Here is a 144,179-nt window from a genome sequence, read left to right on the forward strand (position 1 = left end):
TACTGTAGAGACATGATAGATAGAAATCGTTTTTGTATGTTTGCATCTTTCGTGGAAAATACTTGTCTCATAAATATCTTGACTTCTGTCCAAAAGGATACTCGGTAGTAAATGTATTAATGATTAATTTTCCATCTTCTCATAACAAATTTTAAGGTTTCGCCATGCAGTTAGATTAATTGACTTTATTTCTTAATAGAAGGCGCATCCATTTTATTTTAATGTTGTCATCTTGGGCTTCTAACACAAAACTTAGTAATGATCGTACAATATTTTCCACGATTGATTCCATTGACTACAATGTACAATCAATCGTGAAAATCAAGCGTACGATCAATCGCTAACCTTTGTTTTATGGAACCCTTGTTTGAACTGACCATTTAAAAAAAGTGATTTGATACCCTTTCACAATTTCTAAAACTGTTTCATGCATTTAGGAAATAGATTTTATAAAAAAATATATTTGAAATACGTGTAATTCTTTTTTTATATTTCAATTTGTTCCCTGTTATATAAACATTTATTTTATATAATTTGCATAGAATTGATGGCTAATCTCACCTTCGAGTTCAGATTACAGAAAACACAAATGCACTCGTGTAAATTATTACATCGTAAATAATTTAATAACTCACTTTGGAAACCAAGCGAAAAAGTTGCTATATACATGTACATGTCCAAATAAATGCCCAAGTTACACGTCAAATTCAAATGCAAAATAAAAACAACAGGAATATTCTTTAAATTGTTTGACCTCGATATGCAGATATTTTCAAAGAAGGTAGTCAAATGTATCTCGGCAAATAATCAATGGGGAGACATGGGGATGGAAATGAATTCATTTTGTTGTCATTGTTGCTGGGTAAAAATAACTGAATGAATAAAATTCCAATGTCCCGACTATCCCCCGCAACCTCTAAGTTTCCATAGTAATGAATGCATCGATATTAATTCATGTTCGCGACTAATTGCAATGAAAATGTTGTCATAAAAGATACAAGAATATAAAGTCATGCACCAATGATTTAGTTGAGTACTGAAACGTCAATTACATGATTACATTAACAAATAAAGTATGGTTTCCAATTTGTTTCTTTCTTTTTACTTCAAGTGAAACATGCACTTTTTTGTCATTCAAACTCTGAATGACTTTGTGAAACGCATTTCAATTATGGAAATATTGCACACGTTAGCGACTTCGATAAAATAATACTTTAAACAGTCAAAAGTGAAAAATCGTATACACAATTTAAGTTATAAGATTTTTTGTATAAAACTAAAAGGCGTCATATGCTATAAATTACAAATGCATTTCAAAGATATTACGGATTTTTTATTTACGGGCTTAATATTTGCCCATATATACCCTACCATATGTTTCCATAAAGGTAGCTGCTACACACATATTTCTTCAGCCTTCATTGTCTCGAGAAACCTAAAACGCATAATATCTTTACACTGCACTTGCAACTTGAAAAAATAACTTTTGTACAAGTTACAATATTTGATACACGAGCTGCAAAACACTCCGTTAAACAACCTTTCGGGAACAACTGACACCAAAATAACATCAAACAAGCGCAAAATGAATTCATTTTTTATCCAGTTTTGTTGGATTCAATTATCATTTGCATTTAAGTGTCGGACTATATAACATGTTTTTAGGTGGCGTGTCGATACATTGTTCTGACACAAGTCATGAAGTCTCGTACTTCATACATGATCCACACTTCATAGAAGATTTACACCTTTCCATGGATTACACTTTACTCAAGACATCTCAACCAAAAATTTATACACAAAGTGGATGGGAAAATGAACTGATTCTTTTATATAATTTTACAATGTTTTATTAATCAATTTTATAATTTTCATGAAAATGAAAAAAGGCTTTGGTTGTAACATTAATCAGTTAAGATATTCAGTCATATTTAATAACTTAGTAAGTAGGAGCAGCAGCAGCAGAAATAGACGAAAGGTAAAAGCTGCAGAAGTCACAATAGTACTAGTAGTTATAGCAGTAGAAACAGTAGTACCAGCAGTCGTTAATTAGAAGCAGTAGTATAATAAAAATAGTAGTAGTAGTAGTAGTAGTAGTAGTAGTAGTAGTAGTCGTAGTGGTAGTGGTAGTAGTAGTAGTAGTAGTAGTAATAGTAGTAGTAGTAGTAGTAGTAGTAGTAGTAGTAGTAGTAATAATAATAGTAGTAGTAGTAGAAGTAGTAGTAGTATAGTAGTAGTAGTAGTAGTAGAATAAGTAGTGAAAGTGGTAGTAGCAATCTTTACATAGAGGTAGTAGTAGTAGTAGTAGTAGTAGTAGTAGTAGTAGTAGTAGCAGTAGTAGTAGTAGTAGTAGTAGTAGTAGTAGTAGTAGGAAACGAAGAAGTAGTAATAATAGAAGTAGCATTAGTAGTAGTCATTGCATGCAGTCGTTATGAATAGAAAGTAGTAGTAGTAGTTTCAATAGTAGCAGCAGTAAGAGAAGAAGAAGAAGTTTAGTGTTAGTAGTAGCGGCAGCAGCAGTAGAAGTAGTAGTAATAGTAGTAGAAGTAGTAGTAGTGGTAGTAGTAGTAGTAGTCGTAAAAGAAGAAGTTGAGTAGTATTAGTAGTCATTATGTAGAATTAGCAGTAGTAGTATTATAAGTAGTAGTAGTAGTAGTAGTAGTAGTAGTAGTAGTAGTAGTAGTAGTAGTGTATTTAATAACAAGCATTACTTTTAGTATTAGCCGTTAGGTAGTACAAGTACCTATGGGAAGGATAAGGGGTTGTCACAGAAGTCATCCTTGTCGATGGAGTAAGGTCCTTTTGTCATAATCGGACAGTAATATTGCAAAAGTACTGACAAATATCAATATTCTCTACTTATTTTTTATGGCAATATGGCATAGTATTTAAATATATGTAACTCTCATCTCAGATTCTTGAATCTTGGTAGAACTCAGAGTTGGATGCAAAAGGATTAAATCTTGGGACTTCTGCAAAGAAAAGAATAAAAATATATATACAGGTAACAATATAGAAAGTATACAATAAGGATGATAGTATGATGATGAAATAAATGATGATGATGGTGGACCGCCCCCTCCCCATGATTTTTTTTCCAAGTAATGAAAAGTATACAACATAAATGGGAGGAAAATAAGACAAGGGATGAAAAAAGATCATAAAAAGAGAGGTATGAACCGCATTATTCAATTCAGAAAAAATGTGACCACCATTTACTCATCTTGCCCCCGCCCCCGCGAACCCGTCAAAATATTCTAGGGCCGCCCCTTTGTTTGTGTATAACATTTATAATCTTACGGTGTTCTGGGTGAAAAGGAGTGGTATTTGATTGGTGATGTCTTCCGTTCGATTCTACTTGATACTCCAATGTTATCCGTTTCTGAAGTTGAGCCTGCTTGTTGCTACTGCTGAAATTCTGTCCTGTTAACGTCCACAGAAAGAAAATGGATAAGACACAAACCGTGGGTTTATACTTAAACTAAAGAGATCAGACGAAGAAAAAAACTTCAGAATATTTTTTTCTTTCAAGTATTGGACAAAATTATCTTACTCGAGTGTGTTTCTATAAAGACCCTGATATTTTCTATTCACTAACTGCAAAGTTATTGTATATCAATTTGACATCCAAATTGTTATCTATCGAATGAAATCTTATCAATTTATCAAGTTTCTAATTTTTATAGTTTTATTAATGATATCACAATCAAATATGTGCATAAAATTCAACATCGTCGGCAAGGATATCAACAATATATCAGGATGATAACAAATCGCCCTACTTCCAGTTTATTCATTGTTTTTTTAAATAATTTCTCAAGGAGTCAAAATTTCTTCGATCTTATTAATAATGTGCCAAATTTCTATCTAAACAGTATATTTACACACTTATCCAACTTCTTTCACTCCTTCAAAATATGGTTAATTCTCTCAAGTTACTTTAAGGGAACAACATTCCAGCCTTTTATGGAAAAAATGACATTACCGGAGCTCGACTTCGTCATTTCTTCGAGTGTCAAACACTGGGGACAGAACACCTTCCTCCACCCGAGTCGCACCTCCTCCTTTAGCAGACAGTGGAACACGAAAATACAAAACCCTTGAAACGAATTGAAAATGGCGAAGAGATAGCTGAACACCAAGCTAGCCCCTCCTATCATGAAAATGCCAAGTCCCCAGGTAAGCCCGAGAAGCACGGTGATGGATAGGGACGCGCGCAGCTGCGCGGACACGTCGAATTGCTCGGAGGAGGCAGAAACCGATCGCCGTCGGAGGGAACAGAGTTGGTGGGTGACGAGAAAGAAGATGATGAAATTGAAGAGGATGACGGCCAGGGATGGAGCGATGAAGGTGGCGTAAAATGGGATTCCGCCAACTCTCAGCCAGCAGCTGCAAAATGGAAAACAGATATATTTGAATTATGTTTAATTATGTATATTCCGGACACAAATGGAGCGGAAATATCCGTGTGAACTTATGCCGGGGTAAATCTTAATGAGCTATTGCAGAAACACAGAAATGGCCCTCAAATCTGGTGGACGACTCGGATTAGTTCTAACTTCTAACTGAACACGCCCTCAACCGAGTGCCCTAATAATTGAATTAAGAAGCAATTCCTGACTAAGAAAAGTCATTATGGATAAGAAGATATATAATTGGGGATTTCGGATATTTACGATGGTCATCCTTCGTTGACCCAGTGATCGCAGGACATCCAGAAATACGACGTGAGAAAGTCATGAGTGGACGGAACCTTCCCCCCAAAAAGCAGGTATGTTAAAACCACCTTGATCTTTGTAGGTAAACTTTCATCAAGGTGAATAAATGCCTATTTAAAAAAGTTTCTGTCTGTATGATTAGTTACGGTGTATTCCAAAAGTATCATTGAAGGGCCTTATCAATTCCAGTCACAAGTACTTGGGCTTGACGTTGTCATTTCTGTTCCATTCCTTTGTGTAACATAACTTTCGGCAGGCGCGGATCAAGCCGATTTCGACACAATGGTCTGGAAAGCCCGACTATTGTGCAAAAACAATATGGCCCCTATTTAAATGGTATTGTGTCTAATCTGGCTGAATCCGTGCCTGACTGTCGGGGGCATTAACATGGAAATGATGGGTGGAAATAACAATAGCCAACACCATTTTGCAGTCAGCCCACGCCCCAAATGACCTCTATTATCCATAGATATGTCAACTCATGGAGGAGTTTGTCGGCATTTTGATCAGGAACTCACAATAACGTAAGTGCCTCATTAATAGCCTTTACATTCCATTTTGACCAATTAATACCTTCTCCTCGAAATCAAGGAATGCGCCATGAGTGAACAATAGACTGATTTGTAGGCATTCCAAATTCATGCATGCAACTTTCAGCTACGAGCACCGAGAGACAAGTGTTTTCAATTCACCCGCTTTCCCACCCGCTTTTTTTATAAATATGATTGATGTATTTGAATACCAGTTTGCCTGATTTGACTGTTGCTATGTCAGATAACGATCTGAGAAATTCTAAGAGTTTAGTTCAAATGAGTGTTATCTGTATATGCCCAGATTTTATCTATGAATTAGCATATAGTGCTTCGTGTCCAGCAGGGCTTTGGCTTTAACACATGAAAAACACAAATACAATTAATATGAATCCAATACAAATAAACGTATGGAAATTATTACCATAACATATAATCGGTTGTTTTATCTTCAGGGCTCTGTAACCATGATAATAAAATGCTTAGCGAATTATCGTAGACAAAAAATCAATCACTAAGTTTTGCGTTCCCAAACCCAGAATTGGGAGTCCCTGACCACTTTTATAATGTTTCATTTTAGAAAGACCTATATCATATTTGTAACTTTAATTTACCATCCTTACAAATACGAACATAAAAAATCCAAGATTTTTGACAAATCAAAACTACTCACAACTCATTGTAGAAGTCATAATGGTCCAGGTCGACTCCGAGAACGACGCCGACGATGACGGCGGGCAGACCCCAGCCGACCAGGCACATCTTCTTCATCAGATGCGAAGTGTAGCTGTCGAAGACCTTGACGAGCGCCAGGTACATGTGCCACGCCTCCAGGGCCATCCACGCGATCGACGTCAGGAGGCCGTAGTGGAGCAGGGCCCCCAACAGCTTGCAGGCGACTTCGCCAGGGTTACCGAATTCGGTGATGACGGCGTCGGTGAGGAAGAAGATGTTCATGAAGGTGAGAGCAGCGACTAGATTCAGGAGCACGCGGGTGCGACGATCGCTCCGAAGTTGCCTGCATGAGAGGTTTGAAGTACGTATAAATTTATTAGAAATTCATTCATTTGAATAAAAAAAAAAAGGCATAATAGGCCTATGCACTTTGAATGAGGGTGTATTTTGAACGATTTTTTTAAATCGAGTTCGTATTGCGCAGCTCTAATTTCATAATATATAAAGGAAAAAGTTAACAGGAAATGGCTAGAAATGGTTACTTGAAAACGTTGATTTGAAGCTTATTTGTTTTGTATTCCAAATGTTCATTATCTCATAAAAGTTTTACATAAATGTCATCCACACATGTTAAATGATCTGGATTTTTTTTTCGTGTTGGGAAACAGGAATTTGCCGCTTAAATTCTGTTGTTTGGGTTTTGTTTGGGTTTTTTCCAGGCGCTATAAATTTAAAAGCTTTAATAACGACACTGTCTTTATTTAATCGACAAAGGGGTCAACGATACCATAGTGATGTATAAGTGGAAAGTTTCTGCTAATTATCGTTATTTGTATGGTTGTACTTACTGAACTAAACTACGCATAAACTACACATGGGATATACCCATTTCCATATCAAATACAATCCATAATATTAATATTTGTTCACATGATTTCATTATCCTTGAGTACACTCTAAAACAGATTGACGAAAATAACCAACGTATATATTCAAGATTTACCAACTTATTGGCTAAAACATATCAGGCTTTGGTTGATTTTTAGTCAGAATACGTTCCCTGACACATCCTTTTATAAGAATCGAGGCGATAAATTAATACATACATGCTCCGTAATCATTGCAAATATATCTCCCAAAAAATGGGAAGAAAAAAATAACCTTTTCAATTCATTCATTTGAATAAAAAAAAAAGGCATAATAGGCCTATGCACTTTGAATGAGGGTGTATTTTGAACGATTTTTTTAAATCGAGTTCGTATTGCGCAGCTCTAATTTCATAATATATAAAGGAAAAAGTTAACAGGAAATGGCTAGAAATGGTTACTTGAAAACGTTGATTTGAAGCTTATTTGTTTTGTATTCCAAATGTTCATTATCTCATAAAAGTTTTACATAAATGTCATCCACACATGTTAAATGATCTGGATTTTTTTTTCGTGTTGGGAAACAGGAATTTGCCGCTTAAATTCTGTTGTTTGGGTTTTGTTTGGGTTTTTTCCAGGCGCTATAAATTTAAAAGCTTTAATAACGACACTGTCTTTATTTAATCGACAAAGGGGTCAACGATACCATAGTGATGTATAAGTGGAAAGTTTCTGCTAATTATCGTTATTTGTATGGTTGTACTTACTGAACTAAACTACGCATAAACACAAATCGTAACAATGAGGAGGCCATTTGCAATGTATAATGAAATTAAACAATCTACTTGTACATACATTCTAGAATGTAGGGGGTATTAGACAAAATATGACACATTAGTATTGGGAAACACACAAGTGAAGGTTATGTTATTCACACATAACACATAAAAAATAAAAAAAATATGGTTGATGACGAAATGACACAATCGTGTAGTTCTTAACACACTTTGTTTGGTAAACCAGGTAGCAGGTAATATGTATTTGTGCAATAATTCGGCACAATTACCCGATCTTTAGCAGAGCATTTCTTGCTCTGCATTTTAAGAAGTAGATTCTAACCAGGTCCCCACATACATGTACCTTCCCTTTGGCGGAGTACAGCATGATATGCACTGTAAAAACTGTGGTTTTAAAACTGACACCAGTTGGTGTTAATAGAGGACCACACCCCGAGGTGTTAAAATTACACCCTAGAGATTGAACATAACACCAGAGAGTGTAAATGTAACAACCAAAGGTGTTGTAATAACACCTATAGGTGTTAAACTAACACCATCAATTTAACACCGGAGTAAAATAACTGATGTGGTCCTCTATGTACACCGGTTAACACCACAGTTTTTGCTGTGTGGGATGAATTTTGTAATCTTAAAGAAATAAGCTAAATAAATGATTTAGATTTTTTTCAAAGTATACTCTCTCTGCCATAAGGGCGAGGAGGAATAACAAGTAAAAAGGCATCCATGGAAAAAAGGATGGTCGGGAAAGAGTAATTCACATATTTTAATCACTTGAACAAAAGAATACACTTTTAATAAAAAAGTTTTATTATTGTAATGAGACATGCAATGAGTTTACTTAACATGCTTGAGGGGATATTTATGAAAGGGATTTAAATATGTTGGAAATTATCATAATTAGGGGGAAAATACTAAGAATACACACAAGTCTAAGATATACTTTTGAATAGAATTTAAGCAGTTGTATAAAAGCAAGTGATTCACTTTAGCCATCTGCTGTGGCGGATGCTTTAGCGCCACTGAGCGACAAAGGCTACATTCTGTGGACAGTCCTAAGTTAAATTACCGATCATAATCAATCAAAATATTGATAACTGTTTTTTTTATCTCTATGTGTATTGTAAACATAATATTAGTGTTATGCACAGTCTTCGTTAAAAAAATCAACTATAAAGAAGAGCTGCTCAGATGTAACAAAAGTTCTATTCAAAATACATATGATCAATGTCCCAGAAACATAATTATACATGTATAATACACGTCATAGCGAATATACACAGTACGATATTTTCAATCCTGTAAACAAAAATGGAGATAGGGAAAATTAGAAAACTATGTATAATAATGTTGACTAATACAAGTTAGGTCAGGCAAAAGGTAGGACACAAAATATGACGAAGACTTCGATTGGAAATCACACAACATGCATCATGCACCGGATATTTTGTTACCTCTTTCTGTTAACGGCTTTCTTAAATATCCTGAGACAAAGAGTCAAAGTTATTTTTCATCATTTACATTATCAGTCTGCTTAAATAATGCAGTGGTTGGTTAAAGATTTTGCGTGTTTGGAGCTGTATATCTGAGTAAACTTTGAAAATAAGTGAGGGGAGAGAAGGGGAGATAGAGACAGATAGATGGGATGTACCGATTCCAATAACATATGCAATCCATATTTACATGTTTCACATGATTTGACTATACTTAAATACACCCTAAAACATATTGACGAAAATAACGAACGTATATACTTAAGATTTACCAACTTATTGGATAAACCATTTTAGGCTTTGGTTTATTTTTAGTCAGAATACGTTCCCTGACACATCCTTTTATAAGAATCGAGGAGATAAATTAATACATACATGTACCGTAATCATTGCAAATATATCTCCCTCAAAAATGGGAAGAAAAGATAACTTTTTCAATTAAAATTGGAATATGCGTCTCTAAAAAAATGAGAGATGTAACTTGTCTATATAAGTCCATGATTAAAGTAAATGCAAAATTATAAGTGGATAATTTGCCATAGACCCCCGGAACGAATTTACTTTATTTATCAGCAATTGCTTTTGTGAATGAGAAATATACCTGATCATGATGTAAGAGAAGAAAGTTATTATGAGACCGAGGATGGATAGCGTGCATCCTGCGAAGGTTATAATGGAGAGCGCCAGCAAGTGATCTCCGTCGTAGGTAGTTGTAGTTCCATAGATGTCCTAGGAAAAATAAATCGAGAGAGATTGCATTTTAAGGAGACAGATGGATGGGAATGAAGATGGGGAGTTGATGGTTGGCGACTTCAGCCTCATCCCTTTTTCAGTTAACGTATACAAAACGTGGAAATGGTTATCTTGGTGTATCTCACTGTGATTTCTTGGATGTTCAGCTCGTGTCCCTCACCAATTTTTAAAAATGTGATCCACACCCCCGGAATAAATCAACTTATTCTTTAAATGCTTCCATCTCCGTTAGATGTGAACCCATTGTAATTAAGTTAGATCTTGATCTGGAGATGGGGTCGGTACACACATCCTTGTTATTAATCTGGTCATTTTCTATGCTAATTAATGTTTGATAATTACATCTCCAACTATTTGTGAACAGTTTAACCATGCATAACAATTATTTAACTTGTTCAAGTCACTGTTCATGTTGAATCAGCAGTTTTCTCAGCCGAAAGTTTGCTTACCATCAAGAGAGCAAAATTTGTTAGATGATCGCATTCACATTGCGTTCTATCCTCTGATGTTTGAGTAGCAATGCAACCTTCGGTTGACCATGATCCCTTTCCACCTATGAAACATAAAATCACATTAAAATATGTCATACATACAAACATAAATATGAAGAGTTTATTAGTTTTCTTCCAAGTATTTTTTTCTATCTCCACCCATCTGTTTCTAACAGTTTTCCGAAAGGAATGTTTCATTGAAATACAATAAACATGATAAATTCACGAGAAAAAAAATTAGAGGTCAACATGCGCATATACGATAATCATCACTGCTATCACCATGATCATATTATAATCTTTCCCTTATCATTACGATCATACTTGATCTATCTCATTTTTTTTTTTGCGGGGGGGTTATACAGGACATCCCCGCACCTGAAATATTGAGCGCCACATATCTCCACCCCTTTCCCAACTCTGGGATCGACGACCATAATTGTTTGAATCATGTGCGAGTTTGATTACCCCTTCCAGTTGCTCGGGAACGAAGCAGCGAGAAATCGGAGAGGTGGACAAAATAATGCACTTATTGCAAGGAACATTGATAGATAGTCATCGATTAATGTCATGCAGACTGAAAACCACGAATGACGCGAACAATATTGAATATTTTAGTATTTTGTATTTCTGTAAGTAGTTCTATTGAAGAGTTTGAAGTATATCTATATTTTTTTAATGCTATCGTTTCACTTAAACTTACCAGCTGCTGTGAAATCCCAGAAAACACAAGATGGATTTTCAGCTCTCTGTGTTTAGATACAAGAAAATGTATTAAAAATCCACATAATAATAAATCAGAAGTCTAACTAAGCGCTTAGCACCGTGAGGTGTTAATGCTTAACCAGTTACGGGGCGGAGTTAAATGTTGCATGGAAATAAAATACACATTACAAACATCATAGATATGTTCGTAAAGATTTATTTTAATTAAACATTTGGAAATAAGTGTGTTCTTAGTTAAAAACGAGAGCATCAATATCATAAAATCATAATACTGCATACGTTATTAGGGTAAAACACAATATCGCGCTGCCATCTTCGAGTATGTGGACCAATGCTTTGCATGCGCTGGTGATCCTCTGAGGGAGGGCGCTATGAGATTTATACGTCATATGCACTAGGTCTTCATAATGATTGTCACGGAGTTTTGGTACTTACCTCGGGTCTCTGGTGGACGAACGAAGTTTTGACAGGGTCCCTTAATCCTGTGATCTTGAGATCGCCAAGGCTCGCCGATATCACTAAACTGTTGAGAGCATCCCTGGCTATGATGTCATCATCAGTAGAAGTGAATGGATTGGTAGGGGCAGTCGTTTTTTCTGAAGCTCCCGTTATCACCTTAATTTGATCGAAATAACAAGTTTATGATTATCTCATTTTTCAAGTAGTGTTTCGATAGCTGAAGAAGATTCTCTATGAAGGCTTGGATCCTGATGAACTACTATAAAAATTGTCTTGACCAAGTTTACATAAAACGTATCTTTAACAATCTTTGAGCTGTTCTCAATACCATGTAATCAATGAATTTGAATTTAATTAAAATATTACATAATTCTTTAAAAAATGAATTCTGTTACTGAATTGCAATGTACTAGAATTCTACAAGATTAGATCAAGACCAGTGGAAGTTCATTACTGTTTGAGTTGATGTTAATGATATCAATAGCATTGATGTGTTACTCTCTGGCGAAAAAAGTCTAGGACATAACAATATGTAGAAATATGCCGATCTTTTTTAGAGAACAAAATTATTTATCTATCCTCAAACCCAGCTAAAGGTTTTCTACCGAATGGAAGTCTATTGCACAGAGATGACCAAAAGGGTAATGTCAATCACTACATCGCGAATTATAAGTTTTATTTTCGAATTCTCTTTCTCTGAAAAAGCTTTATACTCCATATAAATACAGATGTATACCAGCAAGTATTAGACAAAATACAAATGAATGACTTAACCAATAAGCATCTTATACCTCAAAGAAAACGACGTCTTTATAGAGCACAAACTGGGCTCTATCGGTTTCCCCATGATGAGCTTCAAAGAGCGATCCTGGGAGCTCGAGTGAAGCCGGATCTTCGGCGGTAGAATCTGGACTGGTGGTGTTGTATGAGAGCTGCGCCTGTGAGAAAAGGATTTTATCAAAATGCAGTTGTATTGTGCTTTCACCGATTCTTATGAATAAACCATGGCAAAATATTTTACTATCGTGCAACATTTAGTACTGTTTAATAGAATAATCTAGAATGAAAGGTATGTTATATAAATAATCGTTTTAAGTTAAGTCGATTTAGCTTAGTAATAAAAAAAATCTAATGAATAAATCAAACAAATTGATTTATTTCACTTGTATATGAAAAGATGCAGCATTAAACGTATCAACATATGGTATAGCTTCTGCTGTGACACTAGAAACAATTTGCTTCTTCGATAAATCGAGTCCTTTTTTTTATTTACCTCGGAATTTGTTTTTCATATGAATCTGGAATCTATAATAAATTACTTATGAAAGATGCAGTATATATTTATTTACCATTGAATTTCCATTTTCATCGACCACGCTTCTGAAAGTCAATCCATTGTTCATCTCAGGGTTCATCTTGATGACGACCACGTCTAGCCTTTCCGTAACTACTTCGAACGTGTCGCCAATGAACTCGACGTGCAGAGCGAACTCGTCGACCAAATGAATAATTCTATTTTTTTTTAAGAACAAAACAATTCACAATTTTCAGAACAGTGATCATCAGGAAATGGTACCAGTTTATGTTCTGGCGTACGTTGCTGAACTACCGTCAAATTTCGTATCATAACAAAATTAATGATTATTTTTTCTACCAGAATACAAAACACCTATTTCTTCTTACCTGCACTAAACACATTGACGCCATCTTCTCACACGATATTACACCATGCGCGACATGAACAGATATGCATCTATTAACCACATTCTCAATTGTATACGATAATATGGTAACCTTTTCACCAAATTTGAAATAAATCACATTCTTCTACCTGGTTACACTGTTCGAATCTTGTTGCCCGGCAACGAGTGAATCCATCGGTGCTCCTGCTAAGTTGTTGATTACGATGAAAGCATTTTCTATCACTTCCGTATTGTTATACTCATTGATTGATCGGGCAAGGTTTTCTAGCACGTCCACTGCGAAGTTGACGTCCGATGCGCTTAAATTTGTTGAGGCACTCGTGACAGTTTTCAAATCCTCGGATACGGATTGAGCATTGTCTAGAAGAGGGATAAAGAACGAAATGGGTGGGGTGGCAGTTTTTGAAATAGGCCTACTTTTTAAAGTTCCAATGAAACTACTTGTAAACATTGAAAAACATAAATGATTAGTATTAGAAGTAGTAATAGCACCAGTAGAAGCAACATTACAAGTAAGAGTAGTAGTAGGAATAGTAAAAATAGCAGAGGTAGTAGTAATAGTAATAGTAGTAGTAGTAGTAATAGTAGTAGTAGTAGTAGTAGTAGTAATAGAAGTAGTAGTAGTAGTAGTAGTAGTAGTAGTAGTAGTAGTAGTAGAATTAGTAGTAGTAGTAGTAGAAGTAGAAGTAGTAGTAGTAGTAGTAGTAGTAGTAGTAGTAGTAGTAGTAGAAGTAGTAGTAGTAGTAGTAGTAGTAGTAGTAGTAGTAGTAGTAGTAGTAGTAGAAGTAGTAGAAGGAGTAGTAGTAGTAGTAGTAGTATTAGTAGTAGTAGTAGTTTGTAATGTTTACAAAGAAGATTTTGACAGTTGCTAATGTAACTTACCTGCTGTGATGTTCATTTGTGACAATCTACGTAAAACCTGGCTGGATGTTGCGCAAGACGTGATATTGGGGTCGTCCCATTTGGCACCGGCACGGGTCATACGGCTGAAAAAAATCGAAATAAAATAACGAAATCAATTACTTAGACTCTACAATGTCAATCTATATATTTGTAAGCCTCTCATTCACTCTAGTGGACTTCCTTGAGCAACGAGAATGGACGAAAACTTTTCGACTAATATTGATGTGAGATCAAATTTCTTATAAGTGATCATCCACAACAGATGATGTTCTTCTGTAAAACACAGTGATAACACCCACATTTTCAAGCCAAATCATTCGGTTTTGAAACGAATATACCATCCTTACTGGTTCTTTAGAGGATTTGATATTTGTTTTAAAAATCAAAGCTACACCTTAAAGCTCAAGAGCTGACAAAAAAAGCCATTATTCATTCCAATGAGCGAAATTTCAGGGGAATCACTGGTCTTGGAATCTTGTAATTTGGAGAGCGTTTCATTTTGAAGTTTTCAGATCTGACAACTTTCCTTTGTTTGGAATAGTCGAGAAACACAGAAGTCAGTTACAGAAGTGCGTTCATGAACGAGATTACCCTCCAGATTTTTTTCCCGACATTCAGACATCTATGTTTCTCAGCAATTAAAAATGAAGTTCAGACCAGCGTGATAATACTCACCAGAATCGAGTAGCAGCAGAGAACCTTGGGTTGTTTCCACCGTATGGACAAATCACTCCAGCCGTCGCTGACCCTGGTGTCCTTTGCCACGTGATCGTGCCAAACTCTCCTGAGACCGTCTCTTCAGGACAATGCGGTATCGATACGGTGGTGGTAGTTGGTCTTTCAGGGGAAGTCGTGAAGCTCGTGGAGTACGAGCCTGGAGTTGGTGACGTCGTTACGGAGGCAGAACTTGAATCTTGATCCGTTGACACAGAGGCCGTCGATGCCGCCTGTGGGTTACTTGTAGAACTTGTTACCGCATTTGTAGTCGCTGTTGATGATTGGGATGTCGGATCCGACGAGGTCGATCCCACGGACGTTGAGGGTGTCATTGACACACTTTTCGGTGTCGTAGGTCTTGTCGAATTAGGCACTGACGTTGTCCTTGATGAAAGGGGTGTTCCTGTGTTCATGAAAGTAGAGCTATATGTCGGAGCAGATGTTGAAGAAGTGCTCTTAGAGGCAGTTCTTTCAGGGCTACTTGAAGAGCTGCCCGTTATAATTGTATGGGTTATAGAGTTTGATGTAAGGTTCGAGGGGAGTGTTGATACTAATGTATGAGCATCGTTAGACATGGTAGATGGGGATGACATTTGGGTTCTGAGGGATGTTGAAGTTGAGTCAGAATATAATGTTGTATATGTTTTTCCTACAGATGACAGTTCCGATGTTTCAGACGTCAATGAAGGCGATGTTGTTGATTGAGAGTACGACGATGTTGTTGGAATAGTTGTATCCGAAATTTCTTTGGTAGATTGTGATGTTTGACTTGTGGCTAAAGTCCATGGTGAGCTATTGAATGTTGCTGTGAATTTTGTTGACGTTTGTGCAGCACCTGTTGCGGTACCTTTCTCTGTTGTTATAGTTAATGTTGATGATTTTGGTGTTTGTGTGCTCCGCTCTTTATCTGATAGTGTTGTCAAAGTTGAATCTGGATGAAATGCATGGGTTGTACCTGTTGTTGCTGTAATGTCAAGTGTCGATTGTGGTGTGTCCGATTCTTGAGTTGAATCCGGTGATGTCAGTTTTGTTCCCAAGGGAAAGTTTGTGATATCTGACTGATTTGTTGATAATGATGTCGGGAGTAATGTGTTCAATACTAGAGATGATGTACTTAACGATTTGGTTATTGCACTTGTTGTTGATGTTGTTTCGGATGGCAGCGTAGTTGCTCTTACAGAGGTACTTGAATGAAGTGATACTAAAGTTGTGCTTTTAAATGCATCTGTATCAGTTGCAATGGGGGATGAAGCGGTTGTTGGTGATTCCATTGTAGGTATAGTTGTAGCTTTTTTAGATGATGTTGTATGTCTTGATATCGATGTTGTGGAAGATTCTGATGTTGTAATGGCTGGTGCTCTTGTATTTGTAGTTGCTCTTGCAGAGGAATTCGAATGAAGTGATACTAAAGCTGTGCTTTTAAATGCATCTGTATCAGTTGTAATCGGGGATGAAGCGGTTGTTGGTGATTCCATTGTAGGTATAGTTGTAGCTTTTTTAGATGATGTGGTATGTGTTGATATCGATGTTGTGGAAGATTCTGGTGTTGTAATTGCTGGTGTTGTTGTATCTGTAGTTGCTCTTGCAGAGGAACTCGAATAAAGTGATACTAAAGCTGTGCTTTTAAATGCATCTGTATCAGTTGTAATTGGGGATGAAGCGGTTGTTGGTGATTCCATTGTAGATATAGTTGTGGCTTTTTTAGATGATGTGGTATGTGTTGATATCGATGTTGTGGAAGATTCTGATGTTGTAATGGCCGGTGCTGTTGTATCTGTTGCTAAGGATGCTGTAAAAGATGTTGATTGAGATGATGGAAACGAAATTGTCGATACTGACTCGGTGTTTGGAAAGTGATCTGTTGAAGTTTTTGTTGACATATCTGGTGGGTATGTGGTTGTTTGAGGGATTGTTGTTACTGTCACTAATGTCGAGGAAACTGTTTTCTGTGAGGAAGGAATATCTGTTGTCCCCACGGATGGAAATGGTGTAGTACTAACATACGGTGTTTGTTCCAGTGTTGATTTTACAGAATCCAAAGTTGTCGGGGACACTCGCGTTATCAATGGTTTGGGCGTACTTGAAATTGGTGTTCTTGGAAAGTGTGTTGTTTTCGCCTGTGTTTGTGCTTGCTTAGATGTTGTTTCTTCAGTAGCGATACTGACTGACGATACGCTTGGTGTCAGTGTATTTAAAGTAGATGTCTTCTGAAAAGATGTTGTTTGCATGACCGGTGTCTTGCTAATTAACGGGGTTTCTGTTTGCTCAGGTGTTGTTTGTTGAGAATCAACACTGGATAAGGACAGGCGTGTTACCACCGGTGTCAGTGTATCGGAAGTAGGTGTTTTCTGAAAAGGTGTTGTTTGCGCCACCGGTGTCTTGCTAACCAATGGCGTTTGTGTTTGCTCCAGTGTAGTTATTACAAAGTCCCCAGTCGCCGGGAAAAAACTAGTTACCACTTGTGTGTGTGATTCCGAAACCGTTGCTGTTGTTTGCGATGTCGGTGTAGTTTTCCCAGATAGTGTTTGTTTCTGTGAAACAGTTGAATCGGGTGGGGATTCCGTTGTTACGAGTGGACTACTTTTTGTAGTCGTGGCACGCATTGTTGTTCCAACAATATGGGTTTTCGAGGCAATATTCGATGTTGCTTCTGGTAATGAGGTGGTTGTTGGAGATGTTGATGTGGTCTTAACACTATGGTCGGTGACACTAGTGTAGTTGTCTGTATTAGTTGAGTGCATGCATATTATAATGATTACAGGGTGACACCGATAGAGTGGGGTGCGGAAATGGGTGGCAAAGGAAAGTGAAAGAAAGGAAAACATGCATGAGTAAATCATAATAGCATGCAAATAGGAAAGTTAAAAAAGATAAGTCATACATGTAACACAACATTCGTGTTAATTAAACTCCCAAAAATAATAATGAAATGATAATAAGTATAACACTAAAAAATTGTGAAGTGATATTGTAAAGTCGTGTACAGGGAGAATATAAGGTACAGAATAATAAACCTGAGGTTTTAAATACATAAATGATACTACTAGAAGGACAATACTACAGATTCTACAACTGAAATACCTCTATTATTGTCATAATTATTATTATTATTATGATAATCAGCAAAAATATAGTTTTGATGTCAGATTAAAAAAAAATGATAATAAAGATGGTAATCATGATGATGATGAGGATGGTGATGACGATGATGATAGAAGTAGCAGCAGCAGCAGAAATAGTATAGTAGTAGTAGTAGAAGTAGTAGAAGTAGTAGTAGTAGAAGTAGTAGTAGTAGTAGTAGTAGTAGTAGTAGTAGTAGTAGTAGTAGTAGTAGTAGTAGTAGTATTAGTAGTAGTAGTAGAAATAATAGCAACAACAATGATTATAATAATAATAAAAACATGAATGATATTAACAATAACTATACTGATGACAGTAATGATGATGGTGATCATAATCACATAAAAAATGATGATGATGATGATGACGATGATGATGAATGACAACAGCGACATAGTTGTGATGAAAATTAATAAAGCAAAATGTGATGGTGATGGTGGGATGATAACAGTAAATTATTTTATGATGATGATGATGATGGCGACGACGACGACGACGATAACAATGAAAGTTGTGATAAAACCGATGCACATGATTAGTTCATCGATTGTTATACAACATACAAACCTACGGACAATTGTGGAGATCTAATTTACATCGAACAATTATAACTATAATCATATAACGGTCATAACATTTTTTATATCACAAGTGGCATCAAATTTTTTTTAACTAATCCAAGAAAAAAAGTTCGTATACGGAAACCATATGCGGAGCAAAGTGAGATGGACAAGACCTCTATTAATTCATTCATCAGGAAAAGGTGCCCACGTACCCTATCTCCCTTCACATAACACCCCTCCCCCCCCCTGAAACTCGTTGCATATTCTACGCAACTGAATTTTCTATATTTGTTTTAATTCAAAATGACTATAATCTAACTCTGTGTTTGAACAGTAAACAATTAAAAGTCTCCGGTCAGTGAACAACATGGACATGGACATATACCCAACATCAATGAGAAGAATACCTTCAATTATTTTATCGATCCACCCCCCCCAAAAAAAAAAAATAATAATATAAAAGGAGGAAGAGATGCGATCAGAGGATTTGAAGGCGGATTTGATAGGTCATTGCAAATTATTAAGAAAGTATTGATGAATCTTACTTGTACTCCCGGTGGGTGTGGTGGAAACTGCAGTAGTCTCTGCCGCAGTGCTCTTCACTGGAGCTGGAGTCGTAGTCTCAACTACCAGACTCGGATCACGTGGGAAACCGGGAATAGTATAACCAGCTGAGGAACAATATATAATGAGAAATTAGCATGATGAAGGAACTTTCGGAAACCAATTTACTTAGGGATATTTCTACCTTCTTTGATTTCGTAAGTTTATTCGTTAGCGTCTATTTCCGAAATCATACGAAAATATAAAACAAAAAACAGTGTGAATAATTCCATAACAAAACATCACTGGCGGATCCAGGGGAGGGGGGGGGGCACAGCCGCCCGTGCCCCTTGAGAGGCACAATTAAAATTTGTAATGTAAAAATGCCGTTAAAACAGAAGTGTCCCCCCCCCCCTTGAAAGTGAAGACCTTCGTATCACATTGCATGTGGCAATAAAAAAGGATAACTATATTTTTAATTGATGTCTTTACCTAGTACTCCTGAAGCTGGACTATTACAAAGATCACCAAGGCAACACGTTCTACAAACAGAATTCGTAGTTCCCTCGTTGCACTGCCTGACGTTTGAACTGACTTGGTTGAGACACGCTCGGAGTTGCTTGCAACTTTTCTGAATGCTGTACACACCGTTGGATACACGAATCTCGTTGAAACAAGCTCCCTAGAAATTGAAAGGACAATATGAAATTGCACTAGTATATCATATTCAACTGGGCTATTTCCGACATGGATATACTGGGGGTAAATTTGACCCCTTTAGATCTCGGCCGCTGACTGCGCGATCGCCGCAACAATTTGAACGCGCGTAGAGCCGGATGTAAATCACAAGAATGTATAGTAAAATTTTTCAAATAAAAATAATTGCTTATGTTTTTTTTATTGATTAATTATGCAGAAAAGCTAATGAAATTCGCCCTAAATGTGTTTTTTAATGTGTTTTTGCCTTTAACTCACTCTATATTGCTGGTAATTTGGGTGAAAATATCAGTTTTTAAACATTTCCAAAAAATTGTACAAAGAAATTGCCAAAACATAATTAATTTCTTATGTACTTTTAATGTTTTTAAATTCTTATGTATTATTGGCCGATATGATAATTTTGAACTACATGTATAATAGTATGAGGCCGAAAAAATGACTTCGTTGCTTACCTGTGATGAACTACAAGTTTGTATGGAATTGGACTGGCTGTTACACTCCACATTGCTTCCACCATTGCACGAGACACAGACGCCTGAAATAAAATAAAAGTCAACAGTAAAATGAAGTAATGCATTTTATGCTGAATGAACGCCCCAAAATATTAACAAAAAAATAACACACGCGCCTTTAAATAACTAGAAATCATTAACTGCCCTGGCGTATAAATTCGAAGGGTCGATTTGGGTTGCCCTCCCCTCCCCCCACACAAGAAGGATTTCATGATCCATACAGAAAAATAGAAGAAAAAAAGAATAAGGAAATATAATACTATTTTTCTATTAGGCCAAAATAAATCACGAAAGTAATTTTAATTTTAAAAGGATACACAATTTCTATCGCTCCTGATTTTCAATAAAGTTTGCCCCTTACGCCGTGTTGTACCCCCTTAATAAGTTTAGACACATTACGCCACTGATTGACTGGATCAGTTGTATAAATATATAGAGAGAATATGAACATGGTAAAGTTGGCTGAATAAGTAATAATGAACTAACTCGATCGTTTTAATATCCGAGTCTTACTGGAAGAAACACGCTACGGAGGTACTGTATGAAGTTGATAGAATACGGTCGGCTTCTGTTTTATGAGATGATAATGCCCCCATTTTTTCAGTATGAATATTTCGCGGAAATTCGCGCAATAGTAAATCGCAAGTAAAGTAAGACGTCACGGTGATTGCGAATCCGTACGAATATTGTACGCCCATCGTACACTACCCTAAAGAGAGCGTACGATTCGGAGGATACGATCATCTTTCGTCCAACCTACAATCATTGTAGACCTAATTACTAATGGGGCATAAAAGGGTTGTAAAGGCTTTAAAACATGTGTAAACAGCCAATTATTTCAACATATTTCACTCTTTTAATCACTCTTACTTGATGGACAGAATTCGGCCGTGTCTATGTCCTCTCTCTGATACTGCAGGGGTGATGAGCATGTTGCCCCATTGATCTGATGGTTTATATGAACAGTGTTGAGTAACCAATTCCTGAACCAAGACAACTCACAGTCACAGACAAACGCATTCGATGTGAGGTCTCTGAAAAGGAAATAGATAGAAATACCGAATGAAATGGAAAAAAAAACTAAATTACAGTATATAATGGCAACAGTTTTCATCCAAAATTCTGAATCACTTTAGGCCTGAAAATGTGAGGGTTTATTTAATTGCAGCGCTCAACTTATGAATAGGTGCCTGACATGATCGGTCCCTTCAATGCACTGATCCTGCTGGAAAAAACAGTGTGATCACAGTGTGTTCACACACTGTTACAATACTCAAATTCAACAGTGTGAAGATATTTTCACACTGTGGACACTTCGACAGTGTGACTGTTCAGAGCGTGTTCACATGGTCGGCTTTATGTGAATATGTGATTCACACAATTGAAATGCTCAACTTAACAGTGTGAAGGTGATTTCACATTGTTTTCCACACTGTAAACACACTGTGGCTCACACTGTGAGACATTGATCTTCCCAGTAGTGCTAAATCGGGCACTGGAATCGACAGCTCAAGCTAAATCCGTTATAATAAGAAGAAGAATTGTTGCGTAATAGTCATCTAAAAAGAAAGCTATACACGTCAATTTTGTATTAGCGTGATCATTTCCGTTCTAACACTACACTCCTTTACAATTTTCACTTGTGACTTAAGAATGTTTACTTTATATTCACTTATTAAAAATTATATATATATATATATCAAAAAGTTATATGAGGATAGCTTGACCAGGGCTGCCAGAACGACATTAATATGACTTGAAAGATTTTGTGTCTAACAGATGTCTTCACATACTATTTGTAATAATAAAACTTAGGGATACATCATAATCCAAGAATTCATGGGGGATCGGTCATTTGGACACGTTGGACCAACCTTGTGGTATCAGTTTCCATATTCCATACGTAATATTTCAAATATCGATTGATTCAAAATTGTTCTAAAAACCCATTTGTTTAAAATTGCCTTCAAGTAGTTTCCTCTCATTGTCATGATTGTGTTTCTTTTATACTTTGTCTTTTCCTGCTCCATGAAATCTTTCTTATTTCCTTTTCTCAGCGCCTTAAGCACATAATCAATGTGGATTTGGCGCTTTAAAAAATACTCTTTATTATCATTATTATTATACATGAAATATAAAATAGCGAGGAAACAATGACAAGCATATCTTTTTTAATCAGCTTTGTTCTCGGGAGCAGTGAAATAAACTCAATCCCCTGCCCTGAACTTTGTAATTATATCTTCATGGGACGAAGATTTTCATTTCTCACCGTAGCATCCTGTTAATAATTGGAAACTTAATTCTCACAGCCTGGTATCCACCATTCAACGTATTAATTTCATAATTATATACTTTCGAAGACGCAAAATCTCTTTGTATTTTGATATGGCATTGACGTGATTAGCTGGTTTCGGACTCTGTCGGGGTAGCAGTAATTAGAGGAGCAAGACACAGTCGAAAGTAACATTATCAGAACCATCTCTTACAGATGATCAAGAAAGGAGTAAATTGTGGTCTATCGGCATAACTCATAAAACATTTTAGAAGTCAAAAATATTCACCTAATACACTATGGCATATGTAAGTAGGTGATAACTATTAACCTATTTTAGATTGTAATATGGGCCGATCTTTTTTATTAGGATATAGATTTTATGTGTGAAAGCAATGTAAAATGCAATGAAATTTCCTCTGGGAAAAATGCTGCTTGTTTTAATACTTACAATGTCTCAAGTCGATCGAATATTTCTACAGCTGAACTGTCGATCGTGTTAATATTGTTGTTGGTTAGAGTTCTGAAATACAGGAAAATGAAAACAAAAATCACTTATATATATTGTTCTTCTATGGGTAAACGAATGAGTATGAACTAGAAAGGGATTGTTCAAGAAATTTGTTACACAGGGTAATGCAAGAAATCATTGCCCCCTCTTCCTACTTCTATTTTCCGAAAAAGTTTTGGTTGTTCACCCATTCCCGCCCCTCGTTTTCATCTCGCCACCCTTCACGCCCTGGAGTCGTCAACTTCAGCTCGTGCCTCCATCGTGTCCATAGCAACGGGCTAATAACCATGATGTATGGTTGTTTTGACATTTTAGGTAACAGCCCCGTAACGAAGAAATAAACTCCGAGATTCCATCTCGTAAAGGCGATGGAGAAATATCGTCAATCCCGTCGTAAAGTCGGGGCGAAACGCCTAAAAAGTGTGCCCTTTGAAATGGCGCACCAATTCAACCCCGGCTGTAATTCGATCTCTTTTAATGTTCTTCGTCGGCGTTAAAGAAGGGGATTAGTTCTGCTCATGAAATTACATTGTAAAGGGACCTGTCTGTCGAAGCACTTTGTAATGGTTGTAATACATGACTGAGCACGAAGGTGCCTGCAGAAAATGAAAAATATGAAAAATAAAACGATTCTTACCGTTGAAACCCGGCCCCCCCCCCGCTCCCCTGAAGAAAAAAACGCGAAGAATCGAGTGGAGCATTCCATCATAAATTTCTTTCAGGAAGGGTAGGACGAATGTACGAAAAATGATCCAATTTAAAAAGGGAAAAGGAGGTGCTGGGTGACTGAGCTAATTTAGGCCGTTAGTGGATTTCTAACAATCTTAACATTGAAAATAAGTATTTGGCGCACACTTTGGAGAAATTAGTAAAAATTTGCATTAAGCGATGTATTTTTATATTCCCGGGTGGGCACTTCGTATGCTCATGCATTTCATGTTATAATGTGCTTAATACTTCATTACTTAAATTTTGTCCTCAGCGGGTAATCATGCAGGTCAGTTGTTATTCCGTCAATCTCATATCTATGTACTTCCCTCTCCATAATGCATAGCTATAGGGATCTTGATGAATCACGGCGGTGAGCATGGTAATAAATTTAAGATTCAAGATTTTTATTCCATTTCCATATCAACAAAATAAACAAAATGCAAAACAAGTCCATATGCCTGTACCTATTATGTAATATAAAGAGCTATATTAAATGATACCCGAATTTATAAAATCGTACAAAAAAGTATATTATGGCATTTGGAAAAGTAGGTGGATGGTAGAGGCGCAACGAATGCACAGTTAGTGTGTATGTATTGTTACGTCATATTCTTGCCAACCTCGCTGCTACCGTCCTGATTTTATTATAAAAAAACTAGCGAGTTTTCGCTCAACTACGCGGAATAGAATAATCCTACAACGCAACGAATGTATTGAAAATCCAATCACAATGAAGTCTTTGTCGAGTGTCGGCGAATCGGAACAGCAGTTTCGTCCGAAGCTGACGAAGAATCGCAAAATATGTCGTTTGTTCAGAGTTACCTACAGAACTGCAGTTTCGATTCAACGACCCTTGTCAAAGACTTCATTTCCATGAAGGGCATTTGACAGTAGATAGCGTTCTAGATAGCGTTTGCGTAGCTGTTGCGAAAACTTCCTATTGTCTTGAATGAGAAACTACGCTAGAGAGAGCTGTATAATTCAGTGTCAGTGAGCCAAGTTAGTAAAAGAAAAAAATCCCTGAATTCTTGCTACCGAGAAGTTTGAATATCTCAACAAGGAGAGACGGCGGATATGTATATTTTCGCATTCCAATTTTGCATTTATTCCAAACATGCAGGCAATGATAGATATATGAGATGACCACGTCACACCCAGTAATAGACTGAAAATAAAATGATTATCAGAAATTGCAATACAATAACACATCATGACACAATATATTCATAAGAATATGACCAATATCTCGAGGAAGTTTATGTGGGTGCGATTTAGATTTTCTCGAAAGCATGTGGCAAAAATAAAAGGAGATTCAACCCTCCCTATAGACCTACATAATTAGACAAGATTCAAAACAAGATTCAAAACGTTTCTCTTTTCTTTATCCTCCCCTTTTCTATTTCATTTTTTCTTTGCTGTAACTCTTGTGAAATCAAAGAGGTGATCATACCCCCCCCCCCTCTCCTCCTCTCCCCGTGTGATGGGGCTACAGCTAATCACAAAGAATTGGGGACAGATCAAACTTGGGGGCGGGGGGGGGGGGGTCGGTGTGGCTGATGATTTAGGAAGCGCGCAGTTTGATTAAATCTTGAGTTCTGGTATTTTTACGTGGGAAGAACTTGGCACTGCAGAAATAACCCCATAAATATGTAAGTCATCACTTCCTAATCCAAACTAGTAGTAAAACTGTTCGCTCTTCACAGGGATTTGAAAAATGACAACAATCAGTGGAATGACTGGTACTTACAATGTTTGAAGCCTCGTGAGTGGTAGAAGATGTTGTATCATGTTCGCAGAGAGAACTATTCTGTTGCCCGATAAATCTCTGGGAAAAACAATAGACAATTCAATGTTATGACATATATAGAATATTGCCAAACTATTCCAATAAAAATAATACAAAAAATAAATGTCTTTATTGCCACGATTCAATTTTCGAGAGAGAGAAAAAAAACCTTCATAATCTGCAGCAATTACATTATACCTAGTTCCCACTTCGTGCCACGATTCAAATGGTGGTCTTAATCGTGGAGTAATCGTAGGAATCTTATCAGATCAGTCGTGGTAATCGTATTGATTTTTAAATGGTTTTAAAAATTTGAATGGTTAAAAAAAAATTGCGATCAGTTAAGCCCCTTTCACAATTGGTGGTGCGACTGCTCACAACCGTTGCGATTCTGTGCAACACATGATCGCGAACGTTCGTACGAGCAACGAAAGGCCAATCGTGGTCTTCGTAAAGGATCGCACGACAGCGGAACGAGGTATAATCAATACCACAGCTTGTGATTCAGTGTTAAAATTATATCTTCACCTTGTACCTGCATTTCATCATCACATCTTTTAATTGGTCAAAATGTCTTATTATTTGTTATTCGAAAAAAAGTAAGTAAAGATGTCCAGTAATAAACATAAGCGTTTTTAATTAACTGCAACTAATTGCAATTAATTGCACCATTCGCGCTTAGTTTGTGTTCTGAAACACAACTAAGTTTCAAATATCGTGTCAGCAAATTCCATTCCCAATTCTCAATTTCTTCTTTCAAAATCATGTCAGAAAACGAACATGAAAACGACACCTTTCAATAAAGTTCACATACTTTCCATTCGCATGATCTGATACGTGTTTTCAATCATGTAATCCTGTTTGACAAATATGCTTCATCTCCGCCAACATTCAAATAACATTTTCTCTTCTTTCATCGTACAACGATAACCTCACCAATTCCCTGGCAAGGACAGAAAATTTGAAACAATGGAAATACATAGTCCATGTTCCAGCATATTATCTAATCAATCTGTTCTTTGTTAGATACCAAATATTTATCCCTATTTCCCGCGTCCCTGATTCAGTTATTCGAGTTTAATCTCGACGTGTTCGTGGTGTTAGTAACATTTTGTTGGTGTTCTGAAATAAACAGTCTATGGTGTACGTGACGGAAAAATTGAAAGCGAAATCTATCAATGTTTTTAAGGAGGTGAGTTTGACGAGAAAAAAAAAAGATGGTATAAAATACGAAAGTCATTCTTTATTATAAGTTGAATAATTAATGCATACATGGGTTTTTACCTTTGAAGCGAATAAATAACTGGGGATAAAAGCTGGGCCAATGGTATAAAGTATAAAGAACTGAAACATATTGTTGTAAAAAGGTATTTAGAAATTAAATGATATCATCGTATGCCAATTACGGGTGTGTCACATAAGAAATATGGGAATATGAAAGACCGATACAATGTCAATGTATAATGTACTGAGCATTACAGAATTGTCTGGGACTAATAAAACTGCGCAAATAATTCATTTGTTCATCTTCTGAACACTTAAATTAGGAAATGCAGGTTAAATTTATGTAAGAACAGAAAAGCCGCCTATCCGCCCATCGGGTCCAATTGATACTCGACACTAAGCAGGGGCGGCACTATAGGGGGAAGGGGTGACCCCTTCCCCCCCCCCCCCCCCCGAACGCAAGTAGTGAAAAAACGAAGTAGAGGAAGTGGAAAGAGGGAGAGAAATGAAGAGAAAAGAAAAAAAAAGAGTATTAAATGGAAAGTTCCGATTCCTGTTAAACTCTCTATACTTGTAATTCAATTGAGAACTGAGAATAAGACTTCGCCTGTATGTCATGTTGCTCCCCTACCCCATCAAAATATCTTGGCGTTCCCCCCCCCCACCCTGACGATAAGTGTTTTTAAAACATGGCTTTTTTATTCTTCCTTCTAATTTCTAAGGGTCTTTTCACACGTGAATATTGAATCATCTTTGTAATAATGATTGCGATTGTAATCGTGACTGATAAGCGTTTGTGATTCTTATCATGTTCTAGTTTGGTTTTACACGTGCTAAATATTCGTCATTAGCCTTATTTTTCACTGGAATCATCATTCAAATTACGATTTTTTTTACCGTGTGAAAGGGCGGTTAGACGTCTTGAAACAGGTTGATTAACAACAAGCAAGCGACGTGCCCCAGGCTTTTAGATTATTGATAAAATATTTCGTATTCATAAGGGGAAACGGGAGGATTTTCTGTTTTAAAACCCCAAAGACAACCAAAACATATTTTTGTTCCTGAATATGATTAGGGTCGAAGTATTGCGGCCTGCAAACCCCCAAAGAACATCCCAAAATATGTTGCTGGAAGCAAATAGTAAATCGAGTGTAGCTATTCATTTTGAAAATCTGTCATGGCAGTTTAATATGGTTCTCGTTTGTCTAGCACGACTAGTTAACATGTGAAATCAGTAAGTTTCCTCCTTAGGCACGTTGCGAAAAAGTTACTACCTTGGTAATGTTGTCATCCAATGCATGGTATTTCATGGAATCCTTGGCTGGTAAGCCCTTTAATATGGCAGTTACTATTGGATGGCAACATGATAATCATAACTTATGCAAATGGGCCATGGTTTTGAACAATTTTTCTGATATAGATTGGAACAATCTTATCATGGCCACCTGTTCTACAACTATGCCTTTTTGCCATTACCTTGATTATTAGGTAATTAGCCATTCGTGAAATATTCCTGAAAACCCAAGTTTGTCTAACTTCCACTTGTGGAGAATATGTTGAAAAATTTGGGTCATTTTCTCGGTGAACTTCGCCGAGGTGCTTGACTTTCATTACATATTCTAGACATGACCAGGCCTAGTCCCTTATCCAACTACATTTTTGACCCCCCCCCCCTTTACGAGATAACCGCCTACAGTATACAACCTTCTCCACCAACCCCCCCCCCCCCTCCCGCTCCCCATATACGAGATAACCCCGACTACGCCCTTCTCCAGGTGTACCCATCCGCCTTTCCGACGGGGCATTTACCGCATCATTAGGTGTGTGAGGTTCACGACCTCGATCAAGGCAATCTCGTCCAGGATTACTACCGACGACAGACTAAAAAATATCACTTTCATTCCAATTCCGATCCCGTATTATATTCCTAAGTAGCTCTGTCCTTTTGGGGTCTACTATGACTTTCTGCATCTCTCATCCTTCCTCCCATACAGTAGCGTAATGTGCCAAAATGGCGTATATTAAATCTCCCCACAATTTCTTCCTCATCCCCCCCCCCCTCTTCCTCCCCTGTCCCTTATTTTTCTCCTCTCTCCCTCTCTTCTCTCTTGCTCCCTTCCTCTCTCTCTTTTCCCTTCTCTCTCTACATATATCCCTCTTGTAATATTATATTTTACACTTTCTGTTCCTTTCTTTCCCCTTCGATCCTAATCCACATTCACGGTGACATTATTTTAATGTTTTGTAGGAAAGCGAAAGTAGGACAGCCCTCTCTCCCCATAGAGAACATGGAAACATGGACCTACTCCAAGATGGAACAAACCTCGAATCGTGATAGAATTGGTTTACAACGATTTGAATTGTGCCGACAGCTGTCTCTAATACCAAAAATGTTTCGATAATGTTATCAATATATTCCATTCCCCGACGCCTCCTCCTTTCAAGGAGCTTCAAACAGACCACCCCCCCCCCCAAAAAAAAAAAGCCGATGGTGCCGGTTCCAGAGCAAAATGAAGGACTATATTATTTTCTTCATTCAGAAGCCATCGGTGTGGAGCTGGAATGGATATTGTGACTGTGGCATTAAACACGGAAAGATTAATCGTCTTATTTGTAATAAAAAAAACCCTGTTCAAATGGTAATGGAGATTAAGAATAATCACTTAGCCAATGTAGATAGCCAAGCGTGATTGGTCCATAGCGCGTCACGTGATTTGAAATTTATCAAAGCGACAATTCAAAGAGTGACTAAATTGAAATTAGATGACAATTTTCACAAAATGTATAGATAACGAACACTACGTTAGGAAGTACGGAGCCTTTAAAGTGCCATCGACTTGACGACTTGGCGAGATACTTTATCTTGCCATGTCGACATAATAACCTTATTATGTCGACATGGCGAGATACGTTATCTCACCAAGTCGACTTATAAAGTTATATGCCGACATGGCGAGATACCTTATCTCGCCAATTCGACTTATTAAAAGTTATATGTCGACATGGCGAGATACGGTATCTTGCCAAGTTGACTTATAAAAACGTTATATGTCAACATAGCGAGATATTTTATCTTACCAAGTCGACTTATAAAACATATGTCGACATGGCAAGATATGAAGTGTCCAAGGCCCGGCGAGAGTCCAAATATCTCGTCAAGTTGACATATAACTTTTTATAAGTCGGCTTGGCGAGATAACGTATCTCGCCATGTTGACTTATAACTTTTTATAAGTCGACCTGGCAAGATAACGTATCTCGCCATGTCGACATAATAAGGTTATTATGTCGACTGGCAAGATAAAATATCTCGCCAAGTCGTCAAGTCGATGGCACTTTAAAGGCTCCGTAAGGAAGATATCAAGATTAAGCAATGATTATGGATGAAACAATCTTTATCAACCTTGTATCATCGATGTTATACAACCTATATTTCCTTTGCCATGTTTGTAAAACTTTTTGAGGAAAGTCGTAAAAATACAAGATAAAGTAAAGCGACGCGTATTCCATGTGACTATATTCATAATATTCCATGTATTCTCCAGTTCAGTTTCATTTCAAACTGTAACTAACTAGCTAACTACGTCATGAATTGTGTTTTGTATTATGTTATTTTTCATTGTGAATGAAATAAAATTGAAGTCAAGCGAATCGAATACTTACAGTGATTTGAGATTCGTTAGATTAGAAAATGTGCCATCTTCTATTAAATCACTCCTCAGTCCATTGTTCTGTATATGTCTGTCGAATAAAAAAAAAGGAACCAAACAATATACAAATTCTATTACATAACACTCGTACAAGTTTTCAGAGGTTAGCAGTACAAGTCGTCAGAGGTTAGCATATCCCACACTCTAAAAAATATATAAAAATGCTCCATGAGGGTAATTGTGTGTCCAACCAATATTGGGCATTTCTTTTGGGCATTTTTATTTATCCAGTTTGATGAAAATTTTGCCCATTCTAAAGTAATTGCTTAATCTTACTGGACAATATGCTTTCCGCCATTGGGTAAAATACTGCCCCAAATTGGTTTGACACATAATTACCCTCGTGCTGGTTAAAATTTTACCCTATATATTTTACAGTGCAGGTGTTCAGGCAGTGTAATCAACAAAGAATTTCAATGTAATTCAAAATTAAAATTCTATTGGTAAGATAAAAAGTTAAATGAAAGTATTAAACCAGTTAATTTTACTTTGTTTACAGTCGTGTTTTGATCTCATGACAACTGCGGTTTTGTTTTTTTGTTGTTCAACATCGTCGATATCCGGTCCCATTTTTTGACATCGAAATGATAAACTGAGCCAAAAGTGTACCTTTCACTCTCAACACCAACTAACATTCTCATAAGTACGAATTACATTTAACACGCTTTTTTAGCCTTATGTCAATATTTTCATATCATAACAGCTTCTATATGAGCAAGTCTTTATGCAGAAGCACTAATTAAACCTTCAAGTATGAAACTCTGATGGTGGAATCGAAAGGGGTGTACATTTCTGTGCCGATATATCCTTCCTAATATTATAGCTGTGATATTATCATGTATCAGGACAGTATAGCAATAAATGTTAGTAAATTAAAGCACGTAAATGATAATTATCCCATGATAAGAGTAATACTCACAAAGTTTCTAGTGAAGATATTCCTTCAAACGAAGATGATGGCAACTCTGTAATTGAGTTTTCACGGAGATATCTAAAAGAAATATAATAAAAAATGTTATTTAGTGATTTTCCGCTTTTTCAATCATGGTACTGTTAAATTGTAAACACATGCCTATCAAGTTACCAGATGTACATCAATAGTGGAATGTTTCCTGTAACCTAGGGTCTATATTACGTGGATTCGTGTTTGTTGCATATTAATACCTTCACATTCGAATGTATCATATAGTATGTGTGTATATAATTATATTCTTTAGATATACAAATGCAAATGGTGCAGTTAATTTATTGGTGTTCGGAATAAAATTTGTGAATAAAAAAAACTCTTAGAATATATTTCGACGATAGGCCTATTTTCCGTTGCCAAAAAGTCAACTTTCAGGTCATGCAAGGGATCTGTTATTAATTTACTTCATTTCTGTGACTGATTTCAAATGGGGGTTTATGTAATGTTAAAAGCATGAAGGCATATCCAGTAATCGAATAACACTGATGGAAATGGATATGCAACTTACAAATATGCAGTTTCTGCTGGCAGCCCGGACGGTACACTCGTCAGCGATAGACCAGAACAGTCTACGATCCAACCCTTCGGCTCCTGGGATTCGAAACAGTTACATGCCCCGCTTCCTGTAGGAGTCGTGCCATCTTGAGCGAAGGAACAAGCCGACTGGGCCAAGACCGTAGGTAGAACCAGGACCAGGTCCAAAATAAGTCCCAGACCTAATGCAACTGTCGATGGGAGCATGGTTGTTCTTGGTGGGTTTGAATGCGTGAATGAAGACGCAAATCTGCTGATCGGTGATGGGTTATCAACTAAATTTAAAGCAATTCCTTGCTTAGATAATTATACTCTTTTTAACAAGTCTTTACAAAATCCAAGTCCTCATTCCGCTCCTCGTTCTCTTGTCAAAGTTGTGCAGCAACGATGACAAGGTCCATGATGTTTTGCGGGAAACCTGATATTGCACAGAAAAAGGCATATATTTTTATCGTGACAACTGAACGGTAAGTTTCTAACCCTGATTAAATCACTATTAATCCCTCAATGACAAAACTACTGGCTTCCGCTTTCCTCGCAATTTCAAATCCTCTCCACGCTGAAATGAACTTTGATTTTCAAACTGTGGACAGATCGGAAGTTGTTCGGGCGCCAAACGTTGGCTATCAACACTGATCAACGGTTTATGGCCTTCTCCAAGTCTTTTCACTTGTCCACTTTTGATTGCAGGTAACTCGGAAACTTTCTACGGTGTCTGCCTGCTCCAAAGTCCAGGCGATCTTTATTTGCTTTCCGAGTTGTCAAACTTCAGGTAATTTATTCCAGCAAATACGGATGACTTGTAAATACACCACCTTTGTCTGGTCGAGTGTGACTTTGGCGAAAATGACGGTCTGAAGTAGCCAATACTTGAAGATGAAGCCAAACCGATGAAACGTCGAAGGGCAAACACACCTTAGATTATGGATGGAGTTATAATAGCGAAGTCCTTTGAGTCACTTCTGCAAAGCAAAATGGTAGAAATGACATGTGAATGGAAAAGTTATAGCAAATAGCTGTTGTCTCTGAGGGAGTATTTAACGCACCTGTTCAAGACGCGTCCAAGACGTGACGTCTTGTTTGCCGATCGTCTTGCACAACTTTGCTAGAAGTTTGCTTAACTTTGCTAAAAGTTTGTTGTACGGGTTATATTCCCGTCATGCGTGTTAATTTCCCGAAAAATATTGGAAGAGATTATTATATTGAATGGGTTTATACCGTATAAATCGTGGACATCATTGCAGCAAAGAAAGAGCGAAAATTCAAATGAAAGACAGGGAAATGAAGTCTATGGAGGAAAATATGAATAGAAGCATACTTGTATATTACAAAAAACGCACAAGAAATGATATCAGGAACAAATATTCCCCGTGTCTCAGAAGTGAGGCATAAAGACGACCCCTCCCCTCTCTTTCTATCTCTCTCCCACTATCCTTTTTTTTCTACCCCGAAACGATGCCCTTCCTTTATTTCCAACTTTTTATATTCTCGTATATCATAAATATACCCGTCTCACTTTCGGCATAGTAATTCATCACGCGCGTACAGGACTAATTACTCTTGGGTGATGCTCTTTTATCAGTCATTTCATTTCAGAATATCTTTCTTTTGAAAATAAATCCGGACCATAATTTTTATATGACGATCGGCGCTCTCTTAAAACAGGTGAAGTCTGCTAAAAGTGGTTTCTTTTTCAGTAAAGTGCCACATTCGAGAAAAATGGCAATTATTTATCGATATATAGCCTAGATTGGTATAATAAAGCCGACTGAGATTGTCGGCAGTGACTCAGTTTGGCACGATGTGGGTGATATTTTACAGGAAAAGTGGAAATTGCAGTAATGTACAGTATAAAAACTCGAAGAACTGCGTATCTTGTAATTGCAACTTTTTGTTTTTTTCCTTTATTCTTCACAGACTAAAGTAGTATTTCGTGAAAAAATACATGAATGTAGCGAAATTATCTTTTTTAGTTTGTGTAGTCCGGTTGTTTTATGTTTATTCGTATTATGTTTTATGCATCGTTTCTATGAAAATACAAAAACAACTGCGAATTCGGATGATAAATAAATACACGATTTGCTTTATTCAATCATTTATTTATTTACTTATTTGTTTATTTGTTTATTTACCTATTATTTATTTATTCATTTGTTTATGTTGTTGTTGTTGTTTATCCATGGGATCGGAGGCACTCTCCTCCAGCAGTAGCTATGTCTTGGTCAGGAGACCACAAATAAAATATACTGATGTATTGAGTAAGCTCTCGTTATTCCACGCGTGGGAGCCTAATGTTGTAAATCTGAGGCCCCTGGAAGCTTTTAGGGCTGACCGTGGAGACACGGGGAGCCAGGGGCACAGGCGTCCCCCTCCCTCCAGTGAAAATGGGCAGGTATATACAACACAAGTATTGACATTCTGGAGAATTGTTCTTGTTTTTATTTTCGAAACAGTAATCGCCATGGTTATCATCGCATGAAAAGCACATGATTTCCGTTGAATGACATAAATGTGCGCATATCCAGTCAATATAACATTTCTGGAAATTTCTCAATTTAAAACCGGTCCGAGTATTACTTTTATCATGTCATACTTTCTCTTTCAAAGGCAATGTGTTCCATTGTCACAAAAGTCGTCATAAAGCAGGAAACAGTGTAGATTAGGCACATGACCGGCGATTTAGATTTGTGTGATTTGTAAACATCTCCAAGTTAAAAGTCAAATTTATGCTAAAATACAAGTTTATTTAAAAACATCTCGTCAAATTCTATGAAATCCGATAAAGAATTCCCACATATTAAACAGGAAAAACTAATGGGATCTCAATATTAGTCGGTGGGGTAATATTCTTCGATTTACATTTTTTCTTTCATTTTAGAATGATTTTCTTCGAATACGCGACACAATATGTTTATGGGGAAACATTGACGGTTTATATGGTCATCGTTTCATTCAGTTAATATTCCACTTCTGTTTGTACCATATCCCCTCGTTTTCTATGTTCCCTGTCCTTACCCCCCCCCCCTTGCACCCTTCACCCCTGCATCACAAAATTAACCTCTCTTTACCATCATGATGGTGCCCCCCCCCCCCCGCGCGCTCATATTTCCCATTGCCATCCTCACAATTAATAATAAAATGATTCCAAGCAGCACCCTCTTTTACATCCCATACTCGTAATATGAATACCCTTGGAAGACTTAGAAAATAAATTTCTTCGGTCATGATCAGAATGATCTAGGATGTTTTGCTTTGCCACAATTTCCAATTAGCAGAGTCGTACATCTACGTCAGAAATTTCAACGCTCTTCGAATGTCTTCGGAGTTTGTATTGTACGGATGATTGCATCGCATTGCAAGATACTCCGATTTGATCAGATTAGTTTGTTGATATATATCGACAGAGATAAAAATGCATCTTTTGCGAAATTAAAGACAACGTTGATTCATCAGTTCATTTAAACGAAAATGGAGAGAGTTTAGCCGGGTTAATAACCCCATCGATCATTTCGCAGGGGTTGATGACTTGTAATAGTTCACTTTAATCTGCGCTAAACATTCCAAATCCTGTGAGAGTATCATGATTTTGTCAGTGAATTTTCACCGACATAATGTGATAAGCTACCGAAAATCATTGCATTCGATTGGCTAAGAGCAATTGAGTAAGTGAATTTTATATGAGATTGTGTAATTTGTTCTATTAAAAAGGGTTGTTAACCGTCCTCAATAACAAAAATGAGGGTGCTGGGTTTGGATATGATAAAAAATAATAATAAAGGAACGGGAAAGAGAATGAGGCACAACGTAAAATGCCTTCATTTGGGAGTGATTACCTTTTTCTTCTCTCTATCTATTTTTTTTCTTGTAATTTTTTTGGAAAAATAGCACTTAAAAACAAAATCAACTGCGTAGTCGCGCCAATTTGCACCACAGCCGACTCTAGATCCGCGCTTGAAATATCCATGAAATTTCATTTTGCGAGTGATTAAAGCGAGAGAGTGCAAAATCTTAATAGATTTGGTAAAGTCGACCAAGACGACATTGCACAAAAAAAGAAAGAAAATGGGTAAAATCATTATAGAAATAATGACTCATCGTAAAAAAAATGTTAACAAAATTTTGGGGCCCAAAATAATGTCGTAATTGATGCCGACCCACCTCGCCGTCATTTGGGGGCTCCTTTTGAGAAAGATTTTTTTTTAATTACCCAAATGTTGCCCATCATGACCAAATAGCCCGACGCTATGTCTAAATATGGGCAGCTAACATCCACTCCCCCAAGTTGTCAGTAATTATCACCTCCCATTTTATTAAGGCATAACCTTTTACGAGACACCATCAATCGTTGAATCTAATAATCCACTATCATGTCATGTAATTTACGGTTGTTGTATGGCAAATGAATGTGTCACATTGGGAGCCTGACAAAGTAGAAAATATTCGTCAATGTTATTGAATAGGTTTAACAAATGACACACTTCGTTTCCCTTTTATAGCGTTCCCCCATGAATAAAATGCCAATCGTAAAGTTGCGCGTGACTTACCAATGACTAGAGTATGAAGTGCCAAAATATGGACCCAAAGTAGACCTACCTCTTGATATTCAAATTGTACATGTTGACAATGGTCATTTTATTTACCAAAAAATATTTAGATTGTCACATAATTATATATTAACAGATATAATTTGTATATGGTAAGAGAACATGGTCCATAGATTTGGTCAAGAAATGAAATGATAATAAAACGATTTAAAAGGAAATGATTCGATACGAAATGACATGAAATTAAATGATTTGAAATGAAATTGCTTCAATTATTCCCTCAAAACATGAAAATGCTTCCCCAATTCGGCTTATTAGATTATTGCGATAGCTGTATTTAAATATTTCAAAAGAAACATTTTATAGTTACTCTCTGCCACCACCCCCCCCCCCCCCCGAAAAAAAAGAAGATCATATCAATTCAGCAGAATAATGTTTCTCTGCAAAGCCATCTAATGATTTTATACCGAAGAAAACGCTTCTATTACGTCAGAACTTAAGTTATGACTTAGGTGCAAAAAAAAGTAATGGAAATAAAAGTAGTCATGGTTGCCGCCAAGTGGCGGCTTGTCGCCGGAGTATAATTATGTGTTGGAAGTCCATCCCAGACAATCGAGGCAAGATTGCTTGTTACTTAAACTAAGTACATTAAATAAGCTAAGTATACTATTCGGGATGAAGACTCGATCCGTTTTGTTGCAAACACGCGAGGGGGCTCATAAAACAGTGTTTTACATTAATTTCAATTTAGGGGCAATGATTCCTCCCATCGGTCGTAATGACAACACACCTCGTAAATCCATCGGAGATTGATTTATAGAGGGATTAAACTTTCGAAAAGTGATAAAGATTGGATAACACTCCGTATACTCCTTAAAATGGCGCCATGGTGATATCCATCATGACCTGTCTTAAGCAGTGTGCATGGTATGAAGACATCTAAACTTTAAAAGAGAAACCGGTATCCCCGATGGTATGAGGCAAGAATGTTTAAACTGATGGAAGCTAACTCGGTACTTCAGACAATTTCGGCCCCATCGAAATTAAATTAGGTGTCTTGGCAACAAATCAAGTAAGAAAATAGCAACAAATCAATTGCAATCATAGTGGAAAGCATTGTAATTAATTTGCAATCAATGCAAATATTTTGTAAACAAAACAGATAACTATCTTCGATCGTTCCACCATGGATTCGTCATATCCCATTCATGTTCATGCCATTGGACAACTCCGAAATTTCAAAAGCGCCAGTTGACCTGAACCCGCTAACATTTTATACCATGAGATTTCGTTGATATCAAATTAAATAAAATTGTATCGCCCTCACTCTCCATTTGGCATTATCAGGCAAAAAAAAACAGGGAGTCACGTAATAAACATTTGTTTTACTTTTTGAGAGAAATTTTACTAGCCCTCTCTAGTTTTTATATTTTCTATGTAGATCATCTTGATTATCAAGACAAATTGATGATCATATAAAGAAACGAATATAGGCATCATGTCGGAAAATTATACAATCGTTTGACTTGGGGGCAGCGGGTTTCTTCTCCTAGTGACCACTCATGATTCAACGCTATTGGACTGACTGATATTGGAATGCGAACAAAGAAATAAACCTCTCCTGTAGAATGTTTATGAGAGGTAAGATCTTGTATATTGATGTCAGGCATGCCACGCAGCAGAAGTTACTCAGCATCGCAAAAATCTGAAAATCATAAACTGTGACTGACAGGGACTCATTCCTCGAATACTAATTCAAATAATTTATTTTTCTTTACGCTTAGTGGTGTCTGTTATAGGACCTATGACTGATTAACCTAAACGTAAAATGTTTCCTAGGTAATTGGTTATATGCCAGCTTGGCGTTTACCAGCAAAATGCTGTCCTGCCGAGTTCCTACGGGAGTTACCATAAACTGAAACTTTAACTAAACTGAAATCTACATTTTTTTTTAGATTGTAGGTGTTTTTATTACTATTATTTCCATTAGTCATACGCTTTTATTTTTAATCAAAAAAATTTAATAGACAGTTGAATGACTTGTCTTTTGATTGTGATTGACATATTGCACGAGTTATGATTACTATTGGTTAGATGGACAATATTCCCAATAATAAGATTTTTGTTATTGTTACATAAGCCTAAGGTCGATTTTGTTTGTTTACTATGAAATAGTGACATGTCAACATAATGATGTGAACATGGTGCATATCGTAATCGCAATCATTTTTAATATTTATACGAGCGCAGTTTTGTATTACGTTTACTTCAATTATTCATTTTGCGATGCAATTTTTTCAAGGGATCATAATCTCGAAATAAATGAGAGAAAGAGACACAGAGAGAGAGAAACAGACACAAAGAGGTGGGGGGGGGGGGGTAAAGGGAGATAATGAAGAGAAAAGAGAGGAAGGGGAGAGACTGAGACAAGACGGCCAGTGAGAGGGGGGAAAGAGATATAAGAAAGAAAAAATGAGAAAGAGACGGGCATTTTCGTATTTGTTCAAAGATTCTAGCATACCAATGATTGTTTACTTAAGGTCCTAACCGTAACAGACCCATTGTCAAAGTCGACCCCATTTTTAGCAATTCGAATACGTCTTTGGAAACGAGATCTTTGAATATTAGTCCTTTATATTGTGTTGAACATCTATACAATTCCTTCTCATAACACCTTTTTTGTCCTATTTCTGTCTAAACACAGCGAGACCAAAATACTGACACTGCCAAGTGAGAGGGAACAACATAATTTGAAGGGGAAAAAAGTCGGGGCGTGGAGAATTATAAAAACACACAATAGCGGCCAGTGAGTCACTATTTAATATCTCGTAAGAAGGAATGTTACAATGATCAAATAAAGAAGAGAATGATACTTATATAGCGAGATATTTTCTTGTGCACTCTAAAATATATTGGGTAAATTATGTGTCCAACCAACTTTGGGCATTTCTTTTGGGCATTTTTATTTATCCAGTGTGATGAACATTTTGCCCATTCTAAAGTAATTGCTGCTTATTTTTTAACCTTTACTGGACAATATGCTTCCCGCATTGGGTAAAATACTGCCCAAAATTGGTTGATCACACAATTAACTTCGTGTTGGTTGACATTTTACCCAAATTTTTTACAGTGTGGAAATTTTGCATCAAGTGGGAAAATGCTCCTTACCCTAGCATGATAATTCACAACTAAACTAACCCAACTGATTTGCGAGAAGTGTTAATGGCCCTATCTTGTTTTGTATTATCAATACGTTACATATCTGACCCGACAATTTTTTTATGACAGCTTTAAATTCAATAAAAGGAGTTTCTTAACTCGAAGGTATTACACTTAACTGCTCATCCAAAATGTTATATCAAGAAGTTGATCTTTACAGGTCATTTTCTTTTAAAAAAAAATTAATAAAGTAATAGACACAGAGTGCAGAGCATACGTCTACTGCATATTTCGAAATGGTGTATAACATGATGAAAAGGAAAATGAAGTACACAATTTAGAACAAGCAATGAAACACTGTATGGGAGCAGCGTATAAAGACATAGGTTATAATGTAAAAGTAATTAATAGTTTAGAATTTTCGAATTGTCGGCTTTCAAACTATCATGTTTCAAAAGTACAATGGGGCACACGATAGGTCATTATTGAAAGTTATATTATTTATCGCTGTACATGAAAATAAAACACAATAGCTTATAACGTAAAGATAAGGAAAGACGTTTAAAGAAAGATAACTAACACAGCTCTAATATATGACATGATGCAATACAAACAAGGCATATGAATTAATAAATACGAGCAAAAGCGGTTTTCTTTCAAAAGTTCAGTTTCACAAGAGATGAAATCTAACTTGAAATCTTGTCATGAACGTCATATGGAATAAAATGAGAGTATGACATGATTGATCCCTCGTTAAAGTCTTATTTTCTTTTTTCTTTTTCCTTTTTGATAGAATATACCTTCCTCCGTTATGCGCCATAATTCGCAGTATCAGTACTAATATTGTTCTAGTTATGACGCGTATCGTATGATCTAAAAAATGGCATCATTTTTTTAATGTTGCGACTAGCCGGAACAGACGGAGCAGTGTTTAGGAAGATCGTATCAGGGCTTATGACTTGATCTTGGTGACACAAATACGTGACATTATACATTTTTGTTTTAACGAAATAAAAGATACCCTTGTAGAACATTGCGCCACATTATGTTCTTCGAATCGAGAGTGAATTATTTTGTCTTAAAAGTGCATTTGGGGGTCCTTTGTTCTCTGATTTCATGTTCCATTTCCCCCTCCTTAAATTACCCCTGGTTCCCAACCCACCCCCTCTCCCTGAACCTAAGGAAGACAAAGTTTTGATGTTATATTTTAATTAAAAGAGGTAAATAACTGAAGGGTCGGTAAAATACGATATAGAATATGACATCACACTGTGAAAGAAAGTGAGTTAGAGAAAGATCGAGCGATTTGGGCGAAGCGGGGGGGGGGGGGGGGGGACGAGAGAGTGAGAGCATTGGAAAAAAAAAAAGACAATCTTTTTTCTGTGATTAGAAATATGCAACAAATATTTCAAGATTCGTGTTTTTCTAGGTCTGCTATATCATTGCTATTACTCTTTTATAATGCATATTTAAAAAAGGTATAATTTAGTTTAAAAAATGGAAAATTGAAATAGTCTATCACCAGCATATAGGCTTTAAATTGTTTTCTTGTCAAGCAAATTGATCTATTATAAATGCTTAAAATAATTGTGCTTGTAAATAGACAGGGCACATGAATATATGAAAATAAAATACAAATTCCTTTTATTAACAACAACAGTTACTCATGGTCAAATACCAGAATGAAAATTATATTCATTATTGACCTTGGCATGACTTTCACGCATGACTCGGTTACCTTTATTATACGATTTCATTCATTCGTTTGTATTGCATACCAGACGTAGTTCTCTACATATCCGTACCTTTACTTCAAATAGCTGTCAATGAATTCAAGCGATGTTGTTGTAACGTATGCACAACTGTGCCGTAAAAAAAAACTAAAGGGTTTGTCTAGATAAATCAATCATCAAAGTTGATGTAATTGTTGGTATTTGTTTATTTTCTTATTAAAGATATATCAAAATATATTAGGGCATAAACGCACTTGGGTTAATAAGTTTTCCACCCTAGACTCAGGAGTATAAAAGTGGGCAAATGATGACGAAACATTATACGTGCGTCAGATTGCCTGGTCTTGTTAGATGGCAGGCAAGGTCTGTATTTGTAACTCGGTAGGGGATAAGTGAAAGAATAAAAAATGTTTTCAATTTAATCTCTCAAAAGGCAGTTAACAAAATCTCTTTAGAAAGAAATATATTTTTTATAATTTCAGTTGTTAACTCGCCGCTATTTATGAGAAACCGTTTCTGCTTGAAAAAATAACAAGCTGGCAAAGAATTTCAAGTTTGATTGATTAGTTTTTAACTGGCACTCTATTGAAGAAGGATAAATTTGTTTAGATTTAAAGTAACTGACGCTATAATAACACACTATGATATCGCTAATATTACCATCACCACCAAATGTTAGGATTCATCATCAACGTCGTCGTCATTATCGTCACCGTCATCACCGCCACCTTCATCAATTATCATCGTTGTTGTCACCATCATCATCTTCATCATCATCGTCTTTGTCACCATCAATATCATTATCCTTATCGTCATCATCATCATCATCATCATCATCATTATCGTCGTTGTCATCTTCAGGAGCAACCACTTTCATGTTCAGCCTAGATGAGTTGTAAGGTTTTTTTTATGTCATCGAGATTACTTTTCTCGTATTAAAGTAGTGATTGTTCAGTGGTAGGCTCAAGGCACTGGGGGGGGGGTAATTCCCCTTTCCATGCCCCCCCCCTCCCCCGAGCAAACCAAATGATCTTTCTTATAGCTTATCAAACAAAAGGATAAAAACGCACCCGTATTCGATGATAGTTATCTATTTCTACTATTGGCTTCAATGTCGTTTATATTTTCTTCAGAAAATCCCCATAACCTTAACCATTGTGGATCCACCCCTGATATAACAGTGATTTTCCTTCAAGGAAGGGACAAAAATAATTCTGAGGTTCATTTTCGAAATCAACAAAGGATATTACGGCGACTTACAACCAGTCCGCAAATGCATACAAAGGATTACAGTAGCCCCACTTTCATTAGTAAGTAGCGGTCACACCGACCAAGCCTGAGACGTTATTACCAATGGCTCACCATCGATCGGTTTGGGATCGGTTTCGTTGGTGTGACTGTAACATAGGTAACATTCTCAAATTACAGATTGGCCGGGGGGGGGGGGGCTCTTCCGATATTTGGCATTCCCTTTGGTCGTTTCTGTTATGTGACGTCTATGGTCCGTGGTCAAAAAGTGCATTCATCAATCATTGGAATGGAAATAGTGCTTAAAAGACCAGCATATTCATAATGCACGGTTATACATGCATGATTTTGTCATATCAATCCATTAAAAACGCATGTGTCAAAGGAGGCAGACCCTTATACACTGGAGTGAATGACAAGTAGAATCTTGACACAGTTCAATACATCATGACAGAGACAAATATCGAACAGGCGGGGATGGGGGGGGGGGCTTTGGGGTAGTTGATTTCAACAGCCAAAAAGTTACCCCACCTCGCGCCCGTTTTATATTAGGAGCGTACGAAAGAAGAACCAAACTTTCAAAGAATTGTCTTGCAAGGTCACAAATCCAACATCCTCAATGAAATTCTTTTGAATTTGATTTTATTTGTAGAGTGACTGAGTGTACATTCATGCTCAAGATATCTCGAAGTTCAATGTCCATTCACACCCACTCAAAAACAAAATTGTCACAGAACATAAAGAGAACGATATATCACTTATTGGTTGGCCCACATTGTAAGCGTAGGATAGTGACTATAAATCTTCCTTGCTGGCATATTTCCGTTTATTCTAATGCGTTCTTATATCATTTAAGGCTCTTCTAACTGACCCTTTTCTATTAGTATTTCAAATCATTTATATGATTTTAGAAAAGGAGCAAGAAACTGTTGATTTGATCTAAAAAATTTACTTCGCCATATCTTCGCTCATGATTTTTGTTATAATCAAAATTGATCTCGAGAAAATTAATGTATAGATAAACGGATAAAACATCAATCCTGATTTTGTAAAAATTTTATTTCAGATTTTCCTTACAACTAGAATCATTGTTATTGTTATTATCTTTATCATCAACATCAACATTATCATTATATTTATTACGGGTAGTAGTATAGTATTAGTAGTAGAATAAGTAGTGAAAGTAGTAGTAGCAATCGTCATGTAGAGGTAGTAGTAGTAGTAGTAGTAGTAGTAGTAGTAGTAGTAGTAGTAGTAGTAGTAGTAGTAGTAGCAGCAGCAGTTGTAGCAGTAGTAGCCATTTATTGGGTTAACACACAACATTTTTTACAGCAGTGGAAGATGAATATGATGTGCTTCATTGGTCCTCAAAAACATACTTTTTGATCCGAAGAAACATATCACCGGTACTATGGCAACGGTTGCATTTGCATTGAACTCTTTCATCTATGGAAGCTCCTTTTGACACCTTTTAGGGGTTTTAATTTGACCGTTGATTAATATAGGATATAAGCGAGTTTTCAAAATTGCAACGGGGACAGATTCTCCAACATGGTACATCTATTGAAAATGCCCATCAAATCACAATGGACAGCTTTGTCTTTGTCGAAAAATTGATGAACCGGAACAGCAGAATTCTAAGATTCGGAGCTGACCAAAAAAAGGCAAATATGTTTGTCAAGAGTCCAGGACGACATTGCTGTTTATTCAAAGATTTTTGACAAAGGCTGCTTTATCATGAAGGGCTTTTTGACAATGGATTCTATACGTTCCAGAAAGCGTCGGCGTATTGTTGCGAAAAATCCCTAATTGCCATTTTATGGTAACATTTATGCAACAGACGTCTGCTATAACCATTAAAGTGATTGGTTAACATTGGATTGACTTTTAAAAAATCTGAGCTAGAAGGTCACACTTGTCACCTGTGTCTGTGATATGTTACAAAAATGAAGCCCAGAAAAAATTGCTTTCGAAAATAATTATTTAGTGCTTCAAAAATTGAAATATAAAGTGACCGAAAACACCATCTTAATTTCATCCCATACACTTATGTGTACTATTTAGGCGTCTATAAGACGCCTATTTACAAAATCGGGGTTTGCCTTGTAGTTTTAGCTTTTCATTCTCAATAATGGTTGTTTTCAGGGTTTATTAGTTCTAATACATGCACTTGTACACATGTTTCATCTTGGTTTGAGAATTTTTTAAATCGGCTGCTCACAAAGTTAAACAATACCTTTAATTGTAGTAGGTCCATGCTATAACCGCGACTACAGATCCGGTAGTGTCATTTGACGGTTTCTCTTTCTATTCACTATTATCCCAGAAAGTATGATATTTATGAGTGAATAATAGAAATTCGATATCATTGCCGACACAGGATATACCCCATCCATGATATGACTCCCAACATAAAATGGGGGGGGGGGGGGGGCTTAATTTCATACACGATTTAATCAGAGAATTATTAAGTGCTGGTTTAAGCAACTTCTTTACCATGTATACTCCGGTAGTTCGAGTGACATATGCTATTGCCTATATGCCAACTCGGGAGTCACGATCGAAATGTCTCCAATCTGTCCTTTCTAAAATGAAATACTGGGACCAAGTTAGCTTGTGTGAAAACAGAAAAACAAACATACAAATCAATAAAAGTTTGAAAAAAAAATTGAACAAATAAAAAAAAAGTTTTAAGATTTTGATTGTTATATCACTAAGAATGTGGACATCCTCTTCTTGGCAATGTGATCAAAATGTTATGCCACATCTGTTTAACTCCCAAATTACTTACACTCTAAATTCCAAGGATTTAGAATAAATTCAGATCGGCTGTGAATAGTGACCAGCCGAATATTAGATTTAGATTTAAACATTGTTGGTTGAAATATGAATCTAAAAGATTTGAATTTAAATATTTTGAGATTTAAAAGTTAATCCTTAATATTTCAAATAGATTCAAAATTTGGCTGGTCACTATTCACAGCCGATCTAGATTTATTTCTAATCCTTGGTATGTATTTTACTTAAATTATGAGATTAATTCAAATCTATCAGAAGATCAAGATTTTTTTTCATGGGAGGACACTTCAAAGTGATTCGATAAAATACATCATGGACAAACACTTTATACCATCATAAGAATGGACAAAAAATATATAATTTAGGCTGTAATAATTGTGCGCAAATTGAAGGATTGTACTTCTGTGACATCACAAATCTTGGTCCCATTGCCAGTGGGAGGATCTCCATGTACTGTATACATAGCAGTATTCGACATTCAACGCTTTCAATTGCTCATAACTTTTTTTTTTGTCCAATTGTTCTCAAACTTTCATCGAACTAATTTTTTCGGGGCGTCGTGGCCTAGTGGTTATGACTCTCGTCTTTCAATCTGAGGGACGTGGGTTCGAATTCTATAGTCAAGGCGTGTTTTCCTTCAGCAAGAAATGTACCCACATTGTGCAGCACTCAACCCAGGTGAGGTGAATGGGTTACCCGGTATTTGAATGCTTGAGCGCCGAGAGGTAGCAGAGCTAAAGCTGGAGTAATAATAATAGCAGGGCCCGCTGGGAGAAAAGTTTTCCGAACTGAAGTGGCTTCCCTGGATAAATATACCGCCATGATGATGATGATGATGATTATTAAATATTATTATTAATATTATTAATAATATTATTATTATTATCATTATTATCATCACTATTAGTATGATTATCATCATCATCATTGTTATTATTATTATTATGCAATCTTACTTGACCCAAGGGTTTCAATCTCATTTATAAGTCAGATGAATTGTCAAACCCAGTGTCCCTAATATCAAAATATGTCGCACTTTATCTATAAAGGGTCAAATTGTATGCATCTTCTAGGGCGACTCTTTTTTGCCTGTCATTTCTTTAACATATAAATTTTCAAGCAGTTTTGTTAAATTTTTGATCGTGTATTGGCGAAAATACAGTGATAGTTCCTGACCTGAATATTCTAAAGGATCTACGCTCTAAAACACAAAGGGTGAAAAGGAAAGGGAATGAAAGGTTGAAAAGGGGCCAAAGAGTTTTCCGATATCATTCTACGGTAGTTTACCCCCTCCCCATCCCCCCCCCCTTCACCCTTACATATATAAGTGTGAGACTGGAAACATACGTTATTTGAATGGTCGTCTGTACAATCTTTGAAAATAACAACAAAAGGCTGATTCTAATTAGAATTGACAAGTGGTTACAGTAGTCGTAAAATTCACTTTACAACGTTCTGCCGGCCTTTTACGCACACAAGTTGGCCCTTAATTACAGCTACACGCAAATGTATATCTATTCAATTAAGGATTGTAAAATTATGTTAGGTGTACATGTGACGCGCAATTGCTCCTGCACAATTATTGCACCGGGCTGAATTTCGACTAAGATGTATAGGGTTAGGGTTAAGGTTGCAATAGGGTTTTATGTCAGGTTAAGGGTTGGGTTTAGGGTAGGGTATAATGTTCAACCAGGGTTGAAGTTGGTCATTCGATTAGTGTGTGGAATTCAGAGCGGAGCAGTTGCCGCCGGGGCAAATGCCATTAAACCATATGCAGGGATGCAGAAAAAAATGGTGTATGAAATTAATATTGTATTGGTGTTATTGGGGGCATTCCCCCTCCCCCACAATGTTATACTGCCAACAAGCCCCCTGAACCTACTGCAACTTTATCTGATAATGGTGAAAGTACTGGGAAGATTATTGTGTGACGCAAACATATCTATTTAGAGTGACCGGATCTCATTTCTATTGTTTCGATGTCTCCCTATCAGTAATTTATTTCCAAGCATCACTAATCATGTCTGACTCTGACTGATCATTTGACCAGGGATGCAATGTCCTGACTACAATAAACATGATAAACGAGAATATTTCCGCAAAATACCAAAGGAATTGACTCTCCAATTTCGAAACAAAGACTTTAGAAAGTCCTTGAATCTTGGCATTTAGTTAGAAAAGAAAGTTATATCAGCAACGTAAATGTGAAAAACACAAACAAACAAAGACAATAGTGTACTTGATGTCAATATTTTGGGAATATGTGTGCAGTCAATTAGTTGCATCTAAATCATACAGGCATCTGAGTTACAATACTGCATGCAGCACGAAATGATCTTAAATATTAAATTAATATAGAAAAATAATAGTACCCCATCTGTTTTCAAAAAACGTTTGGCAAATTTCACAAAACGTAACAGAATAGAATACAAAATAAAATTCGAACAGTTAGCTTTAAACAAAGTGCAAATAAATGCATTCGTTTGTTGATGAGTCGAAGGGAAGACAGTGACTAAAGTTAAGGCTCTGGCAGTCAACATTTAATTTTAAAATTGATTTATTTTATATTTTAATGTATTCTTCATCAACAGGTAAAAGTTTCTGTCATTATCTCTTTACCACTCTACTTCACTTCATTCCATTTTTGTTTCGTAAAACTAAAACAATCGCACAAATTGATGAGGTACATGCACATAATGTAAATTCCAATAGCGATCGAAATCATTAGAAACATGGAGGCCAATATCAGCCAAAATGAGAAATGGTCTATTCAATATCACCACCGTGGATATTGAAAGCAATTAATGAAATAATAATACATAATAATAATGAATTAATAATAATAAATTAATAATGATATAATGATAATCAACAAGGTCAACTTACATCTTCGCTGTATCCCATGTGGCAAATCAAAATAATTCCAAAAACTCTATCGACACAAACAAATACGAAGTCAAAACTCCATTCCAAGGAATTGAAAACGTGATGTATTTATGAATATTTCGCGTGTGATATCAAGCGATATACCATAACTTTGTACACAAAAGTAAAGTTCTTCTCACAATATACCGCTAGTCCGGTCGACTCGAGATCTCAGTTTGACAATGACGAGTTGACAATTGTCCTGAAAGCGAGATTGGATGTTTGACTTTGATTTGTTGGAGTTCCAGTTCACTAGCCACGCCTCCTCTGCAGTCCTCTTCCAAAAAGGCTTTATGTACCGTCACTCGTCAAAAAGAGGCATTCTGATTCACTAATTATTGGGGAGGATCGGACAGTGGCAGATATAATGGTATGGTGACCGTATTGGGCATGGTGGCATCCCCTTCCCACCCCCACCCCCCATCGAAATTGTCAAATCTACTTTGTATGTGCACCGGGGCCATTCAATATCAATTGAAAAATGCAAAAATCAAACAAACATTTATCAGATCAGCCCGAGTCACTCCCTCGTGAAAGTATTTTTTAAAGAAAAAATTGCACCCCCTCCCCCTTCGGAAAAAAATGACGCAAATGATAACAAGAACACCCTGGACAGGGGCCACGGAAGGGGGGCTTGGTGTGCTTCAGTCCCCCCCTCACTTTTTTCCCAACCCGTCACAAAAACGTAAATATTATCATCTGATTGGGGTTTTTGCACGGTCAGCCCCCCCCCCCCCCACTTTAAAAACCGTTCCGCGGCCCCTGTGGGAAATGGATTTACACCAATTGATTGACCCGTAGGCTCTGGCCTATACATGTAACCCGTCATTGGGTCATTAGGTTTCAAAACTGATATTTACCATTTGTATTATCACGAATGCAGTCAAACCACGTCACTATTGACATCACAATTTGGTTAAAAGTCCATGCAATTAATTAAATCTTTCATCATTTTGAAAGTGAATTGAATGATGCTTAGAAAATCCAAGCATGCCCACCATTACCTTGTAAATTCATTTCACTTTATTTTTTTAATGGGCTGGAGTTCAGTTGATGAAATTCTGATCCAATCTTATCAAAGTAATGACTGTGTTCGCAATGGTAATGCATGAACTGTCATCAAGACAATACGACTATCCGAAGAAGGATAATAAAAAATGTAAAACAGCCCCACCCATATTATCTTTCAAATTATAGATAGTGCATGCAGACGGAGTGGTGACAAAACGAGGCAAATAACGATGACTAAATGTGCATCAATGTGAATAAAATGGAAAAAAAAGTTACTAGGTAGATAGATAGGTAATTGAATAAATAAAAATTATTAAGTCTCTATTCTTTTATCATTATTTTTTTTTCGTTGCTATTTCAAACTTTTTTTTAAAGGAAAAATGTGCAGCAAAATAATATTAATTTTTTGATGATTTATTATGTCGCTTTGATTATTCTTACGTTTTAGAAGATATTGTCATTTTCTATCCTTGTGAATCATTCACCCCCGATTCAATATCATATACCGTTTAGTGGTTTACCATGTTCGGGTGTGACGTCATACCCTATGATCATGGCATGCATCAAAGTGTATAATAAATGATCACAATAGACACTCCATTGTGACGTATACGTTCGTCGAAGAGACGGATCAACGCAGGTAGTTTGTATATGTCTATTTACTATTGTCTTCCTGTAAACAAAATACCGTGACAAAAGAATGATTGGGTAGCGCTCCTGAAATGTACATTCTGCGGTCGATTGCACTCGGGAGTCGTATAGTGCGCGGCCCGATTGTAAATACCATTTATGAAATTAATGCTGCAACGCAACATTCTTGATAATATTAGGGAGGGGCGGGCGTTGTCGCCACTTGAAATGAGCCACGAATAGGACCGTAAAATATAGATGGATCGAATATTTTTTTAGAGATATAGGACTGATGTGCCTATCACTGGCCATTTATGGACCACTCAGGCTATTGGAGAACTGAGGGTTTTTTTTTAAGAAAGAAAGATATTTTACAATGATTTCGACATGCTCGAGTCGATCCCCCAAAAGAAATCTAAATCTCATATCAATTCTCTATCCCCAAAGTCTCCGAGAAATGGGACTACTATAGATAAACAAATGCGAGCGAGCGAAGCTTGTGAGCAAATAAATTTTACAGTGATGGCTACTATTTGTAATAAATTTGACTGTCATTTTATGGAAATCAAATACAAGTCGAAGAAAAAATTTATTATGATTTTTTTAAATACACGTAATTCAAGTGCATGGACTTCTATAAGAGTACATTTCCTTTAACTCAAGTGCCGATAGGCCTTGAATGTACTCATTCCTTTGCAGGAAGTCATTTGTATAGAAATATAATCCCATTTTTATTTTCATGTTTCAATGACAACTTTTGGAACACCACACAAAGATGAATCTTCAGAGTTCAATATTCAAAGAGCTCTGGAGTTAAGTTGGGTGATCACTTTTGTTCATCTAGAATATTTCATGAATTTTCGAATTGCAACATATAAAGTATTTTTGTTTCTAAATGTATGTTTTCATGAATTATTTTAAAGGGTAAAAGTCAGAGTAAAAAAAAAGTGTACTACCGTATAATAGATAACGGATGCGTCTGGTCGTGACATTTCTATAATACGCTGGTCCCAGAGGTTAAATCTCTTGTGTGGGGGGGGGGGGGTTACAAGGTCAAGGTGCCGAGTGAAACGGGAGCAGCTAAAGCGACCATTCCCAATATTCGTTTTGACAAGATTTGCGGGCAAGAATCCGAGTTTAGGATCTAATACCTTGCCTAAAAAGAAGGCCAATCGCTAACAGATGTAGATGAATTTGGGTCAGGTTTAAACGAATGAGGATCCCATCATTTCCTCATCATCCTTAGGCTCCCTAAAGAAGAGAAAAATCATTGTCAGAGGTGAAAAGGGCAGAAAAGAACTGGTAGAGAGAGCAGTCTGCAGTAGAATGACAAATGATTCATGTCCGCTAAACTGCGAGATGAAGACTTAGAGGGACGTAGATAAACTTCATTAAATTATAGCAAGCGAGATCCCCATTATAATGGTAACATGTATTTATTTTTCATGTCTCAAGTTCGGATATGTGTAGATAAAATCACTTGACCATATATTTGTCAAACTTATTAATTAGAACTAATGTTCGGTTATCAAAATAATATGAATAAACGATAAATATTCATGGGGCGCATCGCCGTGATCAGCACTGGTATAGCGTCATCTCTTGACAAAATCATTTTAGTCGGACAGGACTGTATTTCCCAAACGGGCAGAAAAGTACATAAATGCCAAAGAACCCGAATATATAACCCCCTTCATAAGTACAATACTGCTAAACAACATCTCTTCTGGGCCAAATTACCATGCGGGGTACGTTGTTTTTTTCTCAAATTTGCCTATGATTTTTATTGCAATCCCTCCCCAAGACAAACCGTGGGAATTTCATATTTTAATTTAGTTGACCAACCGCTTTCTTTTTCTCTCTAGATTTACTTTCTTGTTCACATGCATCCAAATTTCTTTCCCCCTCTCTTTACAGATTTTCATTGGTGTTGGTATAGTTCCTAAGAAAGGGTCGCCAGTCGTTCATAAAGAAGCTAGTAACTTACAAACAGCTTAATGAAACACCCACCAGGGGTCTGTTACACAAAGCTTAGCAATCATCATAGAACATATCTTATGATTGATTGCATTGACTACAATGAACAATCAATCGTAAAAGTCAAGCATATGATTAATCACTAACCTTTGTGTTACAGGTCCCTGGAGTTTGATCTAAACAAATACTAGTCCATTTTGCACAGTCGAAAAGCAAACTTGCAAATCACTCTTTGTTTTGTCACAATATCAATATCTCTTTATTGAAAGAAATATATCTATGTTCATAAATATCTACAAATGCAAAAATCTGCATATACAAAGATAATAAAAAATGTCGTGAATGAAGTACAATTTATTATTTTTTAGAATTAAAGAGAAGATTTCATCACTGCAATAACTCTCCCTGTGATAAACCTTATTCCAATCAGAAAGCAGATAAGCCCGCCAGACATTATTTATCGTAAATCATAAAGTCAGGTCTGTTGTAAAAGACATCAAAGCCATTATCCCCTTTTAACCTTATTTTAATCTACTGTTAAAACATCAATTATAGAAAGTGAATAGCATTCAATATATCTAATGGCATGTAGATGTACTGCACAACAATTGCATTGTATTTCATGTACACATGACATTTGAAATATACTAGTAGCAAAATGAAATCTATACATATTGTTTAACTACAGGCATGATGCTAATTTGGTTATCAAGAAATATTTAAGTTTAAATTAATCTCTTGAAATCGAAGTAAAATGAGATTATCAGAAAATATGGAAACAAATACATGGCAGCACTTGACAGGTTTGAAAATGGATGTTCAGTAGATTTACTGGCTCAGCATTTCTTGAGAAGTGTGCTGGTACGACACTATTACCTCAAAATACCACTTGGGCCCCGTCTTACAAAGAGTTGTGATTGATGTGATCAACCTTAACTATATGGAAATCCATCATTGTCATAGTTCTTCCTCAAGGAAATTTGCACAATGTCCTTTGATAACAAAGAGAAGCATACTGAATTGTCAAGAAAACAGTGAATGTATACATCATATCTAGAAAATATTTTGAACAAACATGTATTTTAGATGTATTTAACGCTACTGGCTTTCCATAGTTGTGGTTGATTGGATCGATCGTAACTCTTTGTAAGACAGGGCCCAGGTGGATACAACAAAACAACTGTCCAGAACCGTAACTAAGACACCCTCTATTGATTAAACTCAAAACCTAACATTTTGTCAATTTAGATGGGATTTTGTACTACAGCTCATCAAATCATATTAACACTACATAATGAATACATGTACACAACAATATTGCACATTGAATTTACAACTAACAAAACATTACATACTTGCTTGCAAAATGGTTTATGAGGCCTTTTGTTGTTTTTAGCAATAAAATGCATTTTTGCTTGCATGGATGAATAAAATGGGTGACTTAAGTGAATAAAACACTGATTAAGATAATGTTCCTGAGAAAAAAGCAGACGAGATTTCAAAAAAAAGTGACAATAGAAATACACTGAACGTTGATTACATTTAGCACACTGAAAATCAAGGTTTGAATTGCCGTGTTTTCACCTTTATCACAGGTTAGAATTTATAAAATAATTGTAGGCTTTTCTAATATATACATGTATATTCTGTCAGGAGAACTAACTGCTCTTTAGATTTATTAAGAAAATTTTTCATTCAAAATGTGGTTTTTCACCCCCCCCCCCATCCTTCCTTTTCTTTTGCAGTCAAATAGGTCTCAAGTCTGAAGCACTTAAATTTCCACTCAAATAAAAAAAAAACTTTTTGTTTGACCAATCAAGATTATTGTCGCATGTGCATATTGTTGGCTATAGCAATTATCAACCAATCAGAGCCATTGTTTGAAGTTACAATTGAAAGCAAGTACTTGTGTTACAAAGCCCATAAATATAATTCCAAATCCAAAGATTATTCCATTATAGAGAACTATTTTGTATCAATATTCTCTTTCAATAAAACTGTTTTTCATGACAACATATAATGTCTGGGCCCTGTTTGATAGATGTATTTACAATTGGAACTGAAATACCAGCAATTGTAACTTAGTTACATGTGAACTTTTGGGCTGCGATCAATGTTGGCTAGTATTTGCCATTGATAACAAAAATGGTTAATTCTATGCAACTTTTATGTACACTGTAGCAGCATCATGTTTTTTTTCTAGAATATGTTAACATAATTTTTTTTTCTAATAAATTAAATTGTATATTTAAGTATTTACAATACCAAATAGTATTTCATTTTATCATTTGAATAAATTACTTCTGGACGGATACAAAAACCTTAAATAATTAGAATATCAGTAGAAAGAGCAAATTAAGACTGAATTCAATGATTCTATTGAAATAAATAACAGACATACTGAATACAACACAGATGAACGTGAAGAAGAAATACATGTACACATCAGTGTATGTTGTATGTACTGTACATAAATGAGTAAGCCAGGAAAGCGAATGTATGCAAACTTCAATTTAGCACAATAAAAAATATCTTTGGCACCCTCAATGCAAAATACAGTTTGTTCAAGGCTCTCATTATATAATTTAAATAACATATTTATACATTTAGTGAAGACGGACTTTGAAGTCATGCGTAAGCGCCCATGCACACGTTTGATGCATACAGTGTAAGTAATCTACTGTAATTGATGAATGCAAAGCAGTGTGATTAAAACCTTATCATGATCTTAACAATGCTGTGATGTATAACAAATACAACTATGCATTTGACTTTCATGTAAGAATGACTCTTTATGGAAAAAACACCCCCAAAACAGTTTGTTCTGCAGATCATATTTAGGTATAGAATGCTTTCTTAAAGAATTTATAAAGCCAAGCTATTTTAAAAATCTTCTAACAATCACCTGCTTTTTATGTTTTTAATTAATCTAGTGAATAGTATAATTGATCACATCTGAACTTCAAGCTGCAATTAATACATGTAAACATACACAATAACAGCAATATTTGACCTACTCACTAACTTCAAGGAAACCTACTCTGTGGTGTCAAAGATAATATCTACTGTTGCTGGGGAAAGTACCATGTGTGTCACTGGTTAGTTTTCTGCAAGTCATTGAAGTTAAGAAATTGATATTTATTATCATTTCTTACGCTGTTTTATTTCCTCTTAGACCCCAAGCGCATAGGCAGCAGGTGATCTTTTTAGCATAATTAGCAAATGTGGAGAAAAAAAAACACGGTCAGAGTTTTCAGGACATTTTTATTTGGAATATAACTTTGAATAAAATACTTTGTAGATTTTTAATTGGCTGTGTTTTTTTCTGTATAGTGAATTTTATTGCCCTGCATTTTCTCATTACAAAGAACTGTCCTGGGCATATATTGTATTCCTTTAATATGCAGATTTGCAAATAAAGTGATATATAACAACAATCATAGTACTTCAAAAATTCAGAACAAATGGTTTGCTTAAATGCAAATTAATATTTTTGTTTTTATATTAATATAAAGATGATTAAATTTGATAAATTGACATTTCTCCCCCCCCCCCTCTATCCCTTTCTCACTAAATCTCTCTCTCTCTCTCTCTCTCTTTCTCTCCCCTCAATCTCCCGAGTCCAATATAAATAACAAGTCACTCTAAGTTACTGATAGATTTATGTCACGTCATGACATCATCATCATCTTCGATGTTGGGCTTCAATGTTGATCTTGACCTAAGCTCTGGGAGTATCTCTTTTCTTCTGTGATTGACTGTAGATAGAAAGTGAGAAAAGGGTAAAGTTAATAGCTCCATAACATCCAATGCATATGAACCGAGATGTCCCTCTAAACATAAAGAAACGGATGTTGCAACAAAAAATATCTGCACGAATTTATTTATCACTTATCTTCAAATTTGCAATAAATTATCAATTCCAAATTTGAAATAATTTTTTGAACTATGAAATTATATTATATTTCTATTGGTGAGATGTTCAAAGGCAATTGAATGCAAAATTTATGATTGATTTGGAGGCTAGAATTCAGCACGTTGAGAAAGCATCTAATAAGGAGTATGCACAAAGCGGTGCTAAATTCATGTCCATCACTAAGTTGACTGCATTAATGAACGGCATGTTTATGAAAATTACTTGTCATTAACTGCGGATTAATCAATTCAAAACAGTGAGCTTGAAAATGATGGAGCCTTAGTAACAAGCTCAATTTAGCGCCATGTGATAAAAGCATGCATTTGTTATAAAAAATAATAATAGTAAGGCAGGTCTTTGTATAGCGCATATCACATTATGATATGTCCCTATGCATTTCCAAAGGACTTTGCTATTATTACCCTGGCTTTAGCGAACGTTTAAAAAATGAAAGTTTATGCATTTTATATTGCATAACATATATGGGCAGCTGCTCGTTTATGACGTCACAAATTCTAATATCTTTCTTAGTCTTTAATGGATTTTCCTCAATCCTTCACCAATATTTTGCATTATTTTTTCTAGTATTTTTACAACTAAATTTTCTACAGGGCGAACTTCCCCTTTAATTAAGAATACTCAATGCTTAAAATCTGCATAAAACCATGGTTTCAATCCAGTGTAGACTAACTTACCTGTACTTGAAGGCACTAGAGGGTCCAAGGACGGCCTTGGGCTGGACTGTTCTACTAGAGGTGCAAGCGTGGGCTTCTGTGAGGATTTGAAGAGATTTCGATGACCAGGCGCTTGGGCCCAGGACGGGGTGGCAAGAGGAGCGGATAGGTGGGAGGGAGCTAGCTCGTCGGTACCATCCACAGGCATCGGGGCGGTCTTGTTCTTCTTGATTTTCTTTTTTTTCTTCTTTTTCTTCTCTTCACCATCTGAAGATAGACAGAGGAGCATGATAATTTGATATGTAATTCACAGCCACAAACTGAAACTGGGTAGAGGTTAGTACTTTATTTTATTTGAAAAAAATTTCTCCAGATTGTATGTTTAACATGTATTTATATGCTAACAAAGTATGAGAAATAACATTAACATGCAAATTTACCAAGTTCAGATACCAATCCTCAAATTCTTATCAGGCCTTGAATTTCAATATTTCCAGGGAAGGCCATTTTTTCTGTAAGGTTCATTGTAAATAACATAATGAATGGTTTCAAGGCACCCCCCCCCCCAAAAAAAAAAAAATATCATATAATACAGACAACTTAATTCTTGAATGTTTGTTTGAATACCTTCTGTTAGAGGAAAGTGGTCTGAATTTGCAGCCTAAAGACCCTGACTGGGGCTTGGATATGTACAGTTTCAATTTGGGTCTGTGTGTACAGACTAAGGAAAAGTAGTAGGAATGGGTGGTTTAACCTACACCATGGTCTCACTCGGTGCTAAAATCATGGGAATCTGAAAATGTACCCATTTGGTTTCCATTGTAAGCTTCTCTTATTCTTCATGCTTTAATGGTGAAGAAAAATGTTTCAGTTAATTATGAATAATCGGGGTGTCAAATGAGCTGATAAACTGAATCTGTACTACCACAAGGTTTGTGTCACAACAATAATGATAATCCACTTCTAATACAGTGCTGTATGCATCAGAACTACGTAAATAAGCCCATTACGGATTATATATATATATATATACATGTAATTGACTACCCATAGACAGTGCAAGCTGTTCAGAGGACTGGCACATTAAAGTTTAGTACTCACTGTTTGAAGGTTCCTCTATCAGGTTTTCCTGTGAGCCTATAACCACCTTCTTTGACTGTCCTTCGGGCATGGTCCCTGCTTCATCCTGACCACTTGGCTTCCCATCGCTCAACACGTCAGGACTCAAGGGACCACTCCCTGACGTCCTGTCGCTGCCCCCATCCCCATTACTCCTCACATCTTGAATGTCTCCCTCTACAGTCCCAACGCGGTCATTGACATTGTGTGAAGATGATGACTCGGTCATCGCAATGCTCTCCTTTGATTTGTTATTGTTTCCTGTGGCGTTTTCTGAATCTTTCTTCTTTTGCTTCTCCTTCGCCTCTGCAGCTTCATTCTGGAGATCGAAAATGAATAGAGATGAAATTTCTTGATCACTCAAACATGGTTCAAAGATTTAAAAATCTGTTTTGCTTATGGTCTTCAGCTATTTAACTTCTTTTTATTTCATTTATTTTCCACAAATCAATCAAAACATAAACATAGCACTTTTTAAATATAAATGCAAAAACAGCCATCAAAAGATTTAAATTCAAAGTGGAGGGACCTAAAAAATTATGCAAAAATACTGACAGCCAAAATAGTGGAATAAAGGCAAAGAGCTCTGGGTCCCGTAACACAAACATTAGCAATTAATTGTACACTTGATTTTCACGATTGATTGAACATTGTAGTCAATGGAATCAATCGTAGAAAAATGTTATACGATCATTGCTAAGCTTTATGTTTGGGCCCCTGGAGAAATAGTTTCCTTTGTTAATACACCATTGTATTTTATCCTTCACTTCCTGGATATTCAATTAATGCTTCATCATTAAAAGTTTTACTTGCTGCTTATCAAAAAAAGGTAAATGCTATACCATTGCCTTACCTTTTTCTTTGAAAAGTAACCATTGTTAACTTTCTGGAATGGGTCCCCATCGGCTACATCTGCCTCACCTTCGTCTTCTTCCTCTTCCGAAGGTAATCCTTTGGCCTTTCTCTCTTCCTCCTCTCTCTTTTTCCTGGATGTCAGATGAAATTTAGCATAATATATTAATGTCCAGCACAAGTTTTCAACATTTTACAATTTACGTCTGTTCTATATGTACATTACAAATTAAACAATGCTGGGGAAGGCTGACATGATTGGTCTAATATGAATTTGCACACTGTAGATAATGTTATCATTAAAGTTGTATTTTATTCATTATGCCATCACTATCATCATAATAATGATGAACAGCGTTTGTATAGCACCATTAATATCTGTTGAAGAAAAAAAATCAAAGGTGCCATCATCATCACCATCATTGTCATCATCACAATCATCATCATCACCAACACCACCACCATCAATATCATAATCACCAACAACCACCAACACCATCACCATCATCATCATCATCATTACCTTCATCATCACCACCATTACCATCATCAATCATGACCACCATCTTCATGGCCACATCCACAACCACAACCTCCATCATCACCATATCATCAAAATCATCATCATCACCACCATTACCATCATCAATCACCACCATCTTCATGGCCACTATCACAACCACCACCACCATCATCATCACCATCACCATCACCACCATCATCATCATCACCATCATCATCACCACCACCAACACCACCATCATCATCACTACCACCATCGTCACTAACCTTGCTTCCTTCTCCTTCATGACACGCTCTCTCTTCTCCTTCCTCCTCTGCTTCTCCTCCTCCCTCTGAGCAGCGGTGTCTTCCTCCACCCTCTTACTAATCGTGGCCCAGTCGTTGCCGATCCCTTCCAGGAGCCACAGCATCCCCTCCCTGATGGATGGGTCCATCCGCTTGCCGATGCCTTGCACAGCAGAACAGGTTTCCTGGAGAAAAGAAACAGAGGGAATAAGGGATCACTAAATGGGATATACAGTACATGTACACAAGAAAACATGAAAAATGCATCAATCCCTTCTGGTTCAAACGTTCAAGGGGGAACTATATGAGGAGCATGTCTCTTTTACAAATGCTCAGAAAGATAGCAAAATTTATAGGACACAAATATCTTTTATCAGACATGGAAGCTGTGACCCAACAAACATTCCTGAATTCCAATTTTAGAAGAAAAGTGTGTCAGAAAAGATTTTACAGTACTGGACTCTTATCTATTTAGAACTCACTGAAAGATCTTATAATGTGAGATCTACAATTATTTATACACATCCATTATGTTTAAGACGTTAGACTCATGTCTATCCAGGATTAAGCTTTTGGCAAAATAAGTGAGATGTGTTGTGTAGTCTGCCAGCAAAAAAAAAATCCACTGAGCCAAGGCAAAATGAAAGAATGTGAATAGTGAAGTAATTACCACTCTGCAAGGGCATTTACTGTTCCTGACAATCTCTTCTAGATCTAACTGGTCACAGATATCAATCTCATCCAGCGCTCCTTCTTGGTCTTGTTTATTAGCAAGACTGGAAACAGAGAGACAGAGGCGGATAGAAGAAAAGAAGAAACAAAAAGGACACAGAAAACAAATCATAAATCATAGCAATTAATAATATGGATGAAACATGAAACAAAAGAAGAAACCAATGATATGGCACTCCTAAGGTTCTTGATAACAAATCTTGCATACAGTATGTGCGCTTATCATGAAATTTGTATGTGTGGTAAATTTGTTGAAATGGCCAATTTCTTTAGGACAGGGATTAAAACCATTAAACACATCCATGTACCACTCATTAATATAAGATTGGTAGCAACCCTTAAACAATATCTCTGATGAATTTGGTAGTATAAGTACACTTTGCACTCCATACGAATCCTGTATTTTTACTAGTTTTTCTGAATCAACACCATCCAGCGCACTGCTCTACATATAAACATAGTCAATGACATATTAATACCAAAAAATGAAAACAAAAATTATAACCTATTATCAATACATTGTTATATAAGTTTCAGTGGTGCAAGAGAAACACATATTTCGGTCTGGCAAATTCTCCATTGGCCTCAGTACAAAACTTCCTGTGCACTATCATATATCTATTGTACAGTCTATTGAAAAATTCTTATTTTAATGATAATATTGAATTGCTTTTCTTCATGGAATGCAATGATATTTTACTATTACAGTCATCTCCCCGATTTGTGCCATATTCTATACTCTTGATATATTATGTTGTATCTCCTTCTGAGCCATCCAATATAATACACTTATTGCACTTACAGGAGTATTCTCTTGCCACGGATCTTTTCCTTCTTGAGGACATCCTCCAGACACTCCTTGCATTCCTGGAGCCGATCCTCTGCGCTGGCGTCCAGGACATACACAACACCATGAGACTCCCCGTAGTAGTTGGACCAGATGCCGCGGATACGCTTGCCCCCACCAAGGTCGAAGACTGTCACATCGTACTTGCCGAGTTTGAATTCTCCGCTCGCAAAGCCCACAGTTGGTGCAACCAAGTCCAGAGATTCTACAATGAAAACAGGAGTGAAATAAGGTTGTGAAATAAGATTGGTGCAAGTACATTGTAGCTATGGTGATGTCTCCACTTTGCATCTGTGTAAAATGATATTAAAAATATGTTCATAATTAAATGTAAAAGAATAGGATATGGATGTCATTCATGCTATAATGAAAAAGAATTCCACCTGATTTGACTGAGTAGTGCATCATTGAAGAAAAATAAAATTACCACCTTCTTATGAAGCAATATTAGATCTTTATGTATATTTTTATAACACAAGAATATCTGAATATATGGATTCACATATCATTATGACCTTCTTCAGGTATGCCTACAAAATGGTTTGATGGATTTATTGGACGATGGTAAGGAAAGAACTTTGAAATAAAGCACAAAAATTTACCTCCTTGCACCCCTTTCAAAGCTGTTGTCTTGCCAGCGTTATCAAGCCCTATCAGAGCTAAAGTGACTTGCCTGTAAAAACACAAAATATATTAGTTTAACAAGTGATAAGTGTACAGCTTACATCAATTTGCCCTGAATATATGGCTACAAAGATGCGCAGTACAAAAACGATCATGCAAGTACAATTATGGCAGGGGTTCTCAAACTTTCTCTTTGAAGGGCCAGATGAGACTCAAAATAAACTTGAAAGGGCCAGGGTGAAGTGGATACTTAGAAAAAAATGTGCGCAAAGTGCGAAGACGCTTACGGCCGGGGTCCTAGATGCTCTCTGGTGCAATCTGGCCCTTATTTTGGGAGAATTTAATCCAACAAATTTATAACAGTTTCATATGGAACACAGGCAAAATTAGAAAAGATTTCAAAATACAGCGAGAGTCAATAGTAATGACAACAAAATTGTAGTACTTTGTTAAAAGGAATGTAGATTGTACCTACAATGACCTAAGTCAATTTTAACACATACCTAGAATTGAAGAGACAGATGTTTTGTAGTAATGTAATCATATTGAGCTATGTTTCATATTGTGACTTAAAAGTGATTAAAAAAACAGCAGAGTCTCGCGGGCCGTAGTTTGAGAACCTCTGGTCTATGGATATTTAAGAATGACATACACTGTGTTGAAGTAGAATAATTTCTACTGATATCTGTTTTGCAAGCTTGCATGAAAATACAATTTTAAATCATTTCATTTTCCAGTCAGTACAGTTGAGATAATTCCTGACCGTACACAAAGCGGATGCTTAAAGTAAATGAGGCATTTCTGTCTGACCGTTGTTCAATCTATGCATGTTCAACAGTTCAAAGTTTGTGACAAACAGCATACTACTTAAGCCATCCACAACAGGTAGAGGCACGGATCAAGAGTCTGACTTTTACAGGGTGCGAATTGGTCTGAAATATTTGAAAAGCCTAATAAAAGGTCATCAGTACATGATTCCCCATTAGATTTTCAAATTTTACAGGATAAGCCCACATCTTCCGCTACCCCTGTGGATCCACGCCTGATGTACATGTAGGTTCTTGCTCTCTGTACAATATACATGGAACCTATCAATTTATAAAAAGTAGATCTACTTAAATTTTTTGATAAATTTGTTTTTGCAACTTACTTGCGAGGCTCTCGCCTCTCTTTGATCCACTGAAAACAGCAGGCCATTAAGCTGAACATTACCTGCGTTTCAAAAAACACCTGAAAGAAAAAAAAGAAACGTTAATAAAAAAAGTACAGCACATATTCAAAGCTTGTGGAACAGGATGCCAAGACTAAGGGAGCAGTACCCGTGGATGTTAGATGTTTGTTGTATGGCTTCCCTAAGACTTCTGTGCAATGCCCCTTGTCTGTGCATTATTTGTGTGATTCAATTAATAGACGACTTGCGACGACCACCGACTAACTTTACACATATACAATACATAGGCACAGATATTCATTGAAACTTTGAATTTGACTGAAAATGGTGGGGAAAAAGTTGAACTTTAGGGGGGGGGGGGGTGGGTCGGGTTGTACTTGAATTATAAAATGACACCTATGTGCCGCACCAAAAATGAAAATCGGGGCTCTGGAACTAAACTTTGGTCTTAAAATGGGGGTCACCAGAACTGCTCTAGGATTAACGATTGCTAAAAATGCAATCCTCTGGAATGGCATAAATTCTATATTTCGAAGCATTACATGAATAATCCTGAAAATGGTCATGAAGTTTCTGCACCATATGAAACAATCAGTGGCCTACGAATCACTGCGCAGGGCTTTGGCTGTCGTTGAACGCAGTCAATGACAATTTGCCACTGTGCTGCGCTGAGTATGAGCAGGCACTAGATCGAGAAACCACAAATTTGAGGGTCTCCGGACCGGGGAAAAAGTAGGAATTTCTATGGCTTTCTAAATTGGTGATGCTCTGGAACAGAAATTTAGGCTGGGAGTTTCGATCACAGCACATAGTAGTGCTGTAGCCGAACTGCCGAACCGAACGGAAGTTCGCCGAACTTGGCACTTCCGAACCGGACCGAACCGAACCGAACACAAAGGCCTGGTTCGGTGGTTCGGTAAAAAAAAAAAATTCGGCACATTTATTCACTACGTAATATGATATAGCGGGGGACTACATATATTTAAATATAAAATGAAAAAAAAATATTGGTTAGTGATTGTGCACAATAAGAATTCCACACAAAATATTTTTTAAATCCACCATTTAAGCTCACATCTTGTCTTTGATTGAATTGTTATCAACTTAAGAATATTTTATTAACATGAATATATTTTTTCTTCATTAAATGAGGGGACATTTGAAGCTAAACTCGGTATAAAAGTGTGGTTGAATTACGTATTACCGTAATCGATCGTGATCGTAATCGGACCTAATTGTTTTATATTTAATTAAGAAAAAGGACAAGACATAAATTGATTCCTCGTAAATGACAAAGTATGACAGCTTCGGTCTCGTCTTTGATTGAATTTTTATCAGTCTCAATTTTTTTATTACCATGAATTTATTTTTTTTCTCATAAAATGTGGGGACATTTTAAGCTAAACTCGGTTAAAAAGTGTAGTTGAATTACGTATAAGTGTAATCGATCATGATTGCGATCGGGCGTCCATGTAATTGTTTTGTATTTAATAATAGAAAAAAATGACATAAATTCATTCCTTGTGACTGACAAAGTAATGGTAAAGTATGTATATTTCACCTTCTAAAATATACATATCAATATTAAAGATAAATAAATAAGAGATGAAGGAATGAGGTTAGAAAAAACAGAAAAGATAAAAATTCAAAGCAAGTCAACGCATGTTCCCTGATCGTGTACCGGAAATGGTTGATAGGGAAAGTTGAAACAGGAAGTCCAAACAACCTGCTCTCAGTTGCTATTACGCTGGTAAAATTCATATTCCGAATTTGAAATGTTTTCCATTGTCACTATTTTCTAAAAAGTGGTTTAATCTGGTCATTTACTGAAAATGAAATGATAAATTTTCAGTTCCGTCTTGGTTCTGACGATCAACGCCGAGTGATTTCATAACACTAAAATACACAGTACAGTCCCATGTACTCATTTTCGTGTTGGAAATATGTTTGAAGTCACTCGAGTGTCGATCTTTCGGGACCAAGAATGGACTGATATTTTATCTTTTTAAAGTAATTGATTGACCAGATTTAACAACTTTTCAGAAAATAGGGACTTTCTAAAAGATTTCATATTCTTTGGAATGTGAATTTTACCAGTATAATAACAGTTGAGTGGAGGTTGTTTGTCTACTGTTCCGACATTCCCGATCAACACTTTCCAATCGGAGAAGCTGCGTTTGCAATGGCATTGTAATCGATCATGATCATATCTACATGGAATAATCAATGAACAAAAAATATTCTGTTTCTGTCCCCATTCTCTCATTATCAATATTATTTTCTTTGTTTTTTTTACTCAATTTTTCATTTATGAAAGTAGAAATGACTATTATTTTTGGTTTCAAGATTGAAATAAATAAAAGAATGTTATGCAGCAATTTTTATAACCATTCTTTTTAGAAACAAAATTTATTATAAATATACGACAGAAATTTTCTGTGATAAATTTTTTCGAGGGTTGGCAATCCTTAGTCTGATATGTTGACAATTTAATTGCGCATTTATTGCCGAACTCCGAACCGAACCAAAGTTCGGAAAAAATTTGCCGAACACTGCCGAACCGAACAGAACCCGAACATGCCGCCTGACTTGCAGCTAGCACATAGATCTACGTATCATCCATCTTTTGAAGTATAGTGAGTGATTGTATTACTGACCGGCCTTGTTGTATTACCAAACGCGCACGTTATACACATCAGAAAATAATTTCATATGGTCAAAGCTTTGCAACATCCTTCCAAAGGGAACTTGAATAGAAAAATGGTCAAAAACATGTACCTTCAAAGTCTTTATATTCACAAAATAATAATTTTTTAAAATATTGTAAAAATAGCTCATCAGTGCATACCATTATCAAGTGACCAAAATATTTCAAATGCGAAGAGGGGTCCAATTGGAAGCTGATAAAGTGATAGAACATGTATCATAAAAAAAGAAAAAAACAATTTCTGTCTAGATCTATATTTTGTAGATATTTGTGTGCTTATGGTAAAGTTTGGTGAATTTCATGAGAATATTTTGTCTGAAACTCTGACTGATAAAGGTATGACTGAATTCATGAAAGGTGTTCGGTAGACCCTGCTGTAATACGAGCCATAGACCATACCGATCCCCGGGACTTCTGCCAGTGCCAGTTTACCATAGCCTAACTTGTTACAAATACTGAAATAGATTCTAATATTCAGTAGGCCTAGGCCAGGGCCTAACGTTAGATCTAACTTAGTACGTTAGACTCTACTGAGTCTAAGTTAAGTTAACGTTAGACGGACTAACAACTTTTTTTATGAACTCTGCGAGAAATTACATTAACAACTTCATCAGTCATCTTAATGAGACATGATAATTAGTATACTACAATAAACGAAAATTATGGTCCCCCATCACAGACTGGCTTGACTAGTTCTGAATATATCTCGGATATATACATACATGTACATGTAGTGAGTGATTGTATTACCAACCGGTCTTGTATTACCGAACGCGCGCATCGTACGCGTCGTCAGAAATTAATTTCATACGCTCAAAACTTTGCAACATCCTTCCAAAGGGAACTTGAATACTTTAAAGATGATGAAAAAATGGTCAAAACACATTTTCAAAGTCTTAATATTCTAAAAATAATAAAATATGGTCACAATACTCAATAGCTCATCAGTGATTTGTTGTTTTCTCAACTTTTCCCATAGAAAACACACGTTCGATACCTTTTTCAAGTGACCAAAATATTTCACATGCAAAGAGGGGTGGGAGTGCGATTTGAAGCTAATAAATAGTAATAGACAAATAATTTAAATAGTAGGGCCTAATATTCGTAAAAAGGAAAAACGATTTTGGCAAAAAAAAAATTGTGTATTTATGGTGAAAGTTTGGTGAATTTTATGAGAATAATGACGTGTTTGATATGATTGAATTCATGAAAATTGTTCGGTAATGCGATCCACTGGCACTACGAGTACGATAACATAAAAAATATCCCGATTCGTGGCCATGCCCATGGCCATGCCATGGGCATGGGCATGGCCACAGCCGCGACACCAGGGCCTCCACGCCATGGCCATGCATGTCACAGGGAATCCGGCAGCCGCTGTGGCCGGCCTAGGCCCTAGCTTAGGCACGGCTCAACCTGTACCGGTACGTCGCCGTAAAATCCACATTCAATTCATTCGATTCAACACTCAAATTTCAACAAAAAAGAACAACGTTTTACATCTTAGCTCAAATAAATCAGACAAGCATGCTCTCACAATACCATACATACCTATGTTGTATCTTGTTCCCTTATCAATAAGTAATAAATCAGTATAGTTTACATCTTCGAACGAAGGAAAACATCCAATTAGTCACTGATCACTGCATTTCTCTATGTCGTAAATATGTTTTGTTACCGCAGCAACTTGTGTGTGTCGGGTGACGTGTGTGTACGTGTGTGTACCGGGTATGACTGTGTAGCATTCATCTCTATGCATGTTCCGCTCATTACGTGCTCACACACATCGTACTCGTCCTCTTTTCGTCAATTTATGGCTCCTGAAAATCCGCTTAAACTTCCTTTAAGAATATTTTCTGGAATACAATATCACACAAAATTGACAGAATTATGGAGTATGATGTTTCTTGCACCAAAATTACAATGAATTAACATCTTTCAAAACGTTGACGAACGTTCATTTGGATTAGTATTCATATAATGTATTGGTCCCCAAGTAATGGCATCCAGTACGGTGGCCGAGTGGTTAAGGCGTTGGACTTAAGTTCCAATGGACGTTAAGTCCGCATGGGTTCGAACCCCATCCGTACTAGTACTTTTTTTTTTTTTAGTTATACCATGGAGCTATAGCTCTATGGTTGTACCAATAAATTTTCACATTAGTAATTCACATTGATATGTGCGCTGACAATTTATTTTATTGAACTTACAATATACAAAGTTATATCAACTCGAAAGAATTGATGGCATTAAAAGGAAAATAAATAAAAAACTTTTGCATGTATCGCAATGTCAGGAGCTGGTTTAGACAGCTTGCAGCCGTCCGTTTCAAGGTGTTTTTTTAAACATTTTTTTATTTTTTATTTCTCCTCGTACAGTGCCACTGTATGAGTGGAGCCAACGGAGTTCAGCGGAACAACATAGACCAAAGCTCTTGGTCGAGAGCTGGTTGGGCGAGCAAGGATACAGGAGGGGGGGGGGGGCAAATGTTATTATCCGAGGGATATTATTTGCCCTCTATGTCCCCCACCCCTAGCACTAGAAAAAAAATGGCCAAGTGGATATTTCCCATAACGATCAAGGTGTGCTGATTTTGGAACGAGTTATTTGCAACATCTGCAGAAAAAATAAGTCAATAGAGAGCATTTGCATTTTTTATTCCATAAATTCTTTATGAAGGAAAGTGTTATATCAAAACCACTGATCTCCCCTCTGAGAGGGGAGATCAGTGGTAAAACTCAGTGGGCCTGAAATCGACCCTGTCTTGTGAGAAACATATTTGTCAATCGCGCCCCCTTTAGTTTGATCCCGATAAGATTATATGATCAATTATTTTCAGCAAGCAGGTTATAATTACGTTGACAAATCAGAGATTGGAATTCCCACTGGGCCACTGATCACAATGCAGATGAACTTGTCATTGACAGACTGGTTTGGGTTTGGGCTTGAATCTTGAAGACGTCCCCCTCCCCGAAATAAATAGATAAATGAAATAAATAAATGAATAAATAAATAAATGAATAAGAATAAAATCAAATAAAAAAAGGGGGAGAAACTGTGAAGACTTTACAAAATAATCAAGGTAAATTAGTTAGTATGATAGGCATAACAATAAGCACTGGCATTTTCAACCATAAAATGCTCTAAAGGCCACTTTGCTTCCTTATTATTCTAAAACTTAAGGGGTACTTTGGGCTTGAAACAATTATATTTGAATAAATAATGTAAAATTCACTGAGCAAAACGCCGCTGAAAATTTCATCAAAATTTAATAACAAAAGTTGTGTATATAAGAGTTTGCACGTGGTCATGAATTTGCAATAGGTTGGCTAATGAAATGATGTCCCCACTTTCCTTATAATATTTTCAGACGTGTTTGTATGAGTCTTCCTTGCAACAAAATAAGTTGCAGCAATGATTATCTCACAAGTCATTCGTCATCCAACTTTTGTCATTCTTGGTGGACGAAATTTAACTAAACAGAAACTCAATTATTTAATAAAATAATATTTACAAAAGAGTACGCAGGGTTATGGAATCATCGGCTTTCTTATTGGTTTTTTATGAAGACATGCAGAACCGTTAAATTACCAAAATAATGTATTTTTTATGTCACAACTTTTTTTTTTATGTCGCAACTTTGTTATTCCTTGTCTGATTTTTAATAAAATTTTCTGTGTTAAGTTTGTCTGATTTTACTTTATCTGTTCAAATTACAACATTATAATAGTTTCAGCATGGAGTATATAACCCTTGAACTATATATATACTTTTCAGCGTGTACTTAAAGGTTATCTTCTTAATTGTTATTTGTGAGTTGCTCTAGGTTAAGATATGCTTTTATATACTATGTTATTTTTAATTTTGGAGCCTAAAAAAACTGTATATAAGACTGGAGAATGTTATGTTATATCAATATATATTTATCTTGTATCTTGTCTAACTGGATTCTTCTGCAGAGGGTCAGCCCATGTTTTTTTCCTTTTGTATTCTTTTCTTGTGTTTCTTTTACCTTTGTCATGTTTTGTTTTTTTACTTTACTATTATTATTTATACATACGATCGTCCTCTTTTTTTCATGCCATGTTATCCATACTTATTTCCTCTTCCATCATATATCACTTAATTATATCATATTGTTGTTAGTTTATTAGACTTCATAACTGTACATTCAAGCAATGTATTCTATTAGTGTGTGTTTTTTGTCATTGATTAGTTTTAGTTTGTCTTTTTTGTTTTATTGTTGCATTTTTTTTTCTTTTGTATTTTAAAGATATTACATGTCAACACTGAATACTATTCAGTCATGTACTTGAAACAAAGGAGACCCTAGCCTTACAAGCCTTGCTTTTTCAGGGGTTCTCCTTGTCTTTCTCTCAATACGTTTAGTTATTTTGCAATGTTTCTTTTTTTTCTACTGTAACAATGATTTATGGTTAATTGATTTTTTTCATTTGTAGAATGTGAAATCATACTTGTAAGATAAAATGTATGTGCAGAAAGAAAGACGAATAAATATCTTATCTTATCTTATCTTATCTTATCTTATCTTATATAGGGAAAGAAAAATATGTGCTCTAACTAAAAAGTGTATAGCTTCGATAGAAAAATATGTCGTTGGCATAAAAGACCAGTAGCCGGGGTGGGGAGGAGGTTCCGGCGGTTCCGTGGAACCCCGCCGTTTGATAACAAAACAAAAAAGAGAGGGAAAGTAAATTGAAAAGGGAAAGGAAGGGAGGAAAGGGAGAAAAGAGATAAGAAAAGAAAGAATAGTGAATATCAAACATTGCAGGGGGATCAGGTCATTATATAAAACAGAAAAAATGCTCGACCATTGCGCTCACACTGCCTTGAGTGGATAATCTATTTAAGAGGATGAACATGGTATCAAAATATTCCCTTTTTAAGTCAATGAAACATGCAAATGATTCTGATATATATAGATCATAGATAGTGAATTTATTATTTCGTTCAAGCGAGATACGCATCCTGTCCATGATTACAAAAAGTGTTGAATAAAAAAAATCGCATTATTCTTAGCGAAACATTTAAGCCTATCCCATTCCTCAATCCAACAACAATCTTTGAAGTGCCCTACTTTCTGGCAGCCCAATAGTCAGGGTTTTCAATAAGGGGTGTTCTTTTTCGATTCCTTCTCTTTTTTCTATGAAAAAAAGGCAATTTGACATGCATTAAAAAAATGGTATTTAAACTGTCACATTTTTTAGAATCGGAATATGCTATATACCCAATATCCATTTCAAAAATCACAAAAAAAAAATGTTTAAAATATTACTTGGGTAAAAATCGCAAAATTTTACTTTGAGCCTCGGAATTTATTTGGCTTTCAATAATGCAACCTGAAATGAGACATCTTAAGAAGTGCTTATTATTCATAAGGCAAATACATTTCTCAATGAAAACAATGAAGCAAGCATGAATAGGAAGCTGTTTTTATATGACATGAAAATTTATGTATTTTAAACTGCAGGGCGCCTTTGTAAAGCAGTTTTAAGAACTGAACAGGCCTACCCTGCAGTATAAAATAAATAAAACAAAATAAATAAATAAATAATAAAAGGAAATGTCAAAGAAAATATTTTTTATACTCATCGTCATGACGAGGAAAGTTGTGGAATTACCATCGTTTTAATATTTTATGGTTCAGTCAAGTTGGTCTTTATTGTCTAATCTGTATAAAAAAAATGAAATATCTATAATTTAAACAATAAAAAATAAAATAAATAGTGAGTGAGGGACATTTTTTTCTCATTTGCATATCACTGGGTTGTATATGAATTTATTATAACTGTTTTCTGATAAATAAGCAAAACTTTAAAATGCCATAACTTTCTTATTTTACATCCGATTTTGATGAAATTTTCAGCATTATGCTTGTTTGATTTTCCTCTATTGATTCAAATCAGCACTTTCCTGGGGTGGATTTGACCTTTAAGTTGACATATATTCAAGGCCTCATTCATTAGTATTGGTGGCAAATATTTATTTTACAAGTTCTGCAAAACCTTATAAAATCCTGAGAGGAAAAAAAAGTTGTGGGATTGACCGAAGCGACCGAGCTCAAAAAAATTGTGGGATTTTAAAACCTATAATCTAGCTAATATATATAGAGTCTCTCATCACAATCCTCTTGCAATGATATGCAAGGGACCAATCCCTTTGGAGTGAACTAGCTGTTTATCCTTCTAGAGTGCATTATCGCTCCTTCTGGAGTGAACTTTTTTTAGACACTTTCACTCTGAAAAGAGGTAAAACCATTCTCAAAATATGCAAATCCCACTCCAAAAGGATATACTGCATGGTACCTCGACTCTTACTCCAAAAGGCGTATCAGAGAGGGTCCAATTCATCTCTGCATATGGATATGGGTATATATGGCCAGGGGCTAAGGTCAGGACGGTGGACGGATAAAGTTCAAGCCCCCATTCCTAAAAATCTTATAGGTCTTTATATAAATCACGCCTGCTATAAACTCAAAAAATGTAAACTACACAGAAATATTTTACTAATAATTCTTCTCAAGTTATGAAGACAAAATTGATTATTTTTGACACAGCTCTTTGCTCCTCCTTCTTCTTTATATGGTTTGGCTGGCAACCAGTCAAGAAATGTCTATTTTTGCCACTGCTTTTTGGATTTTTTTTCCTTGATAGAATGAATAGCTTCTTTCATTAATTATTTGAGTTACTTTCCTTTCTTCCTTTCTCCTATTTTTTTTTTTATATTTTATTGTATTATCATATTTCTTTCTCTTCTTTTCCTCTTTTGTTTCTTTACTTTTCTTTTCATTTTTTCGTTTCTTTTCTTTCTTTTTTTTTTCTTTTCTTTTCTTTTCCTTTCCTTTCTTTTCCTTCTTTTCGTTTTTCTTTTTTCCTTATAACGTTCCTTTCTTCTTTTCATTTCTCTAGTTTTCCTTTTCCTTATCCTCTATTTTTTGTTTTGATTCAGGAATTCTTTTCTGTAGCTTTCTTCTGTTGCAATATGCTATCAGGAGAGAAAATAAAAGTTAACTCGATTTGGGGCCTGAGTGAAGTGCAGGAGGAAAAATATAATTTTGAATAAATGAATTAGTAGGCCTAAATGAATGAATGAACTACTTGATAAATAGAAATAAGGAAAATTAGTATGTTATGTATGGAATAAGGTCAAATTCCATTAGGTACCTGGAAGTAGAGTATGGAGCATACGTCATTAATATGATATAATTATTTAGAACATATTCGGAAAAATTGTAAGATCGCATCTGGTGAAAAATAGAGGAACTTGATAGAAAAATACCAATATTCGTTTCCTTGGCGTAGGCCTACAATTATATGCTTACATTTATAATAAGAAAAAGTTGTGCAAATCGCATTTGGTAAAATCTACTTCTTCTTCTTATTCTGGTTTGGTTTGGCTGGCAACCAGTCAAGAAATCCAAATGCTTTTTGGAGCTTTTTTATTCTTTGAAAGGTTATTGCGTGTGTGTATTTGAGTTTTGTCAGACTTTCAGATACTAGTATATGATTATTTACGTCTTGTTGTCTACATTAGTCTAGTCTTTTCATAAACGCTGCTAGTACTGTAGCTCTTTATCTGATAAAAATAATTGAATAATAGTACCTAAAAGTGACTAAAATATTCAATTATGTCATTAAAAATGTCAAAGTATTCCTTTCATTTCAGGTATTTATTGTTTTGTTCTTAAAATAGATATATTCTCGATTAACTAGTGAAATAAAAAAAATATGGCCTTGTAAAAGGCTAAATTCAGGAAATGATCGTGTGTAAACAATCGTCAATGAAGCATATTTCGAGCTCTGGCAATTTGCAACAACGATAAAAAAAGGCCATGCTCTTTTGATACCGAAAACGTAAGTTATGCTCAAGTTTTCATGTTAGCTTTCATTTGTTAAATTGCAATTAATTGGAGAAAAGAAGATGGAAAAAAGGGGAAGAAGTTTTTGCGCGAAGGAAATATGGCCCTCCGCGTACAGGAAACGTGAACAGTTACCTGTACGGTATCGTACTGCATGCAGGAGTGCAGTGCAGCACTGCAGGTGTGCCGGGTGTTGTGAATTTGTTTCATGGGCATGGTCCATGGAGTACTAGTACAAAAAGTAACTTGTAAGCACATGCAGTATGCCATGATTTGATGTGTGGTAAGTCATAGTCTTGAGGACTCCATGAGGATGTTTTTTGATATTTTGACATATACTTCTTCATCACGGAGTCTTGTCTTTTGAACCTAGTCTTGAGTTGAGGACTCCAGCTCCATGTCTCTATTATAGTATTAATGGTATCTTTGTTATCCAATCATGGTAAGTGGTAACTTTCATGGAATCCTTGATTTTGATTGGGTGATGAGCATCGTTACCATGGTAGTTACCATTGGATGGCAGAGTTAGCATAAACTTTTTAGCAACGCGGCCCATGTCTAGTAAAGTATCAGTTTGAGCAACTCCAACCATCACTTGGTTTTATTGTCATTTATTTTCCAAGAGAGATTTGGTTTTAACTACTAACATATCACCCAATCATAGACACTTTGCCACTCTCGACCCAGGTGGGATATGAAAGTCATTGCACATCTTGTCCAGTACCATGTGCGCCCGAACGGCGACTGACTGGAATACTCCCCAGGTAGTGGAGGATGTGCATACATTGTGTGCGGGAATGACTGATTGAATCCGATGACCCGGGTAATAATAGATCTGTAAAGGGCTTTAAATAATAGACACGTCGTTCCGATGTAGTAAGCACTATATAAAAACGGAATATGATGAAATGGGCGATATGTATATGTATAGCACACCATAAAATTAGACAATATTGGATAACTGAGTTGGAGACCAAATGAGTTAGTTGACACATTTGGATTAGACCATGTGGGATTAGAATAAGTGGAATGTGGACCAAGTGTCAATTATATTCCAATTTATTTGTCTGGGACATTATTTGACAAACTAATTTCTAATGTCAAGATGGTCAAATGTCACACATAGAGTAGATTTGTGTTGTCATTGCTTCTCTCATTCTATATGAGTGCTTATTTCTTTGAACAGTTTTCTATAAAAATAAAAACAGCACTATATATATAAAAACGGAATATGATGAAATGGGCGATATGTATACGTATAGCACACCATAAAATTAGACAATATTGGATAACTGAGTTGGAGACCAAATGAGTTAGTTGACAAATTTGGATTAGACCATGTGGGATGACAAAACTAATTTCTAATGTCAAGATGGTCAAATGTCACACATAGAGTAGATTTGTGTTGTCATTGCTTCTCTCATTCTATATGAGTGCTTATTTCTTTGAACAGTTTTCTGTAAAAATAAAAACAGCACTGAATTCTTTCTCAGTTTCATCATCATTTCACTTTCAAGATGTTTGTAACATTGACCCCGTGTTGCTGTTCATTATAACACTACCTGTTTATTTCTTGATTTGAATAATATTCCTTGGTCTGTGGTTATGCACACATAAAAGGAATGATTTTTTTGTGGTTTGAAGACCTGATGGTTTATGATTTTTCTTTGATAATCTTTGGCACTCAAGAACATATAGCTTTCTTTGGTTATCTTCTCAATAGTTATCATGAATATTGTCTGCAATGATTCAGTATAATTATTCTACATGTACACTGTATGCACAGAAGATGGAGTGGATTATCCTATTTTTCAAGATTCAGCAAAACTGGCTTTTCCATTGTTCTGTATATCTGTTCCAGGGCCCTGTCTTATGATTGATCACAACTATGGAAAGCCAGCAACGTCAGCGTCTAAAAAATATGTCACAAATATTTTCTAGATATGATATTCATACATTCATAGTTTTCTTAAAATTCAGCGTGCTTCTCTTTGTTTTCAAAGGACATTGTGAAAATTTCCTGAAGAAAAAATTATGACATTGATGAATTTCTATAGACTTGAGGTAGATCGGATCAATCCTAACTCTTTGTAAGAAGGGGCCCAGTTCTCTATTGTACTCTGTACATGTATTGATTGAGCTATGATATGACTTAATTAATTTTACATCATAGAAAAGATTTTCTCTCATTTATCAAAATTCAAACTATTTCCAACCTGCTTTTCAGCAATTTCCTTGAATATCTCGAGAGTGAATTGTTTATAACATTCTACATATTTTTGTCAATATAATGTATGACATGTATTCACAACTATTTCAAATCACAATTCTCTTTTTTATTCTCTTTTAGAAATAGTACCCTTTGATTTTCTTTCCGATAATTATGTACAAGTATGTTTGTTTAAGTCAAGATTGTAAACACTCTTTCTGTCTGAATAATTATCAGAGGCACTGAGTAAAAAATAAGAGCCAACAAGGGTAAATCACCCAATGAACTCGTACTATAAAAGGCACAATAAATGATATCATTTCATGGTTTAATTTTAGGAATGAGTAATAATCAAACATGACATCTAGAGGATATGGAATGTATAATTGATGCAATTACAGGTATGCAAATTTATGAACTGCCCAGTATCCATTGTATTCAAGCCATTATCTAGTTGTTCATATCACATATATTGTACATTATATATGGAAACATGTCATTTCTAATAACCAGCATGCATACATACTGTATAATGTTTATGTCGACTGACAGTGTATTTTCCGTATGAAGTAATTTTTTCAATTTGCATTCATAATGAGGATGTTTGGTCTGTTACAATTACTTTTGGATTTGCATAATTACGCTTCTGTCCCTTTCTGTCATGTTCGATGCTATTACCACTTTTTTATCAGAGAATAATAAATAAAAATTGTATAATTTCTCTTGGGCATGATCCACAACATATAAGTCACTGATGTTTGTTGTACTTTGTAGTTGAGGGGCGAAGTCAATTGCATTGCTACACAGAGAAAAGATTTGGTATGTATGAAACGTCATAAAACTATCATCATCAAAAAGATGGTTGATTCATTTTGTATTGAGACTGTATATGTATATTTTCCATTCAATTGATTGAATTGAATCAAATCAAATCAAAGGTGCACAAATTTAAATCTAATATTTAAAAGTGTGTTTTTTGTAACATATTTTTGTTTTAATCATTTTTAGTGTCTCTTTAGTCTCTTGAGCATTCCATTCCATGGTTGGTATGCTTGCCTGTTAGAAATGTTGTTAGTATGTAATGTTTTTGTTTGTCAATTATACCTCAGTCACATTAGCTCTATGGCGGCCTTACGCCGAGTGAAAAACGGCCGTTTTAACATTTGTTTTACTAGCTTTATGTAGGTGGTATGAGTGAAAATGTATAAAATAGCTGTTTTTGACTTGCCATACGGCCGCCATAGGGGAAATATGACTGTCATAGCATGAGGGATCCTTCACCAAAATATATTTTTTAATAATGATATTAATTTACATGTAAAGAAAAACAACTGACAAGGTGTACTGTTGCAGTCTGTACAGTCAAAATATCCAAAAGGTATGGCTTGTGACTCATTAATTTGCCAGACTAGAATTTGAATTATGTAGTTTAAATAGTAAAATCAAAAGATGCCATTGTCTTTGTGACTCATTGCATTTGTCGAATCCCCCAAAGAGATTCCCGAACCTGTTTAAAAACAAAACAGAACTTATAATGCAGGAATCTAGTTTTCCGTGCAGGCTGGATTATCCTCATCTCTAACGAGATAAAGCCCCCAAATCTGATTAAACAGAACCACAAAATTTGATCAAGATTCCATGTCCGTCTGCCTATTGGCATACAATGTACAGTATGCACTATTGCTATTGTAGCCTAGAAATTATCATGCCTGCAAATAAGGAGCCATAAACTGGCTTAATACTTACAACATTTCTGGATAATGCCCGACATATGCCCAGCTATACACTGAGTCACAGCTTAGCGCCTTTTTGAGCAATTTCTCCTAATCAATTGAGGGGCATTGGAGCGTATATCATCTGATCGCTTCTTCTTTGTAAGTAAGGACTGTTTTTGTTGTCTCTGCTGGGAGATGGTACCTTATTCATAAAGATGGATGTTGGGCTCCAGATGGCCCTGTCTGGAAAGAATGACAAATTGAAAGTGGATTCAATTTGAGTATTCGTGGAGATTTTTTTTAAAAGTGAGCGATAACTTGGAATGTGGCCTTATGACAAGGAATAATTCAATGATTCTGTTTGTGTGTGTTGTTGTTGTTTGAAGGAGAGGAGGAGGAGGTAATTGCTGCTTGTAGAACACATTACTATTTTGGAGCAGTGAGAGAGAGAAAGAAGGGGTGGGAGAGCCAGAGGGAGTGTTGATATAACTAATGAAGTATGCAGAATGAAGGTACATTTAAAATACATCCAGTCAGATATTATACAGGGCAAAATGATATTTTGAAAATTCTTGTGAAGCAACATACTTTTTGAAATGATATTCCAGGCTATAGTTCATATTTTGGTCAAGTTTTCTACTGAATGCTATTAAAAATGCAAGCTTATGGGAATCCTTTGAAAAGTTTTATTGCTTCCCTTTGATGAGATTGGCCTCCCTGTGCTCTTAAAGTCATGTAGTCCCAGACATATGTTTCCAAGTTTGATGGTGTTTCTTCTATTGATGTACTCACTGTCTCTTCAATTCAGATTGATGACATCAATAACAGTCTGTTAACATTCTTCATCTGGGAATCCAAACGCCAAAAGCAATGGATATCAAAAAGGCAATAATTAACCAAGCTTGTTAAGAGCCGGCGGGAGGGCTGGTTTCGGGGGTCCGGAGATTTATACTTCTTGTCAGGATAAGTGGGGGAATTCGTGGCCCAGTGATTCACCCTTCCGTCCATGTTGTATCAGGCAAATGCTTAGCAAACACTGGAGCTCATCATGGCCGACATGCAGATTACTTTGATGATTACTCTTTAATTGCAAACAGAATTGGGACATTGCATTCTTCAAGTGCAGAGTACACACATTGGCTATTTGCACGCATGTAGTTTCATCAGGGATGACATTAACTTTCCAAGAAAGTAAACTGTGATTGATGACACCAATCTATAAAAGTTCAAAAAGTTTTTACCTGAAGAAAGTTTTTACCTGAATAAAGTTTTTTTCTTCAGAATTTCTGAAGTTATTTTGTATTATTTGTTGTGAATTTGACCAATCTGGTTTCTTTGGAATCTATTAGAAATATGCTTTTAGGAACCAGATAACCCTCACTTCTTTGATATACAAGAATGGTTATATTTTGATCTCTTAAAACTGTTATTAATGATAACAGAAATCATCTCAAATACATAATGCATCTTTTGACAGTCAGTGGTTTGAAAAAAATGGGATAGTCCCAATGAAATTATTTGTCATTTATAGTTGTCAGAAAGCAAAAAAAGTTTGTGTTTGATTGGTGTTGTACAATACACGTCCTTTTGAGTTTTGATTTGATAAAATATCTCCAAATACTTGACAAGTTCCTGTCTGGTCAATTTACAGTCGTATCTCTTAAAAAAGTAAGTCTCATCTCTCCCAATTTATATTCTGTTGGGCAATTTGAGAGCCTTTTGGCTTTCGGTGATCTATCGCTTTCATTACCTAGGCATAGCTGGGTGAATTATTAACCCAGAGTGTGAAACTGCCCTCTTTTAGTAGGTGATTCTAACCCCATGAAACCAGACGTGATCATGTACTGTGGAGAACAAGTGTCATGGTTGAAGGGGCAATCCGTCTTTTGGGAGGATGAGGGAATTGTGGTTGTTTTTCATATTCATTCCAGTCCCATCTTTACATGTACGCATGTTTGTGTATGCATTGTACAGTATTTGAGTTCAAGCAGCATTGCGTGAAGTACATGAACCCAAGACTGATGAAGAGAGCATTGCATGGAGCACCAGCATGGGAGCAGGGGGGGGGGGGCACAGCCGGCCCGTGCCCCCCCCTTTTGAGAGGCACAAATGTAAATATGCCGTTCTATCACAAGTGTGCCCCCCACCCCCGTTTGAAAGCGAGGACCCTTTTTTGCTTGTCAAATTTTCCTCAGGAAAAAGCGTGGATCTGCCCCTGACAGGACATGAGTTCCACTTAATGCTCTAAAATATCATATAGAAGAATTATGAAGTATAATGAACAAGAAAAAGGGGAAGATACTACCTCTTCTGAAAAGGGTTGATAGTCTATGGTTGAAGGAAGGGTTAGAATGTTCGCCCCTTGGTCCCTTGATAGACGTTTCACTTCGTTCTGTTATTTCTGTGAACTCCAGATTTCCAATAAACATAAATTTTGTATACTTGCAATACATCATTGTATACATTAGTGGCTACCCTATTTCCTACCGTCCATGAAATTAATGGGACTTTAACAGAAAACGGATGACACACATAATTAAAATTGAATAATTAACAAGTTACCCCCTTCAAGCGAGAGAGGACATTATAATGTGCTGGTTTCTGCCAAGCGTTAACAAAAAAGGGGCTGATTTTTTTTTTGCCTGGGAAAATAATGAGAAGAGAGGAAAAATGGAGAGAGAGAGAGAGCAAGCAAGGAAGAAAATGATGCATTAATAAAGCTAGATTTAGCACAGAGAGCGGGCATGGAAGAGAAAAAGAGAGAGGGAGGGGGAGAGAGAGAGGGAGGGGGTGGGAGGGAAGGAGAGAGGGGAGAGATGCATAGAGAGAGACCGAGAGCAGGTCGGTTGTGAAAGGGAATTTCTGGATGCCTCTAGGGTAATCATCTAAGCAAAATGGGATCAGAATAGCAGAAAGTGTGAAAGCCTTGCCCCAAGACATAATTGTGTTTGCTCAAGGAAGCTTGAGACAAGCCTAGATTAACTATATTAGAAAATAATTTAGGCCAGTTTACGCCGTTTTCAGGACTTTGCTATCTTAGTTAGATAGTGAACTGTACATGTACATGTGAGTATGAGACTGATTTAATGCAGACTTTGGGGATTAATTTTGAAGCACAATTCCTTGCATTGGATTAGGGTGATTGACTGTTTGGTAAAATCACCACCTTTTTAATTAAAATGAAAGTTTTTGAAAATGGTTCTGAGATTAAAAAATCAGAATAGGGGAGACAAAGATGATTCACCGAAAATAAGGAGAGAGAGAAAGAAATGGGGACAGGATAGTAAGGAGAAATGGTGGTGGGGAGGATACATTCTAGGTATAGTGTATAGGTATTGTATAGAAGGAGAGCAGAGAGGGGGCTGATATATTGCACAAAACCTCAAGAAATGTCAAGTTTTTTTACAACAATGTAAGCTCAGGAGAAAGAAAATGATCTTTTTCGCAAAGAAAGAAACAGAAAGACTAGGGGCCCATTGCAGAAAAAGTTGCAATCAATCGCAACTCTAAAAATCATGCCCAACTTGATTTTCATTTGGGACTTGCGATTGCTTTTTTGACTTGCGTTTAAACGCAATGCTGCAACCTACTCTTGTAGTATAAAGAGAGGATACATGAGGGTCAATAAACTTTCATAATGATGACAGTTTGAGTGCCTGTAGCACAGTCATCCCCCGAAAGGATATCGTCCCCTGGTGAGAAGGGGTTGGAATGGAGAGGGGTGTGAAAATAATACCATGAGCATGATGATGTTTGTTCTGGGGGAAACTCGAGATTGAGGTGAATTGGGGGAAAACTTAGAGTTGCATTCAATTGGCTACTTTGCCATCTTGAGTAGATGGCATATATGTCCTGCATACAGTTTTTCTCAAAAGTTTAATAATGAACTCCACCAGAAAATGCACTCTTTCATGTTTTGACTGTAGACAATAACACTACAATGTTTGGCGAGCCCAGAGAAACAAACTTTATTGAATGGAATATTTTATCAGCTGACTTCACAATAATTATCTTAAACATGGCAGAACTTGAACACTTTCATTTTCTGGTGGAATTCAGTATCTTTGAGCACCACTGCACATGTATATACATGTAGGTTAAAGTTGAGAACTGGGAAAAATTGTCTGACTCTTATACTTCTTGATTGTTTGCTATACACCATTATTATGTGTCTATTATCAAATAGAATCAGTGTCATTTTAAATCTGCCATGTAATGTACATGTATCTACATGGTGTGTAGTTCTAATAATCCACCATGAACATTTCTTAAAATGTATTACATGTACACCAATTAAACAGTTTATGGAAGTTTCCAACACCACCCATGCTTAAAACCTCTGAGCATGCATGTAATTATCAAAATTTATTATGAAACAAGTTACTTCTGAATGCTATTTTTGAATAGAACGAATGTTAAATAGGAAGTATCAAAGAAAGTTTTGGAAGAGTAAAAAAAAGGAAAAAAGAACAGATGAGATACATGTATATGCCAGTATAAAGGACAATGGAAAACTGATATTAATAAAAGGAGCAAGGCTATAATGGGAAGGAGGGGGGGGGGGGGGGGTGGGGATATACAGTAAAACCTTGAAAATCCCCTAGAAGGCCTGGAGCAAGCATCGGCATTAGATGAGAGTGTGAACACATTATCAAGGAGTAATGGAGTATGGTTGTATTTACTCAGAGATGCATGAGACTGTTGGATCAGTAATATTAGAATATAATTGCAGTCTGTTCAGTAGTTTACAATCTTCAGAAGATAGAGGAATGAATTTTGTTTATCAGAAGATACAAACCATCAGGTTGGGGAAATGTAGATCTATAGTAGCTATGTAGGAACTAGGGATGATATCCTTGTTTTTTACTACATGTAGTTTTTGAACACCAGTCTCTATATGGGCCTACCCGGTATGCTGTATACATGTATGTGCATAGCAATAAAAGCGTGTTTAATACACAATGTATGATTCTTGATAAATAAAGCTTGTGAAAATGTCTGCAGTCCTTCATAGTGGATGAATTGAAATGTTTTGTATTCTTTATTCATCATGCAGCAGTTCAACAGTGTATGAACTGTACTACTTCAAAATGAATTCAAACCTTTGGAACAAGTGGGTTTGTGTGGTAACAGAAAAATCAAAGAATAAGATCAAAGAAAGATAGAGAAAAATTTGACAAATAAGGAGAAAGTTTATATGAGCATTTGAATATTGCAAAACTAATGCTATGGAGATCCTCCCATTGGCAATACGACAGAGATGTGTGATGTCACATGTCAACAACTTTCCCTTTGATGGACTATAAAATACCCCCCAAATTTCTATTTTTGCTCTTTCTTATGGTGATACAAACTCTTTATCCATAATGTATTCTTTGCAAATCTGTATTACATGACCTCCTATACTGATAGATGTGATAAAAGAGGTAGTTTACGTGAAATACATATTATAAAAAAGAGTAATGGGAAAGTTGTTTACATGTGACATCACACATCGTCGTTTTGCCAATGGGAGCATCTACATTTATAAGTACATTACAAAAATGATCTAAACTTCAAATGCTCATAACCTTATCATTTACTCAATTTTTCTCAAACTTTTGTTGATCTGTTTTCTTAGATTTTTCTGTTTTTTCACAAGCTATCTTGTTCCAATGGTTTCATTTTCCTTTTATTTCATTTCACATCATTACTGGAAGCTGCACATTATGTACCAATGTGTATATATCCCTGGTAAATGCACCATGTATAAATCCTTATACGTGGTTGGCACTGCTCATGATGAGCATGACCCATATACCAGTGCAGATTGGAGTTGACTTGATTTCAACTTAATCCCTTGTTGTTCTCCGCAGGGAGTCAACGAGACAATGTTGGATCCTTACCCGACTCCAGCCACTTCCTTAGCTCCTTATTTTTGTCTCTTTGACACATTCAGACAAGCAAAAATATAAAATTACATACCATTATGCAATATAAATCCAGGGAAGTGGGAGGTCACTTCGTTGATAAATCTATGCCATTTTAATAGCGTTATCATTTTAGATGTTCAAATGTTGATAATGCTTGTGAGATGAGAGTAAAAATGGTTTGAAGTCTGTTTTTGAATTTTTCTTTGTGATTTAAAAAGTACCGGTAGGACCTAAAATCTGCCTAGTCCTACTGTATAATGTTGCCATAAAAGCGGGCATCACAGGTGGTTTCTGCAATGAACAGGATATTTAACGAATCAAGGAGGATTCATGACTACCCTTGTGATAACTTATCCTTTCTGTAATTTGCCTAAATGTACGGTACATGTAGTACAGTCCAGTGAAGTACATGTAGTTCTACCGACTCTTCTCTTTCAACCAGAAGCCTGTTGATTCAAATCCCAAGCTATTCCCTTCAGCAAGAAATTCATCCACATTGTGTACACTTGGGTCTTGGCCCAGAAGAAGTTGGTGGAATTTCACCTTTTACAAAATCAACTTGGAGGCATTCAGTGCTTTGCTCTGTAAAGGCTGCTGGATTAGAGCTTTTGGGTAAAAATTATATGTATATTCTTTGTACTGTCTTTACTGTATTTTGAAAGGTGCCATTGTGGGTTTTAGCAGATTGAAATGAGGGTTGATGTACCAACAGAGGTACATGTAAATGTACATGGTATACCATTTTTTTTCCTCCTGTTTGAGAAAAGTGGCTTATTGATTTGTTCATGGACCCTACCACCACATGGTTTGATGAGGTGGGTGTCCCCAGTTGCTCAGCCCCAATGCCTTTCCATCACGAATATATGCAAAGTGAATTGGGTTCTTTGACTTCTTTCCTGTAGTAATGCGCATTGTTGTTTGCCTGTTGTCAGAGAACCAGTTGGAAAATAATTGTTTTATTGGTTATTAAAGGAAATGTTACTTCAGTTTTGCCCAGTTTAGCAATTATAAGAAATGTGTACACTTCTTATAGGGAAGTTAAAAAAAAAAACTCTTACTGGTCATTTTCAGGATCAATGCTGTGGGTTTTAGGTAGTTGTCTTGGGTCATCTTTTCTGATGTCTGAAGGGGACCATTGTCGGTTTTAGCAAATTGGGTTGGAGATTGGTGTCCTCTTGGCCCATGAGACCGGCTTAACTGGTTTGATGGGGTGGGTGTCCCCAGTCGCTCACCCTCCCCGCCATTCTATCACGCATTTATGCAAAGTGAATTAGGTTCTTTCCTGTAGTAATGTGCCTCATGTATTTCTACAAATTTGGGTTTGTTCATATTTTTTATGTCTGAAGGGAAGAATTGTAGGTTTTAGCGAATTGAGTTGGTGATTGGTGTCCTGTTAGCCCATGAGACCGGCTTAACTGGTTTGATGGGGTGGGTGTCCCCAGTTGCTTACCCTCCCCGCTATTCTATCACGCATTTATGCAAAGTGAATTAGGTTCTTTCCTGTCTACAGCGATGTGCATTCGGTAGGAAGATTAGTGAGAAAGGATTGTTGGCAAAAATGTGTGATCTGCTGGTTGATTTGATTCTAGTTATATAGGTACTCTGCACAGGACATGCAAGAATTGCAGTTCTTTGATCGAAGAAGTATGCTTTAATATCTAAGATAAGAAGATGTATTCCAGTCATCAAGATTTTTTGTTTATTGACGTACCATTTTGGTTTTTCACAAAATGAGCTGGTGAAAAATGGTCTTTGGTGGACTACCGTGGGTCTTTGCGCCGAAAGTTGGTGTATTGATTATACATACATGCAGTCTTGCACCATGGTCTCTCCTGAGTATGATGGGGGTATAGGTGCCCCTAGTACATGTAGGTCAGCTTCAGTGCCTTTCCATTTTAAGGCAAAAATATGCAAAGTGAAATTACGAGTCTTTCATACGCATCCTGTAGGAACTACATGTAGGAAGCCTATTTCATATGGATCCTAAAAAGTCCCTGGCAGTGAATCATCTGCATTGTGCTAGACTTGTGTGAAGAACCACTTGTTGATCAAAGTTTCACTCAGGGTCTCTGCTTGCAGACTTCCTTCTTCTGGCCAACATTGTCAAAAGGTGCTTTCTTGAATGCCCACCTGCAAGTTACAAGGACTTGAGACCTAAAAAATCTCGCTAATTCATTTCATGCTTTTACACCGGGGGGGGGGGGGGGGGGGGGGAGGCACTCAAATTATTTTTTGACGGGGGGGGGTGTGCCTCATGAAACTCTTAAAAATGGGGGCCTAAGTAACTGAACACAAGGGTAAAATATAGGGTCTTTGGAAAAAAGAAGTACTGAGCAGTGTGAATAACAGGGTCTACAGAACGGGATCAAGGTACCGTACTGCAGTGTAGATGCGGTGCACGCTAGCGCTGTGAATGTGGGTGCTACTGGTGTGGTATGAGGGATTTGTGAAACCGTGCATGCATATATGTAGCTTTGCGGTGCTCACATTGGACAAGTTTGGCAGGCCTGAGGAACAGAGATGTTTGGAACAGGTCTCTTCACTCTTGTGAGCGATGCAGGGTCGCTTCTAAGTGGAACTTTTGTCAAATGGAGTATCTAGAGAACTAAAATTGAGGTCTGAAAAGGGGGTCAATCATCAAAGCGGCACGTCCCCGTACCATCGATGTATGCAAGTGTCCCCCCCCTGGTTTACATGTACATTGCCTGAGCCAGATCCCATAGTTATAAGCCAGCTATACGATTTGCATTCTAATAAATGTTAGTCCAGATTGGATGTTATGTATGGCAGCACTCTTTCCCAAAGCTGACTTTAATAGTTATTTAGTTATTTGGCAGTCATTAGAAAAGGAATGTCTTGTCCCAAACATCTATTGTGTTCCCACAGTGATTGGATCATGTCAATTATTGATTGTGCCAGTACAGTGAGTGTACAACAAAACTGTCTTTTTACAAATACAGTATGATAAATGAATAATACCTACATGTATTTAGTCTGTGTTCAGTGTGGCATCACGTTTGTTTGTTTGAGTTGAATGTTCAAGTAAATATTTGGTTGCTCATTAAAATAATGTCCTTCCCACTGTGCATGACATATTCACATACCCGGTATGTAAGGTACATGTAGCCGGAAACCATGTAGCCATGTACCATAGAACATAAATATTCATGGCGCATACTTTGCATTTAGAATAGTGTATTCTCATCATCGCTGCCGAGACCTTTATAGTATACAGGTACATGTAGATATTGCCTTCACTGCCTAGAAGTGGGCCCAGGATAAATCATGGATAAATTGATAAAAGTGCATTGACATTTCTTTTCTTCTGCTCCTCTTGGCAGATACCTTACAGCTTCATCACATTCTTCCATGTTGGGCAGCCGGCTTCAGCGAAGGGTGAGCAGATTATTAAGGTAAACAGATTGTGAGCAACTTAATTATTTTGCAATTATGATTCTTAAAGGGATCATTCACTTTCTGTGCTTTTACCATTGATGTTTTTTAGAGTTGAAGACTGCATTGATTAAAAATGTTGGTCACTTTAATAGGGAATTATATTTTTTGTTAGTCTCTGCTTTATAATTCTTTAATTGTTACTTTTCAACTGGAATTAGTAGGCCTGAAGTATTAAGCAATGGAGGATTTATGCCAGTGGGGGCATGTGGGTGGGGGGCTATGAGAGAGGGTTGTCTCATCCCCCAGTAGAAGGACAAAAATTCTCACAAAGTTGCTGTGTATGGAACCATCTATACTAAAGCACCTGATATCAATTGTTATTTTACCGGTTAAAAATACTAGTACTTCATGTACATTGAGTATGTATTTATGCTATAATGAGGAAACATCAAAATTTTTCTTGTTCATATTCTCAACATCAGGCAGTCTTTTAACATACAGTGTGATAGAACAAGAGTAAACCAAACATAGACATTCAAAGTTAATTTTTTTACTGTCTGCTTACATTACATTTATGCAGCATAGATAGTGAGTGAGTCATGGATGTTTTTTTCACTAATAGCTTTTGAAAAATTAAAACGCTCAATTTGATTCATAAAATTCATATTGTAGGAGAGCAGTTGAGAGAATTTCAACAAATTCACAAATAGAATTTCAAAGGTTTTTTTTTTAAATAGTTTTTCAAGGCTCTTTTGGGCATTTTGGGAACAAATTCGCCCAAGGCAAGACCCTACTTAATTTTTCCCCTGATCATACCCTTTTTTACATGGTTTGAAAAAGTTTAATAGCTGATTGTATTTTACAGGCCACAGACTACATGTACACATTGGCAAAGCAAAAAACAAATAAAAAACAAAAAGTAAAACACCAAAAAACAATATGTATCCACTAGACCTTTCATAAAATTAAATGGCCCTTATGGTGCCTTATACTTTTATCATTAAGATATATAGCCTTGATTTACATAAATTGAAATTCTTTTCTAAAAACCTCAGAAATTGGAATTGCACAAGTCTTTCATTAGATGTAGCAGTTGTCTACCAGTATATGTCACAGACACTTGCAAATGGGTAACAAGTAAACGTGATCTAATCATCTAGCAAAGCATTCTAGGTAAATTGCCAATTCGTTGTCTACTGCCAACTCGTCCAATCACCACATGGTCTAATTTCATTTAGTCTAATACCATTGCGTCTATCAACATTTCATCTAACAACCATTTGGTCCAATCATCACCATTTCGCCTATGACCATTTCGTCTATGACCATTTCGTCTATGACCATTTCGTCTCATAACCAGTTGGTCTAATATCCATTTCATTTTCATTAATTTTGTACAATATAGACCAAATGGTATATAAGGACTAAATAGCTATTGGACCAACTTGTTATTAGACGGAATGGCATTAGACTAAATGAAAGTAGACCATGTGGTGAGTGGATGAACTGATGGTAGACCAAATGATAGTAGACGAGTTGGCAATTGGACGAATTGGCATTAGACGAATTGGAAATAAACCTTGTTTTACTACTATGCACCACATGATGAATTGTGATTTATGAGTATTCGTGCACTGGTTGTACATGTACATGATGATATTACCTAGGCCTATGTTTTAACTTCTTCTGTAAACAAAAATATTTTTTTTTTCTTTCATGAGCCCATTTTTCAAAATTAGTGCTTCACAATAAAACAATTTATAGGTATTTTTGACAGCATTTGATTTTATGTTTAAAAAATGTTTTATTTGGTTAATTTTTATTTGATTTAGCAGTAGCATCTAAGCCATCCTTTACCTGTGCAGGTAAAAAAAGTTGAGAACAAAATGACAAAGAAAAGAAAATGTGAGTTAAAAATAAATGTTCCCCAAACTGATGACATCATATGGAGCAGGTGTGTGAGTAATTAAGAATCTATTCAAACCACTTTCCTCCCATCTCTCTCTAATGATTAAAACACACTGAAGCATGAACAAATCTAAATACAGTATACCTCCTCATTCAAGAGTGCTTTTACATGGTATTCAAATAAGAAATTAGCACTTTTTGAGCACTTTTTACATCGAAATTTCTATTACCTCAATAGAGGGTTGCACCAGTACAAAACAATGATACTACAAAAAAAAATCTTGTTGAGCTGACTATCCCTGCTGGAACCCCTCTCCCCCTCAACATTACTCAGTGTATTCACATATTGGACTATTGAATATTCACACTGTCAAAAACATGCTCAAATTTTACAGTGGGGGAGGTGATTGTGTTCGAATTCTGTAAACACAGTGTGAACACACCCTGTGATGCAATGGGTGACACTGCGTGCTTTTCAGAAGGAATATTCTCATCTTATTCTCAATTTGCTTTCCCAGAATTGAAAAATTACTTTCATTCAAGTTTGTCTAGATTCAAATACAATATATAATACGCTATAGAATATGCGAATAATCACATGTCTCAAAGGACTTAATGCCATCACAGCATAGAGATTTTTTTTGTTTGATTTTCAAATGCTCGTCATTCTTAATTTTCTTCGACCATTTCTTGCAAAGTGGAAATTTAATGTGAGAGGGATTTGTGGCCTTACCTATGCAGGACCCAATTAAGGAGTCAGTCTCACTTCAAGATCGGTATCAATCAATTGTCGCTGCATACATCAATTTGTAACAATTACATCAAAGAGTTTCTATTAGCCTTGTGTGCAATGGGAAAGTGGAATTTCATTTGAAAGGGAGGGTAGTTGGAAAGGAGCAAATTGAAAATTAAAAGGAGATTGCATTTGAATGGGGAAGACCTGAATTGGGATGTCTGCAGATTCACAGAAATTTTGAGTTCTGCTCCAAAAAGCTATTTTGAGATTCAAGAAGGTGAGGAGACAAGAGGAACTGGCAAAGAAAAAGTGTGGGATGGGCGACATCAGACAATAGAAAAGAAGATATGAAGAAGAGAATAATAAAAGAAATAAATTTAAGCATCATTTAGTCAGAAATAAAAAGAAGAAAATTACCAATGACAGGTTGGCAAAAAAACATCAAATTATCAAAGTTTCACCTGTATTGATTTAATGAAAAGTTTTAATTTTTTGATGCCATTGGGAGTAGCCACCAATAAAATTCATAAAATGCAATTTTCTTAAGAATAAAATGGTTTCACTGTGTGTTTATGAAGGCTAATATCATAATTTATGCTCTCTTCTATGAGAAATACAGTATGTTTTTAGTCATCAATGGAAGTTTTTCTTATGGAATTTATAAACAACACTACACACTGCACTACACAATATTCTTGATTGATTTTTGCTATTAAACCTACATTGTATACCAATACTTTCTCAAAATATTCTGCTAATGTAGCACATGTGCTTTGACCCAAGACTAGTGTTTCATACCATCTACAGTAGGCCTATTGCTATCACCACAAGGCACGAAGAACAACCAAACCGATTTTCTAGCATATTTTTCTAAGGATTTCTAACCTTTCCCCGTATCCTTTGCAGAGCGATTGATTGTGATAGATGGGGGATTTCTGTTTTAGAATTAATCGCTCCTCGTATAAATAGTGCCTTCTTTCTGAACTCCTGCCAATATGGAAGTCCACTGTCTCACTGTCTTCCATCCTCCTCTCTTTATTGCTCTCTTTGCTCTCTTTCACCCTCTTTCTTTTTTTTAACCCTCTCATCTCTTATTAAAGGAACCCGGGGGGGGGGCACTCAGTATATAATGTATAGTGGGTATGTGCCGCGGAGGGAACCCCCATTTTTTCACTCAAATTTCTGTTCCAAGGCATAGCATGAAAAAAAAAAAAAAGAAAGCCGCTCCAAAGCATAGCATTTTCTTATCGAGAATAAAGAAGAAAGAAATCCGCTCCATAGCTTCGCATATATTCTGTTACGCCGTTCCAGTCGCATTGATCTGCAACAATGAGCCCCCGTTTTCACAAACATTTGTAGTTTCGAAGCCCGTTCCGAGGACCCTCCTTTTTACAATAAGCCGCTCTAAGGCCCCCGTTTTTTGTCTTGCCCGCGGCACATACCTACTCCTTTTTTGGTCGAGTACCCCCCCCCCGGGAAAGGAATATATTATTTTCCAAATTTTTCCCTCTGATATCCTCCTTTTTTAGGGTCTACCTGTTCCATCTTCTTATTTTTCTTCTCATTTTTCTCTCAATCAGTATTAAGGATTTCTTTTCTCATTCTCTACCCATCTCTCCCCATCTTTAGCATCTCTCTTGCTCTCAAATTCTCCTTTATACTGCCGTTGAAGACTCTGCTGTCCTTAAACTAAAGTGTTAACTTTCTGCTCCCTTTTCCTTCCAACCCCTTATTTCTGTCACGCCCACCCTTTTCTCTTTAGAATATTCCCCTCTCCAGTTTGTTCCCTGACCATTCCTGCCCTAACCCCTCTCTCACCCTAGTACAGTTTTATTACCCTCTTCCCTCTCCCCCATCTCATCATCCCCCTCTCCCCTGCATCCAAACCGTATCTCCATCACTCTCTCAGACACCGTTCTCACTACCTTAATAAAACTAGTTTACTGGAAACTAGTTTAACGTGTAGTAGGAACGGTCAGAGGGATCTTGGAAGCGATCTTCCAAACCGGTTCAGAAAACCTCCTCGCGATGTAGCTTTCAAGATCGCTTCGCCTTGGTAAACTGGTTTTAGCGCAAGTGAGGACACAAACGTTCTTCGGGAAGCGATCTTCGCTCATTTGAGCGCGCTATTCCAAACGACAGGTGTAGAATGCCTACGCTGCGGTTTCGAATTTCGCGCGAAACGTGTCACCCCACTGAGAGCGTTTCCATATCAACAAGATCGCTTAACGTGAAGTGATTTTGAAAACCACTTTCGTGTGATCAAGTGGGAACGCTAGCAAAGCGATCTTTCAAACTGGTTTCCTGAATCAGTCTCCAGTAAACTAGTTTTAGAAATCGTAATGAGAACGGCCTCTTATACTCTATCCATACATCACCATCGCTCTCTCTCATCCTGTTCTGCTCTCTTACCCTCTCTTCTGCTCTCTCACCTTCCAACTCTCTTGGGGTTTATCTATGATGTCATCCATTAGATGGAGACTGTCTTATGAAGATTAATTGCAGATGAAGCTGCAAATGGAATAAAAATGAAGCTTAATTGTATATCGCTCTTGATAATATGATGGATGTGGTGTCATATTATTAATACCTTTTGAAATCAATCTTGAATTGTGTGTATAATTCAGAAACAATCAGCAATCGTAATATCTTGGAACCTGAAGGGTAATATGATTTGAATTTGAGAAATCTTGTGTACATGTATAGCAAGGTTTTGAGCTTGGAACACTGTCTACATGTACTGTACATACAAGTTATAAGAGATAACTCATGTTTGTGTTTTGACAGTTTGCAATTCTCTATTTTTTTGAAAGAATGCTCATTACTTTATTAAAATTTTTGATTTTTACAAAATTTACTAGCTTTTGACAGTTTACATGTAGGCCTACTTGTTCATTGTGCTAATAAGATGGCAGTACGTACATGTACATGTATTATAGAATGGATGGGAAAATACCTGCAATCTGATTGGTTGAGAGCAATGCAAGAATTTTTACTGGGCTGCATGAACGATATCCCGATAATAAAAACGATATCCACTGTAAACAAGTTATCGTCCGAAAAGGTCATTGTGATGTCATCGCGCATGTACTGTTACGCTTGTTTACGTCAAAATTTTGAATTTTCGATCAAGGCAGAATGAATCAAATAAAGGATGCAAAATGATCTGTAAGTACAAATACGTTACCGTAATTGTCATAGGGATTAAAACTGCCTGCATACTCGTTAGTTGAGAAGTCCAGACATACGATCTAACGTTTATAGATCTACTGGCACTGCCCTGGGCTGGCTGTGCACAGCCAAATCTCCAGTGCGGGCCCAGGCAGCCGTAGGCACTGGCCACCGGAGCGGCCCGGGCATACACACACAGCTATGGCTGCCTCATAGATCTAGTCAATGCAAAGCTGTATCTGGCATTTTGGGTATAATGATGCCTTTGTGCCAACATATTATCAAGTTAGGCATACATATTTATGTTTTCCAGGGTTATCAAAGGGTCTGCATTACATTTTGGAATTTTCATGCATCCGGTAAAAAATCATGCGTCCAGTAAAAAAAATCATGCGTCCAGTAAATATTTTCATGCGTCCAGTAAATTGAATTTACTGGACGCATGAAATTATCATGCATCCGGTAAATCATTAATTTTTGTGGTTTATTCAATAAAATTTTTCCATTCTATAAAACAGATGATGCATGGGTTTCTTTCGTGGGTCAGTGGAACTGTGTGCACGCGGTAACTTTGGCATTATGGTCTAAACCCACTCGGCTGCGCCTCGTGGGTTAAACCATGCCAAAGTTACCTTGTGCACACAGTTCCTACTGACCCACTCTAACCCATGCATCATTTGTATACATGTACATGAAGTACTCGTTTGTATCTTTGCCTCCAAAACAGACTATCGAGACAACTCTGTAAACATTATGCTACATTTATGTGTGTACCTTCTAGAGCATTTGAAAATCAATTCTATTGGTCTATAATGTGCTATATTATTTGTGCACACATGCAGGTAAATATTTACTGAACATAAAAAAAATGATATTACATGATGTACAGTTAAGGTGATGATTTGGGACCTCTATATGGGTGTAACACATGCTAGGCCCAATTTAGGGGCCATCTTCTCCATCAAAATTCCCCTTTTTTGCACAAATTCTTTTTATAATTCTGCTTGGAGCATTTTTATCATGGCTTTTAGTACTGAAGAAAGAGACAACTCCCATGTTTCATTGTGACTCCTACATGCTTGGAATAGTACCTTTCAAATTGTTTAGTGAGGAGTAAAGAGCTGTCATTTTTCTGTTCCACTTTTGACATGTTGCCCATGTGACAGGGCATGAAGGTCATGAATTCGATTTTATTGAAATGTGTGACAATACTGTGAGTTTGAGAACATTTTATGGCAGTATTTTCCGCACAGTTTTTGTACAGCATGCATGTTCATTATCTACATGTATGCCAATGGTGTTCCGATCCAATTTATTTGGCATTCCTCATTAAGGACTATGAAAAAAGATAGGACAATTCAAAGTTTTGCATTATAACATGTATGTGGTGTTTCTTCATTTTTTGTATATATGTTAAACTGCCATCCAAGAATGGAAAATAGCCTGTTACAAAAATATTGCCAAAAATGAGAATTGAATGTAACTTCGTCCTTTATCAGATATTGATGAAGTATACAGCTGTTTTGCTCATTTAATTTTACCCCATTATTATTTCAATTTGAATTACCCCTGGTAATCTGTGAGCATACATTACATGTGTACTATTGAAATATAATGTGTGTATGTTAGCAAATCAAGCATTTTTGCCTGCTAACTCTGAACATTAGTCCACATAATTTGACCCCACTTCGCTGGGTTACCAGAGACCAATGAATAGGGGTTTTACATGTGTGAACCTTGACTCTTGATTATGTCATTTTGATTAATTATTGTTGTTATTATTGTTACTATTATTTATTTATTACTTATTCCTTTGTTTGTTCGTTCATCTGTCCGTCCATCCATCCATCCATCCATTAATGTATGTATTTATTCATTTATTTTTATTTTTTTATTATTTACTTGGGGGGGGGGGAGTTGTTCGATTCCTTGCAAGTTCCAGTCATGGCTGATATGAGAGGTCTAACCTTGTGGATCATAGGGGTGTACGTTACCTGAGTGTGAATAGTTACCTCCTATGAGACCTTGGTTTGAGAGTCATTGGAGGTACTATTCATACCAACCAGGAAAAAAAATTACACAGGGGGAGGGGGCAATTTTGCCCCAAAAATGCTCCAAAGAGCCGTGGAGACTACACAAGGAGCCCTGAAAATCCTTGTTCATTGCAATGTTAAAGCCTATCTAATGTCGCAGATTCAGTTTGTAAGTTGTGAAAGGTAGCCCCGAAAATTAAACATTTATTTTTTGCCAGATACGCACAGTAGGCGTACTTGGAGCGATTCAATCACCATAATTAATACAAGAACTTGTTTCAGGGCTCAAAATGCCAGATAATTGTTTCTTGCTACCCAAATCACAGACTTTCGGGGTTTTATTTACAAAGAAATGAGCATGCTGCATGGAGTGTATGGTATGAGTACCAGAGAAAGCACTGGATTCAAAATAGCTAGTTCGGAATCCCCAAGGTGCATGTGCCCAACATTCTTGGTGGTTTAGGAAAGTTCATGTACCTTGCTTTCACATTGGAAAACAAATACCTGCCATGTTCTGATCGAGATAGATCAGAGTAAAATAATTTCCCAATCATAGAATACCTGGTATTTTTAAACTTTGAGTCAGTCTGAATACGTATATTGATTCTTCTAGGTAGTAGTTTTCATACTACCAGTATTGTATTCATTGTTGTTTTTGAGAAATGATATAAAGAGCAAGCACTTCTTCTGAAGTTTGTTTATCTAGGGTAAAAGTTCTCTGATGTGAAATGCTCTTTACGATTTTTAATACCTTGATGTCTTTCAGTGTTTTTGAAAAACATTAATTTGGCCTATAATGATTAATCATGAACTCTCTGGAAATGGGATTAGACCAGAGTGAAAATTGACCTGGTACAGTTTGTAGATATCATTCTTGATGAATTTATTTCATAGTGAACAGGGGTTTTTGAGTGCCACCTTGCTGGCCCTCAGCTCAAATGAAAAGGACAGAGAAGAAAAGGTCAATGGTATCTTAGAAGAGGGAAGGGAGAAGCAATAACCAGAAAATTGAAATACAGGAAGAATTGGCAAGGGTTTCCACTCGAGGAACGTCTGCGACCAAAGTTCATATTTGATACTGCACTATTTGTACCTGTACTTGTACGGTAGTTGTGGATTGGGAAATGGGGGGGGGGGAGGGTGGGAGAGGGCTTGTCAAACAATTTCTTGTCAGGCCAACTTCGCCCCTAAAATGAGTTTAATGCACATGCACTAGTAAATATTAATACGTCTCTTCTTTTTTTTATCTGTCTAAAAACCAATGTATTTTGTCATTCGTGTGCCAAGCACAGATTTAAAAGGAGTATGTATACATACTTTGCACTTTATAAACACAATTTTATGGAAGGGCCAGGGCATTCCTCCTCCCTTTTGCTGCCTGTGTTCTGGGCCCAGTTGCATAAAAGTTACTATTATGGTACGTTTGCTATCCAATGGTAACTCTCATGGTAACCGTGCTCATCAGCCAATCAAAGTCAAGGATTCCATGAAAGTTACCATTGGATGGCAAAGTGACCATGATGTTAATTTTATGCAACGGGGGCCCTGGTCTGGTTTATAGATTTTCTGTATTTTTCAATTTCATCGTCTCGAATCAGTTCTTGTGTACAATATATTTGGTTTATTGTTAGAATTAAATCATTAAAAAATATTTGTACATGTAGGCCAATCAATGTATACTTCTCTTACATGGAAATCTAATTGATACTTGATGTATTGTTTTTTTTTTCATGTTACAGTGGAAACTCGGAATAAAGAGATCTAAGATAAACAACTTGCTGCCATGATACAAGGTAAAATTCTTCATCACATTGTAAAAATTGATTTTTTAACTTCATCTATGTAAGCCTGCATACAATGGGGGGGGGGGGTAGGGCTATTTTTGCATACCTGCATGCCTATAACAAGCTTATTGAGCTATCCGCTAGCCACATTGAGTCACTATCCAGCGGTTGGCTTATATGTGAAGGATTGATCCAAATGTCCAAATGGGGAGAGCACCATGCCACTTGAGCATAAGCTAAACCTGATATGAACTGCAAATGTGCTATTTTGCAACTTTTTAGTGGGTTAATCTTAAAATATGACTATCAACTTGTGCACTAATTGTATAGAATTAGTGACTTATCTGGCTGTCATCCGATTGGAAATAGTGCAGTGTTCTTCAAGCTCATAGTCAAATAGACCTTAAAGCATATGATGTCATAATCTCAAAGTGCCCTCTCTCAGAGGATATAGGAATACACATATGGAGTTGTCAGAGATGCGCTGGTTGGCGATCACGAACACATGCAAGGCAACAGCCTATAACAATGGCAGTAAATTGCCAATTCGTCTACTGCCAACCTTGCCCACTCACCACATGGTCTACTTTCATTTAATAGTCTAATTCCATTCCGTCCATCAACATTTCGTCTAACAACCATTTGGTCCAATCATCACTTCGCCTAATCACCATTTCGTCTATGACCATTTCTTCTCATAACCAGTTGGTCTAATATCTTTCATTTTCATTCATTTTGCAATTAGACCAAATGGTATGGACTGAATGGCTATTACCAACTGGTTATTAGACGAAATGGTAAGTGGACGAATTGGCAACAGACGAATTGGAAATAAACCACAATGGCAGCGCGATGTCTTCAATGTATATTAGGTCTAGAGTATTGAGGATAGACCTGTTGATATGAGAATGATCAGTCGAGTTGGGGATACTGTGTATAAAGTCGTTTGGGATAGAGCCTGGCGGGATTTGCTGTTCATAAAGTTAAGAGCGACTTTACGAACGACTTGCGATCCTTTCTTGTGACAGGTGATGCACACCATGTTGATTTAGTTACTAAGAAAGGATCACCAGTCTTTTTTAAAGTCGATTGTAACTTACGAAAAGCTTTATGAAACACCCACCAGGAAGAAACCTCAATGAAGAGGGAGGGAAAGACAGAGAAAGAGAGAGAGAGGGAAAAGAGGATTGGAGGATGTGAGTAGGGCAAGGAGAGGGAGTGGTACTGGAGTGGATATGAGAGAGATCAAGAAGGAAAGGGAAAAGGGATGGGTTGGGACTTGTACTGATAGCTATTATCTGATTCTGTTGACGATTTCCTAAATGTAACTATATTAGGTGGAAAATCATCCTTTATTCTAAATCCTCGGGATGCCTAACCCCTCAAAAAGCATTTAAAGTCATAGGGATTAACATTCTCAGACAAGTTATATTTAGGGAATATTTCAGTCTCCATCAGCCAAGAATTCGAATGTGTATGGTAGTCCAGTGCCGGCCACCGCACAATAACGATGTTAGCCTAACTGTGCGCTAACAGTAAGCCCAGTCACATCTTTCGGATTGTGAAGTCGAAACATTTATTTCAATGTGTATTAGTATAAAGGCATTATTACATGTAGGTGTCACTGCCACATTACTGGTTGTATACGTGCCTCTGTTAGCGCATTGTTAGCGCTAAATAGACCCTCTGTATCTGTGCTACAGTACATTATGGGCTGGTAGGTTGATATCAAGCTTGGAGTATCAGCTTGAGATTTGGATCGAGTGCTTGCATTTTGGACACATGCTTTGAATAACTTGTGATGTTCTAATACAATAATTGTATCATGATTGAATTAAAAAGTAGTCAAAATCAAGTACGCCTATTATGTACAGGCCTTTTCCTGAGAGTGTAACAAAAACTCAAGTTGACTTGGACTGTAAATATGAATTTTAGTTGTTTTTATTTTGTTATTCATTTATTACATACATGTAGTTCATGAACTAATTTGTTTAATTGTTTGTTTATTTATTCATTTTTTTCAGGGGGGGGGGGGGCTTTTTTCTCGATCTAGTGCCTGAATCTGCAACATTGGATTAGCTTTAACATTGAGGTGAATAGGCATTTTCTGTGGCTCTGTTTTTCCAGGGATCTTCTTAGTATTTCCGGGGGGGGGGGGGGGATTGCCCCGAGCCCCTGTATATTCCCCCGAGCCCCTGTATATTCCCCCTGCTGCACATGTAATCTTTGAGATGAAATAGCCCACTATGAGCCGAACATTTGATATGATCGGTTTAGTTTCATAGGTGCGTAATCAGAATCAGCAGGCTATTCTGGTATCACGGGCTAATGGATACAGGCCTTACGACAGTGATAATGATGGATGCAGACAGGAGGATTGGATGAGGATTCTGAATTCTAATGGTCACTATAAAGTTAATTGAACAAGGGCATACATGTAGCAAGGATTGCTATGCTCAAGCCTGTCAAATCCTTTACGAAGGCCTACAACCCTACATATGTGTATGTATGTAGGCCTTTCATAAACATTATGGCCCGTATTCTGATAGCAGGTTTAACTTAAACTCAGGTTTAAAGTTGTGGTTTAAGTATGGAAAGCCAAAAGTATCAAAATTTTTATTAAGTTGTATGTTTCTTATGTTTAATTTGCTCTTTCCTGATTCATCGATGGTGAAGACAATCATCTATTTATACTTCCTAGACAATTATGAATGATTTGAGAGCCAAATGAGCTGAAGTATGATATCTCTACTGTTAGTGATTTATGTAACAATTGGCTGTCCATACTTAAACCACAACTTTAAACCTGAGTTTAAGTCAAACCTGCCATCAGAATACGGGCCACTGGCTTTAGCAGAAATATTCCTCAGACCTTTACCCAACTTTTTTCAGGGAGCATTTTAATTCTCAAATGTGACAGGTAGTTTTGGTCATTTGGAAAAATTCCAACAAAATTGTGTACAGTCAGTCCTACATAAAATTGTGCTGATCAAACGATATTTGTGTCTTAGACTTGTAGAGAAAAAGCATTGTAAATCTTGATGCAAAATTGTTACCAAGTTTTTATATTAATTTGTCATGTTATCAAAATACATTAAGGAAATTCCACAAATAAAATTAAGTCCATGAGGTACAGAGATTATTGATCCTTGTGGAGCGTGAAATGATACATGCGCAGATCAGGGTTCACTCAACCGTAACTGGAAATTCCTATGTGAAAAATTGCTTCATTTCATATTGTCTAATTACTATACTATTTCATAAACAGCGCAGGAATCTAATCTTCTCTTATAATGACATTATTAATTTATGTTTTATTTATTTTTCTTTTGGGGGTGGGTTTTGAGGCAGAAAATGTTAGATAAAAAGAGAGAAAGAAAAAGAAAAGCAGAATTCAATTGCTCCCAAATCTTGGTCATGACTATCCCTGAAAAGAGGGGAACAATTTCTGTTATTTTCAGGATACAGTTTAAGCATCCTCAAGATCCTAGCATTCAGCTTGTCGTAGAGAGAGGGAAAAAATTGCTCGAGATATTTATTACTCTTCTCAGCTCACAGACATCAGCTATCGATCTCGGTATTCCGTTCACAGTTGCCCGCACACCTAATTGCCTCAATTTATGATTTGTAATTGAGAAAGCCAAATGGGCTTCCATAATTGCCCGAAAATTATCTCGGCCAAGGAGATTCCAGGGCATATTTCGGTTCAAGCCAAAGTTTATTTATCTGCGCATCTCCCAAGATGCTAATTTTGTCTGTGAAACCGTGTTTATGAAACGTATGCCAGACGGGGTTATATCCTAACGGGAGAAGAGCCTCTCTCCCTACAGATATGAAGGCTGCATCATGGTTCTTAATTATCTTTGCCACCCTCCAACCCTCTTCCGACAATGCAGGGCTCGTGGCGCTGGTTCATTAACTGTATGCACGATTTCACATGCAAATTGCGTCATTTAGCAATACCCTTGAGGTCTCCAAACCACAAAGTGGCCACACCAATGGTCTGCAGAAGACATTCAAAGAAAATTACCCGTTGTCGTGCAGTATTCAAGATTTGTTTCATTCATATTTCAGTCAGGGTGAAAGGTGTCATGCCATACATGGATCTCTGCAACCCCCCCCTGCAGCCTGTCTTGTCCATTTCCCTCATAAAGCCAACATATCTAGATATTTCCACTAATTTGATAGCTGAGGGGAATAGTCGGCTAATTATGTTTCATGACATGACATTATCTCCGTATTGGCTTATCCATTAACTCACAGGCAGAATGAATTGTGATTAGATACGGTATGTGCTTTTAGGGTTCAACTGTTTTTTTTCTTCATTTTTCAATTTATTCATAATTAAAAAAAATCCTAATGGGCATTTGATTTCTTCCTTTCATTCTTTGTTAATTCAGTAATATCAGAGTTAATTCAATAATAAATACATTTAAAAGTGATTTTGAAAATGGGAAGGTCATGAACATGTAGCTACTTCTTGAAAAAACATTTGGAGGGGACATATGAGATGCAAGTTGTTTTACCAGTGGGGCATGTGTTTTCCCTTTGTAATACACAATTTTTTAATGATTTTCTAAACAAATTTCAGAGGATTAATCAAGAAAGTTTTGCTGTTGTTCATAAACTTAAACATCAAACCACAGACATTCCCCCAATCTAGAAGTTGTTTGTGTACATTCAAGTTTGCATTTATTATTGAATATCACAAGTTAGCACGAACATACATGTACTGTATAGACTGTCCATTTGCATTTTAACAGTAGAGTTTTGCATGATACTGTCAGATAGGATCACGGGTGTTCAGTGATCAACCATTCCCTATTGTACAAGCTGATAAACTTTAGGAGGTATTCAGCTCAAAAGGTAGGTGAAATGTGTGTAAATTTAGAATCATTCTGACCATGGATTGGTAAGTGAGTGGCACGAAACACATGCTACCCTTCCACTTTTCCTCATCAGTCTCCACTGCGGCAGCTAGATCGGTTGGCACGCAACTTAACCAGTTCCTGGTATCTTACCCAATCAAAACCCATTTCCATCCACCTCACACAAGGTCTAACCATGGTCTAATACAGGAAAATCTCCCTAATTCAACCTTGGCTTTTTGTTTTTGGCCCGTGTCCGTGCATAGATGAGTTCGTGTCTGCCAGTAGTGACCCGTTGGTTAATGAGTTGTAGAATCTAATGATTTGCGGGGGATTTTGTAAGCCCCATGATAGATGGTGCGGCTCTTGTTGGGATCTCGGATTATTAAGAAACCTCTTCCGATGCACTGCAATACATCATGTGTGGTGAAACACCTTGCCATCTTGCCTGAGGAGTTTTGAAAGAGAGAAAGCAGGAGTTAGCATTTCACTTTATAAAGTGGATTAAGCGAATTGATGAAAATGGTCACCATCTTGAAAGATGAATATTCTCAATTCTCATACAGGTCCATGGGTACATATGTAGATCATAGACCTTAGAGCGGCTTTTTAGCTGAGCATAAGAAAAAATATATATATTCTGTCAGGAATCATTACACGAATGTCAATCTAGAAGTAGTTGATCATGCAATGATTCATTTATCAAGCAACATTTTATCCTGCAAATGATGCAATAGTCCCATTTTACCATGGAATAAATTGTAGTTGTGGACATGCCATGCAGATGCTGTTAATCCCAGTAGTGATTATTTTCCTTTTATTTCAGTCCTCATTCTGAAATAAAACTTGACATTTTCAAAAAGAAAAAAGAAGATTGATGATAGATCAGAGCCAGTTTCCATGGCTCGTAATTGCTATAGTAGGCCCTATGCATGCATGTGTAATAAAAAAAATACTGCATCTGCGACTTAAAATATGTGTACTTTTTCATTTTCAGCTGCATCTACATTTATATTATTTTTTCTTTTTACTTCAAGGAGGCCTACAGTAGTATGAAACATGTTTCCTTTATTGTGTGTACCCAAAGCAGTTTGCTCTTGTAGAATATTCACTTTTGTAGAAAAAAGAAAACACAGAAAATTATGAGAAGCAATGCAGCTTCATACACACTCAAAAAGAGATTTTCTGTTGTAAACAAACTGTTTAATGATGATTGCATTCTATTTATTGGTTTGGTTCAAATATTTAAAATATACATCCACACTGGACTACAGGTGAAATTTATTTCAATTTAATTATGATTTTGCTCAGTATATTCATGATATGAATTCCAGTGAAATGCATAACTGAGGTCAGAAGCGCACAACTTGAATATTGTAACAGATTCAGGTATCTTCTTCAAATATATCATTTTCATTATTTTCTCTTTGAAGAAATGTAAAGTTTGATAAAAAAATTCACAATGAATGTAGGATTTCATCTTCGTGTAGCAATGCGTATGATCCATTGCAGCTGTTTCTTGGGGCATCCTAATGCAAGGGAAATCCTCTATCTACTAGTCTTTCTGCAAGACCGAATCTACGAATATTAAAGCAGGATTTAATGATGACTGACATAAGAATGCACATCTTGCTAAATGCATCAGAGGCAGATGTTTTTGGAATCTTTCTGTGATTTAGCAATAGATGGCATTACTGTCACCCAAGTGTACAATGTGGGATGCAGAAAAACAAGAGAACTGCTGTCCATCGTTTATTATATCCTATGTCCTGCGACTCCTTCCTTTAAAATGAATATAAACACACAGTCACAGTCAAGCACAAAATAATCTTTGTTTGAAGGAAAAGTTAGCAACTAAATTGCATTATTTCAAAGATGAATATTGTATTGTCCAAAGGAGAATATTGCTTCATGATCATTTTGATTATGCTCATTCTACTTTATATGTCACTTCATTTTTTCATACTACAAATATTTCCACAATGGAGTAATCCCTTGAAAATTTCATATAATTTCATTTTAAAAAGTACATGGGAAGCATTTAATGAAGAGTTATATCAGTGATTTCCTTTGAGAGATTATTATACAGTGCGTCCCACAAAAAACGAAACTGAGATTTAGCGATGATTTATCATAACTTAATCATAAATACACTAGACAAATGACCTACCAATGTAAAGCTTAGAGTCTCCTGTTTTATCTGAAATAACTTAGATTATTCCTCCTTCACGCATGAGTGAGCAAAAACAATTTGAGGAAAGGATGCCAAAAACTCATTTGGCGGGGGTATCTGAATTTTAAAAAGAAAATCACATGCCTAAAAAGTTCAATATCTGCTTTTTTATTTGATACCTTAATCACAATAAATGGTCAAGAAGTAAAAAAGTTATGTTCCTGGAAACAATGCTCGTATTTCCATAATTTTATTAAATAAACTTGTTTTCGCCGATTTACCACAGAAGCTATCGCACGGTTAACAAAAGACTTCATGCTTGGCTGATCGTCAGCAAAACGGAGTGTCGAGTGAGTCTTGACGCTAGTCTGTAAACCTCTTCATTTTATGCAAATATTGAAATTCAAGCCTTATTTCAAATAACCAGAACTTTGTTATTTGCTGGTCATTTTCTGTAATTGAGGCATCAAATTAAGGAGCAGATATTGAACTCTTTAAAAATTTGGTTTTCTTTTTTAAACCCAGATACAGCTTGCCAAGTGACTTTTTGGTATCCCCTCTTCAAATTGTTTTTGCTCACTCATGCGTGAATAAGGAATAATCTAAGTAATTTCAGATGAAAGAAAAGATTCTAAGCTTTACAATGATAGGTCATTTGTCTTTTGTATTTGTAATTAAGTTATGATAAATCATCGATAAATCTCGGTTTCGTTTTTTGTGGGACGCACTGTATAATTTACTGCAAATCCTTGCATCTGATTGGCTGAGAGTAAATTTGTCAGTGAAAATCACCGAAAAAGTACTCATTATGAAATGGGTTTATTTCCAATTGGTCTACTGCCGATTCGTCCAATTGCCAACTCGTCTAATATCATTTGGTCTACCGTCAGTTTGTCCACTATCCACATGGTCTAATTGCCAATTCGTCCACTCACTATTTTGTCTAATAACCAGTTGGTCCAATAGCCATTTAGTCCATATACCATGGTCTAATTAGACTAAGTGTTGATTGTGCAAAATGAATGAAAATGAAATGGATGTTAGACCAACCGGCTATGAGACGAAATGGTGATTAGATGAAGTGATGATTGGACCAAATGATCATTAGACCAAATGGTTGTTAGACGGAATGTTGATGGACAGAATGGCAGTAGACTAATTGAAAATAGACCATGTGGTGAGTGGATGAGTTTTCAGTAGACGAATTGGCAATTTACTATGAAATGCTCCCCTGGTTGTGATCGGGCTGGTGTGAAAGCGCCGATAGAGTAGACATCATATCTCAAACAAGTTTTGCCAAATGCCAAGAGTAAATTGTAGAACATGGGAGGAAAATGGCCAATCAATCATTGGTTCGTGTCTTGGCTTCAAGTTTGCTTTCCTGTCAAGTCTTCAGCCAGGGAATCAGGTTTTGCTTGGCGTACATTCTGTGACTTCCTGGTCAAATGCATACAGGCGAGATGTCTCCAATGGACATTCTTATTGCATTCACATGCATCTTTAATCTTGAATAACAGGGTTCTGCATGAAGCCATTTGCAGCAGCAAACATTACGTTTTTTCCAACATAAAAAAAACAAGCAAACCAAATTACAACATTTGTTATGGTTTTCTGCATATAATAATAATGAAATAATAATAATGATAATAATAATAATGATAATAATGAATAATAAATAATAATGATAATAATAATAATAATAATAATAGTAATAATAATAATAGTAATAATAATAATGATAATAATGATAATAATAGTAATAATAATGATAATAATAATAGTAATACCTATAATATCAATAATAAATGGAAGAAGAAGAAGAAGAAAAAAATTACAAGAAAATTGTATTGAGAAAAATTGTCTCTATATCACAAAAGTGATAAAGAATATGTAAATTCAGTTACAAAAAATGGAATTGAAGAAGCGTCGGCTGTTCTAAAAAAGGATAGGCTCAGATTTGAAGAAAAAAAAACAATAGGTGGTTTCAGACCGCCTCGAAGTTCGCCAGTTCCAGGTATTCTCTGATCGGGAAATTTACCCCGATCAGAAAATACCAGGTATTTTGGCGGTGTGAAAGCAAACTACGCGTAATATCCCCGAAAGAAAATACCCGATAAATAGTAGGTACTTGGCGAAATTACGAGAACTTTCGCGGGGATTTTTCCAAGGTCGTGGGTATTTTGGCGGTCTGAAAGCAAATTACGGGAAATTTTAGCCCAGCGTCTCGTTGGGTGCGGCGCCGTGCATGGGTTGCTGCTGGGCTAGTGATTTTGAATTTCGCGCCTTGCTGCTTATCAGACCATACTGCGCATGCTCGTAACTTCAGGAACTTATCCCGAAGGGTATGTTTCAGGGCGGTGTGAATGCAGGAATAATTAATGGGTATTTTTCAGCCTAAAAAAGTTTTCGTAATTTAACGGGGATTCTTGTGATCGAGGCGGTTTGAAACCACCTAGTATCTGGATCCTACTTGGGTACAGTTGCCCCACCCCCAGTTGGCCCCTTTAACTTTTGAGGAATAAGGGATCAAAATGAAAATGAAAGAAGAAAGAGAAAAGAAATGAAAGGGAGAAGAGTAAATTAACATTTTTTCTGGATATTATGCTAAAAATCTGTCACAAAATCAGATTTTCATTTTAAAAATGTCAACCTCCAATATGCCATGTTGTGCAAGCACTCTCAGAATTCTTCACTCATGATGCCACTGCTAAATGTGTTAGAACAGCAAGAGAGAAACTTGGTATTATAATATAAAGCCAGATTTATTGCTCTCTTGACTCCCATTCTGGGATGTTATACCAGTTGTACCACAGTGGTGATAGGAAATGGAACAAATTGAGAGAAGAGAGAGAGGGAGACAGAGAAAAACAGGGGGCGGGTATAGAAATGAGTCCAGTTGTATGCATATAGAAGAACCAAATAGACAGGAACACAGATCCTGTGATGGGGTTCTCCCCCCTGGAAGCCTTTGAGAAATAATAGAAGAGGATAAGTTAGCATTGAAATATCCTTGACAGATAAAATGGTAAGTCTAAAAAAACACCCAAAATAAACAAATGTGATCGTACTTGTATTTTTTTATTTCAACAAAACAGGTCTAATCTAAAAATGGAACAAGAAAAGTTTTATTACTGTAGATTTGTAAAGTTTCGTACACCTAATACCAATTTTCTGTAATACGCAAGGCAAGATTACATATTACAGTATTACAGGTGTTCTCGAGACTGCTGCAGGAACTCTCGACTTTTTAAGGAAAAATTATTTAACAGGGTACAAATACGCAAATGTCAAAAAGTATTCAGACTTTGTATCATGCATTATACAATTAATGAACAAACATGTTCCTCAAATTGTTTTGCCATGCAGGGATCATTTGGGGATAGTTGAGTGTTAACACACCATGGGCATGATGGCCATTGCTGAAACATCTAATGAACAACCAGGCAATGAAGAGACTAGAGGGTAAATAATTGAACGGATCGGACCAACTTTTAGATGAGTCTTTATTTCTTATTGAAATTCACGGCATAACGTCAATAGATTTGCATTTCAGTAGCCGGGCCTAATATTTGGTTACCCGATATTAGCTTAGGCATCTTCAGGCGGAGTGGCAAGTGGACCGTAGGTTGCAACTCAGCATGATGATTACAACAGTTTTGTACTTGAAGTTTAGAGCCAGTTGAAACACTTAAGAGAAATTATACCAATATGATAACATATTCATAAATGACATTGCAATATCAATTCACAGGAATGGAATTATTTTATAATTTGTGGTAGAATAAGACCAAGCTCAGTTTCAAAGATATTGATTGAATAAGTATATATATGCATTGTAATGTGGAATGTAAGAGGGAAAAACCAAATGCAATTTTTAAATTCAATTCAAGACTTTATTCTATAGACACAACTGCATAAGCAGAGGTGCATATAAACAAACATCACAGTGTACATCAAGACAGACATACAGAGAAAAAAAAACTAGATTAAACAAAGAACAGATAATTATGTATAAAGAGTAGAACAAGGTAAAAAATAATCACACTAAAATGATACTAGAAATTAACAATGACTACACAAAACAAAACAAAATGACAGCAATGTATAAAAAGTACAATGGATATATTTACAAATTGCAATCTTGCTAGCACCATTTAAAATGGTCGGTGCACACCACTGAAAATGCTTTAAACTTTAAAGCTGTTATAAACTACTTAATATTAAAAAAAATAGATGAATGCTTATTTCTTATTAGGAGTTGATGTTGGTGTCATTCCTTTCCTCTCACAATATTATTCTTTTCATCACTGTTTACCTGACCTATTGATAGTACACCAAAAGTAGCTTTTGACATGACAGTTTCGTGCCTAGGAATTTCTCAAAGACAAAATTCAGGGACAACCTAGCTTGTCTCCCTCCCTGTACACCAACGCATGCTATTAAAACCCAGAGGCATGATCAATGCCTACGAGATTAAAAGTCATTACACGAATCCACTGTATATATTAAGCAGAGTTAATATAACAGTGGGCATCTGCTTTCTTGCTATGTCTTCTTCGTTATCGACGCGTCACCGTAGCCGTCCGTGTTGTGTTTCCATCCCGCGTCTAATCAGTTGTGTTTCCGCTAATGTTTACAGATGTCCTGGCATCCTTTTACCTTGGTTTTTAATTAATTTGTCTTATTTTGATTGAGCGTATCGGCGGAATGGCCAGACTTGCACCTGGCTTTTGTGAGTTCATTTGATCTGGGAACAAAATGCCACAAACCTTGCTTTGCTGTCAATAAAAAGGGCTAATTACAAGAAGGGGATTGAGCTTTAAGCTGGAGAAAGTCTCTGAGATGATAACGTTTCTAATGTACTTTATGCCTCCTCCATCTAGAAAAAAGCAGTGCCAGAATGTTGTTTTTTCAGCTCATCCTATATTAGTTTAGTTTGCTCTTGGAAGTGTTAATAACTGCAGAATTGACTTTTTTTGTCTGGCATTCACTTGTAATTTTCTCCATATTCTGCAGTCTATTCTGATTTCTATACATACAGTTACATATTTGATTGCCCTGTTTTTTTAGCACTTATTAGAAAAAAACATATAGAATCATAAGCTTTGTTGCTACTCACTTTGTCAATTGAATTAAATGGAAATGTCTTATTTTCAAAAGGAGAAAGGTAAAATTAGAAGCTCAGGAGAAAAAAAGAATGAATTAAAATTGCTTTTGACAGTCTTCAACAATTTCTCCATTTGAAAATTGATTCTTGGGTATCATATGTGTTTTGGGACAGAAAAATGTGAGTGTAAATGTCTAAATGTTAGTTAATGATGTATAATGAATTTGATAAAATTTATGAAATTAATAGATTATGTAATATGTGCTATTAAAGGAAATTAGTCTTTAGTCCTACGTATAACTAACTTTCAATTGAAATATAGATTATATAATAATCTCCTATTCTATTTTACAATTTCCCTTTTCTTCTTTCCTCATACATGTAGCCTCCTCGGCAGGTGTTTGCTGTAATACCCTGAGATGGTGTTGCCCAATGGCTACATCAATTTAATATAATTGTGTTCACATGTTAATCATCATCCGTAGAAAAAAACAGCAAAACTTTAGGTTTGGTAATTTAGATAACCCTTTTTAAGGAATGCATAGCTTATTTCATCATTGGTTATTGCCTTTTAGCACCCCAGTTGACCAATTAGCTTTTGTCCAAGTTTAGAAAGTCAATAGCTTCAATTTTGTATATGCTTTAATTGTGTAAGAAAACTAGCGTAGATACTGTAAATTGCGTTCTGATCCCTGCTGAAATTTTCTTCCACGATAGCTGGAAAAGTCCTTTGTTATTTGATTTATTTTGTTTTATATTCTTTTAGATCTTGCTAATTTTCAACTACACATACATGTAAAACATACTTCCTGAATTGTTTTTTGTCTGTTATGATATAAACTCTTTCATTTTAATTTTTGTGCATTATTTTTAAAATGTGAAAGTTGAATTTTATTGATATTTTTAAAATACCAGAGAATGTGATAGTTTTAACATTTGGAACTTCAACCAATCTCATCTTGTGTGAACCAAGCTATTATTAGTACACCCGAGGCGTTAGGTGCTCCTTTCTTCGCACCACAATCTAAGAATCAATAGCAAGGTCAATCTACAAAGGTTTCGACTATCGTAAGATCATGCTTGTCTCTGAACTTAGTTCTCTATCTGATAGCACAACACTGAGTAAACTAATGAAATGTTGTGTACACTCATCCTCTCACTTTCTTACTCTGGATATGGGCCACTCATTTGCCTCTTCCATCTCTCTCTCTTCTCATCTCTCTCCTCTCATGCTCTTCTCTCTGCTCTCACTGATGATTCCGGGCCTGTTACAGTAAGGAGTTGCATTTTAAACACAGCTAAAAAATCAAAGTGATGCATTTCATTGGTTGAAAGTTCAGTTTCATGTGATTGCAACTGTTTCAGCAATGCACCCCTCTTGAAAGAAAAGAAACATTTTTTCCTTCTGCACCCTCTTTCACATTTTTCATTTTTTGTATTTACTCCTTATATGTGAATGTCCTTTGAGTTATTTCTTCATACAACCATTCACTCATCCTTATTTTTTTTGTACATTTCTTTCCATTTCTTAGAATTGTTTGATATTATCTCTCTATTATTTGACATCTTGTATCTTTTGTCTTTTATTTAGCTTTGTCCCAGTGAAGGGACAGAAGATTACAGCATGAGTGTGTACTTTCTGTAACATAATTAGATGACCCATCACCCATGGCCTTTTATTTTATCCTCTTTGGCACCTGGTAATTCGGATTAATGCTGTACCACAGGGAACTAACTTATCACCTTTCCTTTTCCTCATGTTCTCTCATTGTACTCTGTACACAGAGAATGTGCCTTTATGTACATCACTCTGGACTGGATATTTCATCATTTATTGACTTAACATCATAATTTTAGCAATGCCTTGTTTGAACAAGACCGTGGGATGGCTGTCATGTAAAGGTTCCGGAACAAGTGTTGTGGAACCATGTCAAGAACCAGGAGGATGTCAAAAAGTCATTCAGTAGTCTGTCCTGAACACATCCATTTGACAAAAAATTAAAACTGCTTCAATTCTAATGAAGAAATGTCTGCATATTGTAAATTCATGATTATTCACCCCCTAGTTGTTTTTAATGTGCACCAAGGTACACTGTAATGCGAGCTTGAAATGATTAATCACACAATTATTATATGACGTTCATCAATTTCTGAAAAGGGATTCAATGTTTGGACTCATCAAGATTTACCCCATGTTTTGAAGCATTTACTGAATAAGGCATGGATATCTGGTGCATATTCTGAATAATTTAAAAGTTACATATTTCCCCACACCAAAATAGACATTAAAATGGAAGTCTCCGTTAATTCTAATCGCATATACATGTATGTGAACTAATCTCATCTCTTGAAGAAGTATCTCAACATCAAAACATATTTGTGAACTCATTTGGCTTACCCATCTTATCAGCATTCATGAATTCTGACACTTTGACTAGATGAGAGGAGCTTGTCTCAAGTATTATTTCCTGTTCCATACTTGTGATTTATGGAGCCTGTTTACACGGGACATCATTTAGTCAAAACCTGTTCTGATAAAGATGTTGTAGTGAGGTTCACACAAGAATCCTATCACTCAGACCTTGTCAGGTTTAATTTTATTCTTCATTCTGATGCCTTCTCATATGGGAGGAAATTTATTCAAACTTTGATTGAAAGTAAAATACATATATGTTGGGTTCATACGGTAGTCTATGAATTTTCAGTTTCTGTCAAGTAGTATCTGCTACTCTACAGTGTGTTTAAAAAAGTGAATTCAAATTTAGAGGGCTAATCTTCAAAATGTTTGAAGACTGCAATTTTAAATTTTCCAGATAATGAAATGTTGAGGAGTTGCTCTTTCATACTCTGGTTAATTATAGATTTTAATATTCCATAATATTTGAATTAAGCCTTCTAAATCTGCAATAGCCTTTATTTATACCCATTGTATTTCAGATTATCACTGGATACATAGTATTTCATTAATTGTTGAGTACATTAAAGCCTTTATTTTTGGGGCCAAATACAATGAGTCATGCTAGTCTGAATGGGTTATTTCTGTCTACCAAATTGCCATAAATCAAAATCCATTTACTGCTTCCAGACTCATAATTAATACCCAGGCATATGCCTGTTTATGTCTTGAATGATTTGTTTTTAAAAAGGCCATGGACACTAATGTAAAGTGTCGCTTTTGGCGATCTAAGAGGGAATAAAAAGAGATCCTGTAAATATTTGGGTAAAGGTTATTTATTAGGAACCTTAAACTACTACAATATTAGATAACTTGTGAAAAGAAAGCAAAAATCAAACTGAGTTTTAATTATTATTTTTTCTTCTGTAAATTATGACGCACATTTCAGTATAAGGATCATTATATCTTTTAAGAGCATAATTTTGTCTTAAGAATTGAGGATTGCTGTTATCTTGCTAATGTTCAGTCCAATTTTCATTGACATTCTTTAATATATACTACTCCTGGATGTGCCTCTTTTTACTTCATACAAATACACAATTTTCATATCTAATGCTGATTACAGAGTATTTTGTTATAAACTCCTTTTGCATCAGATTTTTGCTCGAAATGCATTGACTTTGTGTTGATTTGAAAGATAACTATTCTACATGTACACTGTAGCTCCCATTACAGGACATGTTCAGCTACGTAGACTTGCTTTAGCACCATTGAAAACTTGGTATTGAAGGTAGCTACACTATCATTGTACATAGAAGGCCACATCAAGTATTTTACTCTACTATTGAATTCATGGTGTTGGTTAAACACCCGTTAAATTTTGTTTTGTAATGTATGTGGTTGGTGTTTAATATTATTTGGTGTAAGTTACAGAGTGTAAATTCTAACACCTGTGGGTTTGCTAAATGACACTTGCACATTGCGCTTCATTGCATCTTCACTACACCCTCGAGATAGAAGATATCATGTCTTCCCATATCAGTAAGACCACTTTCCCTTTGCCCAAGCAATCTTTGTTTATTGTGTCTATCTCATGTCCTTCACAGCGATCAGATACAGTTGAAATGGAGTATTAAAAGAACGAGATAACTACTTTGCTATCTACTGCTGATAGCAGACAATCTGTGATGCTGGCTATGTGCATACATACATGTAGGTATACCCTCTACAATACGTGAACATCCACTTACAAAATATCATCTCTGTATTGAATACATACTTTGGGGCGGATCCTGAATTTCTTTTTGATATAAACACAAAAAATAAAAAATCCTCTCAAAATGTCATTGCCTTTTGTTTCTACTGCTGATAGCAGAAAGTTTAATGATGATGGGTATGTAGATATGCCCTCTTACAGTATATGGATATCTACTTGCTGTTTACTATTGAAATACAATGGCAAGGCATCATGATCTCTGTTTTCAATAAACAAGGAATGAAGGAAGGGGTGGATCCTAGATTTAAACCAGGGAGGAGATGGGTCAAATAGGACTAGATTACCAACATTTTTCCTTCAAACATTCGTTGGTCCGGCAATATTTAATTATTTTCCCTCTGGGCTTCACCCCTTGGGGAAAAATTGTAATTGCTGAACCAACCTGGGATAAAATATTTCCACTATACTTTGTCAAACCCGGTATATTTGTATACTATACTCCTCCGCCACCCCCAGGGGTATTATCCCATACACCTTCCTCACACCATTCCCGCTCCTGGACTCGCACCCGTCTAAACCACATTGTGTGATCATGATTCCCTGGTATGACTACACTCTAATGTACTGTACTCCTCTTATCACCCCAGGGGTATAACCCCATACCCCTTCCACACATGCACACCACCTCCACCCCGTTTCATCTGGTCTAGCACCCTACCCAACCACATTGTATTAATACACTCTACTAAACTGTGTTCCTCCGCCACCCCCAGGGGTATTATCCCATACCCCTTCCTTACACCATTCCTCGCTCTTGGACTCGCACCTGTCTAAACCACATTGTATGACTATATTTCCCTGGTATAACTACTTTCTACTACACTGACCTCCTGAGCTACCCCCCCTCTCCGGGTATTACTCCATACCCCTTCTTTGCATGCAAACCACCTCCCTCTCATCTGGTCTCGGTAGCACCCTGCCTAACCATATTGCATGAATACACTTTACTAAACTGTGCTCCTCTGCCACCCCCAGGGGTATTACTCCACACCCCTTCCTCACATGTACACCACCTCCGTCTTCCTTTCATCTGGTCTAGGTAGCACCCTGTCTAACCACATCGTGTGAATGCACTAACATCACACCCACTTCATGTCACCTTGCACATTTCTCATTAAAGTTGCAGACTACACCGCATCTGCTTGTATGTTAAAGGTCATGTAATTCTATTGTGTCCTTCAAATAAAAACAACAAATCATACATGTATATTTTTAGAGGAATATATCATTATCCACCTTTTTAGGTGTTAAAGGGGCTCCTACATGTATATTACCCTGGCTAAACTAGGTTTCTGATTCTGGTGATTTCAAATTTATTTTCAAGTTGCCATATTACAATGCATGTTATTTGTATTTATCAGGCTTTATATTTGATGTTTTGTTTGTTTGTCATGGGTGCTGGAATAAGATGGGTTAATTGGGGTGCATCAATGCATGGCCTTAGAATATTGAGGGAGCATGTCCACTCCACTAGGATTTGCTTTTTATTGAAGGAAAATTGATAATTTTGAATACAGTGGCCTAAGGATCAAATATTCTTGAAGGGATGTACTGTACAGAATATTCCAAATTGAAAAAGTGAAAATCCATTTTGTATTTGGAAATTATCTCGGGAGCAGCTACTATGAATACCCTATCAGTGTATGCATGCAGTTTGGTAGAGGATCAGTGGCGTATCAGGCAAACCTCATCTGGAGGGCCACAAAATTTCTGACCAGCCTCCCCCCCCCAAAAAAAAAGAAGAAGATATATTAAAGCAAAAAGGGTATTGAATCCTTTCAGGAGCACTCTCTTGTAACACCCATAAAGAAAGGAAAGAAAGTAAGTTTTCACTTTTAGGGTTTCTAAAAACTTATGCTGGAGGAAGTAGGGGGGGGGGGTGGGTGGAGGACACTCTTATCATTATATTTCTCTTACTCTTGAAACTAACGTGGTGTTATTATGGACTTTCCCTTTAATTTAACATACTACTGCCATACTCAATGACGTGAAACAATATTCAGTCAGCATGTGGACACCTGACAAAATATACATCACTCCTTTTATATCATCATGAACGTGTGAAGATAGTGGCTATGTTTACGTCATGTTCATGTAAGCTCTTAAAAGCATTAGGCTAATTGTGAATGATATACCAGCTCTGCCTTGATGTAGGTTCACAAATTATGACTTTGATATCCAAGCATGTTCATGAATGTTGGAAATAATTGGGAATAAAAGAAAGTGTTTTTAGTTATTGCCTAGTGAAATAGTATACCTAATAATTTTTATAAATCATGTGGTTGTTGTGGAATATTCCAACAGGCATTAAAGCAAGGTGTTGTCCTAAAAAAAATCCAGAATGCCAAAACATCAGTTGTAAGAAACCCAATTCATCATAAATCAAGCCCTTTTCTTCTCTATACTCTACAGTGAACTTCTTTTTTTGGGTGGGGGGGGGGGGGGGTGGTGAAAATGGGGATGTTATGTTAAAAAAGCAATTTTGTGATAGAAAGATGATATAGTATGTGAAAAGGAAAAGAAATGAAATGGCTACATGCAGGTATAAACTAAACCATAAATTAAGCTCTTGTTTTAGTAAGCAGCGCACTTTAGTGGTAGTAGTAGTTGTAGTGGGGTTTAGTATACTGTCTAAGTGTATTGATAATTTTGTCATGAAATATTTCCAGCCATCATCACTTATAAGTATGTAGAGAGATACAACTTCATTCAAAATCACTTGTCCTTCGTTGATGAGTGGAGTGTTGCCTCCTGCCTCATACCATCCTAAGGGCAAGCCCACTTCATTCATTCCAATGACATCTTCAGAAGATGTGGAGTGTTTATGCTTAAAGGATTAGCCACTCCAGAGGGCCCTTCAGAGAGTATAGCAATACACACTATATATGTACATGTATCTATTATGGACTTGGTTGTTGTGTTTATAGGGTTATGGTGGTTGTTCAAAATGATTGACTTCATTCTTAATCATTTTACAATTTGTACAATATTACAATGTGGATTATAAAGTTATATGTTCTAGATGAACATGATGAATAAGGCAGTTACATAATGTCATAGATCTAACTGTACATAATATTAACCATAATAGAATAGTTTAAAAAGTATTGTACTGTTCAGTAGAGCTAAGAATCGCCAGACTTATCATTTTCTCTGGTTACATTTCCACAACAAGTTGAAAGTGAGAAAGGTCGAGGGAGGGATTTTTAGGCTTACATAACTGTTGGTAATTAAAAATACTGAATTTATTTATGTATATATGCATATGTAGATGGATGGATCTGAATTTTGGTTTTGTATAGAATCAATAAGTTCCTTTTAAACCAGAAAACAATAGAAAAAATATTTAACTGCAAATAGTTAATCATCTTCCTATGAAGAGTGGCTACTCAGAAATTAAGTCTTTTCCTGAGATTTAGAGCAATAAATAACATGCCAATTTAAAGCATATCATTTCCATAGCCTGTCACAAATGTTGAATTAATGAATATCACTGAATATTTCAGCCGATTGGAGAGAAGATTTTGCACCCACAGAGGTACGAGGACGATGCTGAATAAACAATTGATCAACCGAAGCCCACCAGCAGCCCATCAAAAAAAAAAGAAGGAAAAACTAGCCCCCCCCCTCTGTGAGGACACCCTGAAACTTTAATGAAGGTTTATGGGAGACAGAATCTGTCAATTTTATGTCAACTTTTCTCTTACGTGTGTATGTGGTTCAGTGGATTTTCTATCTTCTGCTTCGCAGGTCACATGATTAGCAGAATCACCTGCTCTTCTGGTGATGTGGCTTACATGTAGTCTCCTTGCAGATTCGATCAATATTCCTGTCTTAAAATGTGGTTCTTTATATTTATTTTACCTGTTTATTCGCTTTAAAAATATTAATACATGATTCAAAGATAATATGACCAAAACTGGACATCGTTGTATGATTGTAACACAATTGTAGATGATAACTTAACAAATTTTTGACATGTAGGAATACTACGGTTAATGGCATTCATCACTTTTTAATTGTTTTAGGACATCAGCCAAGCCTAAGAAGTAGGCCCTGGATGATCAGATTATTCATGGCCTGCTCATAGCAAGGTAATTGTAGCTTTGGTCTATTAAAGATGATTAAATAAAACACCTGCAAATTTAAATCAAGTATATTTCAACATACATGAAGATTATTCCCAATGCGCATCAGTTGCTCTGTATCATCCGGTATACTATTTCATTTGATCAGATATTGTCTATATTTTATACTAACTTTTTTAAATTCAAACAATGTTCAATTTCTAATAGAGTATATTATATTGCTTGAAAGTTGAACATTTACGTTTTTAAAATTGTTTCAACCACTTGTTTGATATTTCAAATGACTTTAAAAAAACCCCACAGAAATTTTGTAGAGTAAACTAGGTTTCAGGCGGCACTCGTCTTTTGCTGGCATTGGTATGTTTGCGAACCCCTCAGAAGTAACAGTTGACATCCTGCAGATTGGTATGATAATAAGCCGAGCCTGAAAGAAGGTTACTTCTCTCTAGGGTAGGAGAATACTGCTGAAGTTAATGAGTTTATGATTATTTCAGATAAAGGTTGAATATTTCAAACCTACTCTCTTTGGGAGTGCGCATGGTATATGCATCTGAAGGCGCTCGCTTCTTTTGAGCTAGTGTATGGTGCTGCTGTCTTCTTGATGAATGAAATTATGAATATTTCAGATGTGTTTTTCTTGATATCCAACCATATAATCCTCCTCTTTCAGTATAAAGTATCATCTGCAATATGCATGTGGTGCACGCTTTACCATATTGCTTGTATGTCAGGAAATTATTCATGCATTTATTTATCCACCTCTATTTCTTTTTATTTCATTAATTCATTCATGTAATTAATCCATTCTGTTGTGCTTAAGTCATTCCATTCATCTATCAGTCTATTCATCCATCCAGAGAGAATTTCTCCATTTAAAAAAAAATCCTTTTTTATTCATTTTTCTTTTACATGTACACGTATTTACACATCCATCCATCCATTAATTTGATTACTCATTCATTCGTTCATTCATTCATTCAAGCATTCATTCATTCATTCATTCATTCATTCATATGTTTGTCTATTCATTCTTTTATTCTTTCCTCTGTACACATTCCTTCTTTCCTTTGTTCTTTTATTTATTCATTAATCAATTGATTGATTGATTAAGTAATTAATTGATTCTTTCTTTCATTTGTTCATTCATTTAATCAATCATTATAAAGTCATTGATGTTTTTTTTGCTGAACAATATATAAAAAACATGTAGATCTTTTAAATTTCTCCAATCAGTTTGTAGATATACATGTACAGCATGCTTATGTCTGCCAAAATAAGTATGCCATATTCATAGCAGGAAATAATTTGCCAGTGATTCATGGTCCTTTAATAATATCTGCTTAATATGAATGCTACATTGCATACTAGTATAGAATATTTACAATTTTCAACAGTATTGGTATCATAATTTACAATACAAAACAAGTGGTATTACACCTCTTATGACTTTTTGTTCAGACATTTTAATATTGTGTTTATTACTTCATGTACAGTATTGATCAGTAATTAATTACAAAAGCTGAAAGAATGAGATTATACATATATTGTTTGAATACCCCAATGTAGTCGCCAAAATGTCTTCTGTTGTATACACTGTACTGTAGCATTTGCTGACAAGGCAATACTTATATTTGAAAAAATATTTTTTCTTATTTTTTCATCATACAAAATAATTAGAATATTCCTGTGTTGAAATTAAAGTGACCTGAGAATGTGGCCTGGAAAGTGATTTTCTTAATATACCCTAAACCTTCTATGACTCATATATTAGCTCTGTGTATTCTATTGAGTTTATGAACTTTCAGCAACAAATACACGTTTGTCTTCTCCATCTTGCTGCTACTGATGAGAACACCATGCTGCCGAAAAATCTGGAAAAGTTTGTCACCGAAGTCTCGAGCACGCTTCGTTCAAATTTTAGTTGGATAGATTGCGATGACAAATTTGATCTAAGAGTCTAGGGAATCTGGAAAAGTTTGTCACCTTTTTTGTTTTTCAGAGCATGCTTTTTTCAAATCTGATTTGGAGTCCGCGATGACAGGATCGGTCTGGGATTGGAATTCTTTGTTTGTGAGCCAGCTAAAGGATCAGTTAGCTATTGATACATGTTGTTGATGATATGCAATTATGGGAGCGATGGATTTTCCTGTGTTTCCCACATACTTCTGAATTTGTTGGGACAGGAAAGGACAGAAGGAACAATACCGAGTCTGTACTTTCAATTTTGTCTAAATTATGCTAGCAAATTTGAGGCCAGACCTGTTTTTGGTGATGGTCTTTGCAGGAGGGTTGGATGGGCTGGTGGTTGATTCTGGACCTCTCTTTGTTGATGGAGTGATTGATTATCAAGGTGGTATTATGGGATCTATAAATAAAGATATATAAAGGAAAAAATAGTATAAATTCACATAAATGAACTTTTCTTTGTAGTATCCCATTCAGTCTAAATTTCTTTCATACTTTACAGGGCCACATTGTATTCACACTTTATCACATTTCATGTATAGGTCCATATCCTGAACACTAGTTTAATACTCTTCAGTGCTTTGGGGAGGCTAATAATAAAGTACATTCAGAAGGCATGGAAGTAAAAACCAAAAGTAAGATGACTAATCCAGATGTAATTAGAAACACTGGCAGGAATAATACTGCATTCTTTCTTTGTGTTCATTGGATGCAGTTTATCAAACTCGTCTGCTAAAGTGTTAAACTTTCATGTACTTAACCTAAATTAAAGTAGTAGTATTACAGTCATGAAGGAGAATATGCTCTTTGTTCTAAACACAACTCACAGAAAAGAGAGATCCATTTTTATTTATGAGTATATTTGATATAAATTTCCTAGTACATGTAGCCTATTTATCTTCACAAATCATAAATTCTTCATGATTTGCATCATACAGTAAAAAAAGGCCACTTCATTCCCCAAAGATCAGCGAAGAAAATGATACTCGCTGCCCCTGTGCATTTGGCCCAATGTCAATTTCAAAGAATCCCTATGAGACTCAGTGCTAAATAAAATCTAGACTGAACAAAAATAAGAAAGATAGACCCCTTTCCAGTTATAAAGAAAAATATCCAACAACAATATCCACCCAGGAATAGATGGAAGGAATAGGGAGGAGGGGGGAAGGGGAGGGATTGGGCAACTACTAAAGTTACAAATGGGGAGAATATACAGGATGATGTTCCTGCACATGGCTGTTTAAGAATGAAACTTAAACCCAACCCTTACTTTTACAAGTTTCTCACTCAACAGAAAAAAAGTTATGGTATCTCTAAAAACATCTGTATTTTTATACAGCGTACAGGGAGATACGTAATCTTTGTGAATAAAACAAACTTTTGAAAACAAGAAAAGCACTTTTTCAATACCTTCTCTTTGGCATGTGGAAAGTTTTTATTTATTTTAGATAGTCCTACCCAAAAGATAGCCCAAATGATGTGTGATTTATGTTTATAAAAGATACATGTATATAATGATACCTTAATCCTTTATGCAGAGATCACATATAAATAATTATCCAGTATTTCACTAAGAAGTTACTCTTCCAACCTGATATCTTCCCCCCCCCCCCACAAATACGAAGGCACCCAGCACCTTGACGACGAAAATAATCTCCAAACTTGGTAGGAAGGTCGAGGGTAGGAGTTTGGCTGTAAGCCTACACCGATCCATACCTTATTGGATGTATCAGGTTCTAGCAGGGCAATTGCATAATTCGATCAGGCCAGACTGACAAGTATTTTGCGCATCTTCCTTTTTCCCTTCTCATTCTCCCTTGTGACTTCATGTGATAGTTAAAAGAGGGTTGAGTTCACATGACTTTAGTTTTGAGGGTTGAGTTCACATTACTGTAGTATAAGAGGGTTGAGTTCACATGTCTTTAAGTTCAAGAGGGTCGAGTTCGAATGACTCTATTGCAAGGATGTGTGTAAAGGATGAACTTTCATGTGTCCTGATTTCAAGTTTCAAGTAAAAAAGTGTTCAATACTGAAGTCAGAACATAAAATTGGAGGGATTACCTTGTTTGACTCTGCAAGCACATTACAAAATACAGTTGAGGGGTCCAATTTGAAAGCTAAAATAAAGTGGTAATGATCATGTATAACAAATTAAATGCTCGAAAACGAAATATTTTTTTGTAAGCACAAGTTCATCTTCTCTTTTTTTTTTCAATGAAACCAAATGACCTGTTGTCCATTGACCTTACTAGCCGCCCTTTCACACATTAAAAAAATCGTAATGTGAATGATTCTATTGAAAAATAAGGCTAATGACGAATTTTTAGCACGTGTGAATTCAAATGAGAATCACGAACGCTAATCACAATCACAAATTCTACTCAGGAGGTGAATTCCAGTTAAGTTTCACTCAAATTACGGTACAAATTTTATGTGTGAAAGGCTTGACCTCCATCTTGGGGGCGGAGCTTACATGTATGTGTCCTTTCAAGCACTTCCGTAGATAATACAATTTTCATGCATTCATCGTATCGATGCAGTGCTTTGATTGACAAGTCACCAAGGACACATACCGCCTTCAGTCGGGAATTCAAATTCAAATCACAGTTTTCGAGTGAGCGTGTGATAGGTCTGATGATTCTAAAGACGAATTGCAATCAATACTATGATGATTCAAGATTCACGTGCGAAAAGGCCCTAAGAAGGGTCCATTTTTTGACAATGTTCAGGCAACACCACATCAAATAGCTTTGTTTCATATAAATTAAGGACACAATTAGTGTTACTTTTCTTGAATACCCATGGAAACTTTCACTTTATGCTTTTAATAGTGATGTCAATTCTCAATCGGTGTGTTGTATGAATTCTCATCACCGAAATATGAATTTGTATAATTTCTTCTGCAACCCAATTGTATTGAAGGATATCCTACCAAAATTTTCATTTGAATGGATGTTTGTTTCTGCTTTTGGCAAGATAGTTGCAACACTACTTCTCAATCTATATGCCATTCATGAGTTTATAGGCATTGAGGCAAATTTCTATTAAGAATGAATACTTGTATTTGATAAGTGCATTTATGTCAATTATGTGCTTATAAAATCATATCAGATACATATCTTCTTAAAGAAAAGTGCCAGTACCCCGATCTCCTTTTACAAAATTCTGAAATTCTAACTTTATTTCTCTGAGCCAGTAAAGTAAGAGAGGCCGTTGAGTGCCAAGGGAATCACAAATCGTAAATATTTGAGGGCAGCGTAACCGAGCACCACATGAGCATGTACCGGGGGTATCAAGTTCGCCGGTAATATGGCACCTTTAGGAGGGTACCGGCAACCTAAGTGATTGCTTCTCTTCATGAGGATACAGCGCCCTTCTCGGTCCCCGGGGATGATGGGAATTGATTTTTGAGTGAGGAAATTATTTTTAGGATTGATATTTATTGGGTTATTAGTTTACGGTGCTTTTTTTCAGAGGGGGCTGGGTTGAATGTGTCGGCTTTTATGCTCTAAAGCACATAGGCGAAAAGGGTGGAAAATGGCAGAAGAGACAGCATTTTCTATCTATATTAAGAATGCTTTCACTCCTTGGCCCCTTTAAAGGGTGTTTTAGCCCTTTCTACCCTTTCATTTTGCAGAGTGTAACTCAAGGAAACAAGTGTTTTTTTATGATTTGAGTAGGCCTGTACTTTGAATAAATGGCAGCTAGTATATGATTTATGATATATGATGCCAGTATCTAACTCACTTCAAATCTACCCAAAATTATATGAGATGGTTCATTTGGCTGCAAAGTACCAAATTTAAAGTTGTCAATAAATTGAATTAGTATACTGTTCATTCAAATTTTTTGTGAAAGTGTAAAATCAGGCCCAAAATTGCTTGCTTAATATTGGTAGGCATAGGCTATAATCTTTTCTCTTCCAACATGTTCAAGTCCATATCCACCAATCAAAATGGAGATTTGATGTTTGATTCTCATGTATGAAAAACACAATTGAAATCATTTGAAGAATTTTTTTTTCCTGTGCAAATTAGAGCCGTCAATAATAAAGTTGTAGTGTTTTGTTTATTTGAAGATTTTTCTTATCAATAAGTGTTTACATGCACAGCTTTTAGTAGATACAGAAGCAACAAATAGCTGTGATTTAGCACAATGTTAGGATATATAATTGTGCTTGTCTCCTCAATTATTTTGCATGAATAGAAATAATATGTCTATTTGACGGGCAGGAAATCATGCAGACTAGAGCGACAGGGTCTCTTTTTGGAGAAGAATGAATCAATGTATCACACTCATACCTCACATACAATGTCAATTTAGGCTGTACGTCAACACCTTCGAAGCTCGGGCTTTCGACCAGATTATATTTTGTGCGAGTTAAAAACACCCCTGCACCACCACAGTGTTGGGTTTTTGGTTTTCGTTGTGATGTGAGGAACGAGGGAATGGGAGAGATGAGATGGGGAAGAGGAGAGATGTGGAATGAAATAGAGGAGGATGGAGCATAAAAATGACAGAGAGAGGGAGAGAGAGAGAGAGAGCATGGAAAAGGGAGAGTTCAAGAAGGGGATAATTTGATAGACAAAGAGACATAGAAGGCAAGCTCAGTGGAAAGGGGCAAGGACAGCAACTTGTATATAGAAATATAGCGGGAGGGGGGATAGCCAAGGACAGAGAGAGATAGAAAGAAAGAGAGGGAAAGAGGGGATAGGCAAGGGTAGAGACAGATAGATAGAAAGACACAGAGAGAGAGGGGAGGGGGAGGGGGAAGGAGAAGGAAGGAGAGGACGATAGGAGGAGTGAGGCAGAGAGGGGGGGGGGGAGAGGGGGATGTCTTTTAAAAAGGAATTGATGTGATGTGTGGAATGGCATGTCAGGACTGGAGAAAATCACTTTAGCAGCTTTGGATTGGGAGGAGAAAGAAGAACGAGAAAATGTGAAGAATTGAAAACACAATGTTGAAAACCTTTGTGATGAATAGAAATTAGAAGTACATGAGTGAATGAGAGACAGAGAGAGAAAAATAGGAAAGGGTATTACATTTTTTAGTAGGGGAGATTGATAGAGTTTGCTGGTTTTCTTGTCTGAGCCCTCAACTGCTAAAGACATCAAGTGTCTCCAGGGGAATCTAATGAGTCCATAATGGGTAAAATAGAACAAACAAGCATTTACCCTGAAGTGTGGAGAAAGAGGTTGTCCTCATATAAGGTCACAAGTCTGGAGATGTTATACATGCATGTACTGAAGGCAAATCAACTAGACAAAAGATAATGATTCTTGATTGCAAAAAAGTATGATATTTTATTTTTAGCAGAGTATGTGAGTTGATCCATGCAGGTAAAAGAGCATGGTTGATCCCCTCATTGTCGATATATGCCCCTACTTGTCGATATATATGCCCATGGAGCTATTGATATGCCCATGTATTTAGATTTGAATAACTCTTCAAACATGTTTCTAGCACTTGGGGAATAAGGATAAATCCAAAATTAAATGTTGAATAATACATTACATTTTGATTTTTAATCTATTTTGGATTTATTGTGAACAGTGATCCTTCCAGATCAATGTATAGGCCTAGGGCACTATTGAATAGGTAACTAGATAATTGAGGTTTGAATGCTAATTAATCATCATTATCGAATTTAAAATTGAGGAAATTTAGTACCTCCAAGCTAAAAGTGTAGAATAGTGAAGCATATTTTACACTGTTCCGGGTGATTTTCTAGTACATTGCATGATATGAAAATGTTCCGTGTCTGGGGGGGGGGGGGGGGGGAAGTAGATAGAAGGTGACCGTCGTCATATGCCTTGTTATACATGGAAATAGATGACCCTCTAGCCCCCAAAGTAGGTTAGATAATTTGTTTTCTTTCCCCATATTCAATAAAGTTTCATTTGTATTCAAAGGATTTCACCAGACTCTCTCTCTCGCTCTCTCTCTCTCTTGCCCACCGGTCCTCTGAACTCTATACAGCTCTCTCAGATGTTCAGAGTTCAGACAATGGGCAAAATCTCATTCCAAATTTCAGAATTGTTATATCAACTTTAGCCATGTTAATCTGAAATTGGCAAATATGTTTGTGGTCCATGCCTGGGAATAAATATCATTAACAATTTGCATTTACTGTAATGTAGTTGTATGAGGTTTCGCATTTTAAATAACCCATGTAATTTAAATTCTACCAGTACCTTCTGTGATTTTTCACTCCTACTTCTGAGGAATAAACAAATAGTATTCAAATCCGCATGAAGTTTGAATAGAGGATGTGATGGGGGTACATGTCTTTATAAAATCCTGTCAGTGCCGTAATTGTAATCTCTTTGTTCAGATTTGAATCTTGCTGTCAATATAATTGTAATGTTAACTACCTCGGGAGGAAGTGGAAGAACCAGAGACAAGTCTTTCTGGGGTTTTGTTTCGGAGACAACTGTAACTTATATCCCATCCTCATACATTTTTTAGGCCCAAGAATGAAACAAACAGAATATCATATTTGATAATAGCAGACACTATTATTCAGTTACTGGGACTATGAGCATAGTTTCTAAGTATTTTTGATGAAAAGATGTCTTTGTTTTGGTACTTCATGCGTTACGTACAGGATGCGCGCACGTGTGAGTGTGTGTGTGTGTGTGTGGGGGGGGGGGGTCTGGCATCTTTACCTCTTCAATACTGAATGCTTGTAATGGAATTGGATCATAAAAAAACATCACCACAGTTAATATATATTCACTGGCCAAAAATTCCAATTAATTTTTCACTTATTCTTAATGGTAACTTACAGTTGATCTCCAATTAAAATATAATTAAAAATTAATGTTGATCTTAGATGGAATAAATTTAGCAACAAATTAGCCTCTTTAGTGATCCTATTTAGTGATTCTTACAATGTAACTGGAAAGAGAGGTAAAAAGGCACAACAGACCTGTACTGACCGCACAGAAACGTTGTTAGCACCATGTTAGCGCTAATAATGCACTAACACAACCGTTAATGTGGCAGCGATGCTTAATGTTACAAGAATGCATTACTTACACATTGAAATACATGTAAATGTTTTGACTAAACAATATGAAAGATGTGACTGAGCTTACTGTTAGCGCTCTGTTTATAGGGTAATAACAATGTTTGTGTGCGGTCGGCACTGGCCTATTTTGGTCAGATACAATCTATAATTCATCTTCATTGGAAGAAAACATATCTTATTATCTCATTTCCCCCCTTGTATTGACAAGCTTTAATGAGACTATAGTAATAAATAACATTTAGGTCTATCAGAACTGAATTGCTTTGTCTGTGAAGCTCTTATCTGCCAACATTTCTGTTATGTTTATTTGTATACAAACTTTGTATATGTCTTCTGGCAATCAATGAATTTACATTACTCATACAATGTATAAACCACTGGGTGATCGATTCTAGTACGCTGAGCCTGCCTAATTACCCTCCTGAAGAATGACATTGTGTTTGCAGTGCTAAAAGATAAACTGTTAATCGTGCGAACAGATGCTGCAGCCCCTACATGTATGTTTGTATTTCTCCCCTAATTTCTCCAAGATGATCACATTCCCCCACTGTGCAAGCGCCAATGCACACACCAAAATTGGATCATCCTTCCGAGATCTTTCCATTTCACATTCCCTAAGTAAATTAGTGGCTGCCGAGATTCCAATATTCTATGCAGAAGTCGTTCATGGGGAACAAGTAGAATTGATTTCTTTCAATGAATTTCCCCCTCTCCTTGCATCTTGGCTCCCTGGCAGCCACGCATCCCCACACGCTCCAGATCCCCACGTGCTTTTCATCTTACGGCGGCCCTGACAGTCGATTCTGACCGGTGTACTTATCGACTTATTCAGGCCTTAAGTTCCTCTATCTTCCCTATCCGGGCTTTCTTTTGGATTGGATTAAGGGGCGAAATTCAATACCCGGAGAAAACAATTTGGCCAATGCCTTCTTCCCGGTGTGGCTGAAATACCATGCCCTGGCCGTGCTGTCCTCCCCCCTTGGACTGCCCACACGTCTCTGAATGATATTGCAAATATCAGTGATGGTATTTTTATTAAAAAGTCATGCCGGAGCCAGTTTATGAGCAAATATGTACTCGGTTGAACAGAAGTGCCATCTAGAAATTTGGGCAAATAGAAAGAGTACAAGGTCAATGGTAGAATTTCACCTCTAGTTGGTCGTCATAAGGCACAGTTTATGGATTTATGATGATTCACGGTTTAGAGAGTTATCTTTGATCTTATGGCAGAGTTTTTTTTAAGGTCTTCAACATGTCTGATGTAGTGTTTGATTAATGGGTAAGATTTGACATATTAACAACATATTTCCTCCATATTATTTAAATTCATTCTGGCTGAGTTATTAATTTAGCAGCGCTTCATGAACACGTATTTCAATAGCATTGGAAATTATATCAAATCACAACTTACATGTAATATAATAAGGAAACATGTATGGTTTAAGAGCTGGATGGCTCAGTGGTAGAGCGTCCACCTTGTACTTGAAGTCATTGGTTCAATATCTGACCAAGTCATATGACAAAGATTTTCAAAAGTGGGACCTCTATATTCTAGCTTTTTGCTCAGCATAGTAGATTATAGAAGGGTAAGGTCTGCTGGAAACAAACAAGTAAAGGTAGGGGTGGCTCCCTTGGGGTAATAAGTGAATACTAATAACAAACATAATAAAACATACACGGTACAATAATTGAAAATATTTAAAAGTCCATATATTAGATACAAATTGTGATTCATTTTCAGAAAATGTTTTTTCTATTCTGTATCCTGAATTTGATCCTGGATTCAAGTCTCCAGTGATCCAATAATCCAGTGATCCAGGATCCATGATCCTGGAACTTGCACCTCTGGATATTTGTTCTTGGATCCTATTTAGAATAAGAATGAAGGAATCTAAGTTTCAGAATTCAGGATCCTGGAACTTGGACCCTTGGATTTTTGTTCCTGGATCCTATCATCCCTGGATTGAAGGAATAAGAATCCATCTGGATCTAAGTTGCAGGATTCAAGATCCTGGAACTTGGACCTGAGGATACTTGTTCATGGATCCTAGCTTTCCTGGATCATCGGAAGAAGAATCAATGAATCTAAGTTTCAGAATTCAGGATCCTGGAACTTGGACCCTTGGATTTTTGTTCCTGGATGCTATTTCATCCCTGGATTATTAGAAGAATCAAGGGATCTAAGTTTCAGGATCCTGGAACTTGGACCATTTTTTGTTCCTGGATCCTAGCATCCCTTGATCATTGGAAGAGGAATCAAGGGATCTAATTTTCAGAATTCAAGATCCTGAAACTTGGACCCTTGGATATTTGTTCCTGGATCCTGGACTATTGGAAAAAACAATCCAGGAATACATACTTAGATTCGGGCCCAAGGATTCAATCGGAGTATCAGGGATCCCGATCCCTGGATCTTGGATCCTTCAATACTTGAACCCTGATACTTGAATTTTTAGATCCTTAGAATTTTCAATTAAGATCTTTGATATTAATTGAGAATTCTCTCCTGAATACTTGGATTTTGAATCCCTGGATCTTAGATCTGGATTCCTTTTGTAGTTCTACTGTAGGTAAAGCTCAAGGGAAGCTGCTCTTTTAGTTACACAAATATCAAACATTAGTTACTGCAATGTATCATGGTGCAGATTTATATTAAGTGATGTCATGTTTCTTTAGTTATATATTCATGTAGTTTGCAAATTTCCCTTCTTTAATTTGGGCTCGAGAAAAATGATATCAAATCCTATTCATGCTATCTTCTTTTTATAGATATACTCAGTTGAAATACAAATTCTGTAAGGTATTTCCTCACACATTGTATTTCCTATTTCTGACATTGATATAAATTCAAGTTTCATTTACTGAGATGTCTTTTCTGAATTTCATATTTCAAATTGTTTTCAAAACATCATTCTATTTAACACCTGCATTTTTATGCATAGTAAGCAGGGGGAAGTTAAAGATCACATTTCGGATGAAGCGATGAAACTAGGATGTAATTTTCCAGGTGCTCTTGAGGAAACGAAAGTGAAGTTAGAACTCTTGCAGCACTGTTAAGACATTTTATCTCATCGATAATCAGACTTCATAAAAAATGTAAACGTGGAAGCATTTAGAAGAGGAAATCAGCTTCGTGTGTTGTCATCAGTAATACTTCCAGTCTCTAATTAATTACAGGGAATATAGGAAATGTTTCTGCCGTCTATTCCATATCAGATGGAAGGAATTTGGGGAGGAATTATGTTCGAGAGCATTTATGAATATTGCATGTGATTTAAAAGAATGAGATAGGAACTTTGTGGATGATGCAGCATATTCAAGAGAAAATGAGCGGAGAGAGATGGGGGGGGGGGTAGGTAATGAAAGAGATAAAGAGAGAGAGGAAGAGAAATGGGGTGTAGAGAAAGCGGAGGTGAAGAGTGTGTGTGTGTGTGTGAGAGAGAGGGAGAGAGATAAGGGAGTGGAAAAGGTGGGAGGAATTGGGATTCTTGGTTGGAGAGAGAGGGAGAGATGATGTAGGGAGAAGAAATGGAGGAGGGGAAGAGAGAGATAGGTAGGAGTGGAGGGATGAGTTTGAGGGAAGGAGAAATATATATAAAGGCAAGATATAGAGAAGAAAGAGTGGGGGGTAGAAGCAAATTTAAGAAATCACAGAGAGGGGGGGGGGGTACAAGCAAAATTTCAATGTATACTGATACTCATAGTGAAAGCAATTCATAGTGCATAGATCTCTTATTTCTCCATCTCATCAATTCTTCTTTGTTTTCTTTCTTAATCTCAATCAGATCTCACTTCAGATGATATGGCGGATTAACCACCACAATCCGAACTGTCAACCCCGAGTCATCATTCCAGTAAAGCCGAGATAAATTACGTCTTCATTCCTGCATCCCAGACACCAAGCCATCCAACAACAACTCCAGCAAGATTCATCAATTTATTGGTTTAATCAAGCAGCTCCCTCGCTTGTCTCCGACAGGCATTATGCATCGGGACGAGCAACGATGTCTCGGTATTTGTGGAGAGCGTTGATGAGATGGGAATTGAGCACGACGTTCCCGAATCAGAGGTAAGAGGGGAGGCGAGTTAATTTGCCCCCGTGTTGGTTTCTGTGCAAGAACTTTCCTTGCAGCTAGCAGAAATAAACTGCTTAATGGTTCCATGGGCCCTCTAAGGGAAAGTCTGAAAATAAGGAAGATTTGAATGAATTAAATGCAATGAAACAAGTAAAATAGTTTCATTGAAATGAAAATCATAAATTTACAGATAGAGAGAGAGACTCTGCATCATTGATTATGCTAGGTTCCAACTGCTGAACTCAAATCAAAACTTTTCTCTTTTATTTCATCAAGTTTTAATGAAATTTAAACTGCTTTGCTTATGAATATCTTCATTCATATCATGTATCATACTAAAACAAAATATTGCTTAAATCAACAATTAATATATTATATATTGATTTTATAATCTGCAATTTAAATAAGTTTCATGGATTTTATGTTCGGAAAATCTCTCTACTTTAAAAGTCTGACAGACTGGAACTACTTTACCATGAAGAAACAATTCCTCCATTCCTGTAGAGAAAAATACATCACCCGTATTCATTCCCTAACTTCTTCAATTGAAGTAACTTGGATATTAGTTAAATGTCATCGGAACAAGAGGCGATAAAAGGGAAGTAAGAAGAGACAAAATCTATTCAAAAGCTCAAAGGCTTTGATATTTCTTGACCAGTTAGAATAAGATTTTTGTAAAGTGATATTCTCAGGAAAGAAAGGGCTATTTGATGGATATCAAAGAGGATTTTATTGAGATGAACATCCGAAGGACATTGAAACAAGATATAAGGTGAAGGAAAGTTGTTTTTCCCCTACATGTACTTCTAGACTTGAAAAAACTAACTGAAGTGACATTTACATGTATTAGCATTCATGGATTATTCTAATACACTGTAAAAAGTTGTTTGAAATTTTATGCATCTTGTTTAAGCCCGCCACTTGATTAACGAGTTGTTTAAACTTTTAACAAGTTTTAAAACTTTTTTGAAATTGATTATTTTCTGTAGAAAAATTGTTTAATCGTCAGTTTATCGGTTTATTGTCAAATTTTACTAATATTTTAAACCTTAACCTCGATACATAAAGGACTTCTTCTTTTCAAATTACATGTATGAAGGTTCCAAACATAGATTATTCTTGGTATTTTGTTGTTAATTCTGAGACAAAAATGTAAACCAAAATGTGTTTCCTTCCCTTAAAGTTCCACAAGACAGGAAGGGTTTATCAGTTCAATTTTCCCTATTCTCCATCATATACATGTATATGATTTTTCAAAAATATTTATAACACAGTTTCAAGCAACCTCTTTGAATCCCAGAAAAAGAAATGAGGAAAAAATATTGCTTAATAAAATGCCATAAAGAAATACGTACCCATCCATTGCACAATTAGGAGGGATAATGATAAGTTACATTATGCGCCATGATCTGCTTTCAACAATGCTTTGATATTTCATTAAAGTAGAGCCTGTGGCGATTGATAGTTCGTTCTACTCATCAGCATCTGTGTTTGTAAAACATTTTATTACGTTTTATCTATTGCATCTCTTGCTGAGAGTCTGTTGTTTTTATTCACTGAAAATCCAAACACTACTAGAAGCTGTGGTAATATGAGTTAGAGAGGTTTGAATAAGGAATGGGCTTAAAATGGCGCTTTCATATGCTGCCTAATGGATGTGCAGTTGGAGTTCATGTAGTTTGGAAGTGGGGAAATGCTCTTTTTAGGATGAATGATTGCAGGAATGAATGAAGAATATTGAAAAAGAAGAAGAATTTATAAACGCCATTTCAGTATTTGCACAAAAAGTAAATTCCACATGTTCAGGGAAGAATTAAACCATATTTTTGTCTTGCCTGCATAGCAGACTGTAGGCGCCGAGGGCGGTGGCAGCGGCGTCATCAACATTGAAATCTTAACCAAGGTTAAGTTTTTGAAATATCATAACTTAGAACGTATATGGACCTAGTTAATGAAACTTTGACATAAGGTTAATCAAGTAAGTACTGAACATCCAGCCTGAGTTTCAGACCACATGACCAAGGTCAGAGGTCATTTAGGGTCAATAAACTTTGGCCTTGTTGGGGGTATTTGTGGAATTGTCATCATAACTTTGAAATTTTATGGATCTAGTTCATGAAACATAGCCATAAGGGTAATCAAGTATGAATGATTGTTTTGCACCTGTCTTAGGTCACATGATCATGGTCAAAGGTCATGTTGGGTCAATCGACATAGTATTTTATTATCATATGAATGGTTTCTTTTTTGAATAATTATTCAATACCTGTTTTCAAAGTCGGCACTGCTGCTATATCAAATTGTGTAATGCAGGCGAACTTGCCAGAGGCTTTACTTATAATGAGAAAAAAAGAAGAATTTTTCAAATGATAAATACATGAGAAATCAACATTTAAGGCCTGTACGTGTGCTGATGGTGGCATGATTGTGATATTGAGGATGATTATTAAATGATTATAAAAAAATTGAACAATAATAACTTTGAAATTGAGTAATATTTTAAAAGTACAATGATAAAGGTACTACTCTGTATGTATCATCATTGTGAGCATTATAATCCTTATCACTATCAGGAAAATGATATAGATCATCCAAACCCTCCTTTGGCATGAATGTGATATATTACTAACAATGGTTCAACAAATAAATTGAGTAGTGCATTCAATGTAAAAGTCCGAAAATACCATTGGCATCTCAATCTAAGCATCTCCCTAAATTGGCAAGCACTGGCACTTTATGCTTCTGCCCACTCTTATCAACATTGCAAAGTGAAATACGATTATGCCAATTTCTACCCATCATTACTCGATGCAGACAAATTCGTCTCCCATCATTCCCTTTTTCCTGTCGGCTTCTCCGCATCACCATGGTCTCCAGGAACCCAGCATCCCTCGTTAAGATGGACATAATTTCCCCAAGATGGCCATCTCCCCTCAGAAAAAACACAAAATTTATCATTTGTGTGATGAAATTTCTGCCGTTCTAGCAGTTAAAAACAATTTGCCGCGAAGGGGGAGACCGTCACCAGTGTTCAGAATGTATTAGCCAGAGGGATTGATGTCTAATCGTCTTGTCTCTATCTCTGTATATTCATCACCAGTCTTTGAGCATTTATCTAGCCTGGGAGGAAAAAGTGCCATTGTGGGTCAGCGCACTTTATTTTTTTTCCCTCTTCATCTCTGTATGTGTATAAAGGAATCAGTTGTTTTATAGGCCAATCGTCTCTTGCACGATGAAGACTGGATGCGCCCGCGTATGGATCGCGGGTACATAACAGGAACGGCACAATATCGCCCATCTCTCGCTTTCCCCTCCAACTCATGTGTTTATTGCCGCTGGCATATTCTGTGAAAGTGTAGAATTCCAGCAGAATTTATATTGAAAAAAGCGAGATGCCTCAACCTTGGAGTAAATATATAGATCTCCCATTGCATATATTGACATTTTATCTTCTTCTCATCATTCTTCCATAGTACACAGTGAATGCTACGTGATGTCAGGAAAATCCTCGCCTATTTGAGCTCACTTATAGCGGAATTGTTGGCAATTTTTTTCTGTAACATGATCTAATTCCAATTGCATTCTATCAGTTCATCTTTCCAATAGGCCTCCAGCATTATGGTAGATGTACTGTATATGAAGCACGTCTTATATGCAAGTACATGTATCTTGAATGTAAAAACAGATTTATTTCTAATTTTCATTTTTTACAAAAATATTCAAATAATAGTGTACGATTTCTATTATTGGTAATTTCAGCACACTTTTTAGATTATTTTTCTCGCTTTTTAAACTTAAGGTTATACAGCAAATTCTGCATTGAATTTTAAATGGATCAATCATTTTCAGCGAGTATATTCTATAATAATCATATATTGTCATTTATCTAAAAATATTTTTTTTCCCATGACGCACTATTCTATTCATACCCTGGCTGTAATAATAGCTTGATCAGGGGAGCATTTCATGAAAGGACTTGTCGGACGTTTTTACAGCCAGGATATGAATAGAATAGTGGGTCATGGGAAAAAAAACATTTCAAGAAATTGATCCCGCCCATTTACCTAACCTGGGTTGAGTGCAGCACGATGTAGGAAAAATTTCTTGCTAAGGCCATAGCAGGGACTTGAACCCATGGCCTTCTGTTTGAAAAAAGAGTGTCTAAACCACCTAACCATGATGCATTGCACCCACATGACATGGTAATATGCAGTAGCAGTAGCTACTACAGGTGCAGTGCTGTTGGTTAAAATCAGTGTATTCTCTGAAGACCTCGGTCACATTGGCGAATCCAACTCCGACCAGACCAAATCTATTACATTATTTCCAAGGGCATACTATCGGTCACTTTGAATTCGGTTTTGTCGGTGGGACTGTGGGCTTCAGCTATTAAGGTGCGAGGTTATTGCATCCTCGTGTCATCATCCTGACCTTGGTGTTCAATATATCTCTCTGCCCAAGATGGTCTGAAATGTAATTAAGGAGCGTGACTGAGAAAACACAGTAGAGGAGGATGTGCAAGAGATGCAGCCTAGCATATCCTACTCATCTTAAAGGCATGGTTCATGTCTGCTAATGACAAAGATGATAATTTGCTAACTTGGTACTTTTGTCCTTTCTTCCTCTGTCGTATAATTTCATGAGAAAATGTGATTTTTTTTTTCATTCTGAATATTTCCGGGATAGCAAGTGTGTGAAAACATTTAAAGATTAAGCTAGAAACTTGCCTCTATAATTTATTTTATCAATGATATTTTGTTATTGTTATTTTGTTTTGCACCCCTTCACTTGTGTGCCTTGAGCATATCTTACGAGATGGATATGGTGCTATTGCATTTATTATTATTATTTTTAGTGGCATGTTATCCAGAACATCTTGACAGAAGTTTATTATTTTAAATATTTGTTTGTGATCCCTTCTGTTTAGTTACTAGTTGACCTGAATAGCAGGATGAGGGAATATTTAATGAATCTCTATCTTTTTTTCTGGGGGGGGGGGCAGCTTCCCCAACTTGATTGCACATGCTCAAAACCTGGTTAATATTCCTATTGTAGGTTATGATGATCTGCATCATATTTTTCAGAAACAACTTCAGAACTCACCCCTTGCCTTCAAAATTGAGATACACTGTAGCTTAACAATAGTAGGATTAAAGAAACTTGGAAGCAAATTACAATTTAACTTCATATCATGTGACCTAGTGTAATTCTGATCATATTAAGAATCACGAAACTGGATATTATCTTTAAGAATGATGCATCTTGATGGAAAGTGGAGTGGATCAAAAATAATGAAGAGGATGTGCCCTGTGTATCATACAACCGGACATGCATGAATACATTGTGGTCATAATGAATTCATATTGCAATACAGGGATATGATCATATGGGGATGAGCATGGTGACAATGGAATTAATTTAGTTAAGTATGTTCAAGTATATTTTTGTGGTTCTGCGACTGATGCATTTGTCAAAATGGCAGACACTTAAAGTTGATTGAATAGTTTTGATATTGTTATATTTCTTTATGCCCTGAAATTGAATTGACAAGTGAAATTTGAAATCACAGTTACATATAAGGAAAATACTTGATCAAAGCATCTACATAAATTGATTGAACTGCTATCTGAAAATGATTGAATCTTTGCCATCAATGCCAAATGGAAGGGTTTTAAGTTAGAGTTTACAGGTTAGAATACACCTGTATTTTGAAAGCGAGATGGCCAGGAAGTCATTTTTTTAATGGGGAAGGGGTTACCATATATCAGGATGGAATAAATATTATAAATTCAGAAAAAATATATGTCTCTGTTGTGTGTATGTGGGGGGGGGGGGTGGCTAGTATTTGAAAGAGGTAAGATCTGTGTAGCACAGTCAGAGCACAGTCAGCAAGGGTATATATCAACTTTTCATTTTTCCTTCATCCTTTTCCACCCTCACTTCCCTCTTTCCTGCTCTATGCTCATCTACTTCAATATTATATTTTATATTGGAAGGGGGGAGGGGAGGGGTGAGCCTTTTTCTCCTCACCAGCTGAGCCTCCACTGAGGAGGCAACAGAAATGATAATTCTGCAAAACATTAAAGCTGAAAATTTATGATATCCATGTGACAGTAAATGACAAACACAAGTCACATTGTTTGCTGTGAGAGACTTGAACAAGGAAGTTTCTACATGTACCTCTATTTTATTGTTTGCAGTCTTTGCTTCGTAAGCAAGCAAGCAAGCAAGCAAACAATATCTATTTTCATGTAAACTGGTTAGTCACGATGCATGCGGCATAGGTCAGTGACAGATTGCTTTCACCACACAGTGATAACAGAATGTATTCCAATATGAATCACATGGAGGGGCAAGCGTTAAACCGTACAACATATCCCCGCTAAAAAGAAGGTGTTTCAAATCGGAGGTGAGAGTTCGCCTCATTAAGGAATCCCTTTCCAATTATCTCGACAACCGCCCGTCTGTTCGGCGTGTCTGCAGTGGCGTAGCTAGGATTTTTTTCCTGGGGGGGCACTGGGGGTCCTTGCTTTTTCAGGGGGGGGGCACCATTTTTTCCGTTGTGTGTGTATGTGTCACAAGGGCGGATCCGACTTTCGCCAATAGGGGATGGGGCCCGAAATTATCTTCACCTATATTTCCCCCGATCAGTCACTTCTTAGTTTTATTCTTATAGAACAACATAAACATGAAATAATCTCATAAGCCTTATAAAAAGTGCGAGCGCGAAGCGCGAGCGATTTTTTTTTTATTTTTTACTTTCATGTATTTTGTCCTGAAAATGTAATATTCTGTGCAATGTTATGTGTGATCCTGAACAAGATTCGTATGTAACTAGATGGTTACTGCGAAGGCCAATCGCGAGCAGAAATTTTTATTAACTGTAGCATTATCGAAAAGGGACCTGTTAAGGACTGCTTACAGTTACCCACGAAGACGGTATATATTTCAATAATGCGAGCGCGAAGCGCGAGCAAATTTTTTTTGACATTCCGACCTAAAAAATTGTCATTCTAAGCACTTTTTGTATTAATAAATGGGATAGGTATGTAACTAAACAATTGATGCGAGCGCGAAGCGCGAGAGGAAGAAAATTGAGATTTTAGACCTAAAAGCGGGACACTCTATTCATATTTTGTAAATCATAAATATGATATAGTTAATTGGGTATCATTAATAATGCGATCGTGAAGCGTGAGCAGACAATTATTGATATTCTGATGTGAAACTGGATAATTTAAGTACATTTAATATAAAGAACATGCAGGCTATCGCGCATGTTTTAGATTTAGACCTAGAATCTGGACAGTCTGAATACATTTGTTTAATGGAACATTATGAAATACACGTAGACAATAGGAACTTGGCAAATCAAACAATTGGACCACGCAGCGTGAGCTTAAAAATGCTGATATGTAGACTATAAAAGGGACATTTTACAGCTAGAACACTTAAATTTGTTAATGAAAAAATAATGAGAGCTCGATGTCCGAGCTAAAATATATTTTGTATTTTGACTTCAAAACTTGCTCCATATCAGCCTATTGAGCAAGATATGAATTTCATCGAACAGGCAATTCTGGCGCGAAGCGCAAGCAAAAGTTTTATATAGGAACATGAAAGATTTTTTTTTTTTTGCAAGTCTTCCCTTCACATTATTTCATTCACTCGTCTTCCTCCTCTTATTTTCCTCTTCTTTTTTTCTTCTGTCTTTCTTCTTCTTTTCCTTTTTTTTTCTTCTTTCTCCTTTTTTTTTTGCTCTGCCAATTTTTTTCAGGGGGGGCACTTGGGGGGGCACACCAAATCTCAGGGGGGGCACAGGCCCCCCCGTAGCTACGCCACTGCGTGTCTGGGCTGCGATCTCGACGCTCTTATCATCGACAACATCTCGCCTTGCGGATAATCATATTTGACACCTAACTTCAGGTGTGTGATGGAATCGGTCGAGGTGCTTGTCTGTCGTTGGACAAGGGTGCTGGGGCACCATGCAGTGATGCACGTGGAGGTGCTCTCAATATTATGATGCATTTTCATGTACCCACTTACAGATGGGATTTGGTGTGCAATTAAGATTTAGATTGACTTTATTGGACTTGCATGACAACATTGCGACTTGATATTGTATGAAGGCTTGATCGAAGGTGACTATGTTTGTGAAAACATTCAGGGAATTCTTATAACTGTCACAATGTTTGCAATAAGTCCTAAAATGGTAAGTGCGTAAGTTTTCTCTCTTCTAGTACTTAAGGTTTTATTCACTTCTCATTGCATCATGTTGGCTGAATTACATTCAGTTTAAAAAGATACAATCATAAAAGACAGAGGACATGTACAATGCTTTACATGAATTACAATATTGCATGATATAAAATCATAAGATAAAGAAAGAAAGAATTGGGGCAAAAATGTGTGGATAAATGGGGAAAAATGATCAAGGAAAATTGATGGAGCGAGAAGACAATATACAGCAGGGTAGAAAAGGAGAGAAAGATAAAACCATTATAAGAGAGAGGGAGGGGGATGCTTGCGGGGTTGGTTGAACAAGAAATTAGAGGAAAGGGATGAGGATGAAGAAGGGGCATGAAAGAAGAGGATACAAAATGAAAGAAGTTAAAGGAGAGAATAGAATAAGATCTGATATGTTGTCTGTCTCTTTTTTTCCTTTACATTTTTGTAATATATGTGTAAGTGGAATGATTATGAACAAAGACAAAAATATGAATCTATCTAAAAATATATGTTGATTATTAATTACTTTTAAAGAATTGTGAGCATTGTAAGTGAAAAACAAATATGTGGGGAGGTGTGTGTGTGTGTGTGGGGGGGGGGGGGCTGTCTCATAAAGAGCTGTATGCAACACGAGCGCCATAAAGCCCCTGCACTACATGAAAATGGGAAGACACCTTTATGGCAACATGCTGGGTCATTTATGTGCTTTATGAACAAAAGAAAAGCAAGAAAAAGTATTTGGAAATACTGTAATAATAATAATGGCATGTTTACCCAGGGTAGCCACTTCAGTTCTGAAAACTACTCACAGCGGGCCAAGGGAAGGGAATTGTTACACAAAAGGTATAATCAAGAAGGGTATGAACTTGCATTTGTACAGCATCAGAAAACCCTGTTGAGATTTTCTCAAAGATTTCCATCCTCATCTAAGGTGCTTTCTGGAAGGTGATGGTATTGTCTCAATGGAAAATACTACCCCATCCCGTACTCATATACCCATCCAATTCATATTGGTACCATCTAAATCATACTGGCAGTTTTGATTTAGAGAGATTAAAATAATAGTTTTAGTATGGAAAGCAAATAGACCATCATAGATCTAGTCAAAGTCAACTTGAATGTATCAAAGGACTGGACTGTGGACCCATTCGTTTTTCCAGTTATACGTGACATGAATATAAACTACTTAATCTTTGAATGCAATGTCTATAATAATTCATGCTGCGCTCTGGCATTTGAAGAAGCATGTGTTTTGCAATTTGTGCAACCTTGTATCCCTTGAAAATGAAGAACGATGCATTTCATTTCCTGACTTTTTATATGCTCATTCTACTCATCAGAAGATCCTGTGCCAACCTTGACAATGAATATCAAGAGGGAGAAAGTCTTAGCAACTTGGAAGAGACGATTGTGGATGCAACTGAAGTTTTAGAAAATATATCTGCCGCAAATCAGAACTGTAACAGAAAGACCATTTGTGATCTGATACCAACAGAAGCTCTAGAAGATGCCCGAATGCTGTCCAAACTGCTTCTTGCGGATGGTGCATTTATATATTTTCATCTTCATTTGGAAAATATGTCACAGCTTTATGAAGGCCAAGGTATATTTGAACCAAATACAATCATATTGGCCCTTGAGGGAAAGGGCTACTACTTGCTAACTCTTCCTTATGACTTTGTGTACCTCTCTTTGGGAACCTTAGGAGCAGATGTACATGATTTGGATGTAGACATCTCCTTAGCACCTGACCATTGCTTCAGGAAACAATCTGATGCGGTTAAAGAAAGGTTGCTTGTTGGTTACCTGAGGAACTTGGTAGATAGGGCTTTCCTCATTTTAAATGATGAAGAGAAAGTATATCTGAAGCAAGAATATAAGATATGCCTTGAGAAACAACCGATCCGAACCGATGCCACTGATGTAAGGACAATAGATACCATTTATTACTGCTGGAAGGATGGTACGACCGAAGTCGTTGAAAAACAGCCATGGATTTATCTCTTGAGATTCATTGGATTTTTTGTTGCTGCATTCTCACCAGTTTTCCTTGTAAACTTTACTAGAAAGCGCCCACCACTGGGTAGAGATAATAAACTAGGCCTACTTGTTGAATCTAAAACCGACCTTCCACTCGGCATTCATCATTTCATCTTTCATGCTTGGAGTGACAGAATATATTTTGTAACTTTAAGAAATGTTTTATATGTTGTTTTACTCACTTTACTGCCCCATATACGATGGTTCGTGTATATCACTTTGCAGGGAGAAGCATTTATTCTACGTTTGAATGCAACTTATTTTCATGATTTTGCTTCTCTTGATACCATATTGATTACAGCATTTGTGCTTGTAATGACTATTTGCTTATGGGTATCTACAGCAGCTTTTACAATTCTAAAACTAAAATCTTCCAAAAGAAACTGCGAGGAACGGGGACACACAAACGGACTCAGAGATCGAAACATGGAAAAGGACCAAGGACACATGAACGGCTTTGTCAAATTCATTCAATCATTCTGGACTGTACCTGAGAACAAAAATACATTCCTGAACCTTGTTTCTGAAGACATAGACCATCATCTTCCGTTGTTCAAGGAATCTTCTGGTTCCAAATTGAACAAGTTTGCCCGTTATGTGCTTTTTCGATTCCAAACGCTGTTTTATCCTCCACTGTGGTCAGAATTCTTTGCTCATCATGGTGGCTGGTGTTCAAGCTTCCTAGTGATACCATTTTTCATATCCTTGCTTTTCTATTCAGTTCCATTTTTACATGTCCCGTTCCAACCATTACAGTCCACCGGCCCTGCTGTTGAGGAGGACAAGTACTGTACTAAAATGTATCAATACATATGCCATTTCTTGAAATGTTTTATATGCTGCTCAGTTATGGTATACACTAACATACTCGCAAATCTGTTTACTATTTACGTAATCGAGATAGCTGCATTTACTGTCATAGGTCTTTTGATGAACTACAATACCATGCAGGGTGTATTCTATGCTGGAGTTGTATTCATAGCATCTGTCATCAAGGTCTTCAGTCGATTTTACGACATTTATAAGAATCGCCTCCGCATTTTTATTGAAATGTCTGTCTCATTTGAAAAGAAAAGTTATTCAAGAAAAATGGATGACGACGATTCCATTCCTCATGTCCCGTGGAATCTATTCTTGAAATACATTGCGATATATAAACCTATTTACGTAGAAGTAACAAAACTTGTAGCGCTGATGATTCTTCTGTTTTCATTAGCAATGTTTGTCTTTTATCATATGGTGATGACCATGGAAATCGCAGATGTGCCTAGCGTTGTGAATGCTTTCGGACTTCTCCTTTTCTCTCGTATTAGTCCCCAGGTAGCATGGTTTAGATCTGAAGAGAACACTGACAAAGGAGAAATAAGGGACGAGATTGAATACTTCCTGAGGAGGTATAAAGACGATAAACAGATCTTGGTTACATGGTTAAAATCAGATTATTGTTTTAATCCTAATTATACACAGAAAATAAGTGCGACAGAACCATCTGAGAAACTCTGCAATGAACCAATGGTTTTGCGTTCAGGGAGAACGCTTCAAAGCCAATGTTAAGTACATTCAGATTTAATGTTGATCTACCATTGATTGAGTAGAATGATGAATTATCTGCCTTGAATGTGAATATATTTCTTGTGGATCACATGACAAGTTATTCATGATTTTCAATGAATTTCAGTCTATTTCTGAAAGCAGCACCATTTTCATTTAGTTTTTTTTTACCTCTTCTATGGACATGATGGCATTGACACCTTGCGTGTTGGGGTGCTAAATTCAATAGTTCTGTATCTATTATTGAGCACAAAAACTTCTCATTATACATGAATAGCAAGACAGGGAAGCATTTCATGACGAGTCTTATCAGTTGTTTTCAGTGTCTGATTTGCTTTTAGCCAATTAGATCTTAGGATTTTATAATAGAACTGTATCAAGGAAATGACTGACAAATCTACTGTTTTTATCTGTGCAAACAGGCCACTTACATGTACAAGTATCAGGAGTTTAGCTTATTTTTACCCCCAATTTGTTTAATATTTATATTGATAAGGGAAAAGGTATCCTAAGTTTCATCCTTTTTCTTGTTACTTGCTATTAAGAAACAAGAAAATGTGTTTTTCAGGTCTTTATCTTGAGGTGTTCTTTTACCCATTGAACCCTGAAGTACTTGCGATAACTTGTGCTCTGATCTATGGTTGTTTTAATAGATGAACTATTCAAATCATATTCTAGGGGTAAGAATGAGAAAGAGTAAACTGCACTTATTTATATGGTAAACTGACAAGATATGTGATGATCCTATGTTATTCTATTTTAAGCTGAAGAGCGTGTATTTTGACCTATAGATCTGTTTGGAGATGAGAGGTTGTTAAATCAATATTGGTAAATGTGTTTTTTTAGATAAATCATATAGCTTGCTCTTGGTAAATATGTAATAATATAGTACATGCATATTCATTGCCCTATAAAATGTGAATGTGATTTGTGCTAGTACTGTAAGTGTTATTACATGTACTTTGACCAATATGTGGCCCTTACCACAAACTGGCACAGATTTAAAGAGCTGCCCAACAACAGTGTTGTCTTATATTGTATTACATATATATACATTTCAAATTGAAATAAATCTGATTGAAAACTTGAAAGACGTTGAATAATATATGCACATGCCCTATGAAAAGTGCTTTATTCATCTATGATATGTCTATGATCTGTTTCAAGCTCCCCTTACAATTTTGAGAGGATCTATCTAATTATTCTCATACTCATTCAACACAAAGAATCACCCTTGTGTCTCTGCTGAATGGGTCAAGCTGTCTGCCCGAGATCAAGACTACTCACAGACAAAAGGGATGACACCCTTATGATTGAAAATGACAAGTGAAAGTGATGAAAATGACATGATACCATTGCAATCCTCTTCTTCATCCTCCTCCTGTCATCCTCCCTGGCATCCTCCTGTCTCATCCCAGTGATAGCTGATACCCGCACACAGCTGGGTATGTGGGACTGAAGATACAGACCACATCTGTTTCATCATCATTCCGTATTACACAAGCTCAAATTAAATCCTTCGATCTGGCTAGCTCGGAAAGATGCCATCCCTGAAATAGCTTTTAGGTGATGGTTATACCACATCTTGTATGTGATGCAGTAAGGGAAAAATTTTCATCTAAACCAGGGCCCAAGAAATCCCTGCATACCTGCTGCAGTATTATCTTCAACTCTTCAATCCAAGTTTTCAATTTTAAGTTTTTGGTTTCGCCTTAGACCCCAGAAATGAATCTAAATGAAAAGAGCTTTATACATCTAAACACTGCATTTATTGTTCCAAGACAACCTATAATAGTGACCGTAATTATAACTGCTAATAAATTGAACATCTGCACTGATTAAAGTTTCTGATGCATTTTGGCTGGGCTAGAGCATGGGGGAAGGGGAATGCTGAGGTTGACTTGGCCTCTAACATGAAAATTAACCCTCTAAATTGCAAACTTGGGCTCGTAATGCTATGGTCACAAATACCTTTATGAATACCATACAAACGATTTCATACCTTTTATTACTATGTATAAAAATCGTTCAAATAGTATTCGTAAAGGTATTGGGACCATAGCATTAAATACACAATCAGGTATTTGGAATGATTAGAAGCAAATTAACAGGGCTACCTTTAAGAGAAAATTGGGCGCCGAAATACACTGTAAGTTGAACTTTTGTAGGAATACGAGTATCAGACCTTTGGCTTTATGATACGAGAGAAAGTTGTGTTGTGAATTATTTCAAAAGCAAGATGAAAATTTTGTGTTGTAATGGATGCGCTCACCAGAGCTTTTGCTGACCCTCTCTGTCATGATGACAAACTCCTTAAATTAGGACTTATGTAGTGGTGTTTGCATGAAAGCTTCGGGTCCACAGGGGGCGGTCATATTCAGTAGAGCAGGACCTCTGCAAGATGGTAAAACCATAGATGCATTCAAAAGAAACCTGTTCATGTCCCTTTAGTAACATCCATGATTATGTCATCTTTTGCTGCTTTTATGAAAGATGAAGGTGTAAATATACAGTAGGTTAGAATGAAATTGTCTGCATTTCAGTTTTCATTTTATATACCTTTGGTAAAAAAGCTACACTTTTAGGACAAATTTACTATTTTGATTTCCGTTTTCTCTCTCTATCTACTTCCTGTTATCCATATCTTTCTCTCT

At 36.4% G+C, this 144,179-nt stretch overlaps 2 protein-coding genes, 1 long non-coding RNA gene and 1 other non-coding gene across 4 annotated transcripts; 2 read left to right on the forward strand and 2 right to left on the reverse strand.

Annotated features, from left to right (window-relative positions):
• Positions 1-600: 600 nt before the first annotated feature.
• On the reverse strand, positions 601-48,596 carry LOC129259553 (mucin-2-like). The gene is made up of 24 exons (XM_064098386.1): positions 48,374-48,596; positions 31,979-32,966; positions 31,423-31,494; positions 30,457-30,534; positions 25,531-25,608; positions 23,013-23,084; positions 21,160-21,323; positions 20,230-20,312; positions 19,550-19,739; positions 19,060-19,185; positions 14,790-17,553; positions 14,094-14,197; positions 13,340-13,571; positions 12,858-13,020; positions 12,300-12,446; positions 11,485-11,664; positions 11,027-11,072; positions 10,282-10,385; positions 9,681-9,808; positions 9,041-9,070; positions 5,922-6,266; positions 3,986-4,389; positions 3,301-3,423; positions 601-2,972 (listed from the first exon to the last, which is right to left on the reverse strand). Exons 2-24 carry the CDS (start codon positions 32,209-32,211, stop codon positions 2,911-2,913), a joined length of 5,928 nt encoding a protein of 1,975 aa, XP_063954456.1. The 5' UTR covers positions 32,212-32,966; positions 48,374-48,596; the 3' UTR covers positions 601-2,910.
• A 4,246-nt stretch (positions 48,597-52,842) lies between these two features.
• On the reverse strand, positions 52,843-67,483 carry LOC129259550 (ADP-ribosylation factor-like protein 13B). The gene is made up of 10 exons (XM_064098388.1): positions 67,031-67,483; positions 62,752-62,831; positions 61,580-61,650; positions 60,933-61,182; positions 60,069-60,174; positions 59,381-59,583; positions 58,593-58,725; positions 57,722-58,058; positions 56,642-56,887; positions 52,843-55,788 (listed from the first exon to the last, which is right to left on the reverse strand). The coding sequence occupies exons 2-10, from the start codon at positions 62,808-62,810 to the stop codon at positions 55,697-55,699; spliced, it is 1,497 nt and encodes a 498-aa protein (XP_063954458.1). The 5' UTR covers positions 62,811-62,831; positions 67,031-67,483; the 3' UTR covers positions 52,843-55,696.
• Positions 67,484-67,487: 4 nt separating this feature from the next.
• Positions 67,488-67,571, forward strand: TRNAL-UAA (transfer RNA leucine (anticodon UAA)). Its single transcript has one exon. It is a non-coding gene; the product is annotated as a tRNA-Leu (tRNA).
• Positions 67,572-73,251: 5,680 nt separating this feature from the next.
• Positions 73,252-99,585, forward strand: LOC135153955 (uncharacterized). The gene is made up of 3 exons (XR_010293446.1): positions 73,252-73,353; positions 86,536-86,607; positions 96,178-99,585. It is a non-coding gene; the product is annotated as an uncharacterized LOC135153955 (long non-coding RNA).
• The last annotated feature ends 44,594 nt before the right edge of the window (positions 99,586-144,179 follow it).

Source organism: Lytechinus pictus, chromosome 4 (assembly GCF_037042905.1).
Source record: "Lytechinus pictus isolate F3 Inbred chromosome 4, Lp3.0, whole genome shotgun sequence".
NCBI lineage: Eukaryota > Metazoa > Echinodermata > Echinoidea > Temnopleuroida > Toxopneustidae > Lytechinus > Lytechinus pictus.

Bases quoted from the DNA above. Each gene is read 5' to 3' on its own strand.
- LOC129259550 (XM_064098388.1), bottom strand. From the start codon at position 62,810: ATGTTCAGCTTAATGGCCTGCTGTTTTCAGTGGATCAAAGAGAGGCGA. The intron at 61,183-61,579 runs GTAAATTTTTGT...TTTTCATTGTAG, and splicing joins TTTGAAAGGGGTGCAAGGAG to AATCTCTGGACTTGGTTGCA. The intron at 58,059-58,592 runs GTAAGGCAATGG...TTCGATCTCCAG, and splicing joins GTTACTTTTCAAAGAAAAAG to AATGAAGCTGCAGAGGCGAA.
- LOC129259553 (XM_064098386.1), bottom strand. From the start codon at position 32,211: ATGCTCCCATCGACAGTTGCATTAGGTCTGGGACTTATTTTGGACCTG. The intron at 31,495-31,978 runs GTAAGTTGCATA...TATTTCTTTTAG, and splicing joins CCAGCAGAAACTGCATATTT to ATATCTCCGTGAAAACTCAA. The intron at 2,973-3,300 runs GTAAGATTATAA...TTTTCTTTGCAG, and splicing joins TCCTTTTCACCCAGAACACC to AAGTCCCAAGATTTAATCCT.